The sequence below is a fragment of the Necator americanus genome, chromosome X (assembly GCF_031761385.1).
Source record: "Necator americanus strain Aroian chromosome X, whole genome shotgun sequence".
Classification (NCBI taxonomy): Eukaryota; Metazoa; Nematoda; class Chromadorea; order Rhabditida; family Ancylostomatidae; genus Necator; species Necator americanus.
The window spans coordinates 32,472,536-32,594,431 of NC_087376.1; the positions used below are offsets into that span (position 1 = coordinate 32,472,536).

The following is a 121,896-nucleotide window of genomic DNA, read 5'->3' on the forward strand; positions in this document are numbered from 1 at the left end:
CTGATGACGTGAATAATACCAATATTGAAACAGAGATATTTTTGAAGATGTGTTTTTTAGAAAAGGTGTTTAAAGATTATTCTGTGTTTGCCAAGTTTTAAAGAATATCCTCAGTTCTTTGCTATGAACAAAGTACATACCAGTGAAATGAATAGGTACTAGAAAATAACTACCGTATGATCCGCCTCCTTTATGGATCTTGACAAGATTTCCTGCCCTCTTCTTAGTGAAAACCGCCTACCACCCCATTTTATTGAAGTTATAAATACTCGACTCGCCTTAGGTTAAAGCTTTCTTCCATTACTTTTTCTATAAAAAGGCAGATAGATCTACACTATTCAAGTATACATTTTTGTTCATCTATTGAATAAGATTAGCAAAATTCCATGTATCAAATAAAATCTATATTATACGTATTAAACATTTAGAAAATTAATTAAAATAAGTGGTTCTCCAAATTATTCTCTGAGAGTTATTTCGCCAAACTTTTCTTTTTTTAACAAGAAATTTGCTAGCAACTGAAGTCTAAATTCCCTACAACTATGGAATTTCCGGAACGGAATCTCGTGGAGCAAATTTCACTGCTCAAATGGGATGTAAAATTTTGTTTTATGAGTTGATTTCATTAGTAACTCACACTACATGATTTTATTTCTTTAATTCTATTGGTGTGAAGAGTAGCTTCGTCGGATGAAACTGGTATTTGTGGTGCAGTTAAGCCCACTGTTTCCCGGATTCTCAGATTCATGTTGCTTCGTATTTCCCTTATAATTCTTGTAAACGCTACATCCTTAACTCTGAGTGCTAGTGGGAAGGATACAATGTTAAGTACATGAAACGCTACCATCTAACGGGAAGGATTACGATAGCATTTTCTCGAATCGTGCGTGCTACTATTTATTTGATACATACAATATTAAGGAGAGATATTTTTGAGATACTATACTTCTTTTTTCATCATCATCATCTTCTTCTTCATCGTCCATTCTCTAGTGATTCTCATATTTCACTCACTCGTATGGATGGTGCGTGACTACAAGAATCGCTCACCAAAACATAACGGGCTTATTAGCACATAGATAGTATCACTTTACATCCTCATCCTTACACGAGAAAACACGTCAATATCTACACGATGTCGCCACTAAACAATCCACGTTTTTACCAAAAAATATCCTAGACATTGGCTTTTTCCTTTTGTTGCCTTTCCTACAGGTGTTTTTATTATACCTTCTATTTGTTTCAAATAGTTATTCAATTAAACTAAATAGCGAACGACAGCATCGGCAACATAAATCATACTGAATTTTTTGGTATTTACTTATTTACTTATTAATATACATTTATATACTTATTTGTTTATAGACGTCAGATCAGCGCATGCAGTTGAGCTGATATTGACAATTAATTCAATTGGAGAACTACGATAGCTACGGTAATTTTTCGCCAAAAAAAAGAGAAAAAAAGAAAATTGTTTTTTTTTCTTGGTTTTTCTTCATAATCCGCCTTGATTTGATCTCTATTATTATATCTGGACGTCAATATCAATATATCTGGACTCTTAAAAGTGTGCTCTACTAATTGAAATTTAATAAAACTTCAAAATTTACTGCTGAAGCATATCTTTCTAAAATTGTTACCTATGGCTACATACATACATATTTGCGGGTCTCAGAGTCGTATAAGGAATTGTATAACCCCTTCAGGATATATGATCCTTAAGAGGAATGAATTGTTTAAAAGATAAGATGGTAGTAGGTATAAGACAATGATTTGGTACAATTCACAGATACGTATGGTTTCGAAGTTTCAGAGATGTCCAAAATTTGATCGAAGTACCACCTTTCAACTGGAAAATGTTAGAAAACACTTTTCATTAAGAAACATTCACGAAAAAACCAGCATCTGTGAGACCACATCGCTTGAAGGTTTCTTAACTGCACAATATTTTTTATTATATGAGGCTGTAAAATTACAACTTCGATTTTTTCGCTTTTGTATCGTGAGAGAAAATAATTACATTGATAGCAAATTTTACTGCACCTTTTTTTCCATCTATCAGCTTTATAAATTCACTTATTTCATTGAAAAAATAATTTTTCAATGAAAAATTATTTTTTAATGAAATAAGTGAATTTAGTCTTTTTAGTGGATCAATTCACTCCATGAATGAATTGATCCACTAAAATTGTGGATTTGTTGTGTTCCGCGTTTCACATAGATTTTAGGTGAACCTTTTTTTTTAGCAGTCAGACAAGGTAAATACAGTGTTCATAGAAAAGTGGACATATCGTGGTGAATTATGTCTACAAAAACTTTCTTTACGTGAATCTATATTTTAGGTGCAAACCACAAATTATTTCTTTCTCCTTCCAAAAAAAAGAAGCGAAAGAGAGAAGATTAATAAAAGTGAAACGGCGATAGATAATTCTTTGAACTGTGAGTTGGTTCAAAGGAATATTCGACAAGTGAGTCATATAGCGAGTTGACTCACTATCGAGTTCGAATTAGCGACAATTCTCGTCTCGTTGATTACCGCTTACATCTTGCACACATAAAGCTTTCAGTGCTATTTGTTGTGTCATTTTTTCATTCCCTTATAATAATATTATAAATATATAAATTAATATAAATTATAAATATATAACATATCGATATTTGAATAGTATAGTAAATATAAATAATATGATAAAATAAGTATGACTTATTTGACTTTAATAATAATAATAATAATAATAATAATAATAATAATAATAATAATAATAAATAATAATAATAATAATAATAATAATAATAATAATAATAATAATAATAATAATGACAATAACAATAATAGTAATAATAACAGTAATGATAATAATAATAATAATAATAATAATAATAATAATAATAATAATAATAATAATAATAATAATAATAATAATAATAATAACTGTAATAATAATAATAATAATAATAATAATAATAATAATAATAATAATAATAATAATAATAATAATAATAATAATAATAATAACAATAATAGTAATAATAATAATAGTAATAATAGTGTAATAATAATAACAATAATAATAACATAGCAATAAATGATAAAAGGATAAAGGATAAAGTTTCTGGCGTTAATCAATCCGCGTGGGATGCGCCTCCACGTTCACTTCAATTCAGAATCGTTTGAGGTTTACGAACGTCTAACTGGCCTATACAATGACCTGCGGTGGCCAGCCGATGTGCCAAGTCAATGTTTTTATCCTCCCAGACAAGTCTGGTACCAATTTATCGACCCCGGAGGGATGAAAGGCTTGGTGAGCACTAGTGCGGATTCGAACCTCCGATCGATCGTGCAGGAAGCGGAACCTCTAACCGCTACACTACACCCGCCCAAAATAAATGATAATAATAATAAAATAATGATAATAATAATAAAATAAATGATAAATATATAAGATATAGATCTATGAATAGTATAATAAATATAAATAATATGATAAAATGAGCATATAATAATATATAATAAAAATATGCAATAAACAATATGTATATATATATATAGTACTTACATATTATGTATTGCAATAAATATAATATAATGATAATAAATGTAACAGACCATGTTTTGTTATGTTTTTCTTAAGAGGAAAAAATTAGGAACACTGGCGTTTGATAAGTAGTGTTCTGTAATTTCTTTCCTCATTCAGAAAAGCATGTAGATCAGGGAAAATTATATTACAAAAATATAATATATAAGAAACGAGGTTTGCAGCCCAAATTCGTCATTAAAAATCCTTTTAAAAAACGGAAGATGAGTTCAGCATTTGTTTCCTACGGTATGAACATAGATTTCGACCAATCACTAGCTACAATCCATTACAATATTAATCATTTTTTATTTTTTCTTGGATTTTGCTAATTATCTGTTTTTTCACCCAAATGAATTCTGCTTGAAACGTTCAAGGAGTCTTCCTTTCCGATTCATGTTTTCCTCACTACGGATGTCCTCTAATGTATAACGTAAGAGATATTTAGAAATTTGCTTAAAAAACAAAAATATTATGTTAATCATATACAAATTGGAATTAAATTATATTATACACTTATATAAATGGTAAATAGTCTCTGATAAATTAAACGCTACAGTTGAAACCCTATAATTTTCTGAATAGTGCATACAGTGGCATAGAATTATTCTTAATCTCTTATCAACCTTCCAGGAATTTTTGAGAAATATTTCAGATTCTGCAAGGTATTAAAATGATCCCAAAAATCGGTGAAAAATCTTTTATAACGCTATTACATAACAGAATAGTTTATCCACAACCGAGAACACCTTATCAGAGCAGAAGTCTCGTTAGAGTTATTCTCAGAAGGTTTTTCAAAAATTACTACGACTTATTTTCGGTTCTTAGATGAATACAATCGCTAAAGCGTTGTTTTTGGATAACATTCATCCGTTCTTCTAAGAACAAGAAGGCCCAAAATTCAAGAGATCCGCTCTTTATGGATTTTATGACAGCTCGAATCCTCCGGGGAACGCAACCACTCGAGTAACCTTTTGTAGTACGAAACACTTAGTTATGTTCATATCTGTTAATGTTGTTCAAGAAATTTTGGGTTTTTTCCTTAAAAATTCACACTCTGAAAAATTTTTGAGAAACATTCCATTGTCATTAGTAAGGGTGGTATCGGAACGCAAAGTTTTATCTCAGCATCAGGGAAAGAAATTATGGATTGAGGACATTTATATGGGACCACCAGTGGTTTTTCGGTGTTTTTTATACCGGTGTTCAATGTTGCGACGACAAAAAAATATTTTTTTATTCCTCTATAATTAAGCAATAAATATTTGTCCCTTCATTACAAAAAACGTTCTCATCTGTGACTAATTAGTCAGCTTCCAGAAAACTTTTCTCTTGTAAAATTGAACAAAAAAAAATAAAAATGAGCGAATTTGACTGCGCTGTTCCAGTTAGGATTTTTTTAATACTGTACGAGACTAAAGTCCTCAAAAATTCATTACCTGCTGGACCTTCGATAGATTTTCCACCATTTGTTTTTAGAAGTTCCCTTAAATATGCCATAACTCTAACGCTAAAAAACAACATATTTCTGCAATCTAGCATATTAATAATTTTTGTCATCAAATATTCCAGAAATAATCGAGAATGTATGGGAGATTTCGAATTTCACATGAAGTATTCTCGTTTCAATTCCCTTTCATATTATTGATCACATACTCGTTGAAATCGTGCTTTTTTGATGAGTTATCCGCAACCTGCAATCACCATAAATTATAAGTTCTTCGAGATGATTTCCTTGTAGGTATAATCCTGCAAACGTCTAGTTAACTAAATGAATATCCGAATAAATGTCTGTCACATGGGTGGGCGGGAGAGATTGCATGACAACTCGGACCACCCGCACAAAATCACATAGTCACTACCACAACAAACTTTGTCCGCGTGATATATACATTTATTTATTTATTTATTTGCGTATATACATACAAATAAATAAATTGAATTGTTGCGACTAGCACCATTAGTTCACTAGGATCTTCATCTGTTCTGCATGTGATCACTCTATTTGTTTAATTTGGAAGTCCCATGCGGTATTCCTCAATTATTCACTCATTCGAGGATCAAAACGCACACACACACACACCAACTTCCGTTTTTTCTACTACAATGAGGTCATGATCTTGTGGATTATTTTTGTAGATTAGAATTTCCGAAGCCCTGGAAGTGTGAAAATTTCTAGAACTGAGGTTTTAAAAGCTTTTAAAAGCACACACACATCAACTTCCGTTTTTTCTATAACCATGAGGTCATGATCTTTACGATTCAGTTACGATTTTTGAATTTCTGAACGGTTCTCCCCGTTTCCCACTGATTAGATGATACAAAACTAACTACTCTTAACCGATACATTAGATGATTTCTGCCGTGCTCTTTTTTTTCACGTTCTTTATTTATTTATTTGTTTACCTGTTCTCAGCTCCGTTTCGAGGGCTTAACCCAGGACATGTATGTGGGATATGCATCCTGCATTCCATGAAAGTCGTTCCTCTACTTTTTAATCTACCTTCATTCGCGTTTTCAGTCTACGAAAAGATATTCGATCTACTACATCCAGGAAAAGGTGCATTATCATTGCAATATCTATGGTGACTCCTGGAATATCTCATACTGTAAGGCATCTTTAAATATGGTGGAAATATTTCTACAATTCTTGGAAGAATTGTGTTAGAATGTTGTGAACGAAAGGATCATAAAGAGGAAATGAGTCGAATTTGTTTTGAAAAGCAACGGAAGCTTAGTAAGGAGCACTTATATGTCGGAAACTTTTTTTAATAAATAAAATTCAATCTTTTTAAGAAATATATTAATTTTACAAATTTCCCACAAATTTTGCAACACATTATAGTCAGTAACACCTACTGTGAATATTTTTAGCTACCAAAACACTGCTTTAGTCCTGTAAAAATTAGATTGCATTGCATTTGTCAGCGCGGTTTTTTTTTTTTTCGAAAACCTTACGAGGAGAGTGGGTCAGTTTACAATCGGGTTTACTGGGACTCAATTAAAGAACCTGTCCATCAAGTTTCAATAAATCCGCAACGAATACTCAATGACCAAGGAAATCTGTTACAAATTTATGCTTCCAAACTCCTCACTTACTTTCTGAACGAAATATTATACATGCTGGATAGGTATATACTCTTAGAACGTAGAACTATACTCCTTCCTGGAACTATCCTCATTCCCCGAGTAAGATCGTGATGATTGGGCAAATTGTGCAGTTACTGAGGTGAAGCTATTGAGACTACATGTGCTGTCACTCGAAATCTTTCACCGTTTTTGATCTTCTGATTTTCTGGATTTAGAGCAAAGGATAAGCGATGGGAGGTGCAAACCTTTTTGTTCTTCGGAAAAGAAGACAGAGGAAACTCGTCCATTTTGATGAAATTCGAGATCGACAGTGTTTAAGTTTGTTCCGAGTAAGCTAAAATCCCATATCCGAAATTACTGTGACGTATGTACACGTTTCCCAGAATCTGTTACTAGCAATTTGTTTGTAATCTTCCTAAAATCGTGCCCGACGTTCGGTGATTCTCAGGATTTCTCAGAATTCAGTTCACGATAGTGCTGTTGAACTCAAAATATCCTGTATGAAATCAAATACGATCCCACATTTCTAGTTAATTATGGACCGGCAATTAACTAACTGCAAGTATCTATTTCGTATTTGAAATCATGCCTTTAGGGCACGCAATAGTAATTGCACAAAAAATCCGCATGCATGACATCTAATGTACATTTTTTTCATACATATATCTTACGTAATAAAAAAAACTTTGTATTCAAATTTCAACATTATTTTTTTCGTACAACAAGTCAGTGCACGATCACGATATTCAAGGCGTTCTCAGTTTCACTCAGTTGTCATTCACACTCTTTTCCTAGTTCTCATAACATTGTCACATCAAACTAAACATCAACGAAAACTCTCTCAAAATTCAAAGATCATCATGAAACGATACCGCCATATTCTTTACAGATCTATGAGTTAATCAGTAATCAGTAGTTATCAGTAATCTGTGAGTTCTTCATGCATACACACAAATTTATGGAATAACCGAAATGCTTGGATGGATGAGAGATCACATATCATATCACCCCTTTCACGTAATTATTTATGATGATTTTTGAGCATCTCCGTGTACACCTTCGCTTTTTATCGATGCATACATTTTTAACGGTAATTTTCTTGATCAAATATGCATCGCTCCAGACACATCATGGATAGCCTTCGGTTCATAATCCTATCTTTAATGGTGATCGTTGCGGCACTATCTCAGGTGAGCTGCTCTCATTATTAGTAGCTAAATTTTTAATTTTTTTTTAATTGAGGAATAGCGCGATAATGTATCTTATTTATCGTGTCAGAATTTTTGATAAACTGTAAGTGATTATTAAAAATTAAATAATTACAAACATTACATATAATGAACAAACGAATTCCAGAAAAATTTTTGCTGGAAACGTGTTTCCTTTACTGAAACCAAACATCTTAGAATTATTCATTATATACAAATTCAGAGGGTATTCCACATGATCCAACTAGGTTAAAGTTTCTATTGAGGTCCGAAACTAAAAATTCCTTCCTCGTCAACTAATGAAAGCCTCAAGTGTTGCATTACATCCGAAGATGTCTCCATTTTCTTGATATTTGTTTTCGTTAGCCGATCACACATTTCCTAAATATGAATAAAGGAAAAAATTATTTTTTTTTTCGTTATTTCTAGTGTTTGTGAACAAATTTCGAAGTATTCAGAATGGAAATTTTTAAAGGGTGTCCTTATAAAAGGATACAATTGTCTGAATGATTACCTTAAAAATGTGTCTTAATATATCGGTGCTCATTGAGAGTGTTCGTGGAAAAAATGCCTTAGTAAAAAAACGTTTCTGGGAGTAGACAAATCTTCTGTGTTTAGCGGATAGTGGATTCTAGGATAGTCGTGATAAACCTCTCGGATATACGACTGGATCTTCTAGAGTTATGAGTCACAAATAATCAGAATATGATAGGACCTAAATCGTTGAATCTCCTTTTTCCTCCAAAATCTTCTTCCTCTGTACCGCCTGTGCTTAAATCTACAATGACGTAAAATTGTAGGAACTGAAAAATATGGACAGTTATGAGTTTCCTAGAGGAAGAAACTTGACAAGATAACGCGAACTGAGAATTTTTTAGTAATCGCTCGAATAGTCTCGAATGTCTTTCATCATTACTGCCTTTTTTTAACTTGTAGCAGGTATAAGTTGAGCTTTCTAAGTTCAAAAATACCATATGTAAATGTGTTGATAATAAGTTTAAAAATACTGCGTCATATTCATGGAAGAGTGAAAAAAGAAGTACTTTCTAGGTAGAAATATTGTTTTGAAGGAAGTAGTATTCAAGTACTTTCTTGAACCGTGACGTGACAATTTAATCCATTTACAAATGTTATGAAAAATCTCTGCAAAGTTGCAAAAGTATTTAAATTTACGAAACTTATAAGTTTTTTTTTAATAGAATAGAATAGAAATAGAGGAAATCATAAATTTCAGGACTATGATGAGTTTATCGGAGGGAAACGGGCAGCCATGGATCCACATGCGTTTCGTATGTCATTTGGCAAACGTTTTGTAGGAAGAAACATTGATCCAAATGCATTCCGTATGAGCTTTGGGAAACGAAGTGTAAGTCCTAAACAATGTATTTTTAAAATACAACTATCATATAAAGGTGCAGATTTGAATTTGAAAAATAATTCATTCGAAAATAATAAACTAATATTGAAATGATTAAAAATACAAATAACTATTACAGCAAAAGCAACAAATAAAACAAACATTTGAAAAATTCTGGATTAGAATTTACTGCCTTGAAGCAGTTTTCAGCAGCACCAATTTTTCAAAGTGATTTTAACAGCTAGCAAGAACATTTTCAAAAAAAAAGAAAATTCGCAAAACGTACAAGATTTGCGGCTGTCAATAACTTCAAAATTAACTGTCTCCCGGCTGATAAATCCTGCAAGGGACAAGTCCTAAAATAACCAATTGAAACAATTTCTTTTACCCACAACAGTAATGAAATTCATTTCATGAAGTTTCATTTTGTTAATCCTGTGGGTGGAAAAAGAGTTACTTCGTTGGATAAATTGGCACCCTTGTGGTCGTGAGAATGTGGTTTGAATATCGAGATATTTCATACTTCTGCTGTTATCCTTGGAAATAACATTCCGAACTCCACCTCACAAAAATTCCTGTAAGCGTTGTTCATTCCTGCCGAGAGGAAAAAAAACTTACTTATTTCCCAAATTTTTATGATCACCAAAATGGGTGATGTCTCCTAGAAAATCCCCTATGTGTATCAAATCTAATTATAAAGCATCAAATTAGATTAAATTAATTAAATAACCACCATCTCTGAATTACTTCCGCTTCAATTATCTTATCCAATTTTGAGCCACAGAAGTTATATAACATATGAAATATAGGTCTCCGATATTAAGAACCGAGAAATTCTTGGATTTCCTCAAATTCGAGAGAACACAGTGTCTTCCTGGAAGTATCGTTGAAAAAAACTGCATTTGCTCTAAAACGGGTACCTTTTCTTATCATTGTTTTCATGTTTTTAATGAAACCGTATTAACAAAAAGTAGTTGAGCAAGGAGTAAAAAAAGAGAAAAATTTGTTATTCATATTCGATGAACTTTGTAACTGTGTAACGTAAATTTTAAATTTTTTAGGCGTCGCCACAGTTGGAAATCGTAAATCCTTATGATCAAGAACTTGTGAAGAGAATGGACATGAAACACTACTACATTGGTCTCGGGAAGCGTTAAGCACATCACAGTTTCGGATTTTTTTGCCAGACATCGCCGTATCATCTCACGCTTACGCTCATCTTCTCAATGTAGTCCAATAACAGTTACGGATTACTATTTATACAATCATTCAGCTAGAGATAGCATATGTATTTTCCAGACGGCTTTATGATTCCCTAATAAATTTTGTTATGTTGAAAAATAACTAACGTTAAGCAGCACTATTTACAAGAAAAAATTTTTTTCAAAACAGAAATAGTGAAGTCTTGCAGTTAAAATATTTCAAAAATATTTTTAAAAAAATATTAAAATATAGAAATAACTATTTAGTAAGCGTAAGCATCAAGGAAGCTTGTAAACCAACCAATAAGGATTTTATTTGTTAGCCTGATTTTTCCCCCCAATTCTAAGCCGAAAATAATCAGGGAATAATTCCCGCGGTTATTATGGGAGTCAGTGAACAAGGATAATCAAGACCGGAAGTAAACATGAAGATTTACATTGATTATGATTAAGTAAACAGTTGGGCGAGTGTAGCCCAACTGGTAAGAGGTTCCGCTGTGACTGCACGATCGATCGATAGTTCGAAACCGTCCCAGCGTCAACCATGTCTTTCAACGTCGACAAAATGGTAACGGACTCGTCTGCGAAGATAAAAACAGTGAAGCGACTACCCAAGCAGAACCGGTGCTTCTCTTCCGTTCCTTCTACTCTCGGATTCTACGTCCTCCTACGCTTCCTTCTCCTTGGTTTACATCCATTGGTGTCTCCCGACCACCGACCTACCACCTTCGTCACTCAGTGCTCTTCCCTGATGTAGGGAAATCTGGCTTTCGTTTCGGGTCCGGATTCACCGCATCACATTTCATTTGGGTTCGCTTCGGCAGGCTTCCGCTTCCGTTCACCTACACTTGCCGACCGACTCCACCCTCCACCTAGGTTCAAGATTACCGCTTTGAGAAGTTCTGGTTCTGAAAATTCTAAGTATTTGGGTTCAACTCTCAGCCCAAAAAATAATGCAAACCCGAAACTCTTTTGACGGTTGGTGCCGCGACGGTCCGATGATTTGGTTGGCACTGAGGCGGTTTCAAACCAACGATCGATCGTCCAGTTACAGCGGAATCGCTTACCGACTGCGCTACATCTGCGCTTTATCAAAGAGTCTTTGAACTTCTCTTTGAACTCTAACGCTGGTGAAATAAATAAACAAATAACGAGAAATAAATAATTAGATCTCCAGAGGGACCTCCATGGTGTATTGTCATAACTCGGAACTCATCAGTAACTCACAAGGATTTGCTTTGTAGTTAGAGAGCGCTAGGCCAATCCTAACAAACAGGAAGCTTCCAAAAACGAATCGCACACAGAAAATCTGAACCGTTGCGATAAACAAGGCATGCCATCTGGAAAGCATCATATTGTCCTTGGCTTGATCGCATACACCGTAATCCGATCCGAAAACATGATGTTCCGAAACAAAGAGCGCGAACGGAGCAGATGCCCTTGTTCTTTTTTTCATCTCTATTTATTTCTCTTGAAAAAACCCGTGTTTTTGTGACTATTATCAGCGGCGAAAGGCGGAGCTTTGTTCGAATTCGACCGTACCTTAAGTTCGTCCGTACAAATCCTTTCCTGTTTTTGGAACAAAGGAAGGCTGACGTAAAGGAGGTATATCCAGTTACAGGCGTTCATGTATCACTAGACTCGTCATTACTTAGGGATCGCAGAGTGCAGGAAGGGACCAAGGAGGACACTAAGAGGATATTTTCTAATCCCAACATCACGCAAACAAATCGGAAAGATATTCTGTATCACTTTCATCGATCTCCAATACGACCGATACTACTAGTTTCGCTGGACCAAAGCTCTATACGCAAAATGGTCACTTATTCCGGAACGAAGCTCTACATACAAGCGTGGACCACCCCTCCGTATGGAGCTTCTGTCCGGGGGAAACTGACCACTCCTCCGTATAGAGCTTCTGTCCGGGGGAAACTGACCACCCCTCCGTATGGAGCTTCTGTCCGGGGGAAACTGACCACCCCTCCGTATGGAGCTTCTGTCCGGGGGAAACTGACCACCCCCCGTATGGAGCTTCTGTCCGGAGGAAACTGACCACTCCTCCGTATGGAGCTTCTGTCCGGGGGAAACAGACCACCCCTCCGTATGGAGCTTCTGTCCGGGGAAAACTGACCATTCCTCCGTATAGAGCTTCTGTCCGGGGAAAACTGACCACTCCTCCGTATAGAGCTTCTGTCCGGGGAAAACTGACCACTCCTCCGTATAGAGCTTCTGTCCGGGGGAAACTGACCACCCCTCCGTATGGAGCTTCTGTCCGGGGAAAACTGACCACTCCTCCGTATAGAGCTTCTGTCCGGGGAAAACTGACCACTCCTCCGTATAGAGCTTCTGTCCGGGGAAAACTGACCATTCCTCCGTATAGAGCTTCTGTCCGGGGGAAACAGACCACCCCTCCGTATGGAGCTTCTGTCCGGGGAAAACTGACCACTCCTCCGTATAGAGCTTCTGTCCGGAGGAAACTGACCACCCCCCGTATGGAGCTTCTGTCCGGGGGAAACTGACCACCCCTCCGTATAGAGCTTCTGTCCGGGGAAAACTGACCACCCCCCGTATGGAGCTTCTGTCCGGAGGAAACTGACCACCTCCCGTATGGAGCTTCTGTCCGGGGAAAACTGACCACTCCTCCGTATAGAGCTTCTGTCCGGGGAAAACTGACCACTCCTCCGTATAGAGCTTCTGTCCGGGGGAAACAGACCACCCCTCCGTATGGAGCTTCTGTCCGGGGAAAACTGACCATTCCTCCGTATAGAGCTTCTGTCCGGGGAAAACTGACCACTCCTCCGTATAGAGCTTCTGTCCGGGGAAAACTGACCACCCCTCCGTATGGAGCTTCTGTCCGGAGGAAACTGACCACCCCCCGTATGGAGCTTCTGTCCGGGGAAAACTGACCACTCCTCCGTATAGAGCTTCTGTCCGGGGAAAACTGACCATCAGTTTCCTCGGAAAAATTGACCGCCAGTCTTCTGGGACCGAAGCTCTATACGCCCGAAGACAGAAATCCAGCATAAAATGTTGGGTTGCTCTGAACCAAACACAATTTCAAAAAAAGGTACCTTTTTTGATTTGGTTGCATATATATATTTACTTATTTATTTGTTAGTATATTGTTTTATATATATATATATATATATATGTATTTTATTTGTATATTTGTATTATTTATTTATTTTTATTTTATATATTTTTTAATTTTTATTTGTTATATATATATATATATTCACACATTATTTTATTTATTTCATATTTTATTTGTTTTTATTATTATATTGTTTACTATATATTATTGTATGTATATTTTTGCATTATTTATATCTATATATTAATAGAGAGGTTCGTTTTCCCATCAGTATGTATTGATCGCAAAAGACAGCTTGGTCGCCCTTTTTCAAAGAAAAGAGCGAACAATTCGAAAACTTCGGCATTCAAGAGTATTTTCGAACTGTGAATAGTCAATATTCAATATTCAAGGGCGTTATCTATTTATTTTACGATCTCAGCTAATAAGTACCGTAACCGGTGGAAAATTTTGGGGCCAATGAATGCATTTTTTAACGCAGAAATCACGTATCTAAACACATTTATGTGAAAGAAGAACATCATTTCAGCATATAGTCTTTTTGTAGACAATTTTTGCAGAAAATTTCTACATAGAAAGAAAATTTTATTACTGTAAAATCTGGTTTTTCCACTTCAAAAAAAAAGAACAAAAAATCCTGCTTTATTTCCCAAACATTTCTTTTAAGCGTATCTCTGATGTGCACGTGCGTAAATGAACCAATGATACTCATTCGGAAGAAAAAATCCTGAATTGAAAACTGCATCCGATTTTCCAGAACAACTTTTTCAGAAAAAAAAATCTCACTCACATATATCTTTACTCGTCTCCACTGAAAATAATGTCAACGCAATACGTGCTACGTAACTCACTCATATTACAGTATTATCCCGATGAGTTACAAAAATATTCAACATAATACATACATAGATCAACAAGAAGAACAAGATGTGGATGCATTTGTGTACAGCAAAACGTACGACCGGCCGAAACTGTCCAACGGAATTTTTTTTTCTCAAAAAAAAATGGCTAGTGCTAAAAAAAAAGGACAGTGTATACAGTACACAGTAATGAGTGAATGGAAATTCAACGTTAACGAGGAGAACATGTATAATATTCACATCCAGAAATTTGGTCATAATTTATCACAGAACAAATACTCTAATAACAACATCGTAGGCGATGACATACATACATGAAAATTTAATACCCTAAACTCTAACGGGGCTAACGTCATAGTGACTCAATTTTTCCCAAAATTTCTGCCACATACGCTCCGACTAATTCACTTAAATCTTCCATTGAATTATAGTACTGGTAGAATGGAGTGTTCGCCAAATCGGCAAATGTTGGCCGATGTTTTAGATCTTTCGTTAGACTGAATAATACTAATATTTTACTGAATCACATATTTTTTTTCTTACCGTATAAAAACTGTTCTCCTTACCAGTAATGAATAAAATTCTTTGTTCGAGTAGAATAGAGTGGATTATTAACCATCGGTGCATCACCGTGTACAACAAGATCCAACTGGGCGAATAGTGGTGCTGAGGTAAATCCTGGATATGGAAACGCAAAATTTGCCACTTCTACCTAAAATCAACTACCAAATTTATGAAACCCTTCAGGAAAAAAATCAGAAATTTCAATTTACCATTGATATTCCAAGGGACCAAACATCTGATCTAATATCGTAACCTTTCGAAAACGCAATTAGTCGCTCAGGCTGAAATTAATTGAGAAAAAAATACTTTTTATGGGTTATAATTCTAAAATTCAAGGAAACGAGAACTCTTCGATATAACAGCAAAGTGAGTACAAAAATAAAATAATTAACATTAACTTCAAGGACAATTAATAAAACAGATTTACATCTGGATGTATAGCTTGTACATAAATCCGCAACGCAACATCAAATTTATCCCATAAAAATTATATTTTTTTTCACAAAAAAATATTGCTAAGTTCCGAAAATAATTGTGGTACTGTCTAAATCTCTTTTTTTATCCGTTCTTGTTTAAAATAGATAAAAAAAAATTCTCTTTAAGAATCTGAACATCTGCAGTACAAAAAAAAAATTAAAAGGAAAATTGTCATAGTCTTCTGTACGTTCAAAATCTAACATTTCTAAAATTTGGACAAAAAATTTTCCGTTTCAACTTCTCATCAACATTGAATATTCGCACAAGATCTTCCGGAATAAAAGGAACAAAGTACAGGAACTAATTTACATGGTGCAAACACTTTCATCGAAAATCCAGAATAACTCGTACATTTGTTATGACAATGTTTCCCTGATGGATCACTTGAATTCCCAACAAAACACCGAAATGTATAAGCAAGACCTCTGAGAGCAGTATAATCTACGGCATTCCAGAAATCCATTCAAAACATACCGCCATATACGGCCGACATCCAGCATCTTGTGTTTGAGCAACGGAATCTTGAAGATATCCACAAATCCCAAAGTCGCAAAGTTTCACTTCGCCTTTTCGGTTGAGCAAAATATTAGAAGGCTTCACATCTAAAATTAATTCTTACATAAATTATTCACATGAAAATCGAAGATAAAACAAAAAAAAAATTGGTAACAAACCTCGGTGAATAATATGATACTGACTTTTCATATGATTTAAGGCAATAATGACCTAAATAAATAAATATTACTATGTATAAAATAAATAACATAATTAATTCCCTTACATTTATAGCAACGCTACCAAGAGTATTCTCATCAAAGGCAGCATAACCTAAGTCATGAACGGCAGTGTACAACCTCTCTAAGGATATATCCATAAGTTCCATACATACTAGACCATCGCCCTGAAAAAGCAGCGTTTTAAGAGAATTTTTGCGACATTTTAGTCAAAAAAATCAAATCCATTAACCTCATGAAACGTTATTCCATAAAATTGAACGATCTGCTTGCAATTACTGGCAGATTTTATTGCGTCCACTTCTTGTTGGAGTCGCTTCATGGATCGGCAGCTAGCAACATCATCTACTCCGGAGCTGACTATTCGAACTCGCTAAATCCGAGGCAATTTGGGATATTCATCATTAAAATAAAATACAACAGAATATTATAGTAGATATTATATTATAATTCCAACTATACCACTATTATTCTATTTATTTATCATTTATTTATATCTAATAATTCTAATTAATATTATTATACTATAGTTTATTTTATATATAATGAATTATAGTATTTACTTATATTAATAATTCTAATTATTATTACACTATAAATAATTGCATACATACATAAAATAAGAAACACCACTAATTTGAAGGACAGATGCGAAAAATTGAGGAACTGTGAGAAAAACTGAAAACCAAATATTCATTTGCAGATAGACAGAACCTCATTAACTCCCGATAAGTAATTTTTTTAAATTTTTGCAGCGAAAAATAAACTAAAACTTGCTTCTGACGAAGTGTCTCTGTTCCCCGGGAATTTTCAACAACCGATTTCTTCCACTGTACCTCTTCTACAGAATTCATCGAACTAACCAAATATTTTCGAATTTCTTTTGAAATCAATCTAGGATGTTGATGAGAAAGAAAAAAACGTCTCCGAGAATGAAAAAAAAATATCACAAATCGTACATAGATCATATTTTTTTAAAATAATTTTTTCTATGAAAAATATCACAACAAAGGACTAAACCCATTATTTCTAAGAAGTGGCCATTTTATAAAATGTTCTTCTCGCATATTTTCAAAGACAAATGGTTGTACACATTGGTTAAACTGGCAATACGACTGACTATATGATCTTTAACCATAAAAACTGTAGATTTTTTAAATTATAATCTTGCTACAAGGTGACAAGAGAAAAACAAATTAATGAGCCAATATCGGTTAACCACATGAATTTTCTCTATACGCATCCATAAAAAACACTAACATATTGATCACATTTGGATTCCAAAAAATTAAATGATCATGGAAAAAACACTAAAACGAATAGAGGACTATTTCAAGCACACAGAGGTACGCATTTGAAATGATTTCATCCTGATTAAGTTGAGAAATTTTTCAGTTTAGATTTTTTTTCTTTTTATGAAGTATTACTTATATATTATTTATATTTATCTATAAAAGAAATCAAGACAGTCAATACTGTTATTTTGACGGAGATGTGAGAGCTACAATTTCATCTGAGTTGGAAACGATCAGTAAAATCTTAGGATTCGTAATACTCCAAGAAAAAATCGATTAATGATGAGGAAAATGATGAGGAAAACGGTGAGGAAATGAAAATCTACGAACAAAAATAAACAAGAATATCTACATTTCTGTTAAAAAGTAGGGAGTTTTTGGTGAAACAGAATGAATGAATTCAATAGCGTGGAGAAAAAGAAAAAATAAGACGAGAATTCGGCGAATAAAGAAAGTTCCAAACGCCGCCAAACATTTTCGAAAATGCTGGGATCGCTGAGCGATACGAGAGAAAACGCGCAAGAGAATTTTTCAAAAACGATTATCGGTGATGATCCTAAAAAAACAACTCCTCAATAATTCTACAAACTGCACCCACTGTAATGAACTCTCCATCGTTTTTTTTTTCTACTAATTAGTTTGTAAACAACAAACAACAACAACATCACAAACCTTGACAGCCATTTCGGTTCCTGTTACAATATGTCGCATCTTTTTAACGGTACCGAAACTTCCGTTACCTAATGAACCCAGTTCTTCTAAATCCTTGAACTCAAACAAATATTCCTTTGTATCCGGTGGAAACACAAGTTTCCCGGCAAGAAACATACGAATGTAATTCCTGAACGAAGAGAAGGATTGAGTAGTGACTGGATGGAAAGAATTGAAGTGGTATTAAAATACATATAGAAAATTTACATACATAAAATGACCAACTGTGCTAGCGCGTAATAGCGCGTCCTTAACAACGACCCCAAACAAACACACACACAGACAGACAGACACACAATCCAGGCCTACGTGGAACCTACTACTCCGCTCGTTGCGAAATCTTAGACGTGTGTGTGTGTAGGCGGAGATCGCACAAATCATAAAAAAAAACAACATTCACACTGATTATCAACTAATGCCCTCCTATATCACATCCTAGGATCTTTTCCAGAATATATATCTCTCTCAATCAAAATAGAGGTCCTAAGGTAGTCCCGTGCCCACCCAACAGACTCTTATTTCTGGATGTGAATAACTAAATCAGTCGGTTCCCTACAACCTAGGCATTACTCTTAGAGGGTCTATGACATGTAGACTAAAGCTACTCAAGGGGAGAAAAGGAAGATGAAGCTTCCAGAAATAAGAGCGCGGTTGAGCGCTCCCCCTCTTCCGCCCAAAATTACCTTGAAAATCAAAACTAGGAGGAACTTATGGTGAGTTCAGAAAGAAAAATTAACTTACATTTGGCCAATAATCTTGTTCTCAGCCGATTCACCAATTATCATTTCTTTATGTGTCTCGAGTTCAAAGTTATCGTGATCTTTTTCGAGCGGTCGTATGGGAAATCGCCTCCGATTCATCCTGAGACGATGCCGCTTCATGAAAACACTATTGGTAAACTGATAAATCTCATTAATAGTAAACATTTCAGAACAAATAATCAGAAATTCTAACGGTTTCAATTCCTTGATCAGTGAACAAAACGATACGATATATTTTCAATAATTTATTTATTCTTTAAAAGAAAGTATAGAACCATCTCGAAGTCCTCTCAGAGAAACTCGAAAAAAATTGTTCAGGAACAAACAACAAATCCATTGAGCACATATATAAGGGTACATCAAGGTCACTTTTCAAACTGAGTATGGATAAAAACACCGTATAATCACATCTCAGGCACTTATTCATAAGGTATATTTTTTTAAAAAAACTAATTAAATTTAAAAAAAGTGATTTCATATAATAATTTAAATATCAACACTATGCATAGAAGAATATATAGAAACCACCACTAATTAGAGCACATACGTATTTCATTGCACATGAAGGATGAATATTCAAGAAATCCTCAAAAAAAAATCCAAGAATCTAATCTAAAAAAAGATGGAGGAGGTCAGACAAAGCATCTCTCTAGGTGGATGGAACCAATTTTATGGACTAAACCTATTTTACAGGATTAATTCAGGTAAATCAGAAAGATCATCAGAGAAGAGATCCGTATAGAGAACTTTTTGACTGTTTTTGAGGACAGCAGCACTGTTTTGAGGTTTTTGATCAGAATTGGCGGACTTATTGGTCATCGCCTGATTCTTCTCGTTCTTTTCCACCTTCTTCTTCATGGCATCTTCCTGGATAGCTTTCGCATCACCATTACATTTATCGTTTGAAACGTTTGATTCGTGTACAATAGCATTTTCCGTAGCCGGACATTTCCCGTGCTCGTCCTTATCGGTTGTTTCCGAATTTTTTAACGTCTTTTCCAGTAGTTCGCGATTCTCAACAGTCATCGGATGATCGTGATCCAAGGTAAACTCCTGAAGAATTAGTGGTCCATTAAAAAAAAGTTCCAAAGAGAAAAGGTCCTACTAAACTAACCAGGATTTTATCTGCTTCCTGGAAGTATTTAATAGCTTCTTCCCATTTATTCAAATTATTCAGGAAGATACCTATGTTCCTGAAATTAAGGAATAAAGTCGATCTAAACACAAGCTACGAAATCGCATCTACATAGCCTTTTTGAGCCCATGTGCCCTGAAGCGATTGAAAGAAAGTAAGAAGTAGCACAGGAGGTATCTCCCTCGACAGTCTCACACCCCTCATTCCTTCTGTCCTCCCTCAGCGCACAACCTCCGAGTGCATAGAATGGGACAAAACCTTCCCAGAAGCAATCATGTACGGCGCTCGCTGATATCATCCTGGCGAGGGAACCCGACTCCACTAAATGTCAATTTCACCGATGATTGTGTATTCTTTCCGAATGTTTCCATAGATTTTTGGATAGGTACGAAACATTGGCCGGAGTTTTTGTTATGTTGAATGAATGAGGTGCGTGCAAAGAGGGTGCCGGTGGATTTTTGAGCATAGTCCGATCCTGGGCCTGGGCAGAGGAATTAGCGACTGTGCGTAACCTAAAGAGATTCACTTTTGCTACCTAAGTAGCTGACTCTCTTCTTACCTACAGCTATTCATACGCAGCATTACCGACTAGGATATAATCCACGAACTGGTAAATTGTTTTGGAGAATCAGGCAAATCCACTGGAATTTTGTGATGTGAGGTGGTCCATGGAAATTTTCATTCTTCTTTACATATTCCTTATAACTGTATAGTTCTTTGCGTCTCTATGGTTAGAAGAGTATCTAAGGCGGTTGTCTGCGGTTCCATGAACGACTGGAGCTTGACCTCGTAGAGGTATGTACGTATCCCCCGGCATATCCACTGGACACGTAATGTCTCGGAGGCATTCGCGGAGAATCTGCCGGTACCTTCCTTACCGTTCCTCCAATGAATTGTTAACGACTATTCTATAGTGATATCCACACTTCTAACATTGATTTTCTGCAATTTTTGAAGAAATTTTTTAATATGACCATTATTTTAAGCCTGAGCAACAGAATATCTCTTCAATGGATCAATTTATGATGCTCTCGCGTGTCGTCGTGTCTGTACGGTCGCGGTGAAGGAGTTAAAGTCTAGACCCTAGAGGCGATAATAGGAAAACCAGCCTGAACGTCCGGCTAAAGCTGAACTTCAGGCTTATTTTGGTGTTCACTTCGCTCGCCTTCACCGATAAATAAGAAATAAAAGTAGCGAATTTTTTTTTTGTAAAATTAGAACTGTTTCTTTTTATCATCGCTCTCTTCTATTTTTTTACCCGAAAATTTAAGCATAGATGAAAGATTTTATGGTTTTTTCCCTAAATGCTCAGTTCTATATTTGGAGAACAATCCAGCTTAATTTCACCTCTATGTTTCTCTCAAACCTCCAGGATTTGGAAACATTATTCGAAGTATGAGTTTCCTCCGTTCTCAACTATTAGCAAATAATGTGCTAACATGAAATGAGGTGAATATCACTATCGTAGTGATAAAAATGACGTTCTACGTCAGATCGCGTAAACTGTTGGCTATTATTGTATTTGATTGTATTGTATTTGACCAGCCGTATGTTTCCTCTTTTTGAAGAAAGGATGTTAGCAGCATCAGGAGACATGCTGGGAAATAGATATGCGAAGGGACCATAGAAACCCATTCTACCGCCCTGGGGATCCCGCGCACCAATCCGACGCAGTGAAACCCGTCTCTTCCCTCTCTGTAGCTTTCTGACACCATTCCAACCCTGTGGGACCCGTCCCACCCCATTTTACAGCTATCGGGCTCCGTGGCACGAATTCGTCGCCGTGGGACCCGTCTCAGCCAATTTTAGCGCGTTGAGGCTCCAGCGCACCAAACCGACGCCTTGGTATCCGTCTCGCTCTCTTTTTGGAATTTCTTGACTGGGACACACGCGCACACAGACGCACACGTGACAGAATAAGCCCGTTATTATACAGTATGATAGCACTTATCGTTTTATATCAATAACTAGTTGATTTTTTCTGCAATTTAATTGTGAAATGTACATGTATGGCTTCCGGATTGGTTGTTTCGCGCATGCTTTCGAAATAATGGAGGGAGGAAACAGAAACATTACCTCAAGTGGAATGCATTAGCAGGATGATTGTGAGGGAAACATCGGCGAACACAACTTTCAGCTTGTAAATGTAGTCGAAGTAGTTCCTCATTATTATCCGGAGCAGTTAATGGAATAAGCTTCTGAATAAGGGAATATTATTCCGATATTTGCAGGAGGAGAAAAGTAAAAACTGCAACTGCTTCTATACTTGAATAAGTTTGCAGAGGTAGATGTTGGTTCCTGAGAGGATTTTTGTGAATCGTTCCAGTAAATCTTCTAGGAATTCGATTCGAGTCTTCTTTGGCATCTGAAACGAGGGTCGATTTTTGAGTGATCTAGCTAATTATTGAAATAGGAGCATTGATCGGCTTGAATATTTAGTCCCAATCTTAATTCCTCCTAAATCTTAGCAAAGACGATCTCTTCACAGGTCTAAAAAAACCGGAAACTTCTGTATATATCCAGGATTTCAGTTCAAGAACTACCATTGAGCAAACCTTTAAAAAGAGTTTAAAAATGAACAGTTCAATTCTTGAACTTCAAAATAACATCAAGAGGACTTCTTTTTTCTCCTATCTACAACCTCATCCTAATCCTAGACATTAAACCATTATCCCGAGTTTAGAAATCCTACCTGTTCCACCTCTTGATCTTCAATGATTTTGTCGATAAATCGCATCGCACCGATAGCTTCCATGACATATTCCTGAAAGGCACGCTTGCAAAAGACTAAAATTAAATTTAAGCATAAATTGAAAACTTAATTATACTTAAATTAAACATTTAGTTTTAATTACAGATTTAAATTCATCTTAAACTCATTCAATTACCTAAAATCCTACCTTTTGTACTTCATTTCCACATTTTGTGCAAGTAATCACAGCAGATTTGGCATTTTTGTGAGAATGATCACCAAAAATACTTAGCGATTCTCGTTCATTTACCTGGAAAACTTCAATCCTCTATCCAGAACAATAACGTTTAATGGCTGAAAAGTAGCTGACCGGACAGTTGGGGCATAAAATGCTCGTCAGGATATGATCATTCGGATCCGTGCATCTTTCACATTGGCAGTCGAAATACCAGGTGTCCTTTAGCAATTTTTTCCTTTGTTGGAGTGAACTGGAAGAAAGAAAAGACGATTTTTCATTCTCTGATTATTTTCTGCTTATTTTTTTTTAAACTCAAGTGATACAAAAAAGGCGTGGAGGTATAAAATCCGTAAAGAATGTGAACTTAAAAGCTCAAAACGTTCCTCAAAACAAAGAACGTTCCTCACCTCAACAAATCAATATACGAATAAAAAGTTTTCGTTTTATCTTCCATGATAACATTCGGATTGAGCGCTCTAAGAGTCGCTATGAATCCGTTACAAGTATAAATTGTGTTCGGCCTACACGAATGATCATATGCACACAGATCCAGATAAAGGCCTTTTCCAATTTCCTGAAATTTCTTCATAACCATGTCAAAAAAAAAACAGAGTGAAAGTCCCAAACCAATTAATAAAAGTACCTTCATATATCCTCTATCGCTAATTGCGTGTCTATTGATATAATCCCTACAATGTAGTTCAAATATCGCCTCTTTTGGCAGCATAAATTTTGCCTCATAAAAATCTACCAGCTGTTTATAGATATCTGAAACAAAAACCTCTTATGAACGAATCGGAAGAATCCACAACGTACAGCTAACCTTCGAATTTTTCCATTGCATAGTGGTCTTTCCGAATCAAATCGGTATGCGCCCAGATTTCAAGCAGAGATCTTTTAGAAGTTCGATCTTTGTAGAAATCTTCCGTTTTCTTGTCTTTTCCGGAAGTAATTTCCTACAAAAAAAATCATATACATACTAGAGGCTCTAAAACTAACTCGTTAAAAAATTTAAGAAAGATAAATAATCACCTTCTGTCTCAACATAATTCTTCCAAGCATTCTTATCTCAATATCAGGAATAGATGCGACTTTTCGTAAACCTTTGCATTCAGCCTGAAAAGAAAGATGAAAGATGATGGATCGAAGTTGCAGATCCAGAAAGGAGGCTTTTTTTAAAAAATTCCCCTCATACTGATAGAGCTCCTCAAAAATCTTCAAAATCCACCTTATGATCCTTCCATCCTAAGGTTTGACACTCTTTACCACAAAACAAAGCAAATCCACAGCCGAGACATCTTCTAAAAGAGAACATTGTGAGATTTGTAAACAGTGTTCACTCATGTTTCCACTGATATCCTAGGATAGGTTAAGAAAAGAAGAAGCCCTTATCAGATTATGCTTCGTTAGTGAAAGCGGTGAGTATGTAGATCCAGATTTTAGACATGCACTGTTTACGATTCGAGAATGAGAAAAAAAAACAGTTATTTAGAAAAAGAATTTTTGTTTAAAGCCTAATCAACCAATTTGGAAACTAACAAATGTTCAGGAAATAGTAAATTCCGTTATCAATTGACTCGTCATTAGAGGTATTTCTTGGAAAATCCAAAGGTGATGGCATCCACGCAATATTTTCTAAGGAATATAACCTTTACTGAGAATTATATTCTATTATATTCAAATAAAATAAATGAATGATATAAATAAAATATATCCTGGCATATATTGTTCTCAGTGCGTTCCACCTCTTCAATGCGTAATTATGATACGATTTATCATTGCTCAAATTACAAATGTTCAGGTCCAGAAAAAATGAAATTATAATTCCATTCAGTGCAGTGAGCGAATACAGTATTTTTGAAATCCACCTTTTCAAAGTATTTATGATTGTAGATATTTGAATTACGTAGTAGTTAATGAATTATTTAATGCGCACATGGCTTTTCAGGGGTAAAAACCTCAAAATTAGTGGAAAATGGATAAAAGATAGATGTACAAGCTTTAAACAATTAATTAATGGTATACAGAAACTAAAAAAAAGTACAGCTGAAAACTAGCATTACAGAAAAACCAGATAAGCGCTAAAAAAACATCTTCTTGTCGGAATTAACCCCTTGCGTTAAGCGAGATAATGAAGTTCTTCAGGATTTACTTCACCTATTAACCACTAACAGAAAAAATTAAGGCAAAAAAAAATGAATTGAAACGAAAGTTGTGACGAGAATTGGTACAAATCTGATTACTATAATATAATAATTTGGCGAGAATTTTGCGGTACAGGGTACTGTAGGAGAACATTAAGAAAAAATTTAACAAATTACATACGTATAAATGTTTCACTTCTTTCTTAAATTAGTCTATTTGTTTTAAAACAAACAAAACTGTTCTCAGATCTATTGAGATCAGAAAAGTTCTTTTCTTCGCTAAGAAAAATAAATCCTCTTATATTTAGGAGTACAGGATTAGCACAACAAAAAATAACATTCCAGTAACATTTTCAACTGTTCCTTCTCAGTTAGTCATCGCATACACGTTAGCGGAAGAAATGTCAAGAAAAATGTAAACAATAAAACCAAACAGTATTTCTTTGCCTATTGTGTATTTTTGCTAAACGGAGAAAGGAGAAATAGACCACAGATTCGTTGTTCGAGAAAAACAAAAAAAAAATCACGCAAACTGAATATGCATGAAAAAATCAAATATATCAATGATATCTTAAATTTTCCTAGGACACTTGAAAAAAAAAAACTGTTGATATTTTCTTGCAGATAAGTAAGACATTACAAACTAAGGAAATTTGATAGTTTTTAAAAGAATTATTTTTTGTAATCCAATCAAAACAGAAAAAAATCCCGGTGCTGCCTCAAATTACTGCGAATGATATTTACAGAAATAAAAGCAGATTACCATTAGGATGAAAATCGAAAAGACCTATTAAAAAAAACTATGTTTAATACACCGCTTCTTATAGCATCCAGAAGAAGAAATTCAGTAGGAGACAGGAAATTTCCCTCTATTTTCAGGCGAAATTAATAAGTTCAAATGCAAATAATCTACACATAAATAGGTATAAAATCTCAAAAGTACTAAATGGTTGTCCCCGCGGATTCGAACGAGAAATTTTCGTTGCACATCAATTTTCAGTGCTAAGAAATCGACACGTGTACAGGAACAGAAAGCGATGATTTCGAAATCCATAGCTCACGAAAGACATGACTCATTTCTAGTTTCAGGCGACTCAGAGAGGCAAATGAGGTTTCGGTTTTAGATCAATCACGTGATTTTTTGGATTGAATATATCTATCAACTTATTTTTGATAAATTTCTTAATTCTTACACAATTACGTGTCTTGAGTCACAGGATGGAAAACCCGACAAATAAAAGGGCACATTTTTAAGAACGCGAAAAATCCCCAAAAAGTGGTTCACTAACAACAAAAATAAACTTTTGAACCTTATGAAAAAAATAAACTCCACATTAAAACCCAGAAAGTAGCTTGCAAAATTGAGCACCAACTATTTGCTTTAAAGATTTAGTTGGATACGAGGCTCAAGAATGAGTTAACATCACCAAAAAAAAACTAGAAAAAAAGTAAAAAAAAAAGTGTAGGGAAAAGAAGTAGTGAAAATCTAAAGTTCAATATGCTCACCAATAAGCTAGATAGTCCACTTTTTGAGTAATCGATTCAAAATTAGCTCTCCTAATCCTTTTCTAGTAATACATAAAGTACACCAACGAAGAAAAAAAAACACGAAAGGATCCCAATTTTTTCAGCTAGAGATGGGATCACCAAAATTTTTACTGAACTCCGTATAAATATCCCGTATATTTGTGAAATTAGTGCAATTGCATGTTAAAAAAAACATCCTCGTCGTATCCAGAGCCAAAATCCACAAAAACAAAGAAATTTGAAAGTAAAATGCGGCGGGTATGTGGAACTTGTTGTGCACCGTTAATATCCTTTTTTAACTATACATAAGTTGCTGCAATTGAGAGTAGAAGAAATCTCAGGAGGAATGAAAAGGAATCATATTGATGCGATTTCCATGAAAATCCACTCGAGAAGGTTAGCGAGAAAAAAAAAAAGTAAGTGAAGCAGAACACAACAAAATGACAGAGCAAGATATAGAAGAGTAGAAAATATCACACTGAAACTCACATTTCCTTCATTCATATTCATACCGTAATAAGCTGGATAGATAAAAAATATGTTCAGCAGAATAAGGATATCAGATGAACAATAATAGGGTGTAGGTGGTCAGTTATGAATAGGCACATGTAAATCACATCAATCCAATGTTATTCACTGCAGTCTCATACATGCTTGAATTACTGGTTATTGAATTTTAAAAGTATCCGGAAATGCTCACTTTTTCGTCTCCACAGGTGTAAGACAATACCAGCAATAGTTACAGAGTTCTTCCGTGAACAATGCGTATGCGAACGGATAAAAACGAATACGAGGAGGTTTCGTGACCATTTCAAACGTCAACAACTCTATAAGAATAGTATTAGATTAAAGAAATAAAAAAAGAATAGAATGAAGGTTCGAGAAAAAAAAACAAGCGGCTATGGAAACACACTTCAAAAAAGATTAATCACGAAAAATTGCGTCACCAGTAAAATAATGGTAAAAAATAAATTAAAAATAGAGAACCAAATGGAAAGAGAATAAAGAACAACATCCTTAAATAGAAGTTCTCATCGACAACATAAAGCATACGGATCGCAAAGCACGGCTGAAAGAAAAATCCTGAAACGCTAGAGCTATGATATTTTAGAAGAAAAATTCGGGAGACTTTTTTCCGAAGAAGTACGAGGAGAAAATCCAGGAAATATAAGGTTGTTGATAATTTTTTTATAATCCGCGTCCGTAATTTTTTATAACATATTGTATAATTTTATAATAATAATTTTCGTAATATATATATATATAATATATTTATAGTTATAATATATTTTTTATAATTGAAATCAACTCAAAAGACTTTTATAAAACGTTATAACGTACGGAATTCTTTCACACTCAAAACCCTTCCCGAAATTTTTTAAAACCAAATCTGAAAAATTCATCACTTGCACAATATTTACCTATAAACAGACTTGGTGCACAAAGTGCATTAATTTTGAAAAAAAACAGAAGAGAACAGGGAACAATAAGGAAGACTGAAGAAATACACCTGTAATCCCAACTCTTTTGAAGGCATTCACTTTCATGGAATCCTTTATCATAATCATTATATTAATGTTAGCCGAGTTCATCCCAATAAATTTAAACTCCCTTCCTGATCCGAAGAACATAAATTTTCTCGGAGAGATTCTTCCCGAAAGCAAAAATAAGTAGCCCTACATCGGAGACATCAAATATTTTGCGAAGCAACCACTGATCCCTGCAGCTTACAAGGATTACCTGTATCACTAAAAAAAATGTCCGCATTTCAGGATTCAACGCACTCAACTCAGGACTCGCTGGCTGATTTCATTAAGCATATGATAACTGTTACAGAAACCAAAGGAAAACTTCCAAATTTAAACACTTCCGGGAAAAAATCGGACACTATATTTGCAAGATCTATGTTTTTGAAAAAAAAAAGACGGAAGTCGAGTAAATCGCATTACTGCAGAGTAAACCATAAATAGCGAATTGCAATGAGCACCATCCATATTATTTTTCGCAATGGGATCGGATACTACTGATATCCAGAAGCGAAATGACATCCACACACCATCTGCTATCAATTTCTTTTTTCATGCTCAGTGCTTGGAAAAAAGTGCGGAGATGAACATTTTCCGGGATAAATTTAGTTCATCAATCAGTTTACACAAGGTTCTCACAAAGAATAAGAGGAGATTTAAATGTGTTAAACTGAATTTTCATTTCATTCACTCGAAAGTTCAGGTGAATTTGTGAAGCGCCAATAATAAGGAAAAAGATAAACATGATGTTTGAAATTGAAAATAATCTTTAATGTTTCAGTAATTTACAAACAGCCGAAAAGCGATCAACTGTAAACAATTGACTATGCCATTCCTTTCCGAATGATCCAGATTTTTACCAAGAAAGATTCCTCCCAGAAGTCTTCTCACTCTAAAGATCGAGGTATTTCATTTAGGAAGAGTGAAGAGTTTTTATTTAAAATACTTAGTAATCTCATTGTTATTACAGGGCCTTCTTACATAAAAACTCAATTTACTAAGAAAAACTACACTTCTTACTGTACTTCTTCCAATGAAAAATAAAATATGGTGCATTCTGGATAGGATCAGTATAACCATTTTTTTGCAAGGAGAACAACTTATTATAGCTGCAAACAGTAGCAGATCAAATGCATGCTGGTAGAACTAAGATAGACGTAAAATCCAGGAAGAAATTTTGAAAAGTAAAAGAGAAACAGGAACAAAAATCTTTCTTACTGAAAAAAGGACATGACAAAGAAAACTGTTGACGATTATTAGCTTCCAGAGAGAAATTCCTTGGAAATTTCAAAGTTTAGAATTTCGTCGATCAAGTGTACATACACTCAACAAGAATGAAAGAAAGGAAAGACTGGATTTGGGATTTGGAGAGTTTAGCACCAGGAGCGATGAGCGCAATGCACACATATGCGCACCCTGCAGGGTGTAATATTACGTTTTGAACGACCGTTCGAATGTTAAAGAATTCCGAAGAAAAAAAAAAGCGAATCATTGTAAATATTTCAAAAATAAAGATTGATAAAATAAACGTTATGAAGTAGGCAGAGAAATTGAATACTTAAATTCTGATATTATTCGAAGTGAAAAAGTGATTCAGATCGACAAAAGGAAAGTAAGAAGTTCATTGTTTCATATTTTTTACAAAGAGAATTCAATGTATTGGAAACTTCAAAAAGGCAAAAAGAACCTCCTGAGACCCCCGCCGGAATGAGTAATAGGCACCACTCGGATGCACTTCAGTTATTGCGACAAAAATAACCAGGAATACAAATCAGAAACCAGGAATGAAGGAGGAAAGTGATTAAAAACCATAACAATTCAGTCACAGTTCATACTATCTATTACTATCGAAAGATGGTTCACGAAATAATGGTTTTAAAAGCTCAGTTTCAAAATTCTTGTTTACTCATTTTAATACGAAAGCAAGAATATATTAAGAAGCAAAAAGAGGAAGTGGAAATATAGCTTTAAAAAAAGAAAAACCACAAAGGATCGACTTTTGAGTACATCTTAATTTGTCCATCTATAGATCATTAGAGCACGAAATCTTCCAATCCTAGAATTAGTTCAAAATGTGCGCAATGAGTTTCTGGAGTGTTAGGAGAAAACGCAATGTTGAAGTCTTTGAACATTTTCAAAAGTAATAGAAGGAAAAAAAAACGAGAAAGGAAGCTTATTTAATGGATAAATAGAGATATCACGAGAAAATTGCAAAAGAAACGAAAAAAATGTATATGAAAATGTACAGTAGACCTAGGGACTACGTCTTCTCGTGAGAAAACATTTGTTTCTCATTTAAATCACTTTCCTTTCGCTCTTTTACAATAGTATATTCATGTGAAACATAAATTTCTAATGAAATTCGTTCAATAACGAAATGAACCTTGAAAACCAGTTTGGAAATGATTGCAGAAATTCAAAAGAAACGGTACCTATGAACCGTTTCATAGCCGTTTTCATCATCGTTTTAAGAGGAAGTGAAAACGATTTAAAAACATGGAAAAGTGGGATGAGGTCAAGCATGATGCCACTTTTTCTGGATTAAGAAACAGGCTCAGGTGGTAGTGACGCCATCATTGACAATATTTCGCTTCTATTCAGTTTATAAACATTAATTTATGTGTCACAAAAAAAAACGGAAAGAAATCCGAAAGAATATTTGAAATATAGTCCGCTGACAATCAGGATGCTTATGAAAACGAATAATCATCGAATGATGGAGGTGAAGGAGAAAATTCATATCAGAAATGATTGATTCGAAGAAACCCTAATGTTTACATAGTTTATGAAACAAAACTAAGGAATTATTGGATGAAAAATGAAGAAATGAAAGGAAAAAATGAGCAACACCAGCATCACAGAATTAGCACAAAATAAAAGCGAAACCTCAGAATCACAAAATCGTAAACGAGAGGAGAGTAGTTCGAGAGGAACCGAGAAGAAATCCTACGGAAGGTTTCATTTTGAAAAAAAAAACCTTTTTCAATGTATTTTACAACACTTGGGAACGATCAATAACAGAAGTCATTACATCAACGGCACACAACATTTGCTGCAACGCTGCAAATCATGGACGAATTGTTATGATTCATATGGAAAAAAAGAATTGAAATGAATATTTATGGTGAAAAAGTAGTGACTAAAATGAAAATATTCGTGGAAAGAAGAACTTCTGGATAATAATGTTGAACATCTTAAACATGATCGTGACAGCGGTCGCTCACACACATGAGGGAACTAAGGAACCGATCGATACGGGATGCCAGACGCGCAGCACACGTTGTACATAGTTGAAACAAATACAATATCACCTCATACAACGCTCATAATCATTCCGGTACAGATTCCCTCCTCTGTCACACTCATTTGATGTCATCTGAATTCATGTGGTCCTGAATGGATTCCCTGTATTGCAACAGATTTTTTCGCCAATGAATTTTTATGTTTTTCTAGTGTTCACAGTTTTTTTTTCGTTTTGTTAACGGTGTGATTTTGTTCACACTGAGAAGAGGAGAGAAATATCTGAGGTTTTTCAAGAGGAAGCATACCTTGTTTATGCTACTTCGTGGGGAGATTTTATTTTGAATGGAGCGGAAAAAGTTGGTTACTTGTAAGCTACTTATCTTGTGTTAACCTGTTGAGTTGTGATTTGTGTGACTCGTCTTTTGAGGTCACCGAGTGATACGAGGCCATATGATCAACATTGTTTTTGTACGTCTCTCACAGTAGTGTGGTGTTTATTTGAAATTGTTCAGTGTCGGTGATGAGTGACGGCGGTGAATAATCTTGGTTTCAATAAATTCAACCCAATTTTCTCACTTTCTCCTCATTTAACTCACTCACATATGGATTACATATGTCTGGACTCTGTGTGTATGCGGTTGAACCGCTGAACCCGATCCGATGTGTCCCGTTTAGACGTTCCGATTTAGGAATTCGGGGGGAATATCTCGTTGTTCGAAGGCCGTTATGATCCCTATCTTCCACCAGATACTCATCTTTTCATGATCTCAATTCCGGCTACGTTTTAACAAATTTACAGTAGTCGTATATTTTCTACTATTTACTAGCTGTTAAGCACTTTTTTGCCTCAATGTCTCTCCACCGAGATGTTGCTTGAGCTCCAGAAAAACACGGAGAGCAACAAGCGGTGCTTTTAGTCGACGATTGTTGAATTTCTCGCAACATCGTTTTTTTCCCTCTGAATTTCGTCACTCTTTTCGTGTTAGTCACAGCAGAAATGACAACTCATTTGAAGAAATTCGTATTGACATGTTGTCATATATCGTACTAAAGCGGTAAAACTAGGTCCCACTGTACAAGATTGATTTCTTTAATTTATTTAAATCAAATATTATACTCAGTACTATTTTTCACTCTAATTTCCGTGGATTATTTGAAGATATGTGAGGTATTTCACGGATACGGCACATACATCCCAAGATAAACAGCTGTTCTGAAGATAATCGAAATTATCATCGTAATCTAACAACAACAATTTTCTTCATGAAATATTCCAGAAAATTCATAGGAGATCAAATATTGCAACTAATTCTTGTAAAATACTATAAAAGTCGTTGATAATAATTCCACTATGTTTTTTTTCTTCGCATTCTAATGATATATTGAAACTTAATCCCTCGGGGCATTTCGATCTCAGCAGCTGGTAAACATCCGCATTCTGAATTACTCTGGTTATGCATCATTGAGCAGAGTTTTTTTCATGCACATCTTGTCGAAATAAAAGTATGAAGCATCTGGATACTGTTTTAATTTATTATTAAATCTGTATCCTTCAATTTTTCCTTGAATTCTGGTTGGTGTAGCAGGTGTTACCACTTCTATTATGTCTTGGAGAATGAATAATCGATTTTTTCTCGATTTTTTATGAACACATCAATGTTTTTGCCTTATATTTGAGCAAAATTTTCGATATTTGAGTATAGAAGAGAATATTGGATTTTTCTCCCTCAAAAAAAAAACTCATTGCAGTTCTTCGAATGTACGTTATATTAAGGGGAATTTCTCAGACGTGGTCGGCAGAAATAGATGTAGCCAAAACCAGTCGTACATTAGTGACTTTTTTTTGCTGATGATCTGGAAATCGTTTGATTTAAGTGGGAAAAGTAACTGATTAGAGCTGCTCCTTCCCCGTTCCTGTTTCAAATGTATCTCTTCTTTTTTTCCTATCTTCATATATCCACGCCTACCATCGTGAAGAATTTCTCGGATTATCATTTTATATGTGATCGAAAATGTTTCAGAGTGCAGACCTGCAATGAGAACCTCTCTGTCCTGTAATTCAGGTACATTATTAGTTGTACTTGAATTTTTCCTTACAATTTTCCTTACTATTGTTATCATTTCACATTTCACCTACGACGACTATTGTTGTCGTAAGTGAAATTCGTATACGATAGTGATTCAGAGTCGGAGGGTGATTTCGCAGACGAAAACGTGGGTCTCATCACAAAGACGAAGAAGAAGGGCAAAAATGTGAGTCATTCACAATTTTTCCTCATGCTATAGAGTTGGAATTGCGAAAGTTCCAATTTAACATCTATTCTGACGTAATATTTCAAATAAATGTGTCGGGGAACGGTTTTAAACATTCAAATCTTTGTTTTAGTTCGTAATAAACAGGAAGAAAATTCACTGCGTACCTTTCATCTCCTGTTTTTGACGATTAGTCGATAGTCGACCCTTAAGAATAGATTTTTCCCGTCCATTTCTGGTTCCTTGTTTAACGAAATTCTCGTCGACGTTGATTTCGTTGTTTACTCAGCTCGTACTATTGACTCGTTGTAACGGGGTCCTCTTTTATGGCTGAAAAGTATCTCGAGACCAACTCTCTTTTTTTCTGATGCATAAATAAGGCGGTGGTTTCAAAATAGGACCAGACACTTTTTTTGATGAGAATGAAACACATCGATTTAATCTTTTTAGCCGTGGTAAATATTGCAAATGCTCTTAGGCAGATTTTTTTGTGTTAAAACTTTGGAGGCAGATTGAAATGCTGACGAATTCTACATGTCTTTTGAAATAATGTTTTTGCTAGGTCCTCTCCAATATTTTCGTTTGTTAACCGCCATTAAAATCCTTGTTTCGCAACAATCGATTAGCATCGTTGGCTTGCAGTTGGAGCGAACTCCTCTACTACATCGACCGATGTCGTCCGCTGATCCAGCAACCATTGAATTTGGTCGTCGACTCGAACGAGAAAGTGAAGAGCACCATATTTCTAGTGACGATGAAGGAGCCAACACAGGTTAGAGGGCTTTTTTCTTTATTCTTGGTATTTCTCGGTTTTATTGTAATTTTTTTTTCCATTTTATCGTTCCGGATTACCGTAACATTTCATTGTTTACCGTAACTTTTTCTTTCTTTCCCTCACCTATGATTACGTTCAAATGGAGTGGGCTCTCAAAAGAAATGTGCGCTGTCTTTTTTCATTTCGAAATCGTTGTTTGCTTACCGTCAATCCATTAAATCCACTGTGATTTACTCAACTAAATCCTGGCTCCTTTTGCATTCTAATCGTTCCATCTAGTTAAATGTTTTCTAGCTAACAAACACATAGCTGGTCTCCATGGTGATCCAAGCGATTCGGGATTTTTTTTTCTAAGAGAAAGGAACAGGAGAGGGACAGATGTTTCTTGCATTAACAAATGAAACGTTTGCTTCCACTTTGTTATAGAATTTGTGGTCCTAACACTAAATTTTGTCAATAGAATCGAGCTTTACTTTTGCTGAAAACTGAATGTGTAGTTTTTTCAAAGCTGCGGCATCTTCTTACGTCTGGATTAATTCTATCGTAAATACTGCGCTGGTGTTGATTTCCACTTGTTTAAGTTCAAAGATCGTTGGAGTTTCTGGAAACACACTGAGCATCTTTTCAAATTGCTCATTTTTCAACATTTTTATGCATTATTTTATTGATCTGAACCGTTAAATGTGCACAACAATAGACATTTATCTGGTATAGGAAGAGTAGAAACAGGCACTGTTTTTCGAGCTGCAAAATTACCTTTGCTCTTCGAATTCCATAAAATAGCGGTTTTCATGTATTCTTGTGGAACTACTGTCTTCCTGAATCTGACTGTGACTGTTATGAAAAGAATCAAACGTAAAACTTGAATTAAGCAGGGTATTAGAGCACTTATGTGGTGCCCTCATTCACAGGGAAATAATTCGAACATTATCCACATGTGTTTTACTTACCTTTTAACTAGGTGTAATAATATGAACATAAATGGTGAGCTGATTCCATTTTCTCGTTTTCGAGGCTTTAGTACCTATTCATATCTCCTATTTATGATCGTTTTTAATTTATGACATTAAATTGACGTACCTATGGCCAGTTGTGCCTTGGATTTTTCTACTAGGTCCTGATAAAGGATAAAGTGGATTTTTTCCAGGTGGTGAACAGTATGGCAGTACTACGGGTGCTGATTTTAAAGCTATAGTTGATGAAGCAATTCGAGCTATTCATAATGGAGTTTTCCCAGAACGAATCGCTCAAGGTTCAAGCGGCTCTTACTTCGTTAAAAACATGCAAGGGGTACGTTTTTTTCTTCGAATTTCTTCTTGCTTTCTTTTTTTCCGTTCACACTTAATATGAAAACGTTTAGTGCGTCAGTTTATTGTTGTTAATTATCTGCACCTTCCTTTCTTTTTTCTCCACTACTTTTTTTATTTTGAATTGAGTAGCAACTACAGATGGTTCTGAAATACTGAATAGACCATATAGATGCGATAGTCGAAGCCGGTGCTCTGACCGCTTCACTTCTGAATGGTTGGGGAAGGAATCTCCTTTACTTTTAAACGGTTGGCGAAGTTACCCTCTTCACTTTTGAACGGTTAGCTAAAGGACCCCCTTCACTTGAGCTGCACCCCATGAACTAAACCCCCTTTACCTGAGAAGGGTCCGGCTCCTCCCTATCGCACCTATGATAGACCACTATTCTTTCTATTAGATATGTAATTCATTTTTTTTCTAGAAAATCATTGGCGTTTTTAAACCGAAGAATGAAGAACCATATGGACATTTGAATCCGAAATGGTTGAAATGGTTCCACAAGATCTTCTTACCATGCTGTTTTGGAAGAAGTTGCCTTGTACCGAACCAGGTTTGTTTGCCTTCATTCCTTCTCTAAAATACGGTAGCAAAATTTTCAGCGGGGTTAAGGTTGATTCATTTTCGTGCAGGTTAGTTCCTTTACTATTCATTCTTTTTTCTTTTATCATTTTATTACAAAAGAGTGATTGATGAAGTAAAAATCTCTCACTTGTTACATCCTTTATCTCAATTCCGTGTGTTTATGTTCGTAATGCTCTGTTTTCGTCGTATGTGTATCTTGACGGTGATTTCTGATGACAATTTTTCCCAAATCGAAAATATAATTTCAGGTTTAGAGGTAATTTTTTTCATACTTGATAGCGTATGAGTTTTGTATTTGCTTTTGTGAACATTTTACGTTATGCTTGAATATTTACGTTTCGCCTTTACGTTGACGTAAATCACAGGTAAGCGGTGCTCCTATTTTCCTCCTTTTTTTTTTTGGGATTAACTTCTCCCGGCTCAGTTCTGCTTTACGTAATTTATTATCGGTTTTCGCACGGTTAATGAACGGAAATAAAACGATTCTCTCGTTTTCGGTTTCAGCTAACGTTATAGGAGCACTGAACCCAAGTGCGTCTTCAACATTTTTTAACCGTTGGAGAATCACACACACACACACCGTAGTAAACGAGCGCATACAGGAAGTCATTTCGACAGATTTATGCTTTCCCGCTTGTCGCACTACTCCTTTCCTTTTTCGTTTTTCTCCTTTCACCTTTTAAACGGTAACTGTATTCATTGTCTCAGATCACACGTTTTTCCCGTTTCTAAACTGTTTCTCTGCTATATTTTGCTATATTTTCCCTTAATTTATTCTTCTTTTCAATTTGCTGCTGTTTTCTTCACCCATATTCATATTGGATGGATATTTTGAATATTTCATTAGACTTGTGGCGAACTATTCGAGAATAATCAGAAAGCATGAAATGTCAGCTTCATGAAGGTTTCGCTTATAGTGTTAGCCTCTTCTGGGTGGATCTTTTTCCCTATACAGGTAAAATCATCATTTGTTTTTGTTTTGTTTTTTATTTTCTGATGACTTATGTAGTTACTGAAGCCGTAACTGGACTGCTATCGAAGAATATAAGAAGTACTCGCTTCGGATACATCTCATCTTAGAAATAACAGAGAAACAGGTCTACAATAAAGTAGTTTATTACCTGTGGATAGCTGTATTTCTATCATGTCTGCTATTATTCTTGAGTGAAATGTATTCAGACTATTGGTAATGTTTTTGATATGTATTACTCAATTTCAAAAGGAACTGGTTTACAAGATATTATAATGTTGGGAACAACTTCTTGTATGTATTACTGTTCGCGAGTCAACGTATACTGTATCATCTAGTAGGAAGTTCATAAGGAATTATGGAATTTCCATAGCAAAAAATCCATAAGATGACTAATTCTGCAATAACGAGCTTCTTTAATATTGTTTGACTATGCTACCGTATAGCAGGTTTATTACTGTACACTGTTGGTTGAGCAGGGAGTTTGAGAGAAATGGCTGTATTTCTGTACATTTAAAAATGTGTGGATCGATGACGTAGATACCTAGCCTTGTCACTAAGAGATACAGCGGTCACGAGAGACTGGTGCAGATGGTCTTCTTTGATGGATAAAATCCAGGATGATATTGTAATATCTTTCGTGTGTATTGCAGAAGGTCAGGGTAGTGTGTGGTGAAGCTTTTCGATCGTGAGGAGTTCGAAAAAAAACCTTCCCTGTTCCGAGAATCCTTAATATAAGCTGTTGTGTTTACATTACTTATTTCTGGAATATTTGACAGATATCTTTAACAAGGGTTTATATGAGATTAATGTTGTTTGTACTGTGTTGTTTTCAATGCTTTATCTTTTCCTCAATCCTTTGGTGAAGAACAAGAAGGAGGTGGAGGAAGAAGAAAGGAAAGGAGGAGAATTGAAAAGAATCCGTTCATTAACCGTGTGAATAACGATCTTTTTTTTTGATGTTAGTCCTTGTGAGTTCGGATTGTAAGGCAGCTTAGGTTTGTGTGATAAAAGCGCTTAGAAGGATCCACTTTTTGGAGTATCCATCCGAGGGGGATTTCACGTTGCTTCCCATTTAGTACTCAGTTAAATGAGTGATTTGTGCTCCTCAACGACCTACCATAGTGGTGTTAACGATGTAGCAAAATACTCATATGCATGTAATGGAAAATTTGCTTTTAACTTGAATTAGTTGTTTACTTACATGTGTACTTCATACTTCTAAGGTGATCTGTTTTGGGAGTATCGGAAAGGTGTAGGGAGTATTCCTAGAAAAGCGCACTGACCCAGGAACAACCAAATATGAAAAAAAAAGAAATCTCTCAACACATTTAAGTCGATGGAATTAGTCTCAGGGCCAAACATGCAGTTCAGATAAGTGGTCCTCAACCCTCCATTCCCCTTATCTTCTCGTCTTCCTCCATCTAACGGTGCTCCCCTGTCCCATATTGAGTCTTGGACAAAAAGTAATAGTTGAATCTTGAATCCTCGAGAACGCACAATTTTCGCGACGTATTTAAAGTGATTGGCAAAATACCTGAGCATATCGTACGTGTGTTCTAGTGTGTGCAGGTAAGGTTTATGTTCGCCTCTGGTAATGGAAGGTGTGGGATTCTCAAATATTGTGGATTCAAGCATCAAGCAAATGAAGTAATGCTTCGAGAATTAGCCTATACTTTCTGAAAAGATTAGTATCACACACAATTAGTAGATGTCTAAGTGTCAACTTTTAATCGTGCATTGAAAAATTGGGAATATTTTGACAATGAAGTTCGGATCGTTCCAGGATGTAGCCTTTTTGTATTACTTTAAGTGTGTCGCTGAGTATATCTTTTGCAGTTCCCCTCTCCTTCCCCAAAGCTTTTTTTTTCTTTCGAAAACCGATAATCATAGTTTCTTCAATGATAATCCACAGATCCTGAAGGAATCAAAGCACGTTTTTTAGTCTTATCCAAGGTTAATGTATATTGGTCCGTTACTCGCTGCTAGAGAAATGTACTTTTTGACGCTGTCTTCATTATCACCTATTAAATGTCGACGAAATTTTTTTCATAGGAAGAAAAAGTAGGGTCGTGAGAGATAGTGGGACTTCTGTTTCAGCACAGCTACTCAATATTGAGCCAAATTTTGTGATTGAGACCAATCCATTGTAAATATTGGTATTTCTTGCCAATTGATAAGGTGGTCGCTAGAATATGTGACCTGGAAAGTTGCTATCTATAAAAATTAGCGATAATAAGGAGAATTATACTCCACCGCATTCCATAGTACAATACCGTACCGTTCTTAAAAAGAAGCGTCTACTTGTGGAATTTATCATTTGAAGTGCGGTTCCAGTAAAAGAACCCATTAAATCGGTTGATTTATAATGTCCCACTGTTTATCTGTGAAAAATTTTCAAGTCTCATTAAATGTCACAAATACGTTTCCGGAAATGAGTCGAGAAGTTTTCTGTGAATGGACTGAAACTTGCTTTTTACTAGAAATTTATAATGTATGACTTAGGAAGTACGTTCTGTGTTACGACCTTCATCGATTTCGTATTTTAGGGAATATTTTTGAAGATGATGTGGAGAGTTTTTGAGAAGAATTTTATTCCCTTCCTAACTACTTTTTTTTTCTCGGAGAAATGACGTGGATTTACTCATATAGGGGCTGGGAAGCTTACATTAAGTACTTTACTTACAAAGTACTCGTTTTGAAGTGGGACATGTTTCGGATTTAATTTGCTTAATATGGCATGGGTTCGCGCAAATTTTCATCCGGAATTTATACAGTTTTATCATTTCGAACAAAATTTTAAAAAATTGAAAATTGAAATTACAGAACAAATAACTGTTTATTTTGGTAGCTGATGCATTTAGTTATTTTGTTGCTTTGTCGTGATACCACGAAGGGCCTCGAAAAGAAAAATACCTTTTTTTGTCAAAGTAAAATGGAAAAGAGGGTTATATGGGAGTCGGAACGCGAAGTTTGAAAAAGTTTTGTTCTGTTCACGTTCTGGATTTTTTTTAAGTTTGGAAAAACTTCCACAGTCCTAAATTATGTAGTGAAGTATTGTAGTATTAATATCGATTTATATTTCATTTGTAACTAATCATAAAATCACAGCGCTAATGCCGACAAGAGGATTCTTGGAAGAATCCTGAAATGATCCTCCTTTTAGTAATCTTTCGCGTACATAGATAGATTTAACAACTGTACGTTCTCTATGGAGTTCCAGTTCGTGCAGCACAGCAAGAGATTAGTGACTGGCGCGAATTTTATTGTAAAAAAAAACCGTCTTCAGAAATTCCTGTCAGGACCACAGTTGATCGAATTATTAGCTTTTCTCTGGTTTTTTCTTTTAATGTGATATTATTGGGGTTTGAACTGCCTTCGAAAATAGGTTCTATGATAATCAAGGTAAACAATTATTTTAGGAGGTCGTCTATGTGGTTCTCACACATTAGCGATCGAAATGAACCAAAATTTGATTTATTTCTCATCCTATCCTTTGAAAGGATTGAATAGCTGTTTTTATAAATGAAAGCTCAGGAAAATCTACTGTAGTTTAATTCCTCGTCCAAGCATATCATTGTGTACATAGTAGAAAATTGGGGTGCATCACTCATTTTTCCAGATTGTCCTTGATGATAATGTCCTGGATGAAAGAGCTGTTTGCATGATTTTGGAAGAAATTTTTTCTGTTTCTGTGAGAACTATCATAGTTTTTTCTATTTCTGATGTTTGTATACGTCACTGGAGAACGGGTTTGGGATATTTGATGATTGCTTTTTCTCCTATCCGTCCACTGAAATTGTGGATTATTGTGGGGGTCTCATAGGAAAACATTATTTTCGTTAACTGCTACTGATTTTGGGATTTTTTTTAATAAAAGAAATAATTGTATAGTTCTTCTCACAATTTTTGATAAAAGAAATAATTGTATAGTTCTTCTCACAATTTGTTTTTTTTTTTTTTTTGGAATATGGGGAAGTAGCAATTCTAATGAAAACTATATGTGTATCGTGGATTTTTTCTGAACATTCGCGAAGGTTCATCTCCGAAATCCTTCTTAAAGTGTATGGAATTTAGAGTTTAATCTTTTTATGTACATAATTTTTATATTGTAAATATGTAATATTGCGGAGAAATCCCCGTGTTGTGACGATCCCTAATACTACATAGATGCCAGATTCGTAATATTTGAATGGCTGTCATATCGCTGACGAAATGGATCGTTGAACAGAACCATTAAACGCTGTAAAAGAAAAATCTGTTTTATCAGGGATGACGTGCAGATGGTAAACCCTCCCCGGGTTTTTTTCCCCGCGTGCACTTTCGGATTTTACCCCGTTTTATGTTTTTCAAATAGTTGCTACTTACATTTTTTTTATAGTGTGGATGTTGGCAAATTAATAGATTTTCATTTCTACTACAGTAATCGGGCTTTAAAATGTATATTTTTTGCTTGTGCTATTAATGGTATGATGAATGGCGGTTTAAGTTTGTGTTGTGAATTCAGGATTTTTTGTCTTAATACAGATCCACTTTGTTTGAAAATTTTTTGTTAACGATTTTCAGTCAGTCCTTATAGGTCAAACAATATGTCACATCTGGCATTGTTCTGAGAGAAATAAAATTGTTCTTTCGTAGATAATCCTGTGCTTATATCGGGAAAAGAACGATATCAGAATTAATGAGCGCAACATTTATTTGATTAAAGGGTTTTTTTTTGTTTAGGCCTAATGAAATCATCATGTTATCATAAATTTGAGATGAAATACATATCTTATCTTAAAAGATAATCGCATGAAGAATTTCAACACAGTATTTTTCGAAGCAAAAATGAAATGAAAATAATATTTTCGGTCCCCAAAATTCCGATTCTACTTTTGAGGAATGTATGTCCATGCAATAGGATTTTTCTTTCAAACGCTTTTTTAAACTGACACGTTGTCCTTTAGCTTGACAGAATACGATGAATGGCAGCTTATTACGGGCTGTGTTTTTATCATAGTAAAAATTGCTGCTGCTGTTGTAAAAGAATCGCTAGCTCGTTATCTTTCGACAATCTTGAAGTATTTTCAAACAAATGAATCATTAGAATAAAAAATAAGCCAAGAACTTTTTGAATGTACTTTTCCATCGTTTATAAAGCACATACGTTAGGGAATTTTATGTGTGAATCCTCGCGAAAAAAGGTGAACAGTGAGAATTTGTCGAGAAAGCACAGTTATTCGTGGTGTAATTGTGGTAGTATAGTGTATTCTGGATTCGAATTGAAGTTTTCCTAGCAATAATAAAGAAAATTACCAGTTTTCTGGGCAAATGTCATATTATGAACGATTTTTTCCCGTGAAAACCACAAGCTTCTATGTATACTGTCCCATCGTTTATATTGCACATAATTAGAAAATCATGAAGTGAATCATCCGGAAACATGAAGAACACTGGAAAAGTGTTGAGAAAAGACAGTTATTCTCAATGTAGTTGTAGTATATTGATCAAATCCGGAAGAAAGTCTCCTCACACATCTCACGTCATGGATTTCTTGAAATTATTCTGCCAATTTAGGATAACTTACGGGTTTCTGGCCAAATATTGTTGAATGAGCGATTCTATTTTATTATATTTTTTTGATGTATTTCTTCTTAGTTTTTAAAAATTTTACTTGAAGAACTTCTTACTAAAATTTCAGATGCTACATTTCGTTTGTAACTACTACCACACAAATTTTCCCGAGTTTTTACCACTATCAGTCCTCTATCTTTACGATCGATTTAATTTTAGCACCCCCCCCCCAAATTTACTGTACTTGTGAAGAGCAAAACGAACGATTTGTGAGGATTATTCTGATGAAATTTGCCGAAATTGTGTCAATAGGTTTCATCCTGGACAATGTGCGGCTCTCAATGAGCGACAAGTGCGTAATTGATACTCACAGTCGCAGTTCCCGTGGCGATTACGGGGAAAAAGTGATGTAAATACGTTTTCAAGTAGGGATTAAAGGGATGTTATCCTAAATATCGATTGATGTATCTAGGTCTAGTTGGGAATATTGTGAATACAATGAGTATAAACGATTTTCATCACCCCTTTCCTTCAATCACCAATTTTAGGAGAAACTCAAATTTCACCGTCCCCCGGACGCCTTTTCATTGTCTATTGAATAGCGATTGTCCTATTGTTTATCATTATCCAGGAATTGCGCCTAGCTTGTCCAGAAGTGATTTTCATCGCAGGCGGCAGCTGAACAAACGTTTTAATTCAGGATTTCCCACCGTTTCATTAACCATGTTTTTAATATGTAATCAGCTCAGATCTCGAAATAATTTACAAGAGGGTCTTGGATGTCTCCTGCGATGAAAACAACCAGAAAATAGTATGACATCAACTATATTTTATTCCCTTATTTGACACTGACATCTCACAGCTTTATTACAAATCGAAAAAGAAACAGAAACTAGATAGGCCTCTAAAAACTAAGCATAGCAAGCACAATGTATAAACGTACACAAAAAAATTAATGCAGTATTGTTTGCCCATAGTTAGATGACAGTGTTCAGCGATTAGTGGATCATTGACTGATTGATCTTACACAAATACATAAATACGGATGTAAGAAATTCAATTTAAAAAAATGAAACTGGGAACAAAAATGAAAATATTCTCATAGACTGAAAGATTCATGAAGCAGAAGCGTTAGAATAGCTAGCTGCGTGAGTAGGGTTACATGTGGTTAGCGTTGTTTTTTTGTTTGTTTGCTTGTCTGGAGCGAGCTGCTTACAGGTCATCCCGGTTGGGTGCAAGCGTATCGTATTTGGATCCCTGGTGGGAGGAATGTACGGATGATTGCATCGAACTATCACCACGATTCAGCGGTATGTCTACAACGGACGGATCCTTCTCGCGAACGGAATCGCGTCCAAACGAATTGTCTCGTCCTCCGCCGTATACGCTGTCACGACCGCCACTTCCGACCCCACCATAGACCGAGTCACGGTCGCGTACCGATCCGCCGTAGACCGAACCTGGATTAACACACTGTTGTTAAGCTACTGCACATTAAAACACTACCTTTTTTCATTAGCCATTACTTTCACTAGCACTGGCGATTATTGCTAGTTCTAGCAAACGGGATAGAAATAAAAACGAGCTGAAGCAAATGGGTTATTTCAGTGAGTAGGGAGAAGTTTGCTTATGAACTTGGTATGAAAATTGTGGCCGATTCTCTTGGTGATTCTTTGAAAGTGTAACCCGCATGTGGTACTGGTGGTGGGTCAGTATGTGGTGATTTAGTCGTGATTATCACTTCCATACCAGTGTCATCTGCACGACGGTTGTAGGTTGTGGATGATGATTCGCGATAGTCGACAAGCGTTCTGCTGTGAGTCGGAGTCGAAGTACCAAGCGGTGGCGTCAGCGGATTTGATGCGAACGTCGAACGTGGTATGAATCTGGAATCGCGAACATTCAGCCTTACATTAGAAACACACTTCATCGTTTCTTTTCTAATTTCCTCTTAATAACTTTTTGGAAAGGTGAAGAGGTAGACGATCAACGGAACGAATATTCTTACCCAACTGAGCGGCTTCCTCCATGAAGAATTGAGTCCAAGTTACTGTCACCGTAGCTTCTGATACCGAGTACTGTGCCTCCGAGGCGACCAATGTCATTTACTAAGGAACGGTCAACAAAATCTCTAAAATAAACATGTATAACATTTGTATGAATGAGCAGGGAATTGCTGTAATTAAATTATCGAACTCACCTGCGTCGTCTGCGTTCTCCGTCGAGTTGATCACGAAGAATGGCAATCTGATCCTCAAGCTGCTTGATACGGTTCCTGTGTGTGCGTTCCCGATTCTCAATAACCTTTTCAATCTGGAAAATTTCCAGAGTTTTTTTTCCCATTCTATTCAACATATTGGTGTACGTATTTGGTATGCATGATGGATACCTGTCCCTTCTCTTGTCTCATGCGTTGCAGTTGTCGTTCTTGTTCTTCACGTTGCTTGTTAGTTAGTTCCAGGATGCGATTACCATTCTCCATTTCAAGTTGAGCGATCTAAAACGAAATGCCGATAACATGATTCCGGCATAATTAACATCCATTCTTCTGAAGATCTCCGGTTTACCTGTTGCTGAAGTTGGGCGCAATTCTTGTACAGTTCCTTGTTTTCGCGTTCCATAGCATTAAGGGATTTCTCAATGGCTTCACGTTGCAAGGCGGTTTCCCGAATTGCTGACTCTGTTCTGCGCTTCTCAGATTCCAACTGGAATTATTAACATTTCGGATATTTCCTAATTTCCACTTTTCTTAGACTAACCATTTCAATCTTCTTCTGGAGCATATATTTCTCCTTCTTCCAGCTATCCACAAGTTGTGAGTTGGCACGCCTGTCATTTTCGAGTTGCATAATTCGGCGTTTCAGCTCTTCCAGCTCCTAGAGTAACCCTCAGGACGTTAAGGTTCCAGAAAGTGTTTAGACATTCATTGAGTTGGCAGACCACCGGACTCTACTCTGTGCTTCCTCTTTTGCCAGTCTGCCACCTCGAGTAACACGACTAAGTGCCCTGATTAGGGCCTATGCCTCTCTAACACTACCTTTACCGCGGATCTCTTGTCGTTCTTAGCTGAATCCAGCTGTTGACGAAGTTCATTTTCTGCTGTACGTTGTTGACTGAGATTCTGGAATAGTTTTACTAGTTAGGAACAATGTCATGATGTAAAATGACGATTACCTTCTCCATGGTAATGATTCTATCTTCAAGGCGATTCTTCTCGGAATTCGCATCCTGGAGCTGACGTTGTAGCTCCGAGACACGGGCATTGACATCATGCACACGCTGCTTGTAGTCGCGCAGTTCACTGCGGACGTTCAAAAGCTCGGACTCGAGTTGAGACTTGCGCGAGTTCGTCGAGCTCAAGTCGTTCTGCGCGTTAAGTAGTTGTTCTTTGAGGATTTGCATCTCGTTGCTGCTCTTGCTCTGTGTTTCGGTAAACTTGCGCAACTCAAGCTCGTATGATTCGGCCTTGGCCAGATCCCTCTTGAGTTTGTCGGCATCATCTTTCATATCTTGTACCTTATTTTCGCTTAGTCGAAGGGCTCCGTCAAGCTCTTTGATCTTCTCCGTCAGAGTCTGAAAATGGCATATTCTAGTGAATTTTGGACTGTTTCGAACTGTGTTAAACTGTTAATTGTGAGCACTATTCGCCCACGCACCTGTCGCTCGCTCTCGAATGATGTGATTTGAATCTGGAGCTTCTGCGTGTGACTGTCGTGCTCCCTCAGCTTGCTCTCAAGCTGGAAGCGGTTAGCATCCCAGCTTTCTTCTCTGTCTCGCAAAGCACGGATGTCAGCATGAGCATTTTCCAGATCAGTGCGCAGATTCTTGAGTTGTTCCTAAAAACAAGACTTGTTCCTTTGTTCATGCTATGCCAACAATCTATCCCATTCATGGATTTGTTGGCTTTATTGAATCGTGTCGGAAATGACATACGTTAAGATGTCTTAGCTGTGCCTCTTTGCCCCTCGCCTGCAGTTCGGCGGCCACCATTTTCGACTTCATCTGTCGACGCTCCTCATCGCGCTGTTTGAGCGCTTCTTCCTGGGAGCGAAGAAGCTGCTTGGCAGACGCCAATCGGGCTTCCAATGCACGCTTATCTATAGCAATAATGATTATAGTTGAGGCGTTTGGCGAACGGGGTTTGAGCAGCTTAAATCAAATCCAAACTGTACAGGAACCCCTGCGAACTGACCTTCTTCGATGTCGTTCAGATTGTCCTCAATGGTCTTGTATCTGGTCTCATGCTTATTGATTGTCGTATGCGATTCGCTCGTCTTTTTGCGCAGACGATTCAATGTGTCGCGAAGCTCGTTCTAAAAATACGAGTAGTTTAAAGTCACTGTGATGACAACTGCTCGATTTCGACCGCTCACTCTTTCAAGCTCCAGTTTCTCGATTCTTCCAACAAGTTGGTGGAGCGTGTCTTCGAGCTGAGAAACGTTGACGGTGTCGTTGATATTGACAGTAGTCGTTCCATTCAAGGTTGTGGCTACGCGACCGCCTGCTAGAAATCGCCAACATATAAGCCTACCGACAATGCGGCGACGTGGCATCTTAACGCTGATTGGCTACACACCCAGCCAATCACAACGTTTGATGTGCTCACGAACGAAAGTATAAGCACACTTACCGCCCACGTGGGTGCCAGTGTAATCGATGCCGACGGGGAACGGCACGGAGCGTGGATACTGTACATCCTCGAGAGCATCTCCAGTACCTCTAGGAATATCCACCTCACGTCCGTCACGCGGCTCTCCTCCGGCGCCGCCCTCGATGATGTCGTGGCGGAAGCGACTGATGTTAATGACGCGACTGGCAGAGGCCTGTACAGTGGGAAGATGATTTGGAACACACATCTGGAAGCAAGAGCGACAGAAATCACTGGATACCTGGAATCGCCGCAAAGCGTCTGCCAGTGAATCTCGTTCAGAATCAGCGTTGATGAAATCTTGTTGTAAAGTAAGCAAGCGCTGTTCGGTACTTTCCAGTCGTGACTGCAGATCACTCATCTCATATTTACGGCTCTCTAAAAGTATAGAAGAAAAAGATTTGATGTCTACGGGGAAATCAAACCAATTCCGAACCAACCAAGTTCTTGTAGAGCGTTTAATCGGCCATCTTCTGAAACTCTGTGCGCATGTGCTAGATCATCAAGCGTTGATTGATACTCGTCCGTCTTTCGTTGCATTTGTTCAGCTCCAAATTTGAGTTCTTGTTGAAGTTTGGCGAGTTCATTGCGCAATGTTGTACGTTCAGAATCGGCCGTTATGAGCTAAAATATGATATTATCCGAGGAAAATACCGCTACTATCCGGATATCTCAGATCTTTAATGCAGCGGAAAAATTCCGCCAGAATATTGGTATACTGAATCACCTCCGAGTTGCTCAATAACTCGGCTTTATGCTGAGAAAAGTTGAGTCGAGTATTCTCATTGCACTAGTCATCTATGATTTTAGGGATTTTATTTCTGGCATACCTTGTCGGAAGTTTCTTGCAATTCTTGACGAAGTTTCTGAAGCTTCGAATCGAATTGTTGAGAGAGTTGTTGAAGATGATCCGCTTGTTTCGCCTTATCCCTGTATGCATTCTGTAGGCGTTCACGCTGTAAATAGATTTTCTTTTAATTCAGGCTTTTTCCACTAAGAATCCGAAGATCCAGTGAATTCTGCGTATACCTCAGTTTTGAGATGATTTAAGCTGTTCTTCAACTCTTTCAACGTGTCCTCAGCATTCTTCAGACGATTCCTCAACCGATTAATTTCCGATTCCATATTAGCGTTAGAACTCTTGAGGACATCATTTTCTCTTAGTGCAGCGTCCAGTTCACTTCGCCATTTATTAGCATCAATTTGTAGTTGAGCATATTGTTCTTCAAGTGATCGCAGTCTGGAAAAAAAAATCGATAATGCCCCAGAAAAAAGACAATGTGAAGTAGAAGATTGTAAAATATGGAATGAAATGATACTTGGGATTAAGTACCTGTTGCTAGTACTTTCGAGATCTGTTTCTTTCTGTGTGAGATTCGATTTAGTATCAGTGAGTTCTTCTTCGAGTCGGCGAACTTGTGACGTCACTGAATGATTGTGATATTATAATTTATTCTTTTTACTTAAATATCCCGAAATCAACTTACAGTCACGGATCTTAGCAGTACCATCGTTGACCGCTTTATTAAGATGTTCAATACGGTCGTTAGCAGCTTGAAGTTGAGCTTTAAGCCCAGTGTTGGTAGTTTCAAGAGCTTTCGCCTCTGATCGCACTTGATACGCGTCAGTTTTCCACTTTTGAATTTCCTATAAATTGTAAAATGATCGTTTCAACAATTTCTCCAGGATATCGTCTATTTCTCATCTTACCTTATCCATCTCATTACGTAGATCCTCCATATCATCGCGCATCTTTTGATTTTGTGTTTGTAAAGTGGTAATCTTAGCTTCATTGTCACGCTTCTCGCGCTCGAGGTCATTTTCTCTGGAAAAATAATTTTTCTAATCCTTTGCCGTACTGTAACGCAGCCTAACTGGTTATTCAAAAGTTTTTTTTCATCATATTGTTGAGCGACCGGGATTGTTGAGCTCAAAATTTGATAAATTACCTATTAAGAGCGTCGGCGAGTTGCTTTTCCAAGTTGCGTACTTTTTCGCGAAGATCTTCCTCCACAACTTTGAGGTTTTCAACAGCCTAGGGAATGTATTACAATTATGTATTACTCTGTAAAATTGTGAAAATCAATAATGTTACCTTTCCGTACTGCTCCTTCTCGTCATCGAGATCGCTAAGGTGCTTATCGTGAAGTGAACTGATCTCGGTGCGAAGTTTGTCGATTTCGATGGCATGTTTGCGCTTCAACTCTGATACATCGTTCTCCTGACGCTCGTTTCCTCGTCCAATCTGTGCCAACTCGTCTTCTAATTCGCGAATGCGACGCTCCAGGTCGTCCTTAAGATGAGGTGAAAGTAAGTTGTCATCATATGTTATACTTATCCTAGAATGTTCAAAAGCTCTGCCATTACCTTTTCGTTCTCGAGTTTCTCGAGCTGCATCTTCCACTTATCGTTAATTTCTTTGACACGCAAATCAGAAAGGAGATCATCATGGTATCTATCAATAGTGCGGTCAGTGTCTGTTGATCCTGAAAGGAAAACAAATCTTGCTTCATCCCCATCTCTGTATATATGTTCTTCTTTTTTCTTTTCTACCAAGTGTTAAGGAAAATTAGACTATCAAAGTCTTCAGAAAATGCATCTCATGCTAAAATGAAAGGGGAAATTTGAAGGGAAAGAAAAGTAATTATTTACATACTAACCAGGTATGGTAACCTCATCACCTTCGATTGTCTCCCCTCCAGGTCCTTGACGAATCGTCCTTGTGATAGTTGTTGTGGTGGTTCTACTCTTTGTAGTGTCCTGATAGTAGAAAAATTCCATGTATTGGGATGTTAGTTGATTAAGTAGAAAAATTTCATGTACTGTCATATGATTGGTTATTCAGGTTACATGGTGTTTAAATTACCTTAACTCCCTTAATCCTGTCGCGCAAATCGCGGATTTCCTGCTCCAATACTCTGATTCTCTCTGCAAAATGATGACGTAATCGTTTTGAAATTAATCAGTAGTTTTTTTTTGGGTTATTTTTTCTTTTGAATTAGTTAAAATACCATTTAGATCCTTAATCTCGTTTTTGGCATCATCGAGTTCCTTCGTTAGCAGATTCGCTCGGTTCAGTTGTTGATTGTGCAAATCTCGAGCACGCTCCTCTTTTACCTCGAGGGTTTTGTTTTCATTGCGAAGTTTCTCCAGTTCCTGTTCTAATTTTCGAATTGTCTCCTTAAGAGTTTGGATGTCAGCATCAGCTTTGTGTTTTTGGCTGGAAAGGGATAAATTCAATCAATGAAATAACAGAACAATTTTAAAATAATGTCATCTTATTAAACTATTGATTTACTATGGACCTTTCTTTTATACTAGTGCTGTCATAACTATTTTATCACTTTACGAGGAGCATTTTTTTCCAGCACTCGGAATGATTGCTGTAGTACAAATGCAGATTGCATATCTTTTTTTTTCATATAATTGAAAAAAAGAATTCTTTTCAATGATTAAAGTTTGAGATAATTATAGTGTTGACTTACTTCATAATTTCTTGTTTTTCTTTTTGCAGCTTTTGATTGAGATCATTAAGCTTTTCGACTTCGCTGTTCTTGGATCGGATCTCGTTCTCAAGCTGCGTAATCTTCCCTTGGAGATTCTTGATCGTTGTATCGAACTCATCGTTATGTCGACGCAGTAGCATGACCTAAACATAAAAGTTAAAATGGGACAGATTTTATCAGTTAATCAATTCTGATATAAATATCATACCTGTCGCTCATAGTCGTCGATGGTCTGCTTAAGCTTTTCGATTTCCTCGTTGAATCGCCCTTCGTTTTTGGTCATGTCCTGGATTGTTTTTCGCTCGGTTTCGAACTTATGACGAATATCGAACAGCTGACGTGACAGCTCATCTTTTTGTTTCCTATAAAGGAATTGTCGACGATTTTTCGCCGCAACGAATTTTTGATAATCATGGAAAATGTCATAACTTACTGGTAATCGTCACGTTGTCCTTTAAGTTCTTTGAGTTGCTGTTCAGCAAGGTGTGCACTTTTGAGCGCGTTATCCAGATCGGAGGTCAGCTTATCGTGCTCTGTAGCTAACACATCGTTACGATTTCGTTGCTCATCCAAATCTCTTTGGATGTTCCGGCGAATCTCTTCGATGTATTTGATCTGCGAATCCTGGAAGTTCGGATGTTACTAGTCACAGCTCCGTTTTTTTTCTTTCCTCTCATATGAATGTCTACCTTCTCGTCAAGTCTGCGTACAGTATTGTTGTACTCGTTCTCCATATCACGGAATTTGTCCTTCAGAGGAGCCATTTCAGACTTGAGTTTACTGTTTTCGCGGAGCAAATTCTCAATGCGCCTGTTGAGCTCAGTGATTCTGAAAGAAACATTCATTAATACTGTATTTTACTTTGGAGACGGTAGTAATTGTACGGACCTGGTCTTATGCTCCTCAACGATACTTGTTGCCTGTTCATCCAGCTCGTCCCTAATCTTGCGTACATCATCTGTTGTGGATTTTTGATAGGAGCTGGAATTGTACAAGTTCCGGATTTTCGTCACATTTCTCGGATATTGGGGAACTCACGCTTGAAGCTTAGCAAGTTCTTCTTCGAGGAATTTCCTCGCTTTGTCACCCGCTTGGCGCTCCGACTCCGATGCGCGAAGTTTGTCTTCGACACGACGCAGATTCCTCTCCAGCTCATCGATGTTCTTCTGTCTGCAATCATATCAGGATCAGTTTGGGGAGAGAACGGAACCACAGTAATATCTGAAGTATTAGTACTTACTGGTTGCTAATTTCTCTCTTAGCATCCGAGAGCTGTTTGTCCAGACGTCGGCGCGTGTCGTCGGCAGTTTCGAACTTGCTCATGAACTCTTTTACCTATCAAGTTGTATGTAACATTTTTGAAAAACAGTACAGTTTAGTTAGCCAATTTCACCCTATTGAACATATTGTATGATTATTTCAATGAAATCTTAAATTTTTCATATAGGAGAAATTCATACTTGACTCTCGGATATCTTGAGCTTCCTCTCCAATTGCTGGATCTCATTATCCTTATTGCGTAACGCGTTTCTTACGGAACGTAGCGCTTCGGATGGAGGCAACGGCGATTTGCCTAAGAGTGTATTCAATTCGCTTGCCGTTTTGCAAATCAATATATGTGCACATGTTTTCCCCCCCATTCTATCGCTGATGCACACTTTTTCCCTCTTCACAATTCCTGATATTCATGGAAACGAACGATGTAGCACGTGACGCATTAGAATGGTATGATTTCGGGGGTGTTGAAGTGTTTCTACACGGAATACCCAAACACTAAACAACAGTGCTTACCAGGCGATAACGAACGCGCCCTTTTAATGCTTCCATCAATCAGTTTGTCGGAATCCTGACTGATCTCATGCATTTTTCTTAATGCGTTCGTAGCATCGTTGAATTTCTCCTTGACACGTCGCAGTTCAGCTTCCAAATCGGCGATCTTCCTCTGGCTTTCATCACCCTTCGACTCGAGCTCGATGTTCCGCTCGATGGATTCTTCGTACCTAAGGTGCACGTTATCGCACTTATCGATTCTTTCGAATAGAAAAAAATGGCATTAAAAATAGATAGACAACCATTGACCTTAAAAATATAAATGATACGGTAATGAAGTACTAATTAATTCCTAATTATGTTCACTTACTTGAGCATGAGTTCTTTTTGCAGCTCCGCATCGCCCTCACTACCTCCAGTACCACGAATCTGTTTGAGCTCTTCGAGAAGAGAACGGTCGGCAGCAGCATCAGCAGCACCAGCGCGGTCTCGATACCGTTTAACAGCTTCGATAATAGTACTGTCATACGTGGTCGTATGACTTCCTCCGCTAATCAGATCTGTGAGAAGTGCCGCAAGTGAAGGACCACTCACTCCTGCGGATCCTGCCTAAAATGATTCGATCACACTTCACCTTCTTTTCATCCACATTTACGTTTCAAAATTTGATCCTATGTACATATGTGCACTTACATCCCCTCCAGAAACAGTAATGTTGCGAGTAATATTTGACACGCTTCTAAGTACGCGATTGAATTCAACACGTTGCAAATCCAAATCGCGTTCCGTTTGATCCTTGAGTTCAGCGAATTGCTTACGAACTCGTTGCAGTTCCGTCCACATGTCCATCATCTTTTTCTGCTCATCACTTAGATATTGAGCGAGATTCTAGAATTATTAGTGATAGTTACCAAATAACGGATTTCTTGCACAATAAATCCAAATCATAGCGCACCCTTTCCCTGTTCACAAACGTCCTTTCCTTGTCGCGATACTCGCGATCGTAGCGGTCAAATTCTCGTCGAAGCCGCTCATTTTCATCCTCCAATCTCTCCTTGGCGGCTCTCTCGTTCTCCCATTGCATACGATACTCGTCAGCCCTGACAATTTGTTTCAATAGGTTTCTCGTTGACGTTTTCTCATACCCTGTCTCCCGAACCTTCTGCGCTCCTCGTCAAGTCGAGCGATCATCTCATAGTTGGCATTCGGATCACCAGCCATGACGATATTCGTGGTTGCTCCACCACGAGTGCGTGCTGGACTCCACATCTCGATATCGCGGCTGAAATATTCACGAATAAATTGGTGGTCTAGCATGAATTGTTAAAAAGCGATAGCCGTATCACGTACAAGCTGTTAGTGGTATCCTGGAACATGTTCGAGTCGAGAATAGTGAATCCGCCGTCATCGGCTTGTCTTCTTCTGGCGCTGACCATCTTCCCTTCGAGTTCAGCGATGTGTTTTCGATATTCATGTACCTTCAACGGTAATACATTACTAGAAAGAACTTATCAGAACGACATTACTGTCGTTATTTGTGTCGACTGGGAGTACCAGCGATTTCGTTTCTGCCTGTTCGTACCTTGTTCTGCAGCGCTGCCATCATCTCACTGTACTCTTTCTGCTGCTCGACATTGTTGTCGATGCGCTGTCGGAACTTGTTCAGATCGTCTTGAGTGCGATCGAGCCGTGTGACGGCTGCACCTCGGTCAAATTCGAGAAGATCATCTTCGAACGAGGATGTATGATGGTAGTTGTTCTCGCCCGAGGTGTCCCTGGAGAACTCATCCCTTCAAATAGTGTGCATACTTGAAAGTTCTTTGCGGCCTCAAAGCGCTCACTCGCTGCCAACTGCGAAGTGAGCGCCTGGCGTGCAGTGCATGCATCCCACACTGGCCACACCATCAGCAGCAGCTCTTTTCACACCCGAAAGAAAATGAACTTATTTAACCGAGGAACCACCCGGTAGAATAACGAAAAATAAAATCCATCTAATCCTCTTTAGTTCTCGTTTTTTTTATTGTGGACTGGTATCTGTGTGACAATGTTTTCGTCGTTCGCGGCCTTTGCCCAACAACATACGTACAAGTCGTCGTTAAATTCGACTCTATCGGACAACAACAAAATAATACCGCAGCCCACCCGCGTGAAAACAGCGTACACGTACGTTCGTCCGCTGCATCGATCTGTCTGTCTGTGCCCCTGCTGCAGACTTCGGGCAAAGCGCAAAAGTGGTAAATTGCCATGCATGATACAATACATTCAAGTGGACATAAATGAGGACGAACAAAAAGGCGAATATAGAGTGATGGAGGGATAGGACGCACCAGTTGATACAGTTCTCAGTATTCTTCAGAGCTAAGCACTGAGGCGGTGAGGCAGGGTGTATGCATGCGATTAAAACTCACCAGTAAAATTCGCCATAATTTGAACGTGAACCCGGACTTTCGGGAATTAACTCTTTCACACTATCGCTCGAAGGAATATGAATCGTTCCTCCGGCGTCGATGCTGCTTCTTGTCTCGTCGTGGTCCTCCATTCTCGATCTCTCTGAAATATTGCATTAGTACGAAACGGTAAAGAACGACACTCGAGCAAGCCTTATTGAGTATCGTGTAGAAAACGAGACAAACAACGTTGACATATTGAACATGCGATAACGGTGTGGAGGGGGTTGAACAGTGCATTCTGCGGTATTCACAACACTCCCATGCAGATCACCTTTTGAAGTCGAAGAATGACGTTTCCGGCGTCCTCGTTGTCGCTCAAACACAGTTTCTGCTTCAGACGGAGTAAGGGGACGTACAGACACACGACTCGAAATGCGGGTCCACTTTCCAGTAGCAATATCCTCGACTCGTACAGCCGGGGAGCTCGAACGGCTCGGTGATGAGCCGGTGGATTCAGCCGATGCCGGTGAGGATCGGTACGTTTGTGATGAGATGCTTCGAAGTGTCTCCGGTAGACTTTCAGAGACAATTAGCTTTCGTCCAGGAGAACTGCCGCTAATGCCGCAACTGAAGATCATCCAACGAGCACATCAGCATGCTGTAAGAAACGCCGTCACAATGCGTTGCCGCCGCTGAACAATTAGCTTTCGAACTAAGAGTAGTAGCAAAGAGTAAGCGAACTTTGGTATCGGTGATGTTCTAGCGATGTTGGGGATTCCCGCATAGAAGTTGTCAGGCGAAGACTGAACTAGCGCACGGCAAGGCGTGATTCAACGAATGCCAACAATGGTTAGGAAAGCGGCGGCAACCTTGTTTTTCAATTCATGTTTGCTGGGCCGTGAATTGGACTCTCTCATAGTTCGATAATGTTTGTTTCAGCACTATTGATACAGCATTCATCGGCTACCGAGATGTTGGCGGGTTCTTACATAACATGACTAACATATACGTATATAGAGTGCATTTAACAACTACAGAATAACTATGTCGATGGCGAGAAATGAAAGGGAAAGAAAAGGAGGCGCAAAACCAAGGCCAAGGTTTTCTAAGCATAGATACACAAGCACTAGTGCATTCTCGTCTCTCAGCAGTCGACTGAAAGCAGGAAAAACAGCAAAAGAATCACAGGAAAGCAGCACAAACTGTGACGCAGTGGAGACAATTTTAATAACGACAGCATATTGAACTTATATATTAGCGATAGGTAAATAGTTCGTCGATGCGATGTTTGAGGGGGGCGGTTGCTGTGTGGTTACTTAGCAACTCGGTTCCATCTTACGATGAGAAATTAGTTTGTCGGATTGCAGCAAGTATTCATAGCAGCTCACCATAGACACACTCACATACATTTCTTTCTCGTTCGCTTACATTTCTCTTTCTCTCTCATCACTCCACTCACCAATAACTAAGTAAAAACGCGTGTTTTTGATATCAGAGCACATGATAAATGTTTGCGATAGGGGCATGCAGAGGTGGAAGGAGGGGACGCGATGTCCGCATATACAGCAGCAAATATTGCCCAATGTTTTTCCATTGTCCAGTAATGAACGAGATTAAACAAATACGGACGACTGAACAAGGAACGATTGGAAATTGATGAGTTAATATGCTTAAACAACGTTTGTCGCACGCCTATGCTGTTTCAAGGAAGCCGGTTGACAGCGGGCAGGCGTTGCTGGCCGCTGGAGGGCATCGATTCACGCAGCCGCCTCTGGTGATCCTTTAATGATGACCGATTGTCACTATGTCATGATACTATTAAATAAGCGTATCCAGATTTGTAGTGTTGAACGGGTTCCCCAAGGGATGATCGACATCCGAAGAGTGGCAATGTTAATGGAGGCGGAACTGTCGGTGGACGTGTAACGACACAAGAGCTTACGTAGTGTTTTTAACGACACTTTCACTGGGCTACACTTTGTTAGATGAGGGGGGTTTTGATTGACGCGATGCGTTAAGGTGGCTGAAAATAATAAACAAGTATTAAATTTACGACTTTCGTTTGTTGTTTGTGATTGCCGCGTGGTCCAAGAAATGACACTCACTATGCTGTCGCGTCAACAAACCGGCTGCAAAAGCATGAAAGAAAGAGGACAATAAGGAAATATATGAAGATAGCATTTTCAAAAACAACCGCTTCTAACCGTGGAAGCTTGAGAATTATAGATTGTTTTTCTCGTAGGACAGTCATGAAGTGCATGAGTTTGAAAGTGGGATGCTTTGACGGGATGCGCTTAATGGATAATGCACACGAATTCCCGGCTCCAGCTCGCCTAACCACAATCTCTTCCGATAAATTGGCTACTTTTTTTTCCCAAGAATGGCAGAGGGGAGAAACATCAGAACGAACGAAGTTAGTCAGTGCAGCAATTTAATACCCATGAAAAAGATAACATGGATTTTCAGTAGAAAGGAGAAAGCTAGCGTACGAGGTTAATATCCAGATGGCTATGCTGACACTATGCAAATCAATTGTGAAGTGCCTGGAGCAGATTGTTATCGCTGTGCTGTTGTACAACGTGAGTCAAGCTCATGTTCGCTAAGCTTTTACTCAGGATTTCATGCATTTTAGCTATAACAAGAGAGACAGGCGAGCATCGACGGCGTTGAACAGCAAGTGACGAGAGTAGCAGCGAGGTCCACGGCTACATGGCCATGATTTGTGCGCACCAAACAGCTCGCCACTTGAAATGCTACCGTGTTGAAACGAATAAACAGGTGTCGTGAAAAACATTCCGAATCATGAAAAACATGTGGAAATGTGTCTTGAAGGTTTATCATGAAAAAAATGTGATGATATTGGAGAGGAGAGCGCACAAAGTGCGTGCATTCTCAATATGAATACGTGGTCAATTGTCTTGCACCAAATGAATTGCTGTTCGATTTGGTAAAACGTGTGGAATTGGGAAGGAAATAACTAGTTACTGGTTGGATGCCTGTTTTCTTTCCCGATATTGCCACGTTCATCGAACGATACTGACGTGCATATTGCAGCATATATGATATGTGTATGCGTGCATGTGTACGTACGTGGACGTAACTGACGGAGAATATCCTCAAGTATGTGAATATGGATGTTTGACGAACGCAACGAATGTACGGCACAGCATTGTTGCGACTATCGAGGCATTACCGGTTTTCGCGAGGTTGCACGAAATAATTACGAGAGGTTCCGCGCACATGCATCATATAATGGACAGATTGTAACCGTGCGCTAAACATGCGGGGCATACGCGAGCGCGAGCAGACGGTGGATCCGCCCGCTTACTTAATCCTCAAAAGAAGGGAATGAGAAGAGGAGAAGTGGAGTTGGAGCGAGTCTGAACGGAGAACACACTCCCACAGTGAAGAAGGTTGCATTTGAGAGTCGTCCCTGTTTACTGCATATCGATTTACCCTGAAAGTCGACATGCAAAACGCGGCCCAGCCCCATGCAGGACGACACCGGGGGAGGGGCGGTCCCTCGTTTGACTCAACGGGCGGCCGCAAAATTTTTCGCACCGCTTTTATGCGTTTCCTATTGTAGTCTCTTATCGAGCTGTCATCGATTATAACCATGTCCTAACTATGATTTCAGCAGTGCTCTCCGTCTTCTTCTGCTGCTTCGCCTTCTATTCAAGGTCGACTGCAACGAAAATGAATCAACCTTAACGCCAACGCTTTAAAACGAAAGAAAAAAAAAACTAACCAAAATATGTGCACATGACACATGATTGGTATTCAAGACTTACTATGACTAATTGCAGGGTTATCTCTCGGAAGCTGGAGCGTCACTAGTTGACAAGAAGCTCGGTCTGAACATCGTACCGACCACCGCGATCGTGGAATTGGCAGCTCCGACGTTCTATTATGGACGTTTGGATCGAGCCAAGGCGAGAACGAAGGAACGCATTCAGTCAAGATATCCCGATCTTGGACGACGATTCCACAGAATCGGCCTTCCCCCAAAGGTCAGCGTGACAAATTGCCAGCTATCAGTAGGCGAACGAAAATTGATGCAAACGTTCTCGTTAGGGGCCCCCCGACTAATAATGGGTGATTGTTCGCAAAACATCGAGTTCCTCAGGCGTTCCTACAGTTGCTGCGGTTATCGTTCACACTCGCTCAAAAATACACACACACATACATACACACGTGTACACGCACACACACATATCGTTGTTGTTTAGTGGATGGTAGATACGTGGAGCGATGCGGCAATAGTTTTGTCATACCAATCAAAGTGTCGTAATAGATTTTAATGCCACTAGTTGTTCGCTTTACGCTATTGGAAACGTGAAAAACGTGAACGTCACAACCGTACACGATGAAGCATCCGAAGGGGTGAAGGGCATGCGTGTGTATGTGTGTGAGAGAGAGAGAGTAGGAGAAAAAAAAAACACGAACGAACGAACGAACGAACGAATGAACGAGCGACGGCCTCGAGACAGCCTTCACTGTCGAGGACACGAGCACAGAATGAGGAGTGGAGTGAAGGAAGGCGTTTGTGCGTGTACGTGTTTTGTTTAGTGAAGAATGAAAGTGAATATAACGAAAACAACGGGTATATGCTGAGGAGTCGATCTCGGTAAATGATCACTGTGATGTTCGATCAACGTTAAAAATTATCCGCTCCACATTTATGAGTGTACGGTATTCACATCACATAAACCTTTCAATTTTTGTATGACTGAACGCCATATGAGAAGTCCCTAACTACGTTTATCTTCACATCGTTGAGATAAAAATACGCGTTGACGTACAGAAGGGCCAAAATTCAGACGTACATTTTGCTATTGTGAAGAAACCTTATGGAACTGCGACGAAACTGACTCATCCGTACATTTCTCAGGAAATTTAATATGTTCGCGTGGGGTGTGCCGTCCAGATGGACTGTGAAGTCTTGAAGACGTATCGGCCATATGCTAACGAAAAAAAAAAGACAACTGGCGACATACTGCAAGAATTGCTGCAATTTCTTGACTGCTGTGACGGATATATATATATATATATATATATATATATGTAACAAAATCGAATTTTTTTCTTCCATTTTTCAGAAAGGCAGTTTTCAACTGTTCGTCACCGGTTACCAAGATGCATCACATTGGCTCCGTATCTGGGATAGTTATCCGGAGCAAGCACCACCGCCAGTAACTCAAAGGGAATTTCAATTGCTATTCGAAAAACTGGTAGTACTCGATTATGTGATTAGAAATACCGGTAAGTATCGGGTCAAAATCGATGAAAAGGTTGATTAGAACGTAAAATCGAATTAAAATCACTTAGATCGTGGGAACGATAACTGGCTGATCAAGTACGAACAAGCCGATGTGAGCGAAACTCCGATTGTGCCAAACGATCCGAATCCCACAAATGTAGCAGAAACACAGGTGATTTCTATCTGTGGAAGATAAATCGTAAATCTTCAGTCTTGTGAATGTACGAGACGTCAGATTTGTAAAGTTTTGTAAAATGTAAAGGATATAGGAAATTTTTGAAAATCATTGAAATGAAAATAGAATTTTTTTCAGCCACCTGATGAAGGCCAGTTGATCGACTTAGCGGAAGCAAATAGCCGAGCTTGTGGTCCAGAAGGTGAGAATTCCGCTCCATGTTCCTCATGTAGAATCGTAGTAGCCGTAGTCGTAGTTGTGTGCACGGATTCTGAGTAAGATTCCTCGGCCTCAACAGCGTCCTGAGGCTCAGACATCCTCCGCGGCGCAGGAGCAAGTGGTTCTGATCACGAATGACGGTTTGAATCAGTGCGGGCGCCAAGTGCCGGCTGCTGGCCACACCTTTTTATAGGACGCACTTTTTTATTTTATCTGTCACATGTGTTATGCGGTGAATAATCTAGTAGATTACTGACTGGTAAACAGTGCCGCCAACGGCATTCGGACATCTAGCACGCGCACTCACACATATACGGGCCCCTTATACGGTCATTATCATTTTTAAGGAAGTGCTCTGGTATCGTTATAGATTACAGCTCTTTTACGCTGCTGCAGCACAAAAATCACCTAATTTTTGGCAAATTTCCCCGCCTCCCATCTATAGTTGTGTGAAGGACCGATAATTATCAAGAAAACATCGTTCTTATCGCAATTTTGCACTGTGCATGGAGACTAAAATTTTTTTGTTTCTCCGGAAAATAAAAGTAAAGTTTAGAACTGGTTGATGAGCATCAACAACGATCTACTAGTGAGCCGGGTCCTGCTGAAGTGGAATGGGCTGATGTGACCGTACCAAAAGTGGGAATAGCTGCTATTGACAATGGTCTAGCGTTTCCATTCAAACATCCGGATGAATGGAGAGCATGTAAGTTTTCAATCATTGATCATTTACAATCCAGATGACAGTACATTCTGTAGTGGCTACTATTTGCTTATCTCTAATAGTGTGCAAAATAATAAGATCATGTAAATATAAACGTTTGCAACCGTGCGAAGCACGAATCGTTTGAATGTTTGTCATTTATAATTTACCTATGAACGAGAAAAAAAATGGATCGTTTTGGCCGTTGTCGCATCTTTCAAAAGAAAAAAACCCCCGTATTTGTTTACAATAATGAGTATCGAATTTCGTGCATTGCTTTTATAATTCGGGGCCAACAGTAGCCGAGAAAAACCCCAATTCGTACCGAAGAAGAACAAATGTACGCTCCTTATTTGTTTGCCCCGCGATCTTTTCTGTGTATGCGTGTGGCATTCGTCCTGTGTACGAAAAAAAAGCAGCACGTTCTATCGTAAACAACCTACAGATAGCGTTCCTTTCATTGTGCCGACCTTCTAGCTCGTTAGCCGATGAATTTGCATATATAAAGGATAGTGTGTTCATTGTGTGAGGAGGGAATTGACGAAAATGATTAATAAAAAAAGGAAGAAAATGATGTAGAGATGTACTGTTTTGTATGAAGAAGAACTAATAAAATGTTCAGGAAGGAACACTGACATTATATCCTAAAACTTTCTAATAAAACCAGCGCCATAATAGTGGAACAGAAAATTAAACCAATTAAAAAAAAACTGGATTTTCATTGAAAAAAAAACATGAAAATAGTCGGCAAAGTTTAGTTGTTTTGATGACGAACGGCTCTACTTTTGATACGTCCATCGCATTACCCTTTCATTGTGGAGGGGGTGAAAAAAAATTTCCTTGTTGTCCCCCTATAATAGGATCAATACCGGAAATGTTTTAAGCAGGAGTGCAAGAAAAACTTCACAATAGATAGAGTCTTTCTTAAAATGTTTTTCTTTTTCTCCTATGTTAAAACGATTTCTTTGTAAATTTCTGTGTGTGTGCGTGTGTGTGTTAGTTTTATTGTTACGTCAAGAATTCTACAGCAATTTCCATCGCTATCTCGGCCTTTGTTGATAGTTTTTATTGAGTTCCCCTATAATTGAATTCGACAGCAGTTACATACATATTAACAGAAATAGACAGCAATGGTCGTTGTTTTTGATTTATTTTTTATGGAAAGCAATTTTTATTTGAGTAAATCTCCACTGCTAGACACAAATTGTGTTAGAATTTTCACAATTAGAGTCTGCAAAAGTTTTAGTGGAGGGAAAAAAATTCGAATAACTTACTCAAAACTAGATTTATCAAACAAAACAAAAGATTTGTTGTTGAAATTGTCGGTAATAAATAATTGCCCATGTTAGTAGAAAGAACATCCAGTATTTATTGGGTGTTTTCCCTCATTCACATCTATAAACGCATATTTCTCTTCATAAAAGTCTTAGTCAAGAAAATTAGGAAGTGCGATTCATTTTTGAAAATGATGACTTTGCGTAAGGTACTGGAAACATTGTCCTTGACCTTCTCAGGAACTTTTGGAACATTATCTGTTCTTATTGAGTTGTTCCGAGTACGTTGATTACTATGAATTCTCTTCAAAATGTGAACAGTTACTCATCGTGAAATTTAATCTAAGAGTATAGCGAAACTGTGAAACTATAGCGAAACTAATGCTTCCGGATTCTATTAAGAACGTTTTCCATGTTTTGAACGATTCCAGACAAATGTTCTTCAGAGGTAGAGTTTATTTTTGCTGTTCCTACTGTAACATTGAGATTACGTTAGTGTAAAATTTCTCTACGCAGATGTACTTTCTTAAAGTGGAAAGAAAATCGTTTACTTCCCCCCCCGTTTGCCACTATACGAAACGATCGAAACACTTCCGTTCCCACTATAGCCGTTTTTATATCGTTTTCATATTGAATCAGAGATTTGATGAAATTCAAATAGAAGAGAAACTTTGACTGAACAATGAGAATAATTTTTTTTTCTAAATCGTTCCAGATATTTGGTTTATTATGAGGTTACTAAGGACTACATGCTAGTTTTGTACTTTTCTCTCGCAAAACTGAATCAATTTCCCAAAATTGACAACTCTACAAATATACTCTCCGCAATGTGTACTTTTGAGGCATGTGAGTACTTTTTGCAGGCGTTTTTTTTTCATTGGATTTTCACACAAAACTCTGCACGCCTGATATTAAACAGTGTGTGCACGTTTGTACTGAACGACTTCCTAGAGTTCCTAGTTTCTGCATCACTTCCAGTCTCGCTCCTGACAAACACAATTTATCCGATTGCGATGCAGAGTCCATAGAATTGAGCGAGCGAGGGCTTCCCCCGCCGATATTTTGCTGCAACGTATCGCACGCTAAAAGCAAGATCGAGTTTTCTTCATCGTTAACGCTCTTTTATGGGTACACGCAGGGAATGAAGTCATTTCAATCGCCTTAGGGAGTAAAGATCAAAAATTCTCATTCGTTCGTTTCTCATCGACTAATACGAGAACATTACGAATGCATATTCGGGAATCGTTCATTGTCCATGCAATAGGAACGTGTTCACGAATTCGTGAACGATCGAAATCCCCCCCCTCCCAGCCCGTAATAGTGTCAGGCGGGTACAACCTATTTTTATCCACATAACAATTTTTTTTCCACTGCAAATGTACGTGCAGAATAGAAACTCATTAGCTTCGAATGCCCTCATTCCAGAAAGACGCATCGATTCGTTTCTGCAGCCCACGCGCTCGTATTGTAAGGGGAAAAACATCGCACACATACATTGCACTGATACAAATGCTTAATCCCAGTAGGAATGCGAGATATTTGTACAGAAAATCGCCTCTTGAATGTAATATTTTCTTAATTTTTCTTGTTGAGTGATGAAAGTACTAAATAATTGATGAAAGATGTCACCGTATGATTGCAGACGACGATATGATACTTCCGTTTGTGTGCAAGGTTTGAGTTTTTGGTTGTTGGTAAACAGAGGTTTGCTTAGAACCTGAAAAATTTAAAAGAAAAAAATATCCTAGCATTTTTTTTTGTAGTACTGTGTAAAGTTCATGACGTGAACAGAATAGAATAATGGTTGCACGAAAACTATCTAAAAAGTGGTATTAGTGGAATTTCATTAAGAAAACAAGAAAAACCGGAGCGGAAATGATCGAACAGTGGATGGATGAATGAGGGTTTGGCTGAGATGTAGATGTAACTCGAGACGAAAGTGAAAACGTGTGGTTTGTTGTTGAGGTCGCTCGGCTCTACAACGGAGCACTCGGATATGCTGTCAAAAATTTACACTTTTTCGTGAGAAATCAACTACCGATTATGTGAAAAATTTCCTTTACTGGTAAACAAATTCAAATAGCTAGATTTGCGCAAAATAATAGCATTAATCAAACAGAGAGGTGTTGATTAATTGTCGTACATTTCCATGCGTTCACAATGCTCGTTATTGTTTTGATCGAATATTGTGGCTAAAATGAAAAAAAAAATTGCCAGAGAATGGATGTGGATGAGCACTCGCATCCCTCGTTATTTATCCTCGAATCGTGTATGAGATGAGATGCACTTTGAGAACATATCTAAGCATATCGGTATTTGCTTCGATTACTGTACTATACAGTGTATTATTACTGGAAGGTTTAGGCGCTACGCAAAACTCTATTTCATAGCATTAAAAAATACTAGGAGGTCTTAAGGATTGAGTTCATGAGGATGGGATTTTTTTTTCAACTTGAGGTATGTAAATTACAGATCCATTCGGTTGGTCACTTCTTCCAATGGCACAGAAACCGTTCAGCGATGAGACGATCGATGCGATACTTCCAAAGCTGGACGATACGAATTTTGTTCGTGAACTTGGTGAAGAATTGAAACAAGTATTTAAGGTGAGGAATGGCACGAATTTTCCTGTTCGGAGGGGGGAATCAATGTGACTGTAAAAGGTTTTATCCGGTTCCTCATTCGTATAAGTTATTTGGTAACAAATCGTTCCATTTTGAACATTGGTCTTGATCATAGTACAGAATTTGCAACGGTCGGTAAAGAAAAAAAAAACCAAATGGTTTAAAATTTTCTCCCGAGAAAAAAGAAACGTGGAAGCATCGAAGAATGACAGAGGAATAACGAGTGAATGTATTAATATTATATGAAAGGCGATTAGGCCCTAAGTTCCTACTCGTTTTACGGATTGAAAAAGAAGACGTGCATCGGCTTATGTTTCGTTTTTGTCGTCGTTCGACGTCGCAGCGCGTCGGAATCCACAAACACCGCGTATTAACTAAACGCTCACGTGTATCGACCGACCAAAGGGGGGGGGGGGTTGATGGCTGTGTCATCAACGTTTACGTTCCACTATTCCTTGATTCCTTGCGGAATGTTGATTGAGATGCTCCAAGTATGAAAAGTTTTTGGGGATTATTGCAACATTGGCAGTTTATCGTAGAGATAAGAAAATAAGAAGGATGAGATGCAATTTGAGACGCTTTACGGTGAGTGGCCAATACGGCACAACAACAAAACGAGCGACACATCCTGGTCCTCTTTCTCGAGGGGATACTCGAACGATTTTCTGCGACTGCGCTCTGTTATGAATCTGGTGACCTTTTCGAAGAATGTGCGCTTAAGATTTGTTGAAGATGTTTCGATCTGATATAGCCGATGCCGTGAAATAATCCACAATTGTCGTCAGATGTCGTTGTTTGACGTGGGTTTTCCCCGTTACGTTTGACATGTTCTTGCTTTGAAACGAGATAGAACGATGAATCGCTGACATGGTAGTAAATTATCTTCCTCCTCCCCATCTAATCGTCTCTCGGAACAAGCATTGAAAGACACCGAAAATTGCGGTATGATTACTTCCCAAGGACTCGTCCGCCAATCACCTATTTTTCCGGGAATTAAAATGAACATCTGTGAAATAGAGTCGGTTTTTTTTTCGCTTAGGCTTCAGCCGACTCTTCTTCCGCCGACTTTTGCGAGAAATGTCGATTGGCAGTTGGCAGCGAAAAATTCTTATGGCAGTAAATGGGAGTTTGATGGCCGAGTGCAGGGAAATGAGCTATTCAAAAGAGTTTGATGGGCAAGTGCACTAGAACGGATTATCTCGGGAGAAATATTCTTGGGAATATGAGCTATTTTGCGACTAATCCGACTACTATTTGTTGCCCAAGGAAATTCGATAAGAAGTGGATGTGAGGTGTTCGAGTTTTCACCGGAAACTATCTTAAAACGATTATACTGTTTTTTTTTTCCAGAAAGTCCCTCGGAATTTATACAATTTATGAAACGAGATATGAATTTAACGTTGGTAATTGTCGTATTAAGCGATTAATCCACGATTTTTGTAAGTGTTATCGACCAGGATTTCGGGCAATACGAACCGTGAAAACCCTAATTATTTATATCTCTCCAACACAGTTGTCATCTTACGTATTTTTCCACCGTACAACAAATTGAAGTAAAGATGTTGAACACGCAAAGTGCAATGACCTTAACGTGTTTAAGTACAGGAAAAACATTTTGTTTTTCTTAAAGAAAAAAAAAACGACAAGAAGGTCATTGGTCAGTTCAGTTACCGAAGAGCGCTGCTTTTTTTTTCTCGGCGATTGAGAGATGTGACCGAGAAAAGATGAATTTGACACAGAACGTTTTTTTTTCTACCTGCGTTGTCTTCTTCGTAATAACTTCGTCTTGAACACTTTATAACATTTTTCTGTTTTCTGGAATCATTCGTTGATTGAGCAACTATGTTTCTGCTGTGAATAGCAAAGATGTGATGTGAAAGAAGAAAGTAACAGGAGGTTTTTTCTCCCCCTCCATTGATTCGATTCCATACCGATGTTGCAGTTCTAAATTTATGACCTAACTAAGTACATCAAGGGCAAAGCAGGTTCATTGGAAAACAAAAGCGTTTGTGACGGGGGAATTTTCTGTTTAAATAAATAGGATTGACAGAAGGAGTAAAGTGCATGGAGGGCCCCATAAGGCAAACGAAGATGAGGAAAGATAAGAAAGTGCTATATAAAAACTACAATCGCATAACTCGAAGATGTGCGAAAGTTTATCGAACGATGTTTCATTTGTTTTTGCCTTCTATTTCAAGTCAACCTGGTGACTTGTTAGAGTTGTAATTTGAAACTGATAAGAAGTGAAAGAAATTACATCGTCCGTTAAAGATATATATATGAAAGTACAATTGATGGTCTCTTCTTTATGATTTTGTTACTCGTATTTTAGTTGAGAAGAAAATAATTTTCAAAAAAAAAAGAAGGAAAGATTTAAGGGAGTTAAACGATTAAGTAGATTATGTCTGGAAAAAAAAGCCGTGAAATCGCACTTATCACAAGAATTTGTTCTTTTGAATGTATTCAAGAATGGAAAGAATCACTTGCGAGAGAGAGAAAAAAAAAACGGTCGACATCATTGAAACGATTGTACGACGATGATTGCCATCCAATCGTTTCGCGCTAAGATCGAGATTTATGGCTGACTAAGCAAGGCTGTACAGTCAGGAACGTTGATGCTCGGCTGACTGGTCTGTAGACCGTGAAATAGGGAGGAAAGATCATATTTCACTTGTATGCACATAACATGTCGCTAAAATCAAACAAGGCCCATTTCTTCACTGTGAATAATTCCTTCAAAACACTGTCAGACTCGAATATTTCGCCTAGTATTCGGACCTTTGAACCCTTGACATAACCTGAATGAATTTCCTCAAAAACTTGTTCTAGTCACTTGCCCTCGAACGCAAACACACTTTCTACGAATTCGCTAAAGTTGGGAACTTTCAATAGTTTCTGCTGGCAAACATGTTTTTTTTTTCATACATCAGGGTCCCCCTGTAAAAGTGCATGCATGTGCAATGTGAACGACGTGCCTGTCAGAGTCTTAGACCACTCAGAAAAAGATTCGCTTACAATATTCTTGTTCAGCAAGGGATTATTGATGAGAAGAATGTTGAAGTCCTTGAAATGCTGACAGCATTTGGTGCAGTAATCTTCCACACTAATTAATCTAAATTTCTAAAGGTTTTTGTTCGATGAGAAGGGACATATTTTCGGGCGCAACTGGCGGATCCTAACGACGCAGCATCAGGAGTTTTGTTTTCGTGCTATCTGCAAGTGGAACACGAGAAGAGTCAAATCATCCTATAACACTACAACAATAAATTATCTTCTAAAAGAAGTTCTCGCTGACGCGCTCTTATTCTTCGCACCATCGGAAATGTCGATAAGCAATGTGAAGGAACGTAATTATTGTACACCGGGGGATTAACATCAGATCAAGGAAAAGAGGGGAAGGAATTACGAGAACATTAAAGTGGATGCACTATCAAGAAGCTTTAAATTCGTTGAACAAATAATTGTAAAGTACAGCATAAATGGTACGCAATGAAGCTGTGATAACGACTAGCTGACTAATCCATATCCAAATAGTATTGTCAAAGTTCGGAAGCTCACCACGTGTTTTCATATAAATGTCCGTTATACGGTCATAATTTCGTTCGCAACAATATGGAATTGGTGGATTCGATTTCACGAAGACCGTAGTAGGGAGAGGGGTGTGCATGGAATTAATTTGTTACGAATTTCGTAACATTTCTCCTGGATAATGCGTATAAATAATATGATTTTTATTAGGGAGGAACGTCAGAAATAAGTTATCGGATCGTTATTATACAATTGAGTAGTCAAATTTATTACTGTAGGCTGCTAAAATGTACTACGAAGCGCGAATCCTGGTACGAAGAACATTATTTACGGTTCTAGATACTAAATTGAGTTCATGTCCATCCATCAAAAAAGAAAAAACAATGTTGTTTGATGTTCACAGTTCAAACAGTGTTTTATTTGATAACCAAACATCAAATTCAAATCTCCGAGAAACGATCCTTTTTATTTCGAAAATGTTTTTTGAACAGTTTGTTGTAAAAAAAAACAAAAATAAGTTTGTGTAACATTATTTTTTAGAAAGATAAAGGATTTGACAAGAAGATGTTTGAACGTCAGCTGTCAGTTATGCGTGGTCAGATCTTCAATCTTCGAGAAGCTTTGCGAACAAAAAAATCACCATATCAATTGATATTGGTAAGAATATTTTTATCTACTTGTAATTAAGATAATGTCCATGTACGATTCTCTAAAAAAATGCTCACATATTGTAATTTTACGGTTCACCTTCAACGATAAGAGAAAATACTATTCAAAAAACGTATTCGAACACATATGGCTATATTGACTGTAGTGTAGTGTCATACAATAAAGTTCATTGTGTGATTTTATGGATTTCTACGTGAAGGGACGAATGTTTTTTTTTCCCCCGTGTTCATGTTTTGTTTCTCTCATCGTTTATGTGTTCCAGATGCCGGCTCAATACATGGTGGAAGTGAAACAAAAAAAACGAAGGCAACGTTTTCGTTCTGAAAATGACGAAAGGACAGACTATGAATGTAAGGGATGGATTTACCCATTTGATGGATTCGTTATAAGACCGCAATTTTTCATTACGTGAACAAAATCTCTCATTAAATCCCCAAAGAAAATCTTGCGATCGATAGAAAAAGAAGTCTTTTGAGTGCGCCCCACTTGTCATCGTGAATTGCTGCCCATCTCATGCTTCTTCATTCTGGTTAAGAGATGAGAATTTTAGAAAAACGTATGCGATTCAAATGAGTGTCGCGTCAGAACTCCCTCGTTATTGTGATTAGCGCACAACAAAACACGAATTTTCACTTTGCTAAGGGACTAGAACTTCCACTGAAATTCCTTCCTCAAAAGCAACGGGGATTCGGAAGAGAATCGAGTGAATTGTACGATGTTATGAGTTGAGTTATGAGGCGGATGAGGCTGTGCAGTTAATTGCAGTACATTGAAATAGGCGAATGTGAACGTGCAAGTAAGTGCTGGCCCGCATGTTGTCCTTGTTGCGACTATTCAATTCATAGAAGAAGTGACAGCATGAGAAAGTTACCCTCTGAGGGAGAAACGATCGAATATGAAAGTTAGGAGGTATTTGGGGAATTTGTGATGGACGAGCATTGAGAAACTTTTATAAAGAAAATGAGTACTTGTCAACTCATGAGAAATGTACATATGAGCCAAACCTTAATCCTATAATCCTAAGAGTACTTGAATAATATTTGTTGAAAGGATATTCTTGTTTAAAAAGTTGTATGTAATCATTTCATCGATCGCATTCTATAGAAGATTCGCGAATGTTTTCTGGCTTTAATCGTCATAGCATTTGCAAAGAATTTCATTGAAGAAACATCCCATCATACCAGAGCTTTTCTTTGATCATTGAACAGAAAAAAGAAAAACGGAGGCATTCCTGGAATAAAAGCTTACAAATATCCATTTCAATGAGCGATTAGTATAGTGTAGTGCATTATTTAAAGTGAGCAGTGTTATGCAAATGATTGTGATGAATACGCATGTTTTCAATGAATTCCGTGGAAAAAAAACGGTATCCTGCAGAAAATGAGGGAGTCGAAATGACAGAGGGCCCATAAATTTGTACAGAATTGAGTGAAGCAAATTTTCAGGGTTAGTTTATTAGCGAAATATAAATCTCTTTAGTTTTTATTTTCGATATCGAGTACAATACTTATTATACTAACTATACGCATTGTAGTAATAATTATTGTTATTATACTGGTGACCATGAATATATGTAGAATTATAATGTAAATTGTTTGGGAAACTATTTTCTCTTTAATCACGAAATTTTCCTTATTTTCTAAATATTTTCTAATAATTTTTTCTCATTTCGGCGTACAACATTAGTTGCACTAATTATAATTATTATAATAATTATTATTGTGATCACACGGAATATTTTTGATTATAGAATTATAATGTGAATTGTTTGGGATTTTTTTTGTTAAGCAGGAAATTTTCCTGATTTTCTAAATATTTTCTAATAAGTATTTTCTTCTTTTCAGCGGATGCCGCTCATTCAAACGCACCATCGTCTTCTGGTCAAGAACCACCAACACCAACTAATCAACGGTCCTGGCACGATGCATATCAGCAGAAAGTCCAAACAAGAAGTCCATTCTTTCGTTGGTGGTAGAACTACTTATATGTTGCTGCTATTCCATGCTTCTCACTTGCAAACTTACCAGCATATCACCACGTTCGCTAATGTTTACAAATTTTTTTTTAAATGCGCTTCCTTACACATTTTTTTCCTACATATATTACCGACTAGCAGCTTATTGTTAAATTTTAAAATCGCTTATAGTTAATGTTATTCCTCATGCTAATTCGTGTGAAGAATATGCTCAAATGTAGTCGATTCCTAATAATCAAATAGAGCTAAGGGATATTTTTTCCTCGTGGTTGATTATATGTGATCCTTTTTTACATGTGAGCTCCTCTTTCTCTTTCCTATTTTGTTTTATTCGGTATTTTCCTGTGTGTTTACCGGCTATTTTTACATTTAGATTTAGTGAATGAGGCAAATTATTCGCGAATACTTTCCTTAGAAACGCATTTAGTTTCATTCATCTAAAAAAAATATGGTTAGTTGTGCTTGAATTCGTGACTCACACGGACTCGGTGAGGCTTCAATATTCCAATATTGCAATTTGTTTTTTTTTCTATAACTGCGGGTTATCTGAGTTATTTATATGGTATTTGGTTCGATAACCTGTTGATTATATTTATTCATTTTTCATATATAGAAAGAAGAGGGCCACATTTAGCTTTTTAACGCTCGCTTTTTCTAACTATCCATTTAGTTTTTAATCGTTTTATTATCGGTTTCTAAAGCTTCATATGGTGAGAAGATGGTACCGGATGGATCGACCGCTAACATTTCTTGGACACATTTTCATCCCGTAATACCTTTACGCACTGATGTTATGATAATTTTTGCACTTTGTCATTAACCCGAGAAGTAAATAGTGCTGATCAGATTTCGTTTCACATACGTGGTAAATGGTTGCACCATTGTACATATAAAATCGTGGAACTGGAAACTGGGAAAGAACAAGCGAATCTGTCATCAGGACGGAATGTCGCTCTTAGTGAACCAAACGGGAGGGGCGCATCCTCCTTCCTCGTAATAGATTCTTCAGGAACGGAACGTTAATCTGGAAGAAGCTTTGTGTTCACCACAATACTTCTTGAAACTGGTTTAACGGTGATTAATGAACTGATCCTCACATCGATCCATCAATCTTCGTTAGTTCGTGTCGCGTTCATTGAGGTCATGCAATTAAAAGTTATGGGAAATGTGCATGACTGAATTCCGAGAATAGTTCTTCACCGCGAACCATCAAATTTCCAAGAAAAAGTTCTTCCTGCATTGTTTAAACCTTAATCATTTCTGAATGAATGTGAACAATAACTTGTCCTGTACTGTAACTGAGAGAGGAAAGAGGAGTGGGTGCATTTTGAACTGTTAAACTCCGTTCTCAGGTGATCCTGAGGTAATCGAGCGCTACTTGATTAATGTTCCCAAGTGTTTTTGTTCACAGCATCGAGATGATCTGGATTCATTACGAAGTCGAACGACATTTTAAAAGAAAAATCCAGGAAGGAAATTATTTATATGCAGAATGAATTCGTTCTTCTACGTATATACTTCTAAAAACCGATTTTACGCCTAGAGCGTCAGTTGCAATGCCTATTTCGCTTATTACCTGGAATATATCTTCATTGTAATGCCGAGAGTACTTTTTTTTTTTACTCGGATGGATCCATTTGTACGAAACTACGACTAACGGGAAAACGGGAAATGCCTGTTGTTTCGTTTTTCTAGTTGCACTTTTCCTGCTTTCCTTGGATCCGCTGGACTAAAGTTGCCGATGTTCTCAAGTTCGGCTTTTTACATGTGTCTCGGATTCTCGGATTACCAATGAAAACGAGAACTAACAGAAAGTCACGAAAATATTTTTACTGCAAAATAATTCAAATGCTTTGCAGTTTTTCCGTATAACATGATGTATTGGAGAAATAGCTTTAAAATACTTGGATGATTGCTTTTATGAGGGCCACCTGGGACTCGTCTGTGCCTACGCTGCCTCTTTTTTTCCACCACTCTCAGAAGCAGCACATGTCAGTTTTTTTTCTCATGGAGATTGATGTGAAAACCCATTCAGGCTAATGCGAAATGACAGCGAAGGGAGTGAATAAGCCTCATTTTAGATCTGGTCTACAATGCGGGGGAAATACGAATGGAATCTTGTAGCAGAACATATGACTTGAAAATGAGTCAAACCGAAAGAACGAGTACTGAAAAATGCTGGATTTACGTGGGTGTAAAGGTTTTTTTTCATTCGTCTCGTTAAGAATCAAGGAATGTGTAATCTTCCTACGTGGTCATTGTTATGTGTTTCTTATCGTTGTTTGTTTGTCATGCTTAACAATGTGCTGAGTCATTTCAACTGCCTTCTAGCTGCTGCTGCTGCTGCTGCTGCTGTACCTTAAACATCTTCATTCCCACTTTAAAGAAAGAAAAAAAAACGTTCAGATGGATGCGCTGTTGAGTCACAGTTTAATGGATTCGATTCTTCACCGACGGCGGAGAAACATTGTCATGGCACTACCAGGGATTTGTAACGAAAGTGCATTTCGAATTGTAAAACGTACACGAAGCTTTTGAAATTGGTAAACAGCTTAGTTTGAAAGTAGAAGACTATTTCGAAAATCACACAGTTCTATTACCGTATTTTAATGCATTAATATTGCAAAATTTAAGAATCTTCCCTTTTTTTCGCATCCATTTTAGCGATTCCATATTTTTCAAGGAAAGATATCAGCACATAATGATTGCAGTTTTTGAAAGAACAATCTCAAATGTCACCCACTTTCCACAAAATTGCAACCGAAACACGTCTGCACCAACTACACATCTTTTCATATCTGGATGTTGGTTAGGTTCCAATATAATGGAGCGAGTTAACGAGGGAGCACGCCTCTGTAGCATGTTATTTGCACAATTTAGGCTAATTTCAATATTAACCAAAACAATGACCTCCTCTTGACGTTTTTTTAGAGAAAATAAATTTATAATTTTATTCACAAAACGTGCTACCATATTATAAACACATTATTGATTAATTATTTTAAAATTTACCTACTATAAATGTTTTTGCAGTCCTCGTACGCCTTTTGAAAAAACTCATTTCTCAACAACTACTTAAAATTGCGAGTTAAATGGACATTCGTGGCCGAGAATACATCGGGCACTGATGAGCAACGCAGCCGTCAAGCTATTATCGGCCATCCATCCTAATGATTCTTGGAAGAATCTAATTAAAGACAAAGTTCGGATAAATTCCAAAGTTGGACTACTTGCAATTAGTTGGTAGAAATCGGGAGAATCGTCAACGAGCGCAACGGAAATAAAAAAAAAACTTTGCCCATAAATCCAGAATTCAGAGCAATCAGTTATTTTTAACAACCCGCCCAATTCTAAATTTCAAATTGATGAACACAATATCCAATAAATTTTGCATAAATGAAAAATGTTTCGATTGTGCATGCACATTGTCGGATATTCCATATGTAATAATATTGGAATGTGTCATTAGAAATTATTATTATTATCTTTATAAATTATTATTGGTAGCTATAATATTATTGGATGAGTTGTTGTTTGTATTCGAAGCCTCTGAGCCCTGATTACTGCAATTTTTGGATTTAAAGGGAGAGATTTCCGTTCACTTTATATTCTTTAAGAGTACAATCCCAATTTCTACCATCTATTAGAAAAAGTGCATCCAGAACTTCTCCGTACGTTCCTTTCAAGTGCAAATGCAAACGTAAAACACTAATTTTGTGGAGGATATCTGTTCGAATGAAATATTAATGGTTTCGTACAATCCGCTGAAGTGCGGTTTTCTATGAGGAGGATTCCGGTTCGTCTGACCCATCATGGAACCGGTGCATAAGCGAAACGAAACAATCGAGGTGGAAGATTGAAAGCGTCGCGATGCTCTCCGAAGACATTAGTTCTGGATTCATATAAGAACGCGAAAAGGAACCTAACAAGAACCATTTGACAAACTTATTTCTCAAAACGGAAACATGTTGGATTTGGGGTTCTACTACATCCAGAAAAGAGATCCATTAATTTGTAACATTTTTGGATAACTATACTTATCTATTTCTAGACATACATGAAGGCAATGAAGCTCCAATTTGTAGATTGACGTTTGGAAGCTATATTGAGTATATTATTATATATTATATTATATATAAGTAAATTATAAAGTTATATTAAGTATAAATATAAGTATATTTTACTAATATATAGTACAGTTTATTTTAGGTTCCTAACTAGATCGTATGCCGATGGTCTTCTCTGTGTTGAGGTTAGTGGAACCAGCAATTTCTTTTTTAAACACTATTCTCTCTCATAGGTAAAAATCCACTAAAATAACCAGTCTAAAATGAAGAAATGATTTTTCCTCCTGGGTTTTCATCCTAAATTAGGCTTAACCCTACAAAGGTAGACGCGGCATTCCTGGAACAGCTGAGTTGTACCCCTCTTCTCTATGAGTCCTCTACTGAAAAGTAGGAATTTTTTACCCAAATACGCTTATGATTATCAAGAGTTATCCAGAATAACCCAAAATTCTAAAAATATCGTAGTTTTTTTGTCCTGGAGAAACTTAAGACTCTTAACTCTGCTTGCTAAGAAAATACTTCAGTATACTATAATAATCTCTGTAAAACTTATCTAACATATCCGAGAATAAATCAAACGTCTTTTTAACATTATTAAAAATCATGAATATAAATCAAAATTATAAATGAAAATCTCAAAATATTCCTTTCCATTTCTATTGCAAGGATCTTTCCGACAAGTTCCTTGTTTTCCTTATTTTTTCCACTTCATTTCATTTTCTTTTTACCGAAAAGACGTCTTTCAAGGTGGATCTCATCTTTGTTCCGCGCTGTTCCGCCCTAATCGGGTATAAGCGACAGCGAGGAGTTCAGAGGGACCAACACTTTTCCCGAATCCGCGATTTGCGGATAGTTCCGGTACTGTTTCAAGCAAAGTGTGGATTAAATACTTTCCCTTTTCAGTGGATTGTAATAAATTGTTCCAAAAGCAATTCTAAAAGAAGTTTATTTGATTCTTTGTTATTTTATTATTTTTTAAATGTTTATTTTATTACCTGTTTTACTTCTTTATTACTTTTTTATTATCTGTTATTTGAAATTCTATTCTTAAACCAGTTCCACAATTAATTGTTTACATGTCCTATTAGCGAAAAAATTCACCTAGTAATTGATGGATGCTCTAATGTGATTATGCGATGATTCCATGAACACTGTAGGAAATTTCACGAAAATCAGGAAGTATTACGAGCTGAACGTCAAGATTAGAGGATTACACGGGAAAAAAAGATTGAAAAGAAGGATTCGTAGACATTGCTGCATGTATAAGTACATTTAAAAGAAGGCGTAAGTTTAGAAAAACTTGTCGTGAACAACGACTAACGCGAAGAAAAAAACCAGTCCAGCTTAGGTCTTACGCGAACGGTTTTTTTTTTATGGATAATAGCTTAGAGAGCGGAATGTTGTAGCGCAACCACTTTGTCACTCAACTCATATGTACTTTCTCCTGAAAGAGGGGTCAGCAAATATTTTTTTCATTGAAAAAATTCTTCTAGTTGATATATTATCTCTTGGGGGACGTTTAGAGGAAACTAAAAATCTGTCATGATATATGATGGGAAAAGATTTTTATATGAAAAAGATCCATGACTGATTCGGCTGTCACGTGACAAAAATCATAGAAAGCGTCTTTCAGATAGAAAACGTTTTTTTATTTCCTGGGATTCACCTCTTAGATATTTCTTGTTTACTAAGGAAATCTGATGGTAAAAATTTCATTTTCAATTACAGTTCTATTGGAATAGAAGGAGAAAACCGAGTTTATCTTTCTGTTTTTAATAGTATTCTTAAAATATGGTCATTTGGCGAACTGGTTTCTCTTTTCGAAGAAGAAAATTCTCTGGAATATACAGTTTTGCTGATAATACAACATCGATTAAAAAACCAAAAATTAAAAATGCAGTTGTCCGGTCTCTACATCCTGTACTTCGTGGAACATTCATATGCACTTTAGTACATACACTTTCTGAGATTTGCTGCCAAAATTTAAATAAATCAAATGTTTATCTTTTGAAAAAGTAGTAAAAACTGAACTGTACTACAAATGAGTTTCCAGAAACGTAAAAAGCAGAACAGAAAGAAAAGAATAACCGTTTAGGTACAATAGACATATCCAGAAGAATGGCAACTATTTATTGTATTCCACAATCCAATCCATGAATTTTCCTTTAAAAATTCATGTGCATTCAACGCATCAGCGCTCGAATTTGCACGCATTTCCGGTGTCATACACGAACGATGTCGTATTTTTGTCAGCTGTGCGAGTGGAATTTCTGGAAAAGGATACTCGAAATGTAGATTTTTTTGTTGGTTATAAAATGTATCACAAGAAATGAACAAAAATATTTCCAAAGTAATTAGATGATTGCATAATTTCGTGCCCCGTGATTCAAAAATAAATTTTAACAGTTGAAATTTTATGAAAAAGAAAGTTCTACTAGTCAAGGATATTGTTTCCATAGCTGTTCACAATTGCCATCCGCTCAGAAATCTTCTCAGTTGTAATCCTTAAGTGTTTTTTTCCGTTAATGTACTTACAATATCGTCCTCAATGTCAAATGGATGTCCAGAACGGGACTGACTTTCCATAATGGAATTTTTTTCTTTTCTTTTCGAAATCTGCCAAACGATTTTTTCAGCTTTCCGGAAGCCAAGAGCACGATCCAAGAAAACGCCTGAAATGTTTTTTTGCTCAAACCCAACAATAATGCGTCTCCGGAATTTGTATGGCAAAAAAATCCCACAAATACACTTTTTTTGTTCTCAAAAAACGTTTTCTGAAGCATAAATAAACTTATTTGAGCGATACTTGGCAATAAAAGGATTCAAGACATTCTTATCTTTGTAGCGGATGCAAAAAAAATAAATAAATAAACAGAAGTACCGGAGTTATACCACATAATACATTTTTATGCCATGAAAATCCTTGAAAATCGAAAATGAACTTAAACATTCATCCAAGATTGTTTATTTTATCATTAGTCACTAACTAACAATAAATAATAATATGAATAATATGTGATATAATAATATAATAATATAATAATATATATAATAATACATAATAATATAAATAATAATAAATATCGCTCCTTCAACGTTAGCCTAATCAACCATTCTGAACGTAGAAGACCTCTTCGGAATATTTCCTTGCAAATCCTAACTTAGATGTGAAGTATGAAGAGATTGAAGAGCGCAGCTGGGAAATTCCAGGAAAAAAATACAGCTTGAACCTAGGATTCTCTCATTCCCGGAAATTGATTTATGAGAATTCTGGGAATCTCTTCTCTACCTCGCTCCTGTTGTTATGGAAATCAATGACAAGCGCTTCCGAAATTTCACTAAGGATGTCCATATTTTACATGGGATGACTAGTTTCAGTTCCTGAATTTATGGGAGGCTGCAGCTTTAGGACACCAGTCATACGAGGAGAATGGGTTTTAGGAATAGATTTAAAATAGTGATGGAGGTGAGAAACTTGGAATCTGTAGTGAACTCATATTCTCGGATCTTTGATCAGTTGATAGGAATTATGGAAGTTTTCTCGGACACTTTTCATTTCTAGTTCCAGTTTGACCTCAGTTCTAGGTCTAAATTAGTAATCAACGGAACACTTTGTACAAATTACACTTATAATTTTTCGGATATTATAATTTACCTGTTACTCATTATAATTTTCCTATATTATGACTCACCTGCTTAAAATTCTTTGGTATTAGAGGAGATTTTTAAACAAGCTTATTGTTGGCTTCGTTTTGATTTTTTCAGAGAAATCTCGCAAGTCCCAATCGTCCCAAAACTATAACGATGAGAAAAACAATAATAAAGATTTTAAAAAAATATCTTCGTGTCCGAAATCTGCCGAACCATTTTTTTTTAACTGTCCGACAAAAGAGCAAGAGCACGATCCAAGTGAACGCTCAAAATGTTTTTATTTATTATTTTATAGTGTTAAATTAACATTACTATTACTATTACTCCAGAAAATCCCGATAGCTAGCGCCAAATCTTCCTTTTTTTCTCCTTTGTAAAACAAATTGATGGCTCATGGATAAAAAATATCCACTATGTTTTTTTTTACCTCGAATTTCTTCATATCTAACATATTTTGCGGTGATTCCTCAGCGTTACATATTTAATAGTTTAGTCACCTCCAAGCTATGAAACGGTAGTATTGATTAGTTTAGGTGATTTGCTATGATTTTACATATTTAACCGATTGAAGGGGCGGGTGTGGTGTAGTGGTTAGAGGTTCCGCTTCCTGCACGATCGATCGGAGGTTCGGATCCGCCCTAGTGCTCACCAAGCCTTTCATCCCTCCGGGGTCGATAAATTGGCACCAGACTTGTCTGAGAGGATAAAAGCACTGACTTGACACATCGGCCAGCCACCGCAGGTCATTGTAGAGGCCAGTTAGACGTTCGTAAACTTCAAACGATTCTGAATTGAAGTGAACGTGGGGGGCGCATCCCACGCGGATTGATTAACACCAGAAACTTTATCCTTTATCCTTTAACTGATTGAAACAATGAATACACGGATTTCTCTGACCACTAGACGTCTTCTTTTTCCTGAAAAAAAAAACTTTCCTAGGAATCTCCTGCAAAATTATTTCCTTCGGGTCTTCTGGGAAACTGCGGCACTTTTGTGTGAATAGTTAGTTTATCCCTTCACAATAGATCCCCTTATGGTAGTGGATAATAGGCATCTTAAAAAAAAAAGAAAATCTGTGGTGACGTCTATTTTCCTCTTGTTGAAACTGGGTGGGCCATTAATAACAGGGATCAAAACAGTCTATTCAAAAATTTATGAAATACTACTAATTTGCCGAAAATCATTTCAAAAACATCATCATCCCCTTTAGGTGCTCATCGCAGACAGTTTCATGACAACTGTCTGCGATGCTGTCATGCTGTCACGATCTTAGCACGCGAATCAGACGTTCTGGCGCGAAAAACATTGGAAGCGTTTTATATCACAGCCAGAAGTCCAATCATGAATCGTAGAGAAGAATGCATCGCTGTGACCAACGAGCTCTCACCATATCCTGACCTTTGATTTGATTCTTTTGACCTACGGGGTCAGAGGCGGGCGCATCGTTACCAGTTACTGCTAGCGGCGCTACTCTAACAATTGGTGGTCCGCTAACATCACGATTTTGTGGCTATCAAGGTGAGCGCTATGGTGGTCTGCTTTTCGAACGTTGCATTTGGATAATCGGTTTGCTAGGACATATCTTGTGGGATGACGAGGCGTTTGAGAGAGTAGATCACACGTGCCTTTGATTTTTCCACGCTACGAAGAAGGTGACGATGCCGAAACGTTAGCCAGAATAAAGATCAATAACAATCTTGGTTCTGCTTAAAACGTAGTACACTATCTGCATTTTATTTTCTCTTATTTTTTTATTTTATTTTCTTACTCATTTCCAAATTTTGGCGCATACCGAAAGAATGTCAACCAAGTCGTAGGTGTTGCAAATGTACAGGTATTGTAGTTGATATAGTAACTTCCAGATGAAGGAATTATCTTACAGCATTAAATAAAAATCCCGAAACTTCGGGAATATCATTGTTGTGCCGACATATATACATAAATGTTGGTGCTCCTTGGCGGAAATTTCTTACCAATTTTCCTCTCTGGGTTAAGTGCTCGTTTTTTAATAAATTTAAAGCTTTCAATACCTTTTTGAAGATGATTCAGACTTTCCTTTCAAATTATATCTCGTAAAAGCGGGAACACTTCCCTTTTGCCTAAGGATTTCTCTTTTTTTTAATCAATAGGCTCTCTTCTGCACTTTTTGATAATTTTTTATTATTTCCCTTCGATACCTATCAATACAAATATCTACCACTTTTCACCTTATAATAAATCCGTGTCTCTCTTCTGGAAATAAACCATTTATGGAACACGAGGAGGTTTTCCCTTATGTTTTAACATTTATCTTTGAAATTTTTATTTTCTATTTTACAAAGATATTAAAAATGTTTTCTATCAACAGTATATCTACAAAAATCCATAGTTCATAGTTTTCTTTCACTTATCAGGGGTTGACAATTGATTCCTTTCGCTCAGAACTCTGACTATGTACTTTGAATTGGAAAATTTGACGACCTTGGAAAGAAGCTCATGGATGAACTGAATCTCATAACCTCAACAGAAACCAGTTACTAGTTTTTTGGCTGTTTAACCATCAGCAATTTAGGGTGAATTACCATTTTTAGGAAAAAAAAAGTATTGGAGTGGAGGGAACTTGAGATTTGTTGGGTATGATATTTCGAAAAAAAAAATGAGAAAAACCATATTCGACTTCATTCTTCTTTTAGCTGCAGATGGAAGAAGCTTTAAAGAGTACACCCTTCAACTTTTATTCCTTCCTCACTTGCCCTTTAGTCAGTATTTTTCAACAATGTGGTATCAACTGAACCCATCGTGTGAAAAATGAGCTGAGGGCGATGTAATCCTCCAAAGGTCGGATAATCTTCCAGGAATCTAACGGAACTTAAAATATGGTTTAGAATTCGCAGTGGGTGAAGAGCAGTTCGGGGTAAAATTTACAAATAAAAATACGATTTGAATACAAATTAATTTGAATTTAAACAATTTAAATACAATTTTTGCAGGATTAGGCCTCTGGTGATATATCATAAAGCAAAAGTTTTCCTAGAAATTGGATCCGCTCTTTTTCTACAAGGATTTTCCTTCAGTGAACAAATTGCTTTGAAAAGAGTTTAGAACTTGAATCGCTCTTCTGTCTTTTAAATTTTTCCCTATAATTAGTATTTCAAAAATTCAAGAACTACGTTGCTTTTTGGTCCTGTACAGCATACATGAATTTAAGCTAGACCCCGTTTCGCCATCGGGGAATATCCGAGAAAACTTGGCTTGAAAATTACGATGAGGCTAGAAAACAATTGGTTAATGTTGCTGTGATTTGGTTGAGAACAAAAACTACAAGTTAATGAATTACCAGTAAATCAAAGTAAGCAGAAATACGTAATATTCTTCCCGAACCCCTTGTTGTCCATGAAAGATCCAGACGTCGTCAATTTCGTTACACATTGCCTTTACAAGAAATAGGATTGAAAATGAGATTCAAAAATATGACGGATATTTATTCAATTTGCAAATATTTCCTATTCATTCCACCACAATACGAAATAAGATTTAAGAAGTCGTTACCTCTCTGTGAAATGAAAATTAGAGAGTAATATTAATTGAAGCATCCATCCAGAAATATCTTTTTATTTATATCAGTCCAGCTTGGTTCCAGTCACCCCTCAGCATTCTTAAGTAGCAAACGTCCTCGCCTGGCTTCGCCAACCTAATCACCTTTTTATTTCTCTCTATCTCATCTCCGTAAGTAACAATTTACTTTTCGATTTCAATTTTCATTTCAATTTAAATTTCAATTTATTTTTCTCGATTCAGAAATACCATGTAGCTTTTTTTCACCACTGGACATCCATTTGTTTGACAATATCAATAAAAATATAGATTAACTTAATGAAATAAATGTAGTATTCATCATTTTAAAGGAATTTTAAGAAGTACAATTTATTGTATCCCTAGAGCAATATTTTCTTGCTGTTTCTTTTTCTATTTATTTTTCTAAAATACCTGTTCTTTATTACTATTACATATTACTGCATATCTTTTTTTTGGATTAGCCTCCCCTCCCTACTGAGAATCCTCGAAGGAGACTAATCTAGAAGTGGATCTTCTAAGATGAGGCGAATCGACCCACTTTTTTTCATCTTCGCCCTCTACATATTTCTGCTTTTATGGGATACTTTAGCTAAAATCCTGCATTTAGCAGTTTTATGGACCGACCGTTTTCTTAAAAATTGCAAATTACCAATTTAAATTAGTTTACATATTGCATTTTCTTTGTTAGATTGAAAGTCCATTGAAAGTCGATCGAAACTCACTCATCAAATTTATTTTATAATAATATCTAAATTTTACTCAGTTACTCTTTATTTATTCTTTTCAATCTTCATAGAAATCTGCCTATTTCTGTAATTAGGAATTTGTCCGCTTATGCATAAAAATTTCTTGTGAAATATGTAAAAATACGGCGAACACATAAAATATTAAACAATACCATAAAGCATAAAACTGTTATAAATATAAATAGGCATTTAATATGTACGTACATGTCCCAAAGGAAATATTTTTGCAAATTTTTATTCCGTACTTTTTCTGGGAACGATCATCTGACAAATATTTTCTAATCGTAAATTTTTTTTGGCTTCTTCAAGCGACATAACATGTGGTTTTTTTTAAATTTATTTTGTGTTATCATTCAGCTAACAATTTTAAGTGAATAAATCACGTCTTTTTTGACTTTGTAGAAGAAACCAACAAATATCCTACTTTAGTGCTCTATTATCCGAAAAATTTCCTTTAAGGAGTCCCACAAAATCGGAAAATCCCCTAAGACAGAACGAGTTTGAGGCAGTCGTCATTACTAAGGCTGAGAGAAATTCGCTGCATTTCCAATCGCGTGGAGAATTTCCCTTCAGTTTTTTTCAGGAATACTATTCGCAGTTTTCCTTATATCGTCATGCATTTTGTTCATCTTTTTCCCTCCCTTTTTACACTTTTTCTCAGTTCTTCCTTCCTGTTGCTTTCTATGTCCAATATTTTTTGATCCATTGGCAAAACATACATTAGGAATTTAAAATAATAATGTTATTTTTTTTGTCAATTTGAAGCCGACTACTTTTTTACTACTTTTATCTTCACTCAGTAATGTACTCGTTCTTAATATCATTTGTGGTTGGCTCTTCTGCCATTTTGTGGGCATCGAAATTTCTACTAGCGAATCCGTGAAATGAGGTCTAGCGTCAAATCAGCAATTTCAATTTGCTTCAAATCAAAATAACTCGAAACTGGCATAAGTAAGAGCGAACTTATCTTTCGTTACCTTTAATTTTTAGTTGTAATATTTTCTGGATTCTCTCTTTCCCTCGATCATCTCTTCTGTTGTAATTAATCGTTTTTTATTACTACGGTTGATCTTTCCTGGCTTCTATTTTCTTCACCTCGAGCAAAACTTGGGGCGCAATCTGAATATTCGGCAGTGATCCTTTAGAAATTGCCCTTTCCTCCGAATTCTTAAGGATTCTTTTCTTCCTGGATTCCAATCTCCGCGCCCTCGTCTGAAAGTGTTTCCCTAGTATGTGCGAATCCGCTCTAGTCCATTCATAGGGTTTCTTTCAACTCCATTTTTCCAAATTATTCTCCTATCGATAGTTTCTAATTTGTTTTGCACTGGATCTGTTTACCAGTTCACTCGGATTGCCTAGATTCCAATTATCGCACAGATTAAGGGCCAAAGAGCGAGAATCGCTGAAAGAAAAAGGATAGAATCAGTTCCGAATTAGGTCGAACGATAGAGGCTACCGAAAATGATGATCGAATATCTGTTGAGTATTGCGATGCTATAAACAAATCCCGATCCGTAATCAGAGCATCAGTGATCACGTTAGTCACACGTTAACAACTCTACTCTATTGTTCACTTCTAATAATTCGCTCATATCGCCGCGATTTCATGTTTGTCGAAGGTTTGCTATCAAGATTGTGAGAGAAAAAAAAACTGAACTTGGGACCTCACTCGCAAAATGCATATCGCTCCTAAGAGATCGCAACACTCCGACTGTGTTTCGGTACTCGTTCTGAACTCTCCTCCTTAGACTCAGTGTATTGTTGACGAGGAATGACCCGGGCAAGCCTTCCGAGGTTCCCGTGGTACACGTGGCGATCGGCGACGTCCGCGCGCTCCTCGCCGCTTGCACTCTCTCGCTCCTCCTCCCGTTGTGCGCTCGCTGACCCTCTTCCTTCGTCTCGTAGGCCATCGTCGGTGATTTACTCCAGTTGCTGGCCTGCATTTGGCTTTAGATTTCGATCATATCGCTACCATAGAATCCGTATTTACCGTACGTCCACTCGGATAACCCGGTTCGCAGTTTTTGCACCTTAATGATCATAACGAGACATGTCAATCGGTCTTTTTCTCAGTTGTTTTAGCGCGAATATTATCAATTTATTTGCAAAAGAGCGACAGGAAGCGAGTGTGTCAATAACGGGGAATGACTGACGGATCGCACCCTCTTGGCTGCCACAAAATTTCCCCCGTTCCACTCCATCTACAAACGATTCGCAGCATTCGTCTTAAATACGTGAACTATCGGTCGTTCATTCGATTTCCGCTGTAGACACACTTGGTCATATAATTCCATTCCTTATTAATATTAATAATTTCGGGATCCTCCTTTTTTATCTTCGGCTTTCTTTCCTGGGAGCTATGTCAGTGCCAAATGCAACGTTTCTGCTGAGTACATCATTTGTTGGGACGTTCAGCGGCGTCAACTGGCGTCTCTTGCGCTCTCTAGAGATATCCTTGGCCCGATGGCCTTTTCTTACGATCAATAGGCATAGTATACATATGCGTATCATCTGGAGTGTAATTGTTTACTTTAAAAATGTGGGGATGTCCAGGGTCCAGTACAAACACTGATCCTCTCTCAAACAATGATAACTCGTAGGTATTTATGCACATATTTCCCTGTGGATTCAGACATTCCTTCAAAATCTCTGTCTTAGTATTCTTCCCGTCTTTACTTCAACGAGATGTATTCATCAATTTGAATGTTGAAATTCATTTCTTCAGAAAACTTGTCAAATTTTACCATGAAGTTCATCGTGTTCGCCGCTGTCTCGGTGGCAATTGTACTGGCCTCACATCACAGCACTGATCCTGACAAGGATTCTGCTCATCAAAAGGTATGGGAATTTTTCTTCCACGATCCCTATAATATTACTAGGAACCCAATAGCCCAATATATTTCCAATGAAATGATACGTTAGCACATAGGAACAGTTGTTCACTAGAGCACGATCTGGCCACTTTACAACCACGGAGTCGAATCTGTTCAGGAAAAAGGTCGCCGTACGCGCATCTGCCGTATGGCAAAGCGTTACGAACGTGATTTTGTGAATTCCCGTGCTGACTGCAATGTTTTGTAGGATTCGTTCGAGTCAGCATATGTATGACTCATTGCTCATTCCAGGATCGGGCGCGTTTTAGTGTTGTTATGCGCCTATGAACACAAAAAAATGCTCAAGGCAGCAGTCCTCGAGGGCTGTACAAATTCCACTGACATGATTTTTATGATTTTCATAAATTCCACTGCTGTACAGCTTATACTGTACGCAAGGATTGAGAAATTAAGAAAAGATTTTCACAACATAATGGCAAATTAAAGGGTGAATTAATCTACAATGTGCTTTTTTAAAAAGATAATTAAAATTCTTGTATATCATTTCTTTTCTTTCCACAATAATCTTGGACCACAGGTGACATTTTTACGCTATAATCGTTCGCCAAAATGTATGCACTTACGTGTTTGCGCAATAACAAAACAATTTATAGACGAGAACAGTGCAATGACAAAAGTTCGCTGGAATCCTGAAGGATCAATAAACTAGTTTTTTCAATGTTAATAAAATCATATGGATTGGAAACAAAAATCACGCGATGATTCGCGGTGGAAGTTCCACAGAATACCATCGTCCGCCATAATTTTATTGAAAACCTTTCCTTTCTCGGATAAGGACAGCATTAAGGCTTTTTAATCAGATCATACAACTTTTCTCCATTTTTTCATTCTAAAATTAGCTTTGGAAAAGACATATGGATTCAGATAGGTTCGCATTTTTTTATTTAGATACTCTTGAATACATATCTGTCTTCAACAGCGTAAAATTGAACAAAAAGGGAATATTTCCGTCACATTATTTGTACAAAAATGATATTGATCAGAAATGTAGGGCATCAATGATGAATAGAATGACGATTCGACTTTTTTCGGTACACAAAAAACAGTTGCGTGGTTATGTTACTATTAACTTTTTACGGTCACAACGCCAAAAAAGAGGTAATTTTTATGTAATATTAGGTATGAAAAACGTAGAATAAGGATCCGTGGAAAGGCTTAGCAACTTTGAGGTATTGGCCCCTCATGTGGGGGATTTGTATCGCCCCTAATAAATAAATAAATAAATAAATGTATATATATATATATATAAACACAAGCCAAGACACCAAGGTGGTCTGAAATTTATTTATTTATTTTTGACGATTTAAAATCAGTTTCTCAATTTCAACAGTTCCAAAAATTCTCTGCAGGTTGTTATTTGCAGTAGGTGACCAGTTTTTCTTCTTTCCTTTGCGACAAGTACAAGTTCATTCTTATGCAGCGTTCCACATCCGATGTTTCTTCGAGAACGTGGTTGTCCTCATGCATACTCATAAAGAACCACTTATAGATTAGAAATAAGATTTGAATTGAATTGCTTTCGTTTTGCGCAGCGAATTGCTGACATCGTCAACATTTTGAGGAATATGGGCAAAAACGTGGATAGATGGAGCTCCTAATAAATGACATGTTCTTCTGGAAAAATTCAACAATAGGCCACGTGATCAAAAAAAAAAATTCACTACATCCGTAATCTCCCGTATTCGTTGCACCAATGCTTCTACTTTATATCTCAGATTCCGTTCCCAACTCTTTCGAAAACCTTCAGATCCTAGAAACTGAACAAAATTTTAAAAAGCATCGTTGTCTTCAAAAAAGCTGTTAGCTGATAGCTGATAGCTGATAGAATCACGCATTCACAACATGTCATCTGGAGAAATTATTCAATGCTTTTTATCTATTTATTATCTTATCTACGTATATAAATATTTCTTCATGTATTCAAGCAAGCTACACCTCCAGAATATTTTATCATTTAGAGATAAAACCATTTTATTTCACTCGGCTTGGATTGAAGCAATTATCTACGTACTTCTGCACCTAAACTGTATCTTAATAAAATTTGCTACCTACGGACATCGGAGCTTCTTTAAAAGTAGTAGTTAACCTTACTGTTATACTTTTGTAGTCACTACAGTAATTTTTTTAAAATTTTCTTAATGAATCAAAGTTCTAAACGTTATAAAATTAAGCGAAAAAAATGTGGGAATGATTTTTCATCTATTTTTTGTACACGAAGAATTTACAAGACGTTGTCGTCATTTGATAACAAAATATTTTTTGTTGTCTTTATTTTCTAAACCTATTTCATTAGTAAAATTTGCTTCCCACTCATGTTCCTTAGAAACCAAATTATTCTTTTTTTTTCTATCAACCTCAATGAATATAATGCAAATGTTTGTATCTCACATGGTATCCCTAAAGGTTCCTCTGTTTTTTTTTTTAATTTTCTGGAAGAAAGCCCTCAAGCAGCAATGAATAGCTGTAATTTTCTCGACCAACAAATGAATGACATATTCTACGTTTTGAATGTGTTTCTATGGTAGCCGAAATATTTGACGATGTTATTTTTATGCGATATCCATAAACGCTACCGTATCGAGCATATATACAATATATTAAACACAGCGTGAGTGTCCTTTTGCGAAACTTTGTTGCTGTTCTAAAAATATACACGCAATTACAGTATCTAACAGTAGTAAGACTCTAATATGTACTTTATTATGAATGTTTGATTCGAAAATGAGCGAAAACTTGACAAACGGAAAGGATCCACGTATTACACATAACCACTGTAGGGAAAGGCTCAAATTTCTCTTTGCTTTCACTGAATAGGATTCTTCCACGTAACCAGTAAATTCAAAAAAAAAAGAATTACACTCAATTCGAATGTTCGCGAATCTGTTTGCGAAATTTTTTTTCCTCGTTAAGGGAGGCGAACATGATACCAAATACGACCACGATCAATTCCTTGGAAAGGATGCAGCCGCTGAATTCGATGAACTTACACCAGAAAAATCGAAAGAGAGACTTGCGTTAGTTAACTCAAAATCACCTCTTATTTATCCTCAATATTTTGCTGCTTTATAAAAATTTTTTTAGCAAACTTGTCCCGAAGATGGACTCTGACGGAGATGGTTTTGTTGAAGAAAAAGAACTAAGAGAGCATATCAATTTTATGCAGAAAAGGTGCGTTCTGGATGACAGGATCTCTGGAATCCTTAATTTCCTAGAGAAACATCATTTTTTCTTGTAGATATGTGAACAACGATGTAGAACGAACGTGGAAAAACTACAAAGATGACAAGATCGTTGATGGTAAGATCAAGTGGGAGGATTACAGGTTGGATTTTCTTAAAGAAGCAGCTAATTTGTGACAAATTACTACCGTCATGGTACATAATTCCAGAGAGATGGTTTATGGATCACCTACTGGTGAAGGACAAGAACTTTCACCTGAATACACTAAGATGATTGCACGTGATCAGAAGCGGTAAGAGTACTGGGTTCTCTTCTTTTTCGCACTTTTCCATTGAAATTTGCTTGACATCGATAGTAAAAATAATGAATAAAAAAGAAATAAATTAAATAAATGATAGTAAATATAATATAAAAATAGACTTTGATAGGATTTTTCCAGATGGGCTGTTGCCGATTATGATTCAAATGGTGCTCTGGATCGTACCGAATACGGTTGCTTTATGCATCCAGAGGATTGCGAACACATGCGTGATGTTGTCGTTGCGGTTAGTTCTACTTATTTTTTTCAATTTCAACAACTTTTCTCGGAATTAATCATGATTTTGGATTATTTTTGCTTCATCATGACATTGTTATAATTTATCCACTAAGAGATTTTATTCAGAAGGGTGTCATTACTGGTAATGATAAAGTTCCCCTAGGTGCATAAATTTTTACAATCTCCCCTTGTTTTTTGCTAAGATTCCCCGCTCTGATGTGAGCTTAAATATTCCGTCTGAAAGTCTACTTTTTTTTTCAAATTCCAATCAGTCCTAGTTTTTTTCAATTCGGTTCTTTAGAGTTATCTCCAAAATTACAGGAAGATCTATCAATAAAATTCATAGATCCACGATTGGTAAGTTTTACTGTGTATAACTTTTCATTTTTGTGACCAAATTAAAGTTAAATTTAGTCGAATTTTGGTGTTAAAATGCACTAAACTATGTAATTTTTCCTATTCTTCGCTCTTACTTATTGATTTCTCTCACTGCACTTTCTGGGCCGACCTCAGAAGAAAATAGCCGAACTTCTCACTATCCTTTTGTTTAAGGAAACCGTTGAGGATATTGACAAGAACAAAGACGGTTATGTGGACCTTGAGGAATACATCGGTGATATGTATCGCCCAGAGGACTATCCTGAATTGAACGGAAAGGTGCGCGAATTTCTACATTTCTCTTAGGAAATACGACCTTGCTTGCGTTGTAACACCCGAGAGTAACATTTTTAGGAACCTGACTGGGTACAATCCGAACGCGAAATGTTCAAGGAGCACCGTGATAAGGATGGAGACGGCAAGTTGAATCAGGTAAATTTGTCGCATTTTCTACTTCCTCCATGTCCTGACTGAAATCTATCTAATCCTCCATTCTCAGGATGAGATGAGGGATTGGATCATGCCAGTTGGATTCGATCATGCCGAAGCCGAGGCACGCCATTTGGTCGGAATTGCCGATGATAATAAGGCTAGTCGTTACTTTTTCTGGCGTAGCTGAATTGTCCACGAACTTCATATCGATTTCAGGATGGTAAACTATCTATGGAGGAGATTATTGCTCATTATGATACGTTTGTTGGATCGCAAGCGACCGACTACGGAGAGCAACTACAGAAACACGATCCGGCTGAACTGTGATTGTATTCCGAGCGTAGTGATTCCGTTTCACGCTTCAGCACATCCATTGCCCACTCTAAATCCATGTAGTTACTGCCGTGGCTATTCGCATAAGTGTGTGGTACTGGTTAGAGTGCCTTTGTTTTTCCTCATTCGAATAATATATGTGCACACAGGTCATATCTTATTCTCGTTTTCTCCGCCCACATGCTCGGATGTTGGCCTCTCGACTTTCACTGGTGTTGTTTCTTTCTTTTTGTTTATTCATTAATTATTTTGGAATTTAATAAATTTGATCAAAGCTCATCCATTGTTCCACGTTAAATCATTTCCTAATCACATTTCTACACTATCCACTTCCACAAATTTTGTCGTTTATGATCCAAGATTTTCAAAGTATTCGCACCCAAAAATATCCTTCCCGAGAGTAATTTTCAGTTCTTTCCATCCAGCACATTACAAAAAATCACAAAAATCATTATTCCTAGTAGTATGCATGGTTCGTCATATTTTTTTTTCAAATGAAAGGGTGAACAGAAAAATTTGTGTGTTTCCTAAACTTGTCCTAAAGTTCACTAATGTTTCCGTAATCTGAATTGCGCTAACACGTAAAGGTGACCTTCAGCAGAGTTTAACGGATTCGGAGTAGTTACCTGCTGACCTAAATATGGCAACATATCACCGTTCACATTGAAATTCCACTTGGAAAATTAAGGGAGATCACAGAACAAAAATGATATTGCATTCTCAATATTAATATCATTATTAGTGTGAATTTGGAAAAGGAAAATTTCCAAATTTTCAACAAAACTTCTGTACTTTTCCAAAAGATTCCCATTCTATTCGAATCAATCTACAGGAAGGAAGCATTGTAAAGCAGAAGTGTTTCCGATACGAGTTTCCCCAGACTATACTTCAAGCGGAAAACACGTTTCTATGTAGATCCACAAAAAAAAAGTGCGCATCACCGAAAGTGCCCTTTGATGGCAGAAAAACTTTTGCAGGAGCCAGAAAAAAAAGTGGTTCATTCCTTGTTTGCACAAGAATTTGGATCGGTCTCATGTAATAATGCCTAGAAATTGAAATCCTGGGAAATTTCGTTCGAGTTTTCTTCTACGATTCAGACTTGGCTTGTATTTTAATCCTGGAAATCGTTTATCCTATAGCAGTTGAAAAATAGAGCAGAGGACTACTTCAAAACACTACAATTATCATCACCACTTTATGGATGTAATGGTACCACAAATGATTGTGGAATGCTGAAGCCAATCCTTCTCTGGAACGTAAGGATTTAAAAAGAAACTGATAAAATGATCTGGTTACAATGGTTCTCATGCGAAAATTCAAGTCTCATGAACTATCGATCCCTCTCCTCACAATATGTATTAGTGACATCCGAACAACCGGATATTGACGTTTGCTTCCTCCGGCGCCACTGAAGGAACCAGAAGATGTTGCAGCAATTATAAGCACCATTAACGCTTGTAGAGAAAGTGACGTGCATGTATAATCGAAAAAGGTATGGATGCCTGATGTATGGGGTGGGATTCGCGTCAAGACCTATCTGGGAGGAGATCTCATCCACGACCACCATCATCGCGGCGCGTCCCACTTAACCGGCAGCGGTAGCGAGCATGTCGCCACTGCTATCGATCGTCATATCGATCGGACTCGCCCACGCATTTGATGTACCGTGTACACGTGAGTTTACAGTACTTTTGATCATTCATTGATCACTTCTGTACTCGTTGATCTCGGCTCTGAGCACCACCTTAGCGCGCCCACCCACTGCACGGCACTGAGTCGGCGACCTGGCATCGCCAAGAGCTATGGATGGTCGTTATGCCGTAAAATTTCATTTCACTCACTATTCCTGATTATTTCATATATAAGAGGCATTAAGGATCATATTATTCCACCAGAAATAAATTTTTTATCGTCCGCATTTCGTGTCTTTTCATTTGAAATTATGAATATATCTGTGAATTTATGAATTATTTATTACCAAACGCTATAAGCTCTCATCGTTTTCGGATTCCATGAGAAAACGATTCTTTCGAAATGAAAAATAAAAGGATGAGGTGTTGTTCAGTATTCATAGTTTCAAAATGTTCGAAATCCACGAAGACACGATTTTGCTAATAGTTGTTAAAAGCGTTCGTATTTGAAGTTACAGCAATCGTCTCCCTCAAAACCGGCAAAGTGCTTCGAAAAACGAATACGACGTTGGTGATTCACATGTACGCACATCCTGTCTTTTAGATAATTTATGTGCAGCGTGTAGATGTTTTAAGGTGTGTATCCGTAGCAAAATTAGTTTATAAAATACTCGCTACTAACTTTTTATCATTTTTAAAATCGAAATAAACTATTTGAATTAGATAGAACCACTAATTAATGTTGTTCAGGATTTTATTGATTTGCTTGAGATGTAGCCACGATTGGTATTGATCTTTTTTTTTATTAACAGCTAACTTTTCGACCTCGTCACCGTCGTCAGAGGGGATTAATCCTCTCCGGTGCCTCATCAACCTACAGATTGATTTGATTTCCTATTTTAGAGGCATATGTTTCATTATTTCCATCCAAATTCGTCATAAATTGATTGCCATTTAATGGTTATCCACGTTTTGGGAAATTTCTACGCCAATTAACTAAAATTAACTTAACTTAATGAACTCCTCCTATGTAGTTCTCCATGTCTGAGAGAATATTAAAATATTTACTTTACATAGAAAATATTTTTCCACTAGGTAAAATGAGGTAAAAAAGGTAAAGAGGTAAAAAAACGTTTTCTATCATAGTTTGACCCTTTAGTACCGACATAGACTTTGTCAATACTTCAACTACGAATAATTCCAGAAAAACTAATCGGAAACAAATGTTTGTTTGATGAGGAATGTTATGGTATGAACACAGTTTGTCGAAATGGTCGTTGCACTTGTCCGACAAATTTTGAGGAATTCGATATCGACGATAGGACAACCATATGCCGACTTGGTGAGTGCATTACCAGTGAAGTTCAAGTGCCCGAACGCTTAACCTTCATCATTTTTTCCAGAAATTCAATTAAAAACGTTAATCGCTTGAAGTTGTCGATGGTTAGGAATGATCACATTTTTTCAGCACCATCTAAAATAGGAGACACATGTCAACGTGATTGTAAACCACCGTTACTATGTCGTGATGGACGATGCGAATGTTGGGGAGGAAGTATTGTCGATGGGGAATGCGTAGTGCGTGAGTTGCGCTGGATTCGACCCACAAATATATTTAGATATATTTCGAATTTTGGATTTCTTTTCTAACACAATACTCCAGAAAAGTAGTTTTGAACAATCCTAGATCCTGGATGGAAAATCTCGGAATTTAGCTTGCCCGGCTGGCCAACAATTGTACGGGGTTGAATGCACTAGAGTGGCACATTATGGACAAATCTGTGAAAAGGATAGTCAGTGTGTTGATCCCTTCAATGCATGCGTTGGTGGAACTTGTCAATGTGCTCCAGGAACTACAAGGGATGTTATGCGTGGATTTTGTTATGCTGGTACGTATCTTACTGGAATTTTCTCTTAAAACAACCTGACTTAACTTCAAGTTGGTAGTTCTCTTCTCCATTAAAATTCTTCAATTTATCAAATATCAATCAGTTATCATCAATCTTCAAAACTAATAAATTCGCCTCAGGAATTCTGCCCTTAATTGCTACTCTATTGTTGATTTCTGGAGTTAATATAGATTTATCCTGGATTAAAAATAAACAAGTTTATAAGTCGTTGAAATGCTTTAATTTTATCAGAAATGAATTAGAAACTTGGAAAAATCACGCAAGAGTCTGGAATTTTTATTTCATACAATTTGATAAGTTGATTTTAAAAAGTCGGTCAGAAAAGATGCGCAGAACTGTGCCACCCACGACGAAAACGTCATTTTTAAAAATGATACCCATTTTGATCTACGTTTTTCAGTTGTTCAAAAGGTAGAAATGAGGAATTGCGAATAATTTATGTGGTTCGTAAAACACTTCTATTAAAACGCTAGTATTACATAGAAATATTATTTTGTACAGTACTACTGAGAAGAGGAGGTGACCAACTGTGTTTAAAAAAATTCAACTGTCATACAACTGCTCATTTTAATTGACCAACAGTAGAAACCCCAAAATCATAGAATCAAATTTTTGAAAGTAAAAAAAGTAATAGTTCTATGTATTCCTTAAAAATTTGCTTGAAAAATTGTAGGATGTAAAACGAGACATCAATTCATCTGTCGCTATGTTCATATGGAAGACCTTTTGAATTATCAGTTCTACATAAAGCATTCGTCCTCTCTTCCTCACTTTCCTCATTTCTGATCTCTCCTCCCATCGAAAAATCCATGATCACTTCAATTACGTCAGATTGAAATCAATGGTATCACAGAACATCTCATGATTTAATACAAAAATCCAGAGCACTATCGTTTCAGTATGTCCTGATGGAATGCATCCACGTCAAACATGTCGTCGATTATTCGTAAATGATGTGGATATGTTGGAGAATGCAGCAAACACGGATAGTTGTCCGTTAGGATATCGATGTGTGACCTACGGTAGTCCATACGTTGGTCACTGCTGTCGACTACGTTGTCCTTATGGGGAACCGGATCTCAGGTGTGCTGAAATTTATGATTTTTTTCTTTTAGTTTCTACTATCCTACCTTCTCTTACATCTTATATATTACCAGGAATATACTTTTTCCAGCCAATCATGTGATGCTGGTTCAGCTCCGGAATCAAAATGTCGACCTCTCACACACTTTTGCTACTCGATCACTGAGCCAGGGCGGGTAATTTTTTATTGTGAAGGACTTATCTTGCCGGAAAATATGAAATTTCACATGAAAAAATCCCAGATAGATGATAAAAGAAGAGATTTTTAGGTGGAAATCGTCACTATGCTGCCCTCGTCCATGTCGTGATCCTACACCTCTTTACATTAATGGACAATGCTTATCCATAGCGCATAGGGATGATCCTTGTCAAATTGACCAACAGGTTTGAGCTGTGGGCTAAAAGTTATGTAAATCCAGAATTAGTTTGTTATTTTGCAGTGTGAAGGCGGAATCTCCATGTCTTGCACGCTCGGCACGTGTCAATGCAAGCTCGGCTATCATCCAGTTAGTGCAGATACAGAAATAATGAAGAATAAAACTTACAAAAATAGAAGAGCTTTTCAAAAGTCTCAGCGTAAAAAATCTTTTTTTTTCAGTATAATGATGACCGATTTCCTACTTGCGAGAAAAGTTGCAATCAACTGGATGAAATTCCTTCCTCGGATCGTTGCCTTCAAAAAGCTCAACTAGGTCAACGATGCCTTTCGAAGAAACAATGTCCAAATTTTTCGGATTGCAAGTTTGGAACTTGTCAATGCCTATGTGGATATAAGCAAGTGCGGGTGAGTAGTGGATTTGCTATTGAGTAGATCAACGAATGGAATGTAAGCGACACCAATAATCGCAATATTTTCAGGACAACATTCTTGGCACAAGATGTACGAATCCGGATGATCCGCTCAGTTTGAATACGATACTGACGGGCGTCGAACAACTATTTGGCAACAAACGGGCCACTCGAAACTGACTTTCATCATGTCTCATCATCGTAATCTCATTCTCGAGTACTAATTTGGCTAGCGTCCAATCATTTTTTCCTTTCTTTCTCTCTCTCCTCAATGAAATGTCTCTTCAAAACGATTGCTGCATTTCGACCGTCGGGTTGTCAGTGTTTATTTGAAAATGTTATATACATTTATAGGTGAAGTTTTTTTTTTCTTTATTTGTGATTGCCGAAGGCACTATGTCTAATTAATGTCCTAGAACCTGTATATAAATTTTATTTTCATCGTTGGTGTCTTCACGTGTGAAAATAAAGTGTTTTCATCATTCGATCGGTTCGATTCCAAGACGTCGCCATTTGATCCAACTAAGTCGAGCGATGAGATCTAAAAATACGTATTATAGCTATGAAAAAATCAGCAATTTACAGTATGACACGTAAAATCTTCTAATGAATGCAGTGGATAACATAAAAAGACGTCAAGGACATAGAATGAACGGACAACGATCGAATTGCGTCATCGATTTTATGAGAATTTTTTGGTCATATGATCTACGAATAAACACAAATCATTTCTCTTTGACTACCTGTTTTTTCAGAGATCTAAATGATAATTCTTGAAAAATCTATGGTCATAGAATTACTATATGCGTACTAGGTATTTTTTATTGGTACATCTTTAAAATTGTTTTTACGTTGAAAAAAACTAACCATCGTAGATAATACATATGTATGAAAGTAGGGCCAGAGTCAATGAAAATTATCGATCAGTCATTGAATGTTTTCCAAATCCGTATACAGCTATAGCAAGACAAAGGCTACTTGGAAGAAATCTTTAAGGATCAATACAAAAATTTCTCCAGAGTGTCACAGGTCACGAAAAAAAAGAGTTCTGCTGAATTTTTTCTTTTCACTGAAAAGCAAAAGTTGGTTCTTTCCTGCTAAACTGTCGGCAGCAGGCAGGTCGCAGTTAAATATAGCGTAACCACGAATTTTATATGAATCCATGAATTCATATAAGATTCATATAGGATTTCGAATTTGAGAAAAAAAAAACCTCTATACGTCTATCTTAAATTCTACGTCTTCAGATAGTAAAGATTTTTCCATAGACACAGTATAAAAGGGACACAAATAGATGTGTTCCATGTTCTCTGCTTAAGAGCAATAAAACGAGAAATCCACGAGAGTAGCGCTGGAGTCCAAGCGAATCAATACTTTGACCAACTCATTGAGTCACGAGAAGACTTTGAGGCAATCCAAATGGTAATCAAAGCTCATCTCTCGGATAAGAACTGAAGTGTCATCACACTATTTTCCCATTCAGTCAATTTTGCCTTTTTCGTATTTTAGATTTCAAAAAAAAAATTACCACTTGTGCTCCACGATGGTGCATTCGGATGACTGCTCCTTGACATAGCCACACATCGACGTATATAACGATGTGGATCCATGGGAGATCTTAATTTTCACTTTTTAAAATTCATTTTCAAAATGGTTTACTTGTAGTTTCGCAAAAATTCTTTTAAAAAAAAGTACCGTAACACATCTTCTAACATATTTATATAGGCTATGGCCAAATTCAATGTGTCAATTTTTGATAGTCGTTTTTCGAATGGGAATGTAGGAATGTAATTCCGGAGTTCCTAAAATCATTCAAATTTCATGAAAAAGAAAAATTTAAAAATATTCCCTTAGAAATCCCGTCCTCTGCTCCTAGCTGATAATAGAAATTTTTCGTAAATAAATGAAATAATTATGAAAATAAACAGACAACCGTACAATGAAAGCCACATTGATACTACACATTCGTTTTCGTTCTCGTACATTTGCAGCTCGTCGATCACCTTCATCCTCGACAAAATCGTAGAAACCATCGGATGTGACGACGTTTTGTTCACAAAATGATTGCCACTTAAAAATCAAACCAAAACTATATGAGCTGTTTGAACAAGGAGAATAAATAAATCATAAATCGTGAAGTGTTCATTTCAAACACGAAGTGTATCTACTTCAAAAAATTGTGGATTTCTGAAAAAAAGAAACGCATACCGTAGGCTGTGGCTGAATATCCATGAGTGGGAATGACAGCGGCGTTTATAGGAAGAGGAGAGAGAGTCGAGTGTTTGGCATGTGCATATAAGCCGAAAGCATTGAAGCGAGAATAATCATAAGAAGCATAACTATCATCTGCAGCCGCTATAATGAGAATTAGACGAATTCCTTTCGGGAAAAATACTCATCTCCAGGAAGTATTTTGTTATTAGAAAAGGATTCAAAATAAACAAGTAGATCACGTAACAACTGAAGAATAGAAACTATTAGGTTGAGCCAGTAATAAATTCCGTTTTGTTTTTCATAATTCCTCTAGATGACGGTTAACAGTAGATTGTGACGTATTGAGTGAGCATCCTTGATAGCTTCCTCGTTCTTTGACATGAATTTTGTTCAATATTCACTTCAAAATATCTTCATCGAAGTCTGGAGGTCGATCTCAGGAAGCTTGGTTCACCTTTCATGGTCACATTTCCAGAACGAAATTTGACAAACCATTTTTTAGCTGCCCGATCGGTTATCACTCCTTATCCATGCACACCGCATATTTTTAATCCGTAACCGTAGCACTTTTAATGGATAAAGGAAAAAGTTTCTGGCGTTGATCAATCCGCTTGGGCCCCGCCACCACGTTCACACCAATTCAGAATTGTTTGAGGTTTACAAACGTGTAAATGGCCTATGCAATGACTTGTAGTGGCTAGCCGAGGTGTTAAAGTCCCTGTTTTTATCCTCCCAGATAAGTCTGGTACCAATTTATCCACCCTGGAAAGATGAAGGACTTGGTGAACTCCAGAGCGGATTCGAGCCTTCGATCGATCGTGCGGAGAACGGAACCTCTAACCGACTGTCCTACACCCACCCTAATTGAACGTAGCACTATCACCTTGTTTAGATTCCCAAACCGTCATCTGGTCTAAATGTATTTTTTGATCCTTCCATTTTCAAGACGAACGAAAAAAATATTTGTAACATAGAAAACAAAACGTGCATTATACTGTACTGATGTCTAAAGGATAACACAAGTTCTGTCTACGTAGCGATAACAAGAATCTCTTATTTAGGTAACTCATTGTATCCGTAACCAGTAACAATCGGTATCATGTATCTCGGCGAAAATTGCTTATGACTCAACCTAATGGTTCCATAAAATTGTTTATAACTCTAGAGGCGAGTCCTCACTGCTTAACAGAATATCCAGAAAATCTTAGCGTATTGTTAGGTTAGGTGGTTAAAAATTCCTAAAAATTGTGTACACGTTAATAGCTAATCAGAGCCAAAAGCGCTACTGGTTTTGACAGTTATTGTTCAAAAATATTCGAGTTCCCATAGCTAGTATTTTATGTTTGTGATTCCCCCAACATTTCGACTCATCTGCACACCTCGCACAAATTCCTCAAATTTCAAAACGACATCTAATTTGTTATCACTTGGTACCAATACAGACTTCAACGATATTTTCTATGCCAGATAGCAGCATTGTCCATGTGTCGACAGAAATTGTGACAATTTTACGAGTTCCATCCCCTACTGTTCTTACTTTCTGAAGCTTCATAACAAAGAAATAAATTAAACAGATTTACACTAGAAACTCTTGACTCGTAATGAAATATTGAGAACACAACAGTAATTCATCAAAAGCATTAAATATGGTACAAGTTCAATGAATAGTACAGAAAACCGTCAAGTAACGCAAACACATGAACCAACGCATGATTAGAAGAAATGTAAAATGAATTGAGATATTCTATTAACCGTCTTTCTCAACACTGAAAATGGACAGGGATACAAGTTCGTATTTTTTTTGGCAGAAACATCTCTACACAGACACATAATGATACATGAAAGACCATAATCGGGTCACAAACCGGAATTTTAAACCAGAAAACACATTTACTTGAAAATAACCATAGAAGAGAATCGATTAGAGTCGTATCTCTAAACACGACATTCTACTAAAACCACTTCCAGGCTAAACTACATGCACAATACAAGAAAACGGCCAAATTATATTCACAGCTGGGAGAATAGGGGCGAGACCAAGACCTATGGGAGCATTATTAAATGACTTTAAAACGAGCATGGAAAAGGCAGGATTACAACGACGCACAACATTCGACAGATTTCGGTAGTCTTGCACAAACTCATCAAATCCCAAGAACGAGCCCCAACAAGTCAACAGTTCAATTCACCAGATATTTCAAAGGTAAAAAACCTGCTATCGTCACTGAGTTTGCACAAAATTCCCAAGAGAATTAAAAAAAAAATAGAAGAACGTTGAGCATCTCACTGGCCATCAGACTATTTCACACCAACACTGCAATATATTGAGCCTAGAAATTCGGACTCGTTTCCAGCTAATTACCAGATCAAATGGGGAAAGAGACGTGAGAAAACACAAGTAATAAAAATTAAAATTAAAAAAAAATTAAATAATGTTGTGCTTTCGCACTCCCTGTGACGAAGAAACAAGCTCTTCAACGATGGTGTGATTGAAATTAAAAATAGATTCACTTTCATCACTTATGAGCTGACACTGCACTGCAGAATTTACAGTGAATCGAAAATGGTACAAAGTTTTTGTGCGTCTGCAAATGCAGAACGCTCACCCGTAATGAAAACCGAAACACATTTAAGACTGCTCAAGCACCCAGACATTAAAAAAAATGCGTAGAAAAAAATGAAGAGACAAATGAATGACCGGTACTATACAAATGAGGGGTTGAATCGTTGTCAATCGATGAGGATTTAATTAGAGCAATGAATCCATGGTCAAGAATAAATATAAATTTGAAGACTTGGATGTACGAGAATTATCCTTTGATATACAAGTCAAGTGAGCATTTTAACCTTTTTTTACAAGCCTAATTTTTTCACAAAGATCAAGTTAGCGATAAATACAGAGCTACACTTTCTGAAGGTGTGGAAATATCCAGTATTCGAAAAATGGTGACATATAAACATATGTGCACCACTTATGCGGCAGCGGTTCTTGTTGCAGCTCAAGCCAATACCGCAGCAAATCCACACAATATCCACAAAAACGTGGCTTCGCCCTTTCAGCTGACTTCTATATTTGCTTTGTCACATGCCTTTTCCTCCAGGAATTTAGTGAATGGTTAGTCCTCGAGTTAGTAAGTGACCTTCTGTCATCTTTCTTCGCTTCTGTCGCTACAGTTAATCACAGTTCTTGCCTAGCTTCACCGTATTAATTCACTAGTCGTCGTCGTCATCATCACTTGTTAGTAGATTTGGATCCATAGGCGGGTACAGCGTTTCAGGCTCATCCACTGCCACTCCCAACGGAGCAAACACAGGATATTCAGGAAAACGCTTAACTAGCGAACTTTCCAACAACAACGGTGATGGCTGCAAAAAAATAGTATTATCATATATTCGAAATCTTAAAAACTCACAAACAGACGAATTCCATACATGACGCTTCCTCGAGAGATTTGTCGGCCGGAAATATGAATATGGATTTTCGGCTAATTCTGATGGATCAACTAATGTTGTCGGAGTATTGTTTCTGCTGATGAAGTAGTCAGTTATCACATCATCTGAGCCGAATCCTCGTGAATCGCTTTTTTCTTTACCCGACTGCTAAAGTATAACATAATATTAAATTCTAGAATGGTCAAAAAATACCGCTTGGAAAAGCAAACTTATTAAACTAACTGTTTTCTCGTATTCCAGTCTGGACATCCCTAACTCGATATATTCCCCAAAATGTTCACGCATTGTACGGCCTAACCAATACACCGCTGATGCAGATCTAAAGCTCAATCTTCATTAACGAAATTAAACCTATTTAGAAGCCAATGAAAAAATTAAAGCAAACTATTCTTTCTCACCTTTTCCTCTGTTTGCTAGGAATTGAGAAACCGCGAATCATCTCAGAACGTGCTGCACGACATCGGCCGATATTATCCACAGGTTTCAAGGCCATCAACCTAGAAATCAAACTGAATCAAAGGAAAAAGTGAAGAGGAATGAGTTTCATCCTTATGGATAAGGAAACTAACCGTTTTTTCTCCAACTCAGCATATACCGACACCTGATGGATCCAAATCCCATAGGCAGGAAGTTGATCAAGGGTTCCTGGCCCAGGCCTAGGCATTTCAAGCGGTGTCGAACTATTGATCTTCTCGAATCTGAAAATACAAAAACTATAAAAACGAAGTGAGATCATCCAGCAAGAAAATCCGCAAAATATAAGTAAGCAAAATATAAAGTGTATCAAACCTTGCATTTCTCCTCCTTTCAAAATAGTCGACACGTTGGAACGGTTTGATCTTTTCACGCATCTCCTTACGTTGATCCAGAAACTCTCCGTCTTCGTCGGTTTCACGAACAAAATGATTAGCATGTTCATGGAGCTTCATTCTGAAATAGAACAACTTGCATACAACGTGTTTCCTTACGGTTAGCCATGTTTTTTTTTATATAAAAACTTACATATCCAGAGTCCTATAATCAGCAGACTCCTTCTTCAACAAAAATCCTGGTAAAGTTTCTGGAGGTGGTGCTGCTTCTAGGGCATTTTGAATCATGGCCATCCAGTCTAATTCACCAGTCTAAACTCAATTTTTTAGTAGATAAAAAAATAAAAGACGACCATCGGAACCGTGACGGTACAAATATGAGCGGAATAACCGTAAATTCTACATAACAGAAAAAATGCTAGGATGATACCTCTTTGGACCGTATAATTTTGAGAGTTTCGATTTGATCGAACGAATTGAACGACGCAGTGCTGAAGGTGTTTGTAGCCGTGAGATCATCAGTAGAGTCATCATTTACTGTCGAATCCATGGTCTTCATCTTCAAATATCCTTGCTCGCAATCGACCTAAATATTTTACAGCTTTATACGCATCTATTCTGTTTTGCTGACAAAAAGATTATTTTTACTACGCCAGTCTTTCTGGAACTCCCTATCCACCAGCCGAAACATTCAGTTTGCTGCCAAAGTGAGCAAAAATTTCACTGTTACTTCCAACTTTGAAATTTCTAACATAACTTAAAAATTTCTGGTATAACTTAGATGAAGTGGTTTGTGAGGTGAAGTAAAAACCCTCTAAAAAAAGTGAACATTGCTCCGCGTACTGCTCTCACTTTGAAAGGTGACAGCAGACACCCACACTGATTTATTAGAAATTTCGCTAAGGAGAAAAGCTGCTCCCTATAAATACAAATTAAAATATTTCCTTGAAATGTACTCACAGTGTATTGGATCTTCCTGCCAGCGATAACCGTCGTTATCGTATCACTGTCACAACACTTCCTTGTTGTTAATTCGCAAGAACCAAATTCGGTATCGTCATCGTCCTCGTCGTCGATTATTTGAACTCGTGCTGGACTGCTCGGATACACCACTTCCATATGTTCATCACCACGAATGATAGTTAAATCCCCATTTTCTATCTCATCCACTGATGTGCTCTGGATGCTTGCTACCCATCTCTTCACTGCTTCAACTGATTTCTTCATGCGATGACTCTTTAAGCTCAACTCATCGGAATGAATGTTGATCGTCGTTGGATGGAATATCTGAAAAGCAAAGAGCATTCACAACAGAAATAACGATGAAATTGAGAGGACAACTAACCGTATTATCAACGACATTTCCCATAATACGCCGAGCTTCTTCAATTTCTTCAGTACTTGGTTGGGGTACTGATTCAGGCAATGGTTTGTTGATGCATACATTCACAGTACCACATTCGAAACCAAACACCACTTGTCCACATGGATAGTTGAACTCTGCCTGATTTTGCATCTCGACGTTAGCTTTGAGATCAGAGTATGCGCCATTCAGCTGCAAAAAAAAATTATAAAATAGTCACGGATTAGATAACTTCGGGATTGATACATTGGGACGCAATCAATGATCACAAAACAATTGCGGTCATTAATAATGCAGGAGTCTAGCTACATTATACATCAGAATAAAGCAATTTGAATAAATTGGTTTACCTTTTCAATGAGTTTCTCCAGATTCATTATATGATTCCGCATGTATCCTTGTGCCCGAGACTCAGTGACTCGAGAAACAAAATATCCCCTAGCAATAGGTGACAGCACATATAGGTCACGATTGGAAAGCGAAACAATAGATTTCTGGAAAAAGTTTTTTTTTTTTTCTCGGAACGATAATTACATGAATATACAAGTTTAAAACCACATCACTCACAATGTCGTGGGTACGATAGAAGGATTCGATCTCATTAAAGATTTGTTTCCGGCACAATTCAACAACAGCGTGCGATGGAAAAAGGAACGAGAACGCATCCGAACGGTTGTTATCTTGTGCAGCACCAAATCCAACCAAGTTTTCAAGAGGTGAATTGACTAAGTGCATCCGAGCGTTCAACAACTTTTCAAGCTATAAGAAACATAGAAGAAAGTAGATGAGAAACAGAGAAAAAACAGTAGCAACCGAAAAACCCAAGGACAAACCGCTCACATCAAAGTCCTCCTTTTTAAATGGACATGTTCCAACTTGAAAAAATGGAGCCAAATCCATACAAAATACTTCTTCACTTGTTTTAGGCGGTCGGGCTTTAGAATCCCAGAGGGTCATTTGTTGTAACCGCTTCAACACGTCTGGTATAGCGATCTAGAAAAAGTAAATGTAACAGTATTACCAAGCTCATAGTGGATAGCAAACATTCATTGAGAAGGAACTTTGATTGGTAATCAGCTAATGGTCTTCGCAGCCACAATACTACGAAGAGAAAGTTGGTGATTTTCGCTTCATTTCAAGAAACTGTAATCGAAACTCACGAGTTTGATCACCGATAGCGCCATGCCGTGAACATGATTGTAAATAGATGTACAGTTGATGGACTTCCTAAGAAAAATGATAATTATATTGAGGTTTTTAAGGAAGAAATGCTGGAAAAAATACCTGCACCACTCCTCAAATCTTCGAAGATATGACGCACATGTGTCTATATTACATGAAAGAGCAGCGGATGCGTTCAATTCGAAAAGGAGACAGTACATACGTGCGTCAAACTGCAAAAATATAGTTTTGCTTCAAAAGCAAGCGTTGATATTCGAAAATGAAAACTTTTAGGAAGAAAAAACTTACCAATTCGCTATGTTTTTCCCATAAACATGTCTGATAGACACTGAAAACAGCGATCTGAACTGTTCGAGCTGTAAAACCCCACAGTTCGTAGAGGACGTCCAATAGGAATAGTTGTGAATCCAGCAGAAAGTGAAGCGACCAATGCATTTTATCCCGAAGATTCTAGAATACAGTAGATTCAGTCTCATCTCTGTCAACCCTCACACTGCTCGCCTTTGCCGCAAAGTGAACCCACCCCAATAATGGTTCTTGCATTGTCGACTTGTTCCAGAACACAACCAATACCCTTCTCGAATTGTTCGACCGCATGTTCCAGGCTGCCTTCAGCACGAGGAAGAGACAAACGAATTGGAGAAACTGGATTCATTGAAGCCATCAAAGGACCTGGAAATAACTGACTTACGGAGGTTGTGTTTCATTTCAATAATATAATGTTTTTTAGAACATTCTTCTTTAAAAAAAGATAATCATAACAAGACCATAGAACTGTGATCATGAACAAATGGCTCAATATCTCAATAGCGAATCAGAATCCAAAATATTTTCGTCTTCCACAGTACTCGACTTCTCTTTTACTGTCTTTTTTTTCCTAATTTCAACTTTCGCTTGACAAAAAAAAATAAGCCTACCAATATCGGCATCACATCTCACGACAGGATTTCTCGGTCTAACCATGGTAAGCTAAAAAATTTGTAATAACAATAAGTACATGAAAAACTTATGAAGCAACTAATTTTTAACACTCACATTGAAATCTGATATCAAATGGTTACGGTGACGAGATGTAGTGAACATGACCTTAAAGTACATTCCTATGCTATCAGTACACAATTAACTATATGAAAATAAGAATGTGATTAAAAAAAAAACAAGATGTCCGAAAAGGTTAAAACTTACCGAATCCGAAGGTAGAACACATTTAATGTTATCGACTGCACTTCTTTTCATCCGTGGTCTGAATTCCTGAAAACAAAATCTGCAGTTCAGAAAAAAAAGATGCAAAGTAAACAATTCCTGTGACGTTTATATTGTTATTGTATTGAATGGAAAGAAAACACGGGACATCTAGCAAAGAAATGACTTGCTACGTATGATTTTTAAAAAGTTTTAAAAAATAGCAAATGCTTACCTTCAACAAGAGGAATGACATTTGGAATTGGCGCTCTTTGAGATGTTGGATAAGATTCTGGAATTAAAATAATCAAAAGGAATCAAAAGAAAAGGAATTCGAACGTTAGCGCAGCTTTAAGGAAAGGTACGCTAAGCCTCCATAAAAGTCACCAAGCTGATTTTTATATTTTAAAAACTTTTCATCGGACTTACCGCCAATTTACGACCAAAGAATCCTAGTTCTGTGCCAAAGATCCGATCTGGTTCTTTTCGGTGAACCACTGCTCCAATTGCGGATTTCTTGATTCGAATCACAATTCTGGGTTTGTCTGCCGAAGCAGCAGCTAGAGCTCTGGCTTTCGATCTTGTAATCACTTCCCCTCGAACAGGAACTGGTTTTTTCTCTTTCTGGAATGAATTTTTGAGTTACGTTTTTTAACAGAGACCATATCCTAAAAAGACTATACCTTCGATCTTGATCGCCGTTTCACTCGAGCCTCTCCGAAACCAAACAAATCCGGAGAATCATAGAAAGACGACTCGAGATGCTATAAGACAATTATGAGAACAATGTAAACGTGTCCAAAATGTTTCTAGTTCATTTCTTATTATTTATAACATACTGTTAATGATGAAAATCCAGCATCGATTTGATCTCCGCTGCGAAGGTACTGGAAATACAACATTTAAATATCTAAGCAAACCCTCTTCCATAAAACGCGTTTCATCAAAAGTCAGAACTCAAACACAAGAAAATAGATTTTAAAGAAGAATGAATTGCAAACCTCTGAGATGCAGTTGACCTCGGCAGCTACTACGTCTCTGGACACCTGAAGAACAAGAGTATGTTTGAAGCATCTCGAGGGTGACAAAAACATTACAGTTTTTCTATTACCCACCTGAGAAGGAAGGGACGAAATAACCTGCTGCTGTTCCGATTTGTCCTTAAAATATAATGAAAATTGAAAATTGAAATAGTAATGATGTTTAGAGTATAACTTACAGTTTTCCTGCCTCTTCTTCCTCGTCGCTTTGTCCTCTGCTTAGGCGTAGCTTCAGTTAACCGCACATCGAGCACCTCAGATTCGTTTGTTGACTCGTTACCGATTCCATAAAAGCATATGGACGGACTAATTTCAATGCTGACAGATTTCTTTCTTTTAGGAGGCACTTCATATTCAACACCACTCTCTTCATCAGGGAATTTTCTACGAAAAAAGCAGGATGCAGTTCGGACGTTGTCATTCAAAGACGTATCTGCCGTTCGAGCTCGTACAGCATCTTCCGCAAGGAGTCGCTGAAGTTCAAGTTCCACTGATTCGATAAGGAAATCCACGACATCTCTGGCCGTAACGTACTCCGATTCCAAAAAATCCTGCACAATTTCTATAGGTTTAGGTGAAACTGGGAAAGCTTCAAAGATAGGCTGGACTGCTTCGAGATCTTCTAGAGACGAGACTAGAGGAGTTGGACCGCATTCGGTGAAATCACCAGGATGTGTTTGCGAAGTATCTTCATCTGCGACAGTAACACTACTGATTGACAGAGTTTCAATAATCTCTTCTCCAGTTCTAATCAAAGCGAACGATTTCTCACTTTCTTGTGATTGCTCTTCACGAGAGAAAGAATGATGGACATCAACCGTGGAGAACTCCCTAGCTTCTTCGTGAGGTATAGAAATACAAACAGATGTGCTAGCAGAATCATCTTGGCCGCTCTTTTCCAGTGCATAATCTCTTGCAGAACAAGCCAACAAATACTTTTCATATATTACTACGGGTGGCTCCAGGAGGGTGATGGTACATTCCCGATGTTCACCCAGTTCCGCCGAATCTTCCATCTGCAGTCCGTCGGAGGGACTTCTTACAGGCGATAACGAAAAATTTGCATCAACCAAACCCAAAGTCGCATTCTCTTGTACAATTATCGCCAAAGTACACCCAGTCTTCTCAAATTCGCCTTTCCCACTCATTTCGAATATTTCCTCAATGGAATTCTCTTCCCAGTGAGCATCTAGAGCAGTCGTTTCCACACTGTTTATATACAAGATGTGAGAAGCCAACGACTCTCTTTCATTTTGTTTGTTCGAAGGCGGCGAGAAATCCATGTTCACATCTGCTGCAATATCTAAACGATCTCCTTCGACGACTGGAGCAGCGAAGCTCTGAGATGACGAAGACTGCTGTGCTTGTCGTTGTGCTTCAAAAAGAAGAGCATCTGCTATTAGTTCTTTTTCTATTGCAGATACACGTCTATCCTGAATTGCAAGGTCTTCTTCCACCATTGCAGCCACATTTTCAACTCCGAGTTCGCGTGCGCTCACGGAGAGATTGTCAAAACCAAAGGATACGCTTGTTGAAGCGAAGGTGTTGAAGGATACGGAGGTTTGCTCAACTTCTTCGCACTGAAAATAATGCAAATCTATACTACGGGTGATTTCTGTGTTTTGCTGCACCACAGGAGAGGCCTCTTCATCTTTCTCAAAAGAGAGTTCAAAGGCGTCGATCATTGTCTCTACCATGTGACAAACGTCACTAGGATGTTTCGGGTCGGAGTGACGTTTGTCGCAGGGTATTGTTATTTCTTCCGAAGTACTGGTTGACATCTGGGTCTCCCCCGAGGTATCACCGGAAGCCAGCATCGTGATTAACATGTCAACCACGACTTTGACTTCAGGCTGTGTGTGATCCGTTCGAAGCACATCCAGCGAACGGATACTGGATGCGCCGACGACTCCATCGCGTACCGATTTGTCAACGGCGAGTCGTTTTACTTTTGTTGGTGAGGTGTTCGGTGTCGGAAGAGTGACATCATTGATGCATTTCTGCCATTTTTGAAGTTTCTGTGATGGTGTTTCTTCTTCATCACCAGAAGTCGAAGTAGTAAAGGCATCGGAAAAGAAATTGTCGACGTTCACATCGACAAGGTCTTCGTCGTTCACGCTTTCTTCACTGACAGGTGTGACCAACTGGAAATGAACACCAATGAACACATGAACAGCTAACAACTAGAAAGAAAAAGGGAAGCAGAAACCCACATCATCTTTGCTTTGCAGAATATTGCTCAGTTGAAGTTCCGAATCATGTTCTAGGCTAAGACCTTGATCCGCATCATTTGACACCTTGAACAATCAAATTCTAATCAAAAGACATTTCAAAGAACATATTTCAGCAACTGTTTAATATAATAGTCATGATAAAAGTAGAAAAATTTAGCCTACAAGAATGCGTCAATAAATACAAAACAGTAGTAAACAAAATTATATAGATAACGTTAACAAACAACAACTAAATCATAGACTTCTGAGATATGTATTTCAAATGTAAATGTATACTATATTCTATGAATATGTATTGTAACAATTAGTGTATTACATGGAATATTTTCTATAACTCGCGTCAATATCGTAAATACCGTAATATTGATGACATAAAACACAGAACAAAAGGTTTTCAATTTCACTGCAAAAAATGAAAAACTCGTGTAGAACGAACCTGAGGCACAGATTTCGGCTGAGGACCATGGTCTGATTCAAAGAATGAGACAATGTCCGGTGCTGATGATTCGAGAATGGAAAAATCTTCCAAAATATGTTGTGTTGGTAACGCAGAAGCAACCTAAAGTTTAAAAAAATGCACGCTAACTCCGTAAATGTGAAAAGATGCGAAAAATTTGTTGATCTTGGATACTGTATACCTCTGGATGTGATGCTTCATTAGCTGCGGAACCTGACGGTGGGTACTCAGCAAGCGCGGCCGCTTTACGATACTTCTGAAAAAATAATATGGAATTCAATTATAAATGTAAATAAATAATTAAATAAACACAAGCCATTATAATTCGAAATATGTTGGAATAGTATCTGAAGACAAGAATGAAATTTCAAAAGCATAAGCATCCTGAATCCGTTGAAGAAAACGAGATCAAATTCTTAGCACTTTCGAAACCATATATTCTAGAACATTCACAAAGCTCACCTCCGAATTTCGCCCTCTAGGTTTGCTTTTCAGAGGAGGTGGTGGAGGACTCTGGAATGAGGTGCTTAGGTGATTTAGAACGTGGTTTCAATAATGGTAAATGTTTCAAATATTATAATATAATATAGAAAAAGAAATCATAGAGTCGTAGCTTACCCTTTCACTAACTGGTACATTTAGATTCTTGTACTCCTGTCTTTTAGAACGAACGCGTTCAGGTAAATAATCCCAATTCCTTCTAGATCGTGATTTCACCTTAAGAAATACTGTGTATAATTACGAATGACAATCCAGAAGCTAAAACAAGTCGTTATAGAAAATTAAGAAACGCCAGCCACGATCTGAATCAACAATAGACTCTCTTATACAGCAGAAGTCAAACCAAATCGAGTTTCTAATATGTGCGGTTTTAAAACAATCGTAAAAAAAACACCCATTAAAACAAACGAAACACCGAGATAGTCAAAATTTCGCTTATTCAATAAATATCAGCGGAAAAAAGTGACGAAACTTCCTACATTTTATTAATATCTCAGCTTAAGGGAATCTAATAATTGAAGATATGAAATATAAATTAAATATGCTGTGATGTACACAATATAAAGCAGCAAATTCCCAGATAGCTGGAAGATTTTCAGCATGGATAAGCACCGAAGTTGGAAAAAAGAGAAAAGGTAATGAGATTACAAAGAAAAAGCTAAAAAAAAAATTCCATAAATAGAAATGTAGAAAAGAAAGACTCACATCTCTCCTTGGTTCAAGTTCCTCCAGTGAAACTTTTGCTACAACCTCCTTAAGTACTTCACCAACTTCATGAAGCAAAGCAGCATCAATGGCAATTGTTGGATCCAGAACCTAAGCAAGCAAAATTCGTGGTAACACCGAAAACAATGAAGATCCGGTATCGCCGCACTCACCAAGCTCACAATAGGTGCTTCAACCGGAAGTTCAACCGATGGATCATCTATTACTTTTAATGCCAAATCAAGGACAGGCAGTTCACGATGCTTAATTGCGACTTTTTCGGCTATTTCAGCATCCCGAATGGCTTGTTTCTGTTTGGCAAGTCTACCTCTAAATTTCTTGTGAGGACGTCCAGCCTTCTGAAAAGTAGAGAAAAATAAGACCACAGTGAGCGCCAGTACAATTCCGAATCCAACGTAACAAACCTTTCTCTCACGTGACAAGTCATTTGCATCATGATTGTGTAAATCATTCCCTTCTTGTAAACCATGAAAATCGTTTGATCCTTGAGAAGGTGGAGGAACCGATGCGATCAAATCACGAACGCTATCTTCGATCGAACTGTCAACCGACACGACATCAATGAATATGTTTTCCGCATCCTCCTCCTCCTGTTTAAGAAGACGGTTACGAAGAAAGGTCTAAAACCCAAACATTTAACCACAACTATTCATTTAAAAAAAAAGGTTTTGTGAATGGTTAACTGACGAAATCCTTTACAAATTTAAGCAAAAATTTCTGTCTTAAAACTCACTGGACCTCATCTGCAATCACCTATCAGTTCTACACGCAAGCAAGACAAAGGTCTATCAAGTTAGTTAACCAAATATGACCTTAGATTCTTACCTGTCGCTTTTCTTCTGATAACGAGACAGCTCGATGAGGTACTGCTTCGCTTACTGGACAGTGGCGAGTTAAATATTTCGGTCGACGCTAAAAATTCGACGTTATACAAATCATGATTTTCATAGGAGAAAGAATTAAACAAAAATTCACCTGAGATCTCGATCTAGGCGCAGTCACTCCCTCAGATTCCAGTTCAATTTTGGACCTCCTGCCGCGCTTCTTTGAAGAGTTCTCGCTCTTCTAAAAGAAAGAAAATGGCTATGAATGCCCGTAAAGATGCTTACAAATATGCGATTTGAAACTAACCTTTGTCGATCTACTTTGCCGTGTCTCCGTAATCTGTAAGTAGGGAAATATTTGAATGACAAATTTTTAAACGAGACTTTAAACTAGCAGTCAAACATACTAGTACAATATCATCGTCGTCTTCTGTTTGGATCAAATCTTTGCGCCTGTTTCTGTTCTTGTTAGATGGCAACGAATCCTGAAACGAAGGACCAGCTGATATTTTGCTGGACATGCTCGCAAGAAGCTCTGTTAGTTTGAATTGAGTAGATAAAAGATTCGTTAGTAGATAAAAGTTACCTACGTCGCAGAAATGAATTAAGTGAACATCTTAGAAAGTAAATTCCATGAAGATAATATCGGAAGCATATAACTTACCGCTGCGTGTGCATCCGCTGACATAAATTCTTCAGAGGGATGAGTCCACGGTGTGACAGGCGCTTGGATTCGTTTCCACTGTTGATCTACTCGTCTAACCACTTTCTTGTCATCCTTACGACCCATTGAGTGCATTGCATACACTCCACCAGCAGTTGGTTCACGAGGTTTAGGTTCTGGTCCCATCTTATCATCAATCACTCTAAGTAAAATAGTTCCATCAGGTAGCTTAATCCCCCTTCGCAGACGACCCTTTTCATCTCGTAATACAACGGTTCTTTTCTGGTTTCTACCGTCAGATGTCGACGATGATATTGTTGATGCGTTTGCGGGTGCTGTATTCTGGTCAGATTCATGCGCCCTCGGTTGGCTGGAAACCGCCATTAATGCTGGCTCACTTCTGTCACGGGGTTTTGAGGAAGCTAGGTTATCTGTGATGGTTACTTGGTTGTCAGCTGAGGGAACTTCGGTGAATTCCGACTCATCGTCAACATCTATATACGGTTCGGCATCAAAGTCTTTCGGCCGTGATGTTACGGTTGATGCTAGGCTTGTTTCTGCCGGTCTACCGCTTGAAGCGCTTCTTCGATAACTTGAAACAGGCGGTTGAGCATTACGACCCGATGAATGACTTCTCGGGTAAACATGCTCATTGCGACTTACGGATCCCTGAAAAGGTACCGCGTTCCCAGTTGGGACTTCTGTCGAACTCGCAATTGTTGATCCAGCAATACTACGGAGAATAGGTGCTCTGCCTATCGCAGAATTGTTGGATAAATGGTGCGGTTGTGATGCAGCTATAGAGGAACCAGCATTGTAGCTGAACCGTGGAGCTTGATCTATCCTAGAAACACGTGCTCCTTGCGGTCGCACTATCGCTTGAGTAGTGTAGCCTCCTCTCCTGGCAGAATCAGCCATCTCACGAAGAGTGTGGACAGGTCGTGGAACATATCTAAAGCAAGCTGTTGCAATAAAAATCAACAACACTGTAAGTTGCGAAACGGTACCTTGCCAATTCGGCCGCAGTCGGAACATGGGGTTGACTCCTGATTTCATCCAAGGAGACAACATATCTCCCAGAAACAGGATCAATAGTCGGCTGAGGTGGGAAAATATGTAATTTTAAGGTGAAGAAAAGACATTAAAATCTTCAAGGCTCACTTCAATTGTTCGGTTATGAATCATGCGCATAGCCTTGCTTCCCATCGACCTCTGATGCCGAACAGTCCTAAAGAATACGTTGGTCTCCACTTCAAAATTAGCAATTATCCACAAAGAGTTTCTAATGAAATGTGCCACGTCCAAAAAAGAATTAAAAAAGTCACAGCGTTCAAAAACCCAGGAACAAACGAAGATATTAGGAGTTCTCATTTGCTTAGCTTTTAGCATGGAAAAACAACATTCTGAATAATAATCACATACTTAGACGGTCCTGGAGGCGCTCGACACATGAACGTCCGTGGATCCGACGGTTCCGCTTCGTATTCCTGAGAATTGTATTGGAATGAGAAACCTCACAGGCGACTAACATAATGCATGGATGTAAGGAGAAATACAAGGGATACAGTTGGCACCAAATTGGGATACTTACAATATAATGGGAACTTCCTTGTTCACGAGCTGCGAAAGCATCGTTCACAATACGTTTCACATCGGCCCGCTTATTGTGTTCAAAAGCATCCACTCGAGCTGCACCTACTTCATCTGGGACGGCCACAGGCTTAAGAAAATTGCTTTTACGACAAAGAAGTAACGAAGAAAAACAAAATGCTAAGCACTAACCTCACTCATAGACGGTAACCCAGTTAACGGTGTTAACCTGGTTGCTGCAGCGATAGGTTGAGAAATAACAGTTGCCTGTGATATAGGTTTTGTTGTACCTATCCTGGATTGATTAGTGGTAGCTCTAACAGCTTGAAAACCTTTCGGGATGGGATTCTAAAGATATACAAATTTTTACAAAGTCATCCTAAATTATGATTTACACACCTTTGCTCCTATTTTCTGCTGTTCAGCATAATCAGGAGGGGGTTTTGGCTGCGGTTTTGGTCCACGTTTAACAACAGGTGCTTGACCGTGGCCAATTCCAGCGTTGGCATAAAAGCTGCAAAAGAATTTGACATGAAAGGACTAGGGACAGATCGAAATCTTAAAAAAAAGCACATACTATTTTCTTTCGAATACCCGTAATAAACGACTAGTTAACTGGCGGAATTCATCCCTCATCTTGTCGTCCCATCTGAACCAAAACATACCTTAGGCGTTAACCTGATAAATGACAATTAAGAAGTCATTGTGAAAATTTCACCCACTCTTCGTAATCGGGGAACAAAGGGAAGACTTTGCCAAATTGAATATCCTGGATATACCTGGTTTGATCTGAAACACAACAATAGGCCTTATGAAGTCACCGCATACATACGCACTAGTAAGATACGGTCTTCTTAGCTTGATAATTATATGGTAAAATTACACCGCATTAAAGAACTTTTCTGAATTTTACAGTGACAAGGATATGTCTCCCATCGTATACTTTCGAAAAATGACATAAAAACCAAGAAATCAACATTAAGACGTTTCCAGTACCCAATAATACTTTGACATTACAGCGGATAACAATAGGACATAACATGCTTACATGCTTTTAATAATTTAGAAATAATAACAGGAATAATTAAGAAACTCACCATGACTAGGAGGGTCCCGTGTATCAATCACAGTCCGAAAAAACCCGTGAATATGAGCACCTCGAGAATGAAATCGATATAAATCACTTGCAAACGCTTCGACCGGTTTGTATATAGTATCCGCTTCGAGCATTGCAACATTCGCGAACGGAAAATATCGTTCACATGCTTTTTTGTAATTAACAAATAGGTATTCCTTCTTTTCAGTTGGGGAAAGATTTGGCGGAAAATACGCTGAAACAAAAATAAGGCATAATTGTTAGGAAATATCAATGATATGAAATATATATCGTACGCCGTTGTTGCATTTTAACCGCAGGCACATTCGAACTTCCAACTTCATCCTCTTCTGCCATAATTGCTGCTCTTTCTCCAACGAAATATTCATGGTCCTCCAGTTCAACACCATCCCATTCGCCTTCATCGTATTCCTACAGATAAAATTCCCAACTAATTCATCGTAAAATGTTTCAAGAAAACAATGAGGCTCGGAGGTCAAAACAATGAGTAGGTTTTTTGAGGCATACAGTGTTAGGGATTTCTTTTCTTCGGTTTACAAAAATACTTTAATTCTCTTCATCGAGCAACGTCCGTTTGCCCAGAACTGTCGGTCAATCCATAATGTTTCTCATTAATGATCTTTTTCTTCGCTCTATTCTGCTAATTCTTCATGTCCCCATCCAAGCAAAATTCCCAAACTTTAATCCTTATTAAACATCTATAACAAATTGCCTAGGAAGTGTTCGATATCTCAGATTTAAAAATAATAAGAGGTACTCGTGAAGAATTGCCAAGCACGTACATTCGTTCGAGAACCGAGGCCAACGATCGATCTGTCAAGTAGATCAGACTGTCTGAAAACTCTGACGCCTCATCCATCACATTATCTCTCACCTCCTGCGACACATTGATTCGGCACACAAGTACAAAGTTCAAAGGTAGATTACAAAATCAATGCAAGAAAAGATCAACATTTCCGCGATACTGTCACTGCTATTGGTCTTCTTGAAATACCGCTTCTAAGGCGTTAGTAAGTTTTGACCACAAACCTAACTCCACGGACTTGCTCTTAGACTTTGTAAGTTGCAAAAACCTAAATTTTCTTGCAGAAATTTAGTGGGACGGAATGTTCTTGAATTCATTTGTGTGCGTTGCCTCAAACATTTTTTTCGGTTAATTCCTCTGTGTACCATCCAGATCCACAACGTTGTCAATGAGATTACCTCTGATCAGAATCTTAGCTGTTCAAGCTCATTCGTACAATTTAAAAAGCATATATTCGAACAAATATAATCCATGATATCCCACATATCCAGTGTCTAAGACAATCGACGGAGATGTTGGAAGATGTTTCCTCGGAATACATTAAACAAACGACAAATTAAATCTAACGGGAACGTTTTGGACTATTTTCGGGAGTCTCAAATTCCTCGATGCTCCCGTAAGTAGCAAGCAAAACTCAAGCGTTGATGCGGCGGTTTCCCAAAAAGGTAAATGTTATGAAGGAAACGTGAGAAAGTGAGTATTCTGAAAAATTACGACCTCGATGGAAAAAATCAGTTTATGGTACACGTCAAATATGTTTATACTGTTATTCAAAATATTTCGATGAGTACAAAATTAATTGCGACCACCGCTTTGTAATCTTCGAGTGTAAGTATTATCCGCCAGCTGGTGGATACATAGTAGGAATAGGGATGGACGAAGGCGAATGGCTAACTTTGTAAGCTGTTCTCTTTCTGCATATATATTCGCGTCAGATTTTAACAATCTATCCGATCTAGGATATACCCTCCAACTTGATCCTTTACTCGACTTTTTCTAGGTGCCCCAAACGTTCGTCTAGCACCATCGCTGGGGGTTAATTATGTTGAGTGCTCATCACTACCCACAACTATGCAAGATCAACAAGTTTTTGTTGAGCCAAATAACAAACCAGATGTGGATGGCAAGATGAAGAAAGTAACTGACCTGCACGAGATACGCTAACGAATCGTCTTCCAAATCTCCAAACAGTGGCCGTCGCGGCTGCGACTTCGACCGTGATCGAACTGTGGGTACAGGCCGCTGTACAGGTATAACCGCCTGATTTGACGGCCCCTCGAACATAGCCTTTGGCCTCATCTCGTACTGTACGTGCTGATTTTGTGGCACTTCATAGGCTTGAGGTGTTTGTTGAACAATGTATCGCACTCTGTTAGTACCCGGCATGGTCACAATTTGTGACGGAGCTGGTCGTACAGCATGTTGAGGGATAGTTCGTACGTAAGTGGGCATGCCCCGAACAACTTGTCTGGGTAGACTGTGAGCGTATTCGGTGGGTTCAACTTGCGGTTGCATCATTTCATCGACAACAACTTCGTGCGCGGCCACTTGGAGACTTTCCACGGACTCGGTTAACTCATTGAAGTCGCGTTCTTCATCAGGCATCAGGTAAACTTCCTCGCCCGTCGAAAGTATCTGCTGCAAATAAAGGAACACGATTTTCATATGAATACTGCACAAAGTAAGTAAACTTTTTTCTCTTGTACCTGATTAACAGTCTCTAATCCTTCATATTGGATATCTTCAAATGAAGTGGCAATATCTTCCTGATATATAATGTCAGATAAAGGCTGGACCCAAACACTATCTTCGGCGACCATGTAATGAGGGATTCCCACTGAAGGTTGACCTACAACTTCTACACTTGTGGAAGGATCCACTTGCTCGACAAAGAGCTCGTCCCCATCCAGGGGACCTCCTGGATCGATGTCGGGTTCATTGGACATCCTAAACAAACAGTTACTTGACGTTGTAAGACACTTGAATCTTCCCCACTATTTTGTTCAGACGTTGCATTACTATCTTATATTGCTCTTTTCAGAACAACTATGTCCATGAAGTCATGAAAAATTTTGTGAAATGCAGCATTCCCGATGCGGTGACTATTGACCTTTGAAGACTGAATTTTACCAGTCCTAACGTTCGAAAAATAAGGAATTCACATATTTCTCTGATATCAAAAACAACTACCTATTCCAAGAAAATACAAACCGCATCGAAAAGCCTAAAAACAGTAGATGCGAAAATACCTTGAAACAGAAAAATTTACAGCGGCAATTCACAAGAAACATTCAATGTCGTTTCCTCGATGCAGTGTTCACTGTTTCGAGAACAACGAAATATATCTGAATAAAGTACGTTAGTGTCGAGGAAATAAGCATAAAAACGATCTTTAATCATTACGTTAAGAAATAAAACAATAAAAAAAGAGGAACGTAAGGAAACGCGCCTGGCGACGATTGGCCCAAGCCACTACCAGAGAAGCGAGGGCAACCGAGAGAGTGTGGAGGAACGAGAGGTGCACGAGCAGCAGTACGTCAGAGGGTGGCAGATGCGTCGAGGGTGGTCTGAGTGAGGGAGCGTTGGGTGGCCGAGACCCAGAGATCACAAGTCGAATAGTGTCAACTTGAGCGCGAGCCACAGGAAGTAGCTTAACTTCACGCTCCCAAAACACCACATTTAGAGGTTTTCGCACCCAAACTATGTTAATCACATCTATTAGCCGGACAAAGTTAATCCTCAGGATATCTTTGTCTATGTATCATATACCTGTTGATCGAACCCCTCGTTAGTGTCTTTCGCAACATATTCGCCACGGAGAACTCTCGAATTGCCGGATGAAGGACAACTGCAACGCGACCGCGCGCCTCTAAAAAACTTGCGGTTGGCTCCAGGACGGAAATATCGACATCTCTTCACTCAATCCATCATCTATGGTATTCGCTACTGTTGAACTATAATACGGACCTGGTTTCGAAGAAGTACTGTTTACTTATTACATTATTGAACCCACAATGACGCAGATAAGATCAACTGTCATCAATTAATTCCGTGAACAATTTTGTGATTAATTTTTTGAAATGAATAAAATCCATAGCAGTTGCGAGGATATATGTTATAAAATTAATTCCTTTCAAATTGTAGTCAATTTTTTCATGACGCGTAACCTGTTCTCGTGATTTTTTGCACGAATGATAACTTTTATCCTGTGATCACTTTTCAAAATGATTGTTTAGGATCTACGTATTTACTTATCGGTGTGAATGAAGCAGTCCTACTGCGGAAAAAAAAACATCAAATTTGAAAACTCACTCTATAAATTAGTGTCAACATAATTGTTTCTACAAGTTGCACTCCAAATTTTCGAAACATTTCTTCAAAATTTACTATTTTTCGTTAGATAGACTATGAACGTAGGAATAACTAACAACTTTCACGATAAAATAGATCCTCTGACAGTTAACTTAATAATAAATTGCTTACAAGAAACGGAAGGAATAGCAGAAAGGGTAGTAAGAAAAGAATTCACTACCATGTTCACGATTATCGTCGATGCGCGTGCACTGCACGTACGTCCGATGCCTCCGGAACTAGAGCTTCCGACAATTGAAAATCTGGACTAAGTTATCCAGCATAATACAACGGGTAACTAATACATGAACATTGTAACGAGATAGCGATAGACAATGATCTTCGAGGAATGAAAACGGACCTTGAAAATCCACTTAATTTGTGTCCGCAATAGACTCTTTTCCTCAGTGTTGACATTTTTGCGCATTTTGCTCTTAAGGGAATACATCACCAAAGCAGAAATGAAATGTTGTCATAATGAACTGTTCCCTTACATGCTGTATCCAGTGAGATACCTCACAGCTGTTGACTAGCTTCAGCAGACAACGACCGAGTGAACCGCTTATCCGATAATTGCTCGACCGCCACGAGTATCTTGAGAGTCTAAAGATGTAGATCGATTAACAGATGTTGCAGTGCATAATCTAAGTCCTTTAGGGGATAACTATTCACCAAACATACCGTAACCCTTATCTAAGCCTGAAGTCAGCCTTGCTGATCCATACGCGCCTAAGCGGGATTATCTCAAAGCTCTGGAATATTCGTATGAAGGATACACACCTTATTCGACGTGTAATTAATCCACTCTACTTTTTCAGGTAGTATCATTATTTGATTGTCTGACACCTCATCTAAATGCGATACATTAAAATTATTAAAATTATCCTTCAGTATATGAGAATGTAATGCTGATTTCACAAATCTTACGCGTTGCACGCTTGTTGCACGCCAACATGTTACGGTTACGTAAAGTCAGGTGAAAAAAAAGTTGAATCCCTGGTGCAGTTGCGTAAGAGGCTACGATAGAAGGGACTCAATGGAGCTAGCGATTCAATTATCTCTGTAATCCGAACGAAGCAAGCGATGGTCCTATTTCGATCGCAACCGCTAGCTCCACCGAACCGCTACGAGCGCAGCCGTTTCAGGTCGTTTTGATCCGAGTGTACGAAGTTTCAGTGCAACGGGAACATTTACGCTTAATCACGCTGACTGTGAACCAAGTTTCTCAAACTGGGACTGTACTATACACAATATTGTATCGCAAGAAAGTCATGAACTCCTCACTTTACATGGATATCAAGGAAAGTCCGTAATTCACTCATCCACTTATGAGCGTACATAAGGAGCAAATAGTGATCGTACTGTATTTGTTGAGTGCCCCGGAGTTATTCTGGAAAAAAGTGATGGGGACACGCACTGAAACAGAAATGGAGAGTGTCTTTTGCGTCCCCAAAGTTCTGTTGCGGTTACTTCTGAGTACAAAATAAGCATGTCTCTATACACCAGATTTGAAACAGTTATATTTGCCTACTGGCATGCTTGTTAAAATAAAAAAATTTATCTTCAGAAAGAAAGGAGG

At 37.5% G+C, this 121,896-nt stretch overlaps 12 protein-coding genes across 24 annotated transcripts; 5 read left to right on the top strand and 7 right to left on the bottom strand.

Annotated features, from left to right (window-relative positions):
* Positions 1–2,704: 2,704 nt before the first annotated feature.
* Positions 2,705–6,037, bottom strand: RB195_026131 (uncharacterized protein; the record flags this gene model as incomplete). Its single annotated transcript, XM_064214548.1, has 2 exons — positions 2,705–3,113; positions 5,982–6,037. The coding sequence occupies 2 exons, from the start codon at positions 6,035–6,037 to the stop codon at positions 2,705–2,707; spliced, it is 465 nt and encodes a 154-aa protein (XP_064070429.1).
* A 1,758-nt stretch (positions 6,038–7,795) lies between these two features.
* On the top strand, positions 7,796–10,387 carry RB195_026132 (uncharacterized protein; the record flags this gene model as incomplete). Of its 2 annotated transcripts, none has more annotated exons than XM_064214549.1 (3): positions 7,796–7,855; positions 9,108–9,239; positions 10,292–10,387. In XM_064214549.1, the coding sequence occupies 3 exons, from the start codon at positions 7,796–7,798 to the stop codon at positions 10,385–10,387; spliced, it is 288 nt and encodes a 95-aa protein (XP_064070430.1). The 2 variants fall into 2 exon arrangements, with proteins under 2 accessions (XP_064070430.1, XP_013305186.1); XM_013449732.2 differs by having other exon boundaries at positions 7,829–7,855.
* An 840-nt stretch (positions 10,388–11,227) lies between these two features.
* On the bottom strand, positions 11,228–19,048 carry RB195_026133 (uncharacterized protein; the record flags this gene model as incomplete). 2 transcript variants are annotated; one of them, XM_064214551.1, is made up of 12 exons in its annotated part: positions 11,228–11,340; positions 11,394–11,518; positions 12,486–13,472; positions 14,779–14,883; positions 14,953–15,098; positions 15,160–15,231; positions 15,902–16,029; positions 16,102–16,153; positions 16,209–16,328; positions 16,394–16,534; positions 18,129–18,297; positions 18,909–19,027. In XM_064214551.1, the coding sequence occupies 12 exons, from the start codon at positions 19,025–19,027 to the stop codon at positions 11,228–11,230; spliced, it is 2,277 nt and encodes a 758-aa protein (XP_064070431.1). The 2 variants fall into 2 exon arrangements, with proteins under 2 accessions (XP_064070431.1, XP_064070432.1); XM_064214550.1 differs by lacking the exons at positions 11,228–11,340; positions 11,394–11,518; positions 12,486–13,472 and having other exon boundaries at positions 14,739–14,883; positions 18,909–19,048.
* Positions 19,049–19,615: 567 nt separating this feature from the next.
* On the bottom strand, positions 19,616–27,474 carry RB195_026134 (uncharacterized protein; the record flags this gene model as incomplete). Of its 2 annotated transcripts, none has more annotated exons than XM_013451259.2 (13): positions 19,616–19,981; positions 20,043–20,121; positions 22,140–22,261; positions 22,330–22,428; positions 22,756–22,827; positions 22,964–23,065; positions 23,126–23,243; positions 23,401–23,567; positions 23,637–23,761; positions 23,817–23,949; positions 24,026–24,109; positions 24,222–24,294; positions 27,365–27,474. In XM_013451259.2, the coding sequence occupies 13 exons, from the start codon at positions 27,472–27,474 to the stop codon at positions 19,616–19,618; spliced, it is 1,650 nt and encodes a 549-aa protein (XP_013306713.2). The 2 variants fall into 2 exon arrangements, with proteins under 2 accessions (XP_013306713.2, XP_064070433.1); XM_064214552.1 differs by lacking the exon at positions 27,365–27,474 and adding an exon at positions 27,154–27,164.
* Positions 27,475–33,468: 5,994 nt separating this feature from the next.
* On the top strand, positions 33,469–36,377 carry RB195_026135 (uncharacterized protein; the record flags this gene model as incomplete). 2 transcript variants are annotated; one of them, XM_064214553.1, is made up of 6 exons in its annotated part: positions 33,469–33,496; positions 33,619–33,686; positions 34,329–34,458; positions 35,609–35,751; positions 36,191–36,319; positions 36,369–36,377. In XM_064214553.1, the coding sequence occupies 6 exons, from the start codon at positions 33,469–33,471 to the stop codon at positions 36,375–36,377; spliced, it is 507 nt and encodes a 168-aa protein (XP_064070434.1). The 2 variants fall into 2 exon arrangements, with proteins under 2 accessions (XP_064070434.1, XP_064070435.1); XM_064214554.1 differs by lacking the exon at positions 36,369–36,377 and having other exon boundaries at positions 36,191–36,346.
* A 7,712-nt stretch (positions 36,378–44,089) lies between these two features.
* RB195_026136 (uncharacterized protein) lies at positions 44,090–55,829 on the bottom strand (the record flags this gene model as incomplete). 2 transcript variants are annotated; one of them, XM_064214556.1, is made up of 44 exons in its annotated part: positions 44,090–44,337; positions 44,627–44,763; positions 44,886–45,008; positions 45,078–45,190; positions 45,267–45,374; positions 45,445–45,582; positions 45,637–45,753; positions 45,915–45,998; positions 46,052–46,450; positions 46,534–46,713; positions 46,811–46,974; positions 47,070–47,190; positions 47,251–47,381; positions 47,508–47,700; positions 47,767–47,903; positions 47,966–48,149; positions 48,356–48,481; positions 48,555–48,765; positions 48,859–48,952; positions 49,013–49,172; positions 49,236–49,350; positions 49,475–49,560; positions 49,621–49,818; positions 49,893–50,011; positions 50,186–50,285; positions 50,392–50,453; positions 50,537–50,745; positions 51,011–51,174; positions 51,240–51,393; positions 51,465–51,655; positions 51,721–51,859; positions 51,920–52,012; positions 52,070–52,201; positions 52,272–52,366; positions 52,492–52,604; positions 52,823–53,031; positions 53,172–53,410; positions 53,495–53,689; positions 53,757–53,901; positions 53,961–54,083; positions 54,152–54,279; positions 54,384–54,576; positions 55,210–55,351; positions 55,523–55,829. In XM_064214556.1, the coding sequence occupies 44 exons, from the start codon at positions 55,827–55,829 to the stop codon at positions 44,090–44,092; spliced, it is 6,819 nt and encodes a 2,272-aa protein (XP_064070436.1). The 2 variants fall into 2 exon arrangements, with proteins under 2 accessions (XP_064070436.1, XP_064070437.1); XM_064214555.1 differs by having other exon boundaries at positions 54,384–54,591.
* A 1,866-nt stretch (positions 55,830–57,695) lies between these two features.
* RB195_026137 (uncharacterized protein) lies at positions 57,696–75,835 on the top strand (the record flags this gene model as incomplete). 4 transcript variants are annotated; one of them, XM_064214558.1, is made up of 13 exons in its annotated part: positions 57,696–57,770; positions 58,998–59,201; positions 60,291–60,453; positions 60,520–60,623; positions 60,765–60,828; positions 61,402–61,551; positions 65,295–65,428; positions 69,515–69,631; positions 69,906–69,993; positions 71,488–71,607; positions 73,700–73,812; positions 74,025–74,118; positions 75,828–75,835. In XM_064214558.1, 13 exons carry the CDS (start codon positions 57,696–57,698, stop codon positions 75,833–75,835), a joined length of 1,434 nt encoding a protein of 477 aa, XP_064070438.1. The 4 variants fall into 4 exon arrangements, with proteins under 4 accessions (XP_064070438.1, XP_064070439.1, XP_064070440.1 ...); XM_064214559.1 differs by having other exon boundaries at positions 73,700–73,806; positions 73,950–74,118; XM_064214560.1 differs by having other exon boundaries at positions 73,700–73,806.
* Positions 75,836–86,382: 10,547 nt separating this feature from the next.
* On the top strand, positions 86,383–91,386 carry RB195_026138 (uncharacterized protein; the record flags this gene model as incomplete). 2 transcript variants are annotated; one of them, XM_064214561.1, is made up of 11 exons in its annotated part: positions 86,383–86,475; positions 89,442–89,545; positions 89,613–89,699; positions 89,767–89,853; positions 89,920–90,003; positions 90,151–90,256; positions 90,571–90,606; positions 90,802–90,906; positions 90,982–91,059; positions 91,127–91,216; positions 91,276–91,386. In XM_064214561.1, the coding sequence occupies 11 exons, from the start codon at positions 86,383–86,385 to the stop codon at positions 91,384–91,386; spliced, it is 981 nt and encodes a 326-aa protein (XP_064070442.1). The 2 variants fall into 2 exon arrangements, with proteins under 2 accessions (XP_064070442.1, XP_064070443.1); XM_064214562.1 differs by lacking the exon at positions 90,571–90,606.
* Positions 91,387–92,999: 1,613 nt separating this feature from the next.
* On the top strand, positions 93,000–96,985 carry RB195_026139 (uncharacterized protein; the record flags this gene model as incomplete). 3 transcript variants are annotated; one of them, XM_064214563.1, is made up of 10 exons in its annotated part: positions 93,000–93,066; positions 94,228–94,365; positions 94,492–94,605; positions 94,739–94,912; positions 95,833–96,016; positions 96,108–96,188; positions 96,286–96,400; positions 96,457–96,522; positions 96,615–96,800; positions 96,875–96,985. In XM_064214563.1, the coding sequence occupies 10 exons, from the start codon at positions 93,000–93,002 to the stop codon at positions 96,983–96,985; spliced, it is 1,236 nt and encodes a 411-aa protein (XP_064070444.1). The 3 variants fall into 3 exon arrangements, with proteins under 3 accessions (XP_064070444.1, XP_064070445.1, XP_064070446.1); XM_064214565.1 differs by lacking the exon at positions 93,000–93,066 and having other exon boundaries at positions 94,275–94,365; positions 96,108–96,192; positions 96,286–96,320; positions 96,373–96,400; XM_064214564.1 differs by lacking the exon at positions 93,000–93,066 and having other exon boundaries at positions 94,275–94,365.
* A 299-nt stretch (positions 96,986–97,284) lies between these two features.
* On the bottom strand, positions 97,285–99,037 carry RB195_026140 (uncharacterized protein; the record flags this gene model as incomplete). The annotated part of the gene is made up of 5 exons (XM_013451253.2): positions 97,285–97,346; positions 98,334–98,422; positions 98,501–98,607; positions 98,744–98,875; positions 99,014–99,037. The coding sequence occupies 5 exons, from the start codon at positions 99,035–99,037 to the stop codon at positions 97,285–97,287; spliced, it is 414 nt and encodes a 137-aa protein (XP_013306707.2).
* Positions 99,038–102,232: 3,195 nt separating this feature from the next.
* On the bottom strand, positions 102,233–118,912 carry RB195_026141 (uncharacterized protein; the record flags this gene model as incomplete). Of its 2 annotated transcripts, none has more annotated exons than XM_064214566.1 (53): positions 102,233–102,385; positions 102,452–102,619; positions 102,695–102,791; positions 102,871–102,969; positions 103,042–103,170; positions 103,262–103,402; positions 103,475–103,593; positions 103,712–103,867; positions 104,242–104,568; positions 104,627–104,836; positions 104,995–105,138; positions 105,212–105,403; positions 105,485–105,637; positions 105,805–105,871; positions 105,929–106,038; positions 106,115–106,276; positions 106,350–106,498; positions 106,744–106,795; positions 106,862–106,912; positions 107,012–107,077; positions 107,244–107,300; positions 107,438–107,632; positions 107,692–107,772; positions 107,848–107,895; positions 108,010–108,054; positions 108,124–108,168; positions 108,228–109,628; positions 109,971–110,192; positions 110,262–110,345; positions 110,719–110,841; positions 110,921–110,995; positions 111,202–111,252; positions 111,358–111,456; positions 111,946–112,056; positions 112,119–112,304; positions 112,371–112,556; positions 112,792–112,878; positions 112,942–113,031; positions 113,098–113,130; positions 113,198–113,275; positions 113,455–114,406; positions 114,462–114,553; positions 114,616–114,682; positions 114,877–114,941; positions 115,046–115,174; positions 115,237–115,392; positions 115,444–115,558; positions 115,622–115,693; positions 115,767–115,833; positions 116,142–116,375; positions 116,437–116,572; positions 118,113–118,604; positions 118,673–118,912. In XM_064214566.1, the coding sequence occupies 53 exons, from the start codon at positions 118,910–118,912 to the stop codon at positions 102,233–102,235; spliced, it is 8,859 nt and encodes a 2,952-aa protein (XP_064070447.1). The 2 variants fall into 2 exon arrangements, with proteins under 2 accessions (XP_064070447.1, XP_064070448.1); XM_064214567.1 differs by having other exon boundaries at positions 112,371–112,586.
* Positions 118,913–119,257: 345 nt separating this feature from the next.
* On the bottom strand, positions 119,258–119,773 carry RB195_026142 (uncharacterized protein; the record flags this gene model as incomplete). The annotated part of the gene is made up of 3 exons (XM_064214568.1): positions 119,258–119,311; positions 119,416–119,533; positions 119,736–119,773. The coding sequence occupies 3 exons, from the start codon at positions 119,771–119,773 to the stop codon at positions 119,258–119,260; spliced, it is 210 nt and encodes a 69-aa protein (XP_064070449.1).
* Positions 119,774–121,896: the final 2,123 nt, after the last annotated feature.